Raw genomic sequence first — 135,430 nt, 5'->3', positions numbered from 1 at the left:
TGGAGATGAACTCTCCCCAGATGCCAGTATGAGTGCTTTGCCAGCTGGAAGGCTTAGAATGAAGCAGAAACAAGGTGCTGCATAGGCAAGTTGAGCACCTCTTCAAAGTAACCATCTTTTGTGAGCGTTCAGTGAGAAACTTCCCATTAACCCATTGGTTTGTGGTGCGCTCCAGTTCTTGGGAGCAGCTCCAGTTTTCCCAAGCACACCTTGCTCTGGCTGTTCTTAGAAGCTGAATCCCCTTATGAATCCAGCATAAAGGAATATTGAAAAGAAACCATCTTACCCCATTGGAGATGCCCACAGGGGTTGGGTAGGTCAGGTCTCAGCAAATCCCAAAGTAAACCAATTGTTCTACAACACTCCAATTGGAAAATGGGCAAAGTGGCTATGGCAAGGCAGACTAATCTACCACCTCCTCCATCTCAAATAAACTGTGACTTGCCAGTTAGTAAAATGTACTGGCGTTTTCTCCTCCTGAGAAGTAAGAGGTATAGGAGGAAGATTCAGGGTGAGATTTTTAAAGGATTCTAAAAGGGTACTTTAACACACCTTATTTTAACAAGGCAGAGAGAATAAAAATCTTTGAGGAGAGGGACAAAGCTTGTGCTAGTTGGAAGGTCTGCTCCATTGCTCACCTGCTGTGTGACTTTCAGAAGTTATTAGATTGTATGCCCTTTCCATGTAAGGGCAAACTAAATCCAAGGTGGCCTGTGTCTGTATGGAAAGGTGAAACTGTGGCGACTCCCTTTATTCCTGTTAAGGATGTGCAGCAAGTAACTTGGGTGATGTCATAGCCACACAAGGTTCTTCATTTACTAGTATAATTTTTAAACCTGGATTTTAAAAGGGAGTTGATCAAGTTTGCAGGATTCTCTCCTATAACTGAAGGTTATAGCCAGGGACACTTTTTCCAGTCTATAATGAATATACATCTAATTTACATGATGTAACTAGAGCATAGGCAAAGTCCATCTTTCCCTGAGCAGAGAAAGGGACTGTATTGGCTTCAAATCATCCCTCCTGGACTTTCTGGAAATGCACTCAATGAACGTTTAAATCCCACTGATACTAACTTGTATCTTCCAGGCTGTGTGTCATCATTCCCCTGATCTCAGAACTCTGGGTATTTTGGGCTGGTGTGGATGTCTGGTTCCGCTACTGGAAAAAATATTCCATTTATACCACGGGTCTCATCTTCTCCACAAACACAGGAACATTACTTGTAAACTGTTATCTACTGGGGGAGGATAGGCCTTGAAATACTTATCTCCTGGACATTAGGAGGTCTGAACTGCTTATGCAGATGGTTCTTCATAGGTCACTAAAAAAGAACTCTGGAATTTATTTGACCTGTTCCAAGTGTTGCTGTATCTTTGAAGGGCACAGGATAGGAGTAGGAAGTCAAGGAAGGGTTAAAATGTACCTGCTTGTACATAAATCCCTTTCTACTTCACTGAAGTCTTGTATAGCTGTAGTAATGAGAGACTGTGTGCAAATATTAAGAGGTTGTATGAACACCCCCACAGTGAGAGGAGTTAAAACACCCCAGAACTAAGTTGCCAACCAGTTGGGGAATGTAGTAAACGCAAATGATTAACAAGCTAAACCAAAGGCACCGAGCATCGTGCCCAAACGGCTGCAGACTACAAGGAGTTCCAAAGTCTCTAGGGCCTTCTCTGAAGCTCTCCCTTGGTTCAATTGGGATTAAGCTGAAATGCTGCTTCTCCGCTGGGTGCTTGCTTTCATCAGCAAGGGTGTGGGGGGGGGGCGGGAGTGGGTTGTGTTTGTGGTGTAACCTCTTCTCCACTCTAAATTCCCCTGGTGCTGTTGTATTTGGGAAAGTGTTTGAGTTCTTGATGCAAGGCAGCGCTTGTCAGCTTAGCTCATGTCCTGAACTGAAAAGCATTGGCAGATTTTCTGCCTCTTGATCTGGGGGGGGTTAAAAGTGAGTGAGTGCTGGTGAAGCAGCCCTGCCAAGTCCTTCCGGGTTACAGACCACAGCAGTGGTTTAAGTTGTGCAGTCTAATACACATAACACTAGACTTCGCTATGGATGAGCTGTGAGTGTCCCACTCTCTAAAGATGATCTATTGCTGCAGGATTTCCATAGCTGGGTTTTAGCTCCTTGGCATGAGACTGCTGAAATCCCTTCACTTTTAGTGGTTCTTTTGAGTCGCGAGAGCAGCAGTAGCAACGTAGACTGTGAGTCATGTCACCTATTGGCTGATGCAAGCTGTGTGTTACTCAATATAAATACTCTTCCTTTCAGTGATCCATTGGGTTTCCTCTTGGCCACAACGGCCAAAGGAGATCTTTTGGAAACTTGGCATCTGCATTGCGCCAAGTCTATCCAAACTCCTGTATCCTTCTCAGATTTATTTTCTAGTCAGTCCTAGACTGCTGCCTATATTGTTCATGAAGTGCTTCCCTTCAGTGCCTTGGCACCTTATTTTGGCATGGGATGATATTTCACTGCCGTTTCTAGAGATGTGATCAAACTCCTAATGTTGGTGAGATCTAGCCATGCTGAATGTCACCAATTTAAATATGAATGGAGCTTTGGCCCTGTGCCCATCGTGATCTGCTGTCCTCCCTGAACAAATGCACACATGGATTTTTACTGGTTATAAAACTCTGCTCTGAATGACCTGGAGAGGACAGACTAGATTGTGAGCTCTTTAAGGCCGGGTCTCTCTCTTACTCAGTTTGCATTGCGTCAGCGTTGTGGGGCCCTGGTCCGAATAAGGAATACACTTCTCGGTGGGAAATTGCTGTGTTACTCAAGGAACCCAGAGTAGAGCTACACTAGCAATAACTGTTTGAAGTGTGACTATTACTGGCACATTGGCAAATTGTAATAAGGTTATTGTAGTATTTTATCTAACTAATATGACCTAATTTCAAGGCAATTGGGTACAAGCCATTACTTCACTTGGGGATTCTGATATCCTGAGGACAGACTAAAACTAAAGCAGTCAAGTCACACTAGGATATAATTAGTCCCACAATAAAACTTTCTCCTCCTCTGGCCCCTGTCCAAACTTCATATTTCTGAAAAGAAAAAGTTAGAAACTTTTTTCCAGTTTTTAAAAGAGAAATTAAAAGCAAGTCTCAAATCCATTTATCAACGTGAAGCAGTAACATCTCCGACACTTTGGCGGAGTGACATTGATTTAATCCATGGGAGTATTGGCACTAGGGAATCTAGTTGTGTTATAAGCAACAGAGGGTCCTGTGGCACCTTTAAGACTAACAGAAGTATTGGGAGCATAAGCTTTCGTGGGTAAGAACCTCACTTCTTCAGATGCAAGTAATGGAAATCTCCAGAGGCAGGTGTTAGAACTGGTTAGTTGTTATATGACCATGGATGGCAATTCTAATTAATCCTCCAAGTGATGCCTGCCTTAAGAAACAGCCTTCATCCTTAAACAAGCTGGCAGGCATCATATGGTTTTTTGAAAACTGCTCTGTACCTAGATAGCAAAGGCTTAGTAGAATTCAAAAAAGGGTTAGCTATTGATTTAGATAATGAGAACTCCACAGTTACATTAGGATTATAAAAAAGTGATGCCATGCCTCAGGGCATAAGACAATCACTGACTGTTGTGGGTAAGAAGACATACCCCCTATCAATTAGTTATTCCATAATTATCCACTTCTTGCAGCTTCCTCTGAAGCGTTTGGTACTGGTCTCTGTCAGAGAAAAGATGCTAAACTAGTGGGGCTACGTTTTAGACACAAGGTAAATCTATACTACACCTTTATTTTAAATTTCCCGGAAGCTTTTATTTAAAACTTGACACTTTGAGAGCTTTCATTTAGTACTAGACAAGCTGAGAATATTTCCCCAAATGAATCCTAAGAGATGGTCTCTGTTTCTCGATTCCTCGTAGAAGTTGGCTGTGCTATCCTTGCAGTGGTTTTGCAACCCGGTTTAAAAAACCAATGTTGCAAACATGTTAAGGTTAGGAGGTGCTTAAAGATTCCTTTGACATTTAAATGTATACATTGCATGAGAAGTGCAAGATTTCCCTAATTGCAAAGTAACTAAGTAAACCTGTCTTGGAGTGAGTGCTAAGTTAATCACAAGTTACCAATTTCAATGGTTATCTAAGTGTGATCCTTGAGAGCTATTAAAGCAACACTGTGTGGCAATCTTCACTTTTAAGATTGCAAAGGAATAAAGTGCAAAGTAGCAGTGAAAGCAGAGGTTGTGTAATATAAATGCTTTGGTAGTGGAAGGAGCATTTCATACTCTCAGGATCATTTCTGCCCATGGGTCTAGCAAGGTTGTTTTTCTCTTGCCTGGAGCCCTGCATTCTGGCTTTGATTTCTGAATTAATATTGCAGCCAAGCAGATGGTGCCCTGGCTAGGGGGTGTAGCACACCCTTTATCACATGTCCCATGCTTCTACATCATTTGATCAATAGTTTTGATGTAACATGCATACATGGAGTGGGGGGAGAGCCATCAACGAATTGTACGGTAGCACTGCAAATGGTCGCTCCAGCTGGGCACAGAAGTTATGGATGGAAAACCTGTTAAATAATCTAATCCATCTCCTGTGGCCAAGTGCAGATTGCTTTCTGCATCCTGTTTTGTAATAAATTGTCCTAAGTAGCCAAGTGAAATGCTCAGGAGTTGTCACAGCAGTGGTCTATCTAGTCCAGTATCCTGTGTCTAACCTGGGCAGTACCAGATACTTAAGAGAAGATGTAAGAAAACATATAGTGCACCATTCTGGCATACCTCTTAGGTGAAGTGTCTTCCTAGCTCTGATGGTGAGTGGTTGGCATGAGGGTTTAAATCCCTTAAATAAAGATGGCCTATTTAATGTAACTCTGGATGTGTGCCGATCCACTTAAGTGTCTCCTTTTTGGAATTTCACTTAGGAGGTGATGTGGTGTGGCAGAGTTCGAGTTTTTGTTCACTGTATATACAAGTGTTTCCTTTTATCAGCTGAAAATGTTTGCCTTTCAGTTTCATTGGATGTCCCTTGCTCATGCTGTAATGGAGAGGATAAACAGGAGCACCCAATTTACCTGTGCTATATGTATCATTGACTTAATACTCTATTATCTGTGGGCTTATTCACTGCCTCTCTGAATCAGTCTCTCATATACAAATCCCTCTGCTGTTTAATTCTTTGACGGTCTCTAGACTCCTATTTTTGCTACATTTCTCTTCAGATGGAGTCATCACAACTGAACACAAATATTCCAGCTTCAGTGCTGTCTTATGAAATGCACTTGGTGGTACACCGTTCTGAAATGAACTTTATTTTATTTTACTTTATTTCTAAAAACATATGTTCTTATGTTCTTAACTTCAGTGAATGTTTAATTCTAACAGTCTTTTGTAACATTAGTTATGCTATCACACTGCATGCTACAAGACAGTAAATACTTATAATAGATATGGCTACAGGAGGGGGTGGGGTGTGTGTGAGTGAGTAAAAGGTGCTACTTTGATAGTTTCTGTGGAAATAAACACTTCTACTGTAAGAATAAAACTTGAAATAACACTTCTGGTTCATTTCGGAAAGTAGAAATTGAAAAGCCGGCCAAGCATGGCACTCATTCTGTACATGTGCAGACCCTCAAACAATAGAAATTCAGATGAAAAGGGGCCTCAAAACAGTCATGTTGAATCTTGGCTGAAGCAGTGTAAAGCTAGAAGCTTACGTTAGTGTGGCACAGCACACCCACTTTCACCATTTTGTGTCATTTATGAAGGTTTAAAGGAAACACTCAAACTCCTGAGTCCCATGGACTGGTGGTGGTTACGTCTACACTGCAGCTGGAGTGAGCCTCCCAGCCCGGGAAGACGCTCATGCTAGTGAGGTGGATGTTGCAGCTACGGCAGAGCCTTGGGCTAACCACGTGAGCTCACCCCCACCATATGCTCTGGGTCTGAGCTCCTGTGCCTCACCTGAGGCTCTGCCCGAGCCGCAGAGTGCACGTAGCTATTTTTAGCGTGCCAGTGGAAGTCTGTCTACCTGGGCTGGAGGCTCTCTCCAAACTGCGGTGCAGACAAACCCAGTGAGACCGTGTATGTTAACACTGCAAAAAACCCCACACAATCTGGTTAGCTGGCTTGGGTTAAATTATCAGTGACCATACGGCAGCTCCGCTTGACCTCAGACTCGCCGAGTGAGTTGAAGTCTGAAGGGTTGCCAACACTGCCCCTGCTAAGCCAAGTGAAAAGTTGAGTTGCAGTGCCTATGCTGCTGTTTCACGTGGGAGCTGACTTCAATTAAGAACTTGGGGATTTTTGCACTGTAAATGTAGCTTTAGGCTCCTAAGTACCTGAACCACTTTTGAAAATGGGGCTTAGGAGTCTAAATAGCTCATAGAGGTAATATCTGTAGCTGTAGCATTGTCAGGACTCAAAGCTACAAACGTTTCAGGGAGAATAACTGGACTTGGCGTAGGATTGGATTGTTTGGTTAGGAGTAGGAGTCACAACATCAACTGAGGAGCAGGGGTGGGTATTGGACCCACAAAGGTAGCTTTAAGTCACCGTTGAGCTTCCCCAAATCGGGCTATCCTGGCATTGGTCCAGTCTCCAGTGCAACTCGGAGCAGCCTTCAGGATGCTTTTAGTTCTTGACTGCACTTGGCCCCAAAGAGGCTGTTCTAGCTGCTGAGGTCACCAAGGTGCAGCAGTGCAGCTGGCAGGACAGTCGTGTAGGAGTCACTAAGCTATTCCGTGTCACAAGAGGCTCCCCTATGCTGGTGCGATCTGTCAGGTGCAAGTTAAATCAGTCCAGGCACAAAATCTACTTGCCCATTGTTTACAATAATAAATGTACTTTCCCTTACCTGTTCTGGTTCAGTAGGATTTCACAGGGCTGGTTCAGCGGTTTGTATTGTTAATGTATACTGCAGAAGTGTGAATGACTCACCTGGAAGTGCCTGACCCTGAATGCTTGATATTTCAGTCTTAATGTTGCATGAACAGTTTTTAAATTCATAATTAAATTGTACCTCTCCCCTCTATAGATCTTAGAATGGTCACAACCTTCCTAAAACCATCAGCAGTCTGCAGTCCATGTGTTCAAGTGGTCTCAGCTGGATGACCTGATTCTCCTCTCTTTCACTAGCCACATTTGAGTGAAATTAATTCCTGCAATAGGGCCTTGCTCCTAATCACTACCAGAGCATGCAGCTATATTGTGGGGTATTTTTTTAGGCTTTTGTCTGTCTCCCATCTCTCAACTGTCCCTTATCTGGAGAGTAGTTTCACCGCTTGGATCTGCATTTCCCACCCTGCACCCCAAAATGTCCTGCTGGTTTTGGTGCATGTATCTAATAAATATTTATACCTAATGCTATTAGAGGTTCAGTTTGCAGCCGTTTTCAACTCCCTGGTTTGGCTATCTCTGTGGAAAGGGAGCATGTGCAGTCTGACTGTAAGATGAAAACTAGCCACTCTGCTGTTTGTCTCTTGTAAGATTAGATGTAATTCTGTCAGACGGCTCTAGGATTCATTATGGTAGGGCTGCACTGAACAAAAATAAATCCCTTTACAGCAAGTTTAGCCCTGAGTGCAATTTATTCAGCCTCCTTTTACTTTCTAAATCTCTAGACTCTCGCTTAAAGGCAGGTATTTCAGTAGTGTTTCTTTGCATGTCCTAGGTGACCTACACCATTTATTTTTTTTAAGTCACCCTCCCCCTTTCCACTGTGCCCAATAAATCTCTCTCCATTTAAATGATGGAGCAGATCAAACAGGGCTGAATTTGGCTAAAATGTTCAACCTCAGCCAAGCTGATTATGAGGTGTGGGCTGATCAATAGCGACAGACTGCAGGCAGAGAAGAGAGAATGATCCTGTGCATCTGCCATGCTTGATGGGGAAATATACACGAGATCTTTTGTGGATGTATGTGCTGGAAAGCACCTTCGAAAAGACCACTGTGTAAGGGAGAGGCTCAGGTCTGAGGCTGATACAGAATGAGGGGAAGGCAAGGCTGATTAGCAGCAGGGCCTGGCAAGCACGGCAGCCCATCAGCCATGCAGTTGTGACTAATAGCTCAGACGACTACTTTAGCAGCTTGTTCGCTAGGCAAGGGCTGCTGCGGGACCAAAGTGATTAAGCTATTACGGAGATGATGATGCTGCAGTGTCTCTGACGTGACAGGGCCCTAGTGAAGTAGGGAGGTGGCTGTTCATAGGTGCTCTGCAAAAGCTTAAACTGGCTTGTGAATGACTGAGAACGTTTGGCCTGATTGGGCTCCTGCCCTCGATCTCTATCCTCCTTGGACTGTGACAACTAGTGCATTGAAAACAGCAGAAACAGGAGGAGGAAGCTGGATGTAGTGCAGGTCGGCAATCACCATCCCCTTCGAAATGGCCCAGGAGAGACTGGAAATGACCAGCCAAACTGCTTTTTAGTGTCCATGTTTTCTAGCTACACGTCTGTTCCATTCCCAGACCTTGGTGAAATGTGCTGGTGGAAGGAGTTTGGGGCTCTGTCATCGAGGTATGGAGACCTCTCTCCTAAAACCACCCCACTCTTTAACACAGTTGACCTTTCTGATCGGGTGTCTTGACCCCATCCATGCATATGTGCTGAAGCAGCATTCTTTTACAAGCACCATGCCAGTGAGCTCCCTGTAGAGTCTGGTACCACACTCATCTCTGTGATATCTAAGCACCTTGGTACATGCCATGTGCTGTAACCGTGGAGGTATATTTTTGCCTGATGTACATAGGCTATTACAACAGTGAAGCGATTAACCCCATCCTGCCCAACCATAATGACTAGGACAGACAAGCTAGCAGTCCAATAGCTCTGTTCTGCCTCACGCAGCCTGAGGTTTTTTCCTTTGATGATTTACGTAGGACAGTGAGTTCGCTGAAGCCCAGACAGGGGCTCTCTGCATTTTAGTGAGGTTTGGATCGGATCGGAATATAATTGGCACGGTTAGGAAATGTCACTGCAGTTTAAAGACAGGTGAAGTGTCCCATACTGTATGTGGGAGCTTCCTAGAAATCCCTATGCCTCTCCTCTTGCTGTCAGTAACATAGCAAAGTGGTGTTGGTCAGGCCTGAGGTGCCTGGAGCCATGAGCTCACGGTGGGCTGCGGGGCAGGATGGAGATGACAGGGTTGCATTGCATTGACACAGCTGCTGGGTGAGAGGAGGCTGCTTGGCTAGGCTGGTGCCCTGGGGCAGGAGGTAACCCTGAGCATGGAGGTCCATTGCAGAGCTGAGTGAGGAGATGCTTATGCAACACTCCTACACCTGTTGCAAAGCACTTTTAAACAAATGGGGTGAAGGTAACATTTCAGCAGAGTTGGCCAGAACCGGCCCTGCACCGTGGACCCTTCAACCAACCAGTGCTATATAAAGATTAGCTAAGTGCAAAGGGCTTTCTTTTCCCGGTACCAGCCACAAAGGGTTACAATACTTCCCTCATCCTGCATTGCAAATGAGCTGGTAAACACAGACTGGCCTACAGCCTGCCTTAGCAGCTAACCCACTACATGGAGTAAACACCAACCCCATACCAGCTGGCTCTCAAATGGTCGGGATTCTTTGGCAGTGCTCGCTTGGTCAGGATGCCCTAGTGGCTAGAACTGGCAACTGATCAGTACTCCTGTGGCGCTCTGCTACTGCCTTTGGGGTTTGGGACAAGTTTCTCCAGGTGTAAAAGACACAACGTGCTTTGAGAGCCCTGCAGGACAGCGCCTAGGCCCATGCAAAGCATTGTGCTTGTTTTGCAGTGGTGCACGGAGCCGCTGGGTACTTGGTACCTGTGGAAAATGTAGTGGGCTTTGTAGGAGTGGAGCTCGCCGGCTCCCTGCCCCTCTGCTTCCTCCCTCCTCCTCTTTGGAGAGCTTCTGGGGGTGCCAGGCCCCTGATGTGAGAGGTAGCTGTTCTCTCCGCACACCTCCCCCCCATCTCTCACTTGGGGCTGAGATTGTCACACCCCTCTCGCTGCCTCCTCCTCAATTGGCTTACAAGCTAGTCCTGTTTGGAGTGGAGGGGACCTGGCAAACAGACCCTTACACAAAAGGCAGGTTTCCACTAGTATTGGTGAATGGAGGTAATTCTATCCCTCCGGCCTCCAAAAGCCCCTTGAGAATGTCGGGGTGAGTGATTCTCTCCCTCCCCAAGGGCGAGGTAGCTGTGAGGATGTGAAACACTATGGAAGTCTGCATCGTATCTTGAGGGGGTCCCTGGCATTCTCTCCCTCTCGCTTGGTTTTGTGCTGAACCTGGGGGAGGCAGTTGGCTGAGACCGTCTCAGCGGGAAAGTGGTGGAGGTAATACTTTGTAATGCTCTAGAATAACCCGGGGTGGGGGGATTACTGACCCCATGTAGGGTTGGTGGGCTCTGGCCATGTGAACTGATGGTGGGGGATGGTGGTGTATGAGCCTGTATAATAAACAGAAGGGTTGAATAATAGGAACTGTGTGTTCCTGGCAGGCTAAGGAGGGGCTGTTCTCCACCAATGGCCATATCCCTGTAGTGATGCCCACACTGTCTGAATAATTGGGTCTTGGCACCAAGGCGCTTCACACTTTGCTGGAATTCATACCATCTGCTTCAGTCCAATGTCACATCCAAAACACTTGGGTGTCCTGCTCTCTATGTGGTGATGAACCCAGGCCCTAGCAGAGGTGGGTACTTCAGATCGCTTGGCCAGAGCAGGGATGTGCAGGGATGGGGTTTAGCCTGTTTCTGTTCCAAGGGCAGGCTACTGCAGAAAAAGCAACCAATTTCATTGGCTCTCTTGAACTAGAGAGGAAACTGGCCAGGGTTCCAGGGTCTGAGCTACTGGAGTAAAGGATGCAAAACTACTGTAGGCAAAGCTAAGACACCCTGCCTGGCTTAGGGACTTAGAACCGCATTCTCCAAGCTGGGGAGTGCCAGCCTAGCCTCGAAGATGTGAGACAGACAGCAGATCATTACAGCCTCTCCTGCTCCACAGATCCTCAAACCATGCTGCTGTGTCTGAAATGATCAGTCGTTTCTTGATGCTTCCTTTCCTCCCCGTTTTGAGACTGACCCCTCATACGGCTGGCCTGGCCCAAGGAGCAGCTTCAGCATGCAGATGACAGGATGAGGAAGGCACTTACCAGCCCACACTCTGTGTGTGTGCCTTTGCAACTCCTAGCTGGAGTATTTTAGGTCTAGGCAGAGACATGAGACACTCATCCACTAATCCATCCATTTTCATTCCGAATCAGGGTAAACCTGCGGCTGTTTGGATGGCGCGCTCACCCTCTTGCACTGACTTGCTGTGTGAGCTTGGACCAGCCACCCTGTGTGGGTTCCCTAGCCATTCAAGGCACTATTTACTCACTCCCCAGCCGGTTGTGAGGGTTAGTTGTTGAAGTCTCTGCACAGTGCTGTGTATAATTGGAACCTCGCTGCTCCTGTACCACGAAGGCCTTCAGCCGACTCTCACTACAGCTGGATTCTAACAACATATGCCACTGTTGCTGTCTGGGTTTTGTTCTGACCATTTGCTTAAGTGGGTTTTCTGCTACCACTGTGTGGTTTAGAAAGGCTATTTTCCTCCTAAGTTAGACAGTCTGTTTATCAATCCTCTGAGCTCAGGGAGTGAGTTTGAAGAGGGGGGTGTTAATGTGCTGATGTTTCCCAAGGCAAGTTGACGGGGCACATTTTGTGCAGTGTAACTCCCTCCCCCAGCAACACCCGTGTAAAGGGAGCTGCTGTGGTGAACTGGGGGAGTAGAGTACATGAGTGGAGATCACAGTAATGGAGGCTGCTGTTGCTGCAGCTATCACAGCAGTAGTTGAATGCACAGAGCGGAGGATGTGTTCGTGCTCACAGACCAGGCCTGACCCTTTGGGAAATGTGGGGTCTACTCCTGGCTCAGCTATAGATTTTTTGTGAGCCACTGAGTCACTTCTGTGCCTTGCGTCCCCCTCTCTAAGAAAGGAGACGGATTCTAAATGAATTGGTGTTTGTAGAGCGCTTAGAGCGCCTCTGCTGAAAGGCAGACGTACAAAGTAATACAATATTTCCCTACTAAGCCTGTCCCTATTGCAGGCTGCCCTGCTTTCACCTGCACCAGCTAGTTCACTTGCCTGTCATCTGGCCTCTTTCTCCCTAGCAGCTGAGGGCTCAGGGCAGTAGAGTGGGGGTGATGCTGTAATAGGTGGAGGAAGCGGATTTGGATCTGTCACTGGCTAGAGTTAGTTTCTTTCCTATTGCATTTGCAGGCCTGCTCTAGTATGTGTCCCCATCTTCCCTAGGTCTCCCAGCCCAAGTCTGCCTGGCTTTTCCAAACCCCTTTCTCTTTAGCAAGTGCCAAGACCTCTGAGGCCTGCTCTTCCTTCTCTCCTTGAGCAAATGTTCCCTTTTCCCCCACAGGGAGGAACACTTCAGCCCTTTTGCCCTAGCTCTGAGGCGTCTCTTCCTGGTCCAATTCTGTTGTCATTTGTTTTCTTATGATGCCACCTGGTGGTCCAAGTCTTTCATAACCCTGGGTTTCTAGAGGGATGCTGCTGTTGTCCAAGGCGTTATGGTAACAGCTTTGCACTCAGATCTCTTTCCCCTGCTAACTGGGTGTTTGTGGGTATTGTCACATGAAGCCATCCTCATTATATATAGTCTCTCTCCCTCTTTTGTCCATGTGTAGTTCTGTTTGGGGTTGTTTTCAGACACTCACCAGCCAGGGTGTGGAGGTTGTTAGAGACCGGGTGAGTACTTCTCCCCTTCCCCCTCTTGTCTTAATTCTAGCTGTCGCTGTCCTAAGAAAGCCAAACAAGTAAGACTTGCATTTCCTGCTGCACGGTCATTTTCACGAGGGGCGTGCTATCTGCCTGGGCTGCTTGGTGCTAGAGCTGTGTGCTCCGGGCCTGGGAGTTTGACCTGGGGGCTGGCAGAGTGTTGGACTCCAAGGCCGCTGGAGTGGCACCAAGGACAACTCTGTCCTTCAGCTCCCTGAAGAACTCCCATGTGCTGGCGTGGGGAAGATGCTTGCAAGAGTCAAAGCTGTACTAGTGAAACCTCCATCTGTTTTCAAGCTGGTTTACTTAACGCCCTGTGTACCCATGCCCAGTTTGCTTTAAAAGGAGCTTGTTTGGGTCTATTTAGATACTGAACTGCCTTTAATTAACCCACCCCTCTCTATCCCCCGTGTGTAACAGTTTAAGACACACCTGGCCCCATTCTGGGGCAGTAGGCTGGGCTCTCCTGTGCCTGTTACAAGTGCTGTGGGCTCTACCCCTGCTGGGGGGGATGCTGGATGCTGCCCTGGGGTGAATTTGGTTAAAGCTTCATCATGAGGGAGGGGGTGGGGGTCTCGCTGGTCCCTACTGTAGTGGGAAGAGCCCTTTCCCATCCTTGCTGTAGCCCCTGGGCAGTCCCTGTACACCCCCTCCCCCATGCTCGGGGCTGGGTGCCCCACAGACCCCGCCACTGGGGGGAGGTTAGCGTATGGCCAGAGCTGTTGTCCCAGGGCTGGCAGAGATCTGTGCCACCCCGGCCCCCAGGATCCCGCCTGCCCCGGCTCCCCTCTCCCGAGGGCTGAGGCCGCTGTCCCCAGGGGGGCGCTCCGAGCCTGGCCTGCGCGGGGGAAGGAGGCAGGCTGGGGGCAGCGTGGCAGGGCGTTTATTGAGCAGCGGCCGGGCCGGGCCGGGCGCTCAGCGGAAGTTGGCCCGCAGCTCCCGGCCGTGCAGCGGCTGGCACGGCCGCCAGTTGTCCTGCAGCGGGCAGGGCGGCTCGCCGGCCGCGCTGCTCAGGAGGCCGCGCAGGGCGCCCAGCTGCTCGGCGCCGATGGCCACGGGCTCCCGCAGCACCAGCCAGGTGACGCTCTCCAGCAGCGGCGGGGTGGTCAGCGAGCCCGGGTAGGTCCAGAAGTCGCCGCCGGCGGGCAGCAGCTCCCGCGGCTGGAAGGCGGGGCAGGGCGCCTGGGTGCCCCGGGTGCGCACGGAGCCCAGCGCCCCCAGCAGCGGCTGCAGGGCCGGGCAGGGCGGGCCCAGGCGCAGCAACACGGCCACCACGGCCAGCCCGTCGGGGCGGCTCAGCGCCTCGCTCAGCTGCGCGTAGCGGGCCCGCCAGTGCACCACGTGCAGCTCGGCCGGGAAGCGGCGCCCCTCCAGCGTGTGCTCCGAGCCCTGCTCCGGCCCCGAGCCCCAGTGCAGGTGGAGCTGGGCCAGGCGGTAGGGGCCCGCCAGGGGCCCCCCGGCCAGCGCCGCGCCCTCCGCGAACTGCACCTGCACCGTGTGCCCGCTGTTGGCGAGGCTCTGCGCCGCGGCCGCCTCGTAGCTGAACTGCAGCGGCCGCAGGGCGGCGTCGTAGCGGGTGTCCTGGGCCCGGATGTCCACGGGGGACTGCCGCCGCCCCCGGGCCAGGGGGAAGTGCTCATGCCAGCGCTCCGGGCCGTCCTCGGGGCCGTAGCCCCACGCGTGGGACGCGGCTCCGCCTGCGCCCCTGGAGCCGGGCCTCCCGCACCAGCCCCAGCAGCTCATGGTGAGCCGGCCGCCTGCGCTGGGCGCCGGCCGCGACTGTCCGGTCAGCGCCCGTCACAGGGCGCCGCCGCTTGTCCTGCGCCCGGTGCCCACGTGGCGGCGCTGTGGTCCCGCGGGGCGGGGGTCTGCGCAGGGCGCCAGGCTGCCCCTAAGGCCGCGGCTCTGGGCCCCTTCGGGGTGTGATTTGCCCGGCGCACCCCGAGTGACACCTCACTCCCGGCAGCGCCCTGTCACTGGCACCGGCCGCCTCCACGGTCAGACACAGCCACTGGGCCGACACTTGGGTGCACAACCCACGAAAGCTTATGCCCAAATAAATCTGTTAGTCTTAATGTGCCACCAGACTCCTTGTTGTTTTTGTAGCTACAGATAACACGGCTACCCCCTGTTACTTGAACCCAGAGCTGGGGACACGTGTGTCTGGGTGAAGTCTCAGTTTGTGCTGAGTTCGCTGGTGCCTTCTATGTGGCCTGCTGTAAAACTCCACCATATCTAGAGGAGTTGAGTTACCCCCTGCAAGCCCTGTGCGGACCCCTGGGGTATGCGGACCCCTGGTGGAGAACCACTGCTCCAAAGGATCCCTGCATCTGTCCTGGTCCACCCCATCCTCCTGCCCCCCAAGTTCAGAGGCTGCTGGTCTGGGCCCAGGTGTGAGTCACAGGAGTGGGACAGGGCAGGACTGGGTGGGCGGCAGGGCTGGAGCACAGGCGGAGAGACCAGTCACTTCCTCCTGACTCATGTTCCTTTCCCTGTGGATTTCTGTCTCTCCCTGTGTGCCCTTGGCCCCCAGCCTCCCTGGAGAATCTCCCCAGGCAGGTCCACCGGGATCCCCAGACATCCAGGGCAGGGGCTGGGATGTGGGTTTCTCTTTGCTGGAAATGTTTATTTTCTCCTCTCCTGCTTCTAGTATGTGCTCTGAATGCTCCCAGCCAAGGGCCAGGAGCAGCCCAAGACCCACTTGCCTGGGCCTCTCACGCACTCGGAGGCCCCACGCCCCTTGACCAGTTCTTGCGCCTGCTCCGGCATGAGACACACTTCAGAGGTTTTCCCACCCTGTTCAACAAGGCAGGGAAGCAAAGGCTCTGGGAGCCCCCCCACCCCAGGGGGCCAGCACTTCCCAGCCCCGCCAGGCATCTGTCCCAGCTCCCCTTGCAGCCTGTGCCCGCTGCTCCCAGGCACCTGCACATGCTCCAGCCTCAGGAGCCTGCAGGATTGTCCTCTCCAAAAGCCAGGGAGGCCATGCAGTGCCACAGTGTGAACGGACAGACACATGCTCGGGCTGCTCTCAGTGCCACTCCAGCCCTGCGAGGATTAGCCTGACAAGGCCAAACACAGGCTTGGAAGGGCCGTTTGCCGGCTGAGTGGGAGAGGCTGGTGATTCCACTGGAGCCCTGTGGTCACACTGCTGGAGACAGATGCTGTATTGGGATGGGGGCTTGCTGCAGCGGCTGTTCCCATGGGTGGGCGTTGCGATGCGGTGCCCTTCCCATTGCTGTAGCTGCCTGCTGAGGCCCCGGCTCGGTCACAAGGGCCAGTGGACCTTGGTTTCCTCCCACCGGCATCAGGAAGTGAGCACAGGGCAGCTTAGCGAAGGTCCGGGGTCACTTCGGAGGATGGGATAGTCTTGGGAGTCGGGGATGGCCGGGGACAGTTCGGGGTTCAGCTGTGGAGTGTGGGAGACGGCCTGGGGTTCACCTCACAGGGTGGTTGCTATTCCTGCCTCCCAAGCCAATCCGGCCCCCTGCTTTTGCCTCTGGATTCTGATGGCGGGTGTTGCGTTTTCCTCTAGCTTTCCTGGCAGGATCGGGAAGAGCTGCGGGACTTTCCCTGGGAACAAGAGCGGGGTGTAGCCCATTTGCGGTAAAGCGGCTCCAGGTGAGATCACCGCGCTCAGCACAGCCGATCTGCCCAGCCTGTGGTGCCTCAGTCCCATGCCACTTGCCTGCTGGTGCTGCCACTACTCAAACAGCCAAATTCTCTGTCGCAGGCCAGGGCAGCTTCCCTCTCGGAGCCGAGCCGAGCCGGTGTGCGCCTGAGAGCGAAGGGCTGATGGTGTTGGGAAGGGTGAGGCACATGGGCAGGGCTTCTGCCGTGTGGCATGGAGCTGAGCTCTTCAGCTGCTGCTGCATTCTGAGCCCCTGATGTCAAGTGTCCGGCTCCTTTTATGGCACGCTGAAGCCGTTACGTCTCATGGGAACACCCAGGGCACATCTGGGCACTTTCAGCTCAGACCCAGGGGTTACAAACCCCATGGGCAGCTTTCCCTTCTTGCTCAGGGCCCTGGCATGTTTTGTGACACGATCCCTGGCTGTCTGTCACCTCCTAATAGCTGGGTTGGCAGGGGAGGTGGGCAAGTGCTCCCCTGCTTAGTGACCAGCTGTGTGTCCTGATCATGGCGGCTTTCTGCCCCCTCTTGCCCCCTGCGCATTCAGGACCTGCTGCCTTTCTCCTTCCCTTCCCTCCAGGTCAGTAGCAGCAGCAGTGAATCACCTCCCCAGAGCTAGGAAGCAAGGTCAGGATGGAAGCCAGGCAGCCCTGTGCTCACCAGCCATTTCCTAGCGGCCTTCCCTGGGGCTTTGCGCGCGCACACACATCCTGAGAGCCCCCAGGCAGCCCCAGGACTTTCCGGGGCAGCAGCAGAACTATTTCCTGCCTCTCTCCTCCCCCACCTCTCAGTCATTTCCTCTCTCTGTTTATTTTCACTGCTGCGCTCCTTGTCTCCCCTCCTGCCTCAGCAGGCCCCATCTTCTCAAAACAGGACCCCTGTGCCCCCTGATTCAATCCCCTCCTGAGTTACAAACCTCCCAGCTCTTCCCACCCAGCCAGTCTGCTGCAGCCTCCGGCCCCAGAGCACGAGCACTCTCAGCTCTGAGCTGAGATCGGCTTTGCAGGGACCACAGCCTGCTCCTACCCACGCCGCTGACTCCAGCATGGCTCAGGCCCCTTCCTGCCCTGGAGTCTAGAAGGGCCCAGGTCCTGCTTGCGGGTGGAGTCCTGGGCCCCCGCCTGCACCAGATGGCAGATAGTCCTGCCGTGCTACCAAAGGGGGACAACTGCTGGGAGAGCCACCGTGGCCATGGTGGCTGAGGGTGAGGCCAGCACAGCGACTTTTACTGGTGCCCCATAGGAAGCACGGCTGGTCTCACTGAGCTGCCTCCAAGGCACCTGCTGCCCCTCCTTCCCCCAGGCCGCAGCCCCCTCTGCCATCCTAATGCAATTAGTGCTCATTACATCCAAGATTTACATTTCACCCTAATTACCCTACCTGCCTCCACATGGCTGTGCCCCGTCTCCTGTCACTCGCGACTGCGCTGCCTCCACCGGAGCCGTACCCTCAATGTGTCTGGGGATGAGGGGACAGATGCTGCTGGGAGCCCCTGTCCCAGGGCTCACTGCTGGATGCCTGGCCAGGGAGAGCTGTGAGGGCCTCTTGCCTGCCCGCGCCTGTTAGCACGGAAATGCTGCTAGCCCGCTCGGCCGCGCCGGCGCCCCAGCAAGCCGCGTGAGCGCAGCCTGTGCCCCAGGCTGCCAGCGGACAGCTCGGGAACCAGCAGCAGGGCTCTGTAAGCTGGAGCGGTTTGTCTAGGGTGGGGCTCCTCATGTGTCTGTGCTGGGCCTGGGCAGCAGAACAAACCTATCGCTTCAGTGGTGTCCTAGCCAGACTCCTGTGCACAAGCAGCAGATCTCCCCTCGGCTGGGTCAGGAGGAGCCCCCCAGAGATGCTCTGGGCCATGCTTGCCTCCCATGTGCAGACAGTGCACAGTCCTGCCCTGTCCTGCCTGCATTCTGCCACCCCCTGTGTCCCTCCATGGGAAGCCTGGAGCCTGGACCAGGCAGCCTGGACCACGGCAGAGATGTTTGTCCCCTCAGAGCTGTACTGCAATTCTACGTTGGAGCTGGCATCCCAGACAGGCCTGGCCCCCCTGCTGCCCCTCCCATGGCAGGGTTGTGGGGGGGGGGTATTGGTGCCTTTAAAGTCTGAGCCCCGTGCCCGTCTGCCAGCTCCCTACTCAGCTGTCTCCAGGAGCCGTTTATTATTCAGTGTGCAGAGGCTCTTAGTGACGGCTCAAATTCCCCTTCCGGGAAGGCGAGCGATGAACCCCTCTCAGTCCATTATTCAGAGTGATAAACGGCTCTCCCCGGGGCCGTCATTGGAGCTCTCCATCACGGGGCGTGAGGTGGAACTGGCGGGAGCCGGGAGCACCCACGGGCCCAGGCTGTGGAAACCCAGCTAGGCCGCGCTCTGTCTCGGCTTAGGAATGGAAGAGGGGGATGAGGCTTAGCTCTCACCACGCAGGGCGGTGCCCCGGTCCCCATTATCCCAGCCAGCACACAAGGCTCTCACACGCCCTTCCCAGCCGGGCTGCATGGAGGTAGCAGAGCCACCCCCTGCCAGCTCCTCACACCTTCATCCAATGGCAGCATTTAGGGCACAGCCGGGCACTCCCAGCTCTGGGCATGGGGCGCACGGACCCCTGCGTCCTGCACATGCCCTGCTGACTCCAGGCTGGACGGTGACTCACCAGATCCAAGCACTGCCACCACGTACTCACATGTGCCCAGAGACACACCGACCCCCCCAGCACCGTGCCAAGTGACACGCTGGGGGATGAGCTCCGCCCTGCTGCCAGCCCAGGCCCCACGCTGGGTGTAGCACAGCAGGGGAGAGGCCATGGCACAACCAGCAGAGGGGAAGTTGAGCCAGCAAGGGGACGGAGGGACACGAACACCTGGCTGCCATCTGGCCTTGCTGGGCCTGTAACACACACGTCCAGCCCAGCCCTCTCCCCCTCTGCTGCTGCTGCTAGCCGCCTCTCCCATGGCCTCAGCCCTCCCGGGCCCCCACAAAAGGAGATCACACATGGGCCGGGAAGCATCCCTCTCTCCAGCTGCTGTCCCAGCTGGGAGTGCTGTGCGCCAGGGATAATGGGATAATCACCTTAAACTGGGGCAGCACTAATGCAATTGTGGGATTAGCAGGCTGGAAAGGTGACACCCCCCTGCTGAGCCGAGCTCTGCCCACCCTGGCTCCATTTGCCTCCGTTCCTGTGATCCAGGGGGGTGGGGCAGAGCAGAGAAGTCCCCCCAGCCAGCAGCAGTGGGCCTGGCTGGGGGAGTATTTGGGGTGACCAGCAGTGTTCCCACGGCTGCTCCCTAATCAGTGCTCTGAGCGCAGGGAGGTGGTGCCCTGGCTTCCCCTCATGCCCAGCTAAAGCCATGCCCAGGGCCTTATTACTGAAGACAGGTCACAGAGCAGATGCCTCTCTCTCCCCGGCAACCCTGCTCTGCGCTGGGACGGGCGCTGGGGGGGTCCGAGCTGAAAGAGCCACACGGAGCCCGAGGGCATTTCCTCTGCCAGCCACCTGAGCCATTGCCCTCCTCCCAGCCTGGCCTGTCCCCGCGCCGGCCTGGGAAAGCGACGCCCGTGGCTGGGTGGCAGAGTGGCTGACTGTGCTTTCAATTAAACCTGCTCCTCATGTAAGGAAAACTGATGCCAGGTGTTGTACTTAAAGTCCTGCCCAGGATCTTTTCAGGGGGAATAAGACAAAACGCCACATTTATTAGTAATACATGTATTCATTAACACTGTATCATATGCATATAATATATTACACTCACACACACACACACACAAACACACTCCGTCTTGTTGTTACCAATTAGTTGCTCCCCTTAACTTCACTGGCCAGGTGATTAGATGGGGGAGGGGGTGGAGCCGGGCTTCTGCCGATCCGGATCGATGCTCCCATGTTGACAAGACGAGACCCGGGGTCCTCTGCAAGACACCTCACTTTTATAGCAGCTTTCCTCTTATGCAAATCTATACCAGCTTCAAACTCTGTGTCTGTGTCCATTGGTCCTTTGTGCTGCTTTCTTTTGAGTGTTGTCCCAATGCTGCAAAGAGGGTGTTTCCAAAAGAAGGTGCTTGTTTCTAACCCCCGAGGCCCTCGGTATGTCTGCTTGTCTTTAATGAGCCCACTTGACACGTTTTATTGTCCTTGGGTCTGGCTCCCAGCCCCTCTCCAACAGTTGAGGCTGTCTGGAGGTGCTGCCTTCCATGCCTTGCTCATTCACACCTCATTCATTCAACAGGGCAATTGATTAAGAGTGGGGGGGGGAGAGAGAGCTCTTGTTCTACTGCTAGCAAAAAGTATCAGGGGGTAGCCGTGTTAGTCTGTATCTACAAAAACAACAAGGAGTCTGGTGGCACCTTAAAGACTAACAGATTTATTTGGGCATAAGCTTTCGTGAGTAAAAACCTCACTTCTTCGGATGCATCACATCCGAAGAAGTGAGGTTTTTACTCACGAAAGCTTATGCCCAAATAAATCTGTTAGTCTTTAAGGTGCCACCAGACTCCTTGTTGTTTTTGCTAGCAAAAAGAAATTTTTCTTCTATCTTATTCTATCCTTAGGGGCTATAATATTCTACCAAGGGCAATGCAAAGTTTCTAATTGAGGCTTTGATACAAAGTCCCATGAAAACAGAGGTCACACGTGGGTAGACCCACCACAAGGTTATATGAAGAGGCACAATGTAAAGTCATATGAAAATTATCAGAGATTTATCTACAAAGGCTGATGTAAACGAGTGAGTGCATCCACCCAGCCGGCGGAAGCAGGGTCACTCAGTCATGCTAAAGCCCTCCCTTAAACCAATCTGGTGCAACGCGGGGTCTCTGGGTTCAGGTTCTGCTTGGGGTACAGCGAGGGCACCGCTGCGAACACCTGCGGGCGCAGGCAGGTGGTGGGGGGCTGGGCCCTGCAGCCTCTCCCTCTCTCCATGCAGCTGTGGGATGGGGGACTGAGCGGGAACCAGGGCAGCTGGGTTTTATTCCAGTTGTGCCATTGATTTGCTGGGTGATCTTGGGTAAGTCCCCTCCCCCCATGTGTGGCACAGCTAGGGTCACGGACTGTGTGTGGTGCCCGCTTGGGGCCCTCAGGGTTACGGGGCTGATAGCTGGGGGTGACTTTCTGACTGCCAGGGACTATGACCCCCAGTGGCCTCTTTTGCTGGGTCCTGCCCCCAGCCAGGGCTCTGGCTCCAGCCGCTCATTCCCATGTAGCAGCACAAGCACTAACTGGTGCCCAGACACACGCGTGGCAGGCCCAGGCCAGCCCCTTTCCATCTCACTAATGACAGTAATTGTGCCCCGTTGGCTCCAGCGCTGCTCTGGGTCTTTATTCCCCTCCTTGCCTCGCCTCACCCTTGTCTGCTTTGAATTATCGCCCTGTCATATGCAAATGGCACTTTAATTACAGCCAGGCTAATTAGGAGCTGGCAGCCCAGCCCTGTGCAGTCACCCTGTGAGGGCTCTAGCTGTTAACAGGCCGCGGTTTGCATGGGGAGCGAGCAGCTCCGGGGAAACACCAAAGGGGCCAGCGACCAGGTGCTCCTCAGCAGTTCCCCGCAGCAGCTGGCAGCCCTTTGCCTCCTTCCGGGGGGATTTCCTCCACTGGCCGCGGGCTGGGGCTGACGCTCAGTTCCCCTCCCTGCTACCCTGCCAGGCCCTGCTGCCTGACACCCTGGGGCAGGCGGAGAGTCCGCAGCTCCTTCGCCAGGCCGAGTGCAGGGATTAAAGGGGTGCAGCGAGACGTGACCCCCCCGCTCTGCTCCTGGGGAGCCGTTAGCTCCGCTGCCCAGCCGGGCCCCAGGGCCTGGGGAGATTCACACCCCACACAGGGCCAGCACCAGAGGGCACTTATATAGCAACCCTCCTCCACCCCCATGAGCAGCAGAAAACTCCTGGACTGGCAAACGGGCACCCCCAGGCCAAGCAGCCTGGTTCTGTACCGAGCCACGCAGAGCGGTGGGAATTGGGGCGCTGTGGGGCCTGCAGGGGTGGTGATGAGCTGCTGCCCTCCCCCCCATCCCCGTGGCTGGTCCTAGCCCTCCTCCCCTCAGTGCCCTGAGCTTGAAAGGCTCAGCAGGGTCACAGGAGAGACCTGCTGCTGCAGCCAGGAGTGCGGGGAGCCCAGCCGGGGACTGTGTCTCCAGCTCCTGGTCTGGTGGGGCAGGGAACAGCAGAGACCGCAGGGTGGGCGCTTGCTCCCCCTCCCTGGCAGCTCAGCTGCAGAGCCTGGCTAGAGCATGTGCCCAGCCAGGGCCCAGGGCATCGATGCAGTGGATTCTCCACCTTGCAGTGTCCCCATGCCATGGCCGCCTCATCCTTCTGCACCCCACACTGCCCCTTGGGGAACTCCCACCCCGGTCCCTGCACACCCACGGGCCTCCCCCCAGACGCAGGGGGCTGCCCTGAGGGGCAAGGCAGATGCCCGCACCACTACTCAAGGGTCACATCCCTCCCCAGGCTGCACAGGGGGCTGGCACTGGGTTACATGGATGCTACCACCCCGGCCTTGGAGCCCAGCCAGGATCATGCCCCAAGCCAAGGCCAGGCAGGAGACAGGGAGTTGCCACTGGCTGCCAATGCCCCTGTCTCTGCCACGCACTAGAAATGGGGCCAGACTTGCACCGGTCTCTCAGCCCAGGCTGGGCAGCGCTGCTGTCTCCAGAGCTCGGCACTGGCTTGGGCCTTGGCACTGCCTGCCCAAAGTCACCCCGGCTGCCCTGCTCAGCTGGGCCGGACGCAGCTCCAGCCTCACCTGCCCATGGAGCCCCTGGGGGCCGTGCTGGCGGAAGAGACTCCGTGGGGCTGGTGTTGAGCTGTTGGGGGCAGCCCCTCCCCCATCTCTGAACTGACTGCTTCGAACAATGGGGGGCGGGGGGATGGAGCAAGCTGCCGCCTGGCACTCAGCGATTATTGAATTACCCACCTCCATCTGAGCCCCATCTGCTCGGAGTATGTGGGTCAGGGATTAGCGCTCCGGCACTTCCCGTCTGACCCGGGGGCTCCCCGCCCCTTTGCCACAGCCCTGCCGCACCCCCCTTTCGCAAAGCTGCCCCGCTCAGGTCTGTGTGTGGAGAAGGGGCAGCTGGCTCAGGGCCCTGAGGGAGATGTCTCCCTCCCCCCCCCCGAGGTTGGAGCAGCGCTGGCGAGGCGGTGGGGTCTCCCTCGCGGGGTGACAGAGAGCGGGTGTCTTTCGAACCAGGTCACTCCAGCTCAGCCGGGGCGCTGGGGCCAGCGCAGGGCTTGCAGGGGCAGCTCGCTGCCTGAGTTGTGCGGGAGGCTGGACTGGATGAGACTGGCCTCTCCTGGCCACAGTCTCTGGGCTGCACGTATGAGGGGAGGGGGCTTTACACCCCACTGTCTCAGCAGGTCGGGAGCAGAAAGGCCGCTGCCTCTGATTTTAGCTGTGCCCATCACAGAAATGCAGCCACCTCTGAGTTAGAACACGGCGTCCCCCAGTGCAGAGCAACAGGGCCTAGTTCTGTAGCATGGACATGGCAGCTCGGTGGGCCTCTGTGCCAGGAGCCCCTCCCAGGGCCTGACCATTTCAAAGCTGGGGGGGGCGAGGGGAGCAGAGCCCTCTCTGGCCTGAGGGGCTGAACTCTGTGCTGTGTCCCCCGCCCCCCCGGGCCTGGCTGCTAAGCCCCGTGGCCTGCACAGCTGATAAGAGCCAGACTGCCGGGGGCCTGGGGCGGGGGCCTGGGGCAGGGGCGGGGGCTGGCAGGCACAGGGTCCCTGGTGCGCTGCAGTGTGACCGTGGGCCGGGGCCTAGACCTTTCCAGCACAGCCATGGTCGGGGCCCTAACGGCTCGTGCTCAGCGCAGCGCTTATCTCTAGGGCCAGGATGTGGGGGGGATCCAGGGGGCTTGCTGGGGGGGGGGGGGGGCAGCTGAGTGAGCGCCTGGCCTCCCAGGCTCATTGATTGTGAGCTCAGAGCCCTCGCGCGCTGGCCTGTGGCCTTGGCTGTTATTTTTTGGGGGGAGGGGGCGGTGCAGACCCCCAAGGGCTCGAGAGAGCAAACCAGCGTCCCCTGCCCAGCTCCGCCCGTGCCCCTGAAGCCCACCCCACAGCCCCCATCTTACCCTCGCCTCCCCCAGCACTGCTCGCTCCTGTTTGCCCCCAGTCAGCCTGCTTTGGCGCCTGGTGCGGGTGAGAGGCGCAGGGGCCCCACAGGGCATGGCTCCCCTACAGCTGGGAGCCAGACGCCTGCCTGCTCTCACAATGGGCTCTGCCCAATCTGCTCAAATCGCCTGCAAGCGCACCCCCCGCCCCCCCCAGCTGCACACGGCCCCGCCCTGCCAGCTGAGCACACACCTAACGACCCACTGACGAGCCATTGGGGGGCAGCTGTGGGGAGCTTGTTTCACCTTGGGTCCAGGGTGAAGCACACGCTGGAAGAGCTGTTCCCAGGGCCCCGCTCGGGAGGAGCGACAGGACACCTGCAGCACAAGGTCAGGCATGCTGAGCAAGGGGACCCCCCCCCCTTAAAACAGGGGGTGTTGCGGGAGCTTTGTGTGCTGATGGGGGGAGCGGGGGGTAGAAGCCGGAGGGCGGGGGGCGCATGCAGGAGTGTGGGGTGGGCAGGGGATAGGGCAGGCCGGACCAGCTGGGGCCAGGGTATGGCATGAGGTGAGTGCAGCATTGAGGGTGGTGGCTGCTTGATGCATGGCTGAGCCGCGCCGGCTCACCCTCCCCTTCAGAGGTGTCTCTTATTGCTGCAGACTCCCAGGTGGGGGTGATGGGGCAGCACTGGGCCCCCTAGGCCAGCAGGGCTCTGCTCAGCAGCTGGCATGGGGATGCCCCAAGCCAGGCCCTGTGTGCTGGCGCCCACTAGCAGGGCTGGAGGAGCGTGAGGCAAGTCCCATGCCCCTGCAGCTGGGCCTGGGCCCAGGGAGATGCCGCGGAGAATTCCCACAGCCTGAGCCGGTCAGCGCCCAACCCATCCCTGGCACCATCAGGAGCCCTGATGGATGTGCTGTGCCAAGGGGCCTTGCCCACTTCGCCCTTCGGCTCTGGGGGGGCGGTGTCTGCATTCCTGGAGTGCACCTTTCTCTGCTGTGGTGGGGGAGCAGCTGGGCCCCTAGGTTGTAGGGCAAGATGCTGCTCCTGGCTGTTCTCTGCTGGGGGTGGGCAGGGGTGACTCCTGGCAGCATTGTCCCCACTTGGCCAGGGGGGGACTGGGTCTGGGGGGATGGGCTGGGTGGGCAGGATGCACCCAGCCGTCAGGGGGAATGCCCCCCATTGCAGGGGGTCAAGGCAGGGGGGGCTGGGTGAGTTGCATGGAGGCCTTGCTCTGCCCAGGGCTTCCGGCTTCCAGCTGCAGCAGCTCCCACTGGCTGGGCCCCCGGAGCTCTCAGGATCTAGTTACAATCCAGCCTGTGGCCACAGCTAGCGGGAAAGACACAAGTTATTACAGCACGCCCCTTGCCTGGCCTATCTATACCTCTGGTTTCCAAGAGAAAACAGCCCAGCCCAGCTGCGGGGGAGCAGCGGCAAGAGCACAGCCTGGCCCGGCGCACGGCCCGCACACAGCCCAGGGCCCAGCGCAGCTGAGTTGTCTGCCACGTCCCTTCCCTTAGCTCCATGCTCAGCCCCCTGGCTGCCCGGTGCCCGAGGACAGGCGGCTCCAGGGCCGGATGGGCTTCTGGCCCCTCGAGCAGATGGGCCAGTGCATTAGGCCGTGGGCAGGGACGTGCAGGCAGCGGAGAGCTGTGGCTTGGAGAAGCTGGTCCTGGCATTACAGAGCAGCCACCTCCGGCCAAAGGGGCTGGACTAGGCAGCAGGGGCAGCCGCTGGCAGAGCTCCGACGAAGCCAGCTCAGTCGAGCTCCTGTGCGTTTGGGAACAGGCTGAACTTTCTCCTGCAGCTTCAGGCAAATTCTGAGCCAGAGGGAGGGGCTGGCGTCCCTAATCAGTAACTGCAAAGCCCAGGCCAGATCTCTGCTGGGCAGCACCTTCCCTGAGGTACATGCACTCCAGCGGGGCCGGGGGGACTAGTGCTTTCCTCTGCCTTGTGGAGCAAGGGGGCAGAGGTAGTTGAGGAGAGGTCTTGACAGTGAGCGCGCTGTCTTCCTTGCCAGGGGATGATCAGCAGTGCAATAGTTAGTGTTACCTGCCTCAGACTGTCCTCATTAGGGACCAGAGTCAACACCCACTGAGCGGACTGGGGGAGTGCTCCCCACTCTCTGCGAGTGGGTGGGATGGTTGCAGACAGGTGGTGGATGTGCTGCTTGGGGCACTGTGCTGGCAGGTTTTCTTTGCATCCCACACAAGAAGAAATGTACATTTCTGTCAACAAAAGCTCAAAATGCTGCAGCCCCAGACACCCTGCTAACACAACGTCCCTGCCAGACCCGGGCACTGAGCTGCTCTGATGGGGTGACTTGTGCCCAGCCCTTCAGCTTTTACTCTACCCGCCCAGACCCATTTTGGGCACCCATCAGCTAGGAAAATGCTATTGCTACCACATTAGGCACATACCAGGGGGGATGTGGCTGGTGGCAGTTTTTCTGTATCAAAATGTTACTGGGCATCCAATCTGCGAAAACATCACGGCACCCAAAGGGCCATGCCGCGTCAAAACAGAGTCTAATTGTGCCCACAGTTGGCAGAAAGCTTCTAAATGCCATTGATAATGCAAGTGTGTCCTCAGAGTAGTTCCTGTTCTGGAGAGTTCAGGAAATGTTTCACCTCAGGTGATAGTTTGTTCATTTCCCTGAACCTTTTTGCCTTTAGTTAAAGCAAAATTCTATAGTCACAGAACAGCAGGAGCGTGTTTGTACCTTGTAATACATCAGAATATTTGTCTCTCTCTATGGAATGGGCTGATTCGAGAAGTTTGTCTAGCTGCTATTTGTATGAAGTTATGCAGATGAGACCCCTGCCCCTCAATTATAAAGACTATTTCTAGATGTTCTCTGCTCAGCCAGGGAGACAAGTCTAAAGCACACACATTACAACGGTAATGAGCTTCTTTCTGAATACAATGGTAATACAGGTAAACCTCTTACATACCAGTCAGGGAGCTCAGTAGAAGGGCTGTAGAATGTCTTGTATGAACAGTGTGTGTGAAAAACAAAGTATTCGGCAGCACACGGTAACTGACAAATGGCTTTATTTCTCCTTTTTCCTATATCATTATAAAATAAATCAATTGGAATATTACTATTGCCCTGACATTTCAGTCTATAGAGCAGTATAAACAAGTGTCACGGACTCACAGATCATGCCCACTTTTGGCCCCGTGCGGTCGTGCCCCTTTCAGTGAGACAGCCCTTCTCGGGGGGTCAGGCCCCTCCATCTCCTGGAGCTGCTCCTCTCTGAGCCGTAGCATGTCTGTCTCTGCCGCGGGCCCCCTCAGGGAGTCCACTCGCTCTGGACCCCCGGGGCCTCCACCCCCAAAGGGGTTGATGCAACCCTGTTCTCTAGACCGGAGTGATTCTCAGCCAGCATAAAACAGGAGGGTTTATTGAGAGTTGAACACAGCACAGGAAACTCTCAGGCCTGGCCTCCCTCAGCCCAGCACATCCCAGTCTCTCTGTATCCAGGTGGGCTCTGCCTGCTCCCCCTCTCCAGCCCCGAGCCCCCCTGCTTCCCCGCTGGGCATCTGAGATCACCGGCCCCAAGCCCCACCTCTGTCCATTGTCTTCTCTCCAGGTAAACAGGGTCGTAAACTGGGGCCTCCTCTGGCTGGAACCGGCTGGTTAGGTCACTGGGTCCTCACTCTGCAGCCCATTGTCCGCCCACCATTGAAACTCCACAGAAAACTCCTCACTTGGTCACAAGTCACTGTATGAAATTGTAGTTTGTACTGAGTTTGCTAGTGCTTTTTATGTAGCCTGTTGTACACCTAGGCAAATATCTAGATGAGTTGTTGTAGCTCTGTACGCCTGGCTGGGAACTACTGCACTAGACTGTCCGATCATCTTGGTGTGACCATGTCTGTGTTCTGACGCTGACCTCAAAACGGCTCATCCTGTAGGTGGTGGGAGCAGGTTTATAGCCAGCCTGCAGTTAGGTTACTACAGCCCACAGCTGATAACTCACCTTGTTCTTGGGAGGGGAAGAAATCACTTTAGCACAAAGCCAGGGGGGGAAACAAGCAGTGTTCACCTAGAACGTATCGCCCCAGCCTTCCCCCGACCTGACCCCCCACCCCATGCCCAGTGTTGTTAGACTTGCCCTTTAGTTCATCAAAAGGGACATGAGCCACACAGGCTGCTTAGAGGTAAATTTTCACAGAGCTCTGCAGTTCACACAGTCACACTGGCTTGACAACTTGTATGCTAGGAGGAGGCCCACACGGGAGGGAGGGCTCAAGAACAGCTCGGGCCGGGTCAGTCCCAGGTGGGCGGGCATCAGGGAGGGCTCAGGCCCAGGCCGGCCCCACACACGGAGGGGAGAGGGGGTCGGTCCCGTGCAGTATCCCGTTTTCTCTTTGGGAAAACATGGTCACCCTACAAGGGAGGTTACTGGGGCCTTCCCCTCTGGCAGCACATGGTACTTCGCCTTGGGGAGGAGTTTTCTTGTTTCGCTCCAAGGGGACATAGGAAACAAGGTGGCTGGTGTAGGACTTTCCAAGGGACTGGTTTAAGGTGGATTTCTACTCAACTCACCGATACTTTATTGGCAGGAGCGGCTGGACAAGTGCTGCCAAAGTGAAGGACAGAGACCTTGTGCTGTCAGAGGCAGACATGGTTCAGCAGGTAGCTGCCCTGCCTAGGTTACAGAGTCACCCCCCCCGTCCAGTGGCCATTACTGGCCCTCAGGCAAGTCTCTCCAGAGGCAGGAATAGAATCTCCCTCCAGGAAGGCACCGTCAGATACAGCATCTGACCTGTGCTTAATGTCCAAGTGTTCTAAAGTGGAACAGCTTCAGCGAGGACAGCACCTCACACCAGCACACCCTTAGTGCCATGATGAGCAAATGCACTTGAGAGCCAGCAGAAGCCCATCAAATCCCTCCTCCTCCTCAGGCCCCTGGGCGAGGGGAATCAACCCAGAGTCGCCCCCCTCCTGGCTGGGTAGCCAAACCACTAGGTCTCTGCCCCCCTCTCCCCTCAGCTGGTTTGTGGGGCATTGGGCAAGCACCTAACAGTCTCACAGTCAACAATTTAGCCCCAAACTCACCTGACCGAGTCCAGGAGCAGGTTCCTGATGTGGGTCACGCCCTGGGCAAGGCATCTCTCAGTGGCTACCTGAGGCAGCTCCCTGCCTAGCCAGCTGTAGTGTGCTCTAGATCCTCTACGTGGCTGCCTCCCCCGTCAGTGACAAGGGAGTGGAGATGATCATGCCAAGGTCACTCTAGTGCTCCTGGCCTCTGACCGATACAAAGCTGGCTGACTTGGGGGGTAATGGTGCTCCGGGAGGGATTGGAATTCTAACCGGAGTTTAGCACTGATGGGTGCCTGTTGGGTAATATCTGTGCTCTATAACACATTGCAATATTCGAGCGGGTGGCGTGTGAGCCTCTGACTGTAGGACTCACCATACAGGCGGCGGCCATGCAGCTGTAGGAGAGGTGCTTTTCTACAGCACTTGCCGTCCCCCCGAGAGGAGACCCCTGAGAGCAGGGCTCGGGTTGGATGTTACAACTAGAGACTCCATACATCAGGGATGAAAAACCAGCAACAAAAGCCCTAAAGACTTACTGTTGTTCTGCTCCATCCCATAGCCATGAGTCACAGACCCTCGAGCCCACACCTGGAGGAGTAACAACCCCAAACCAAAGGGCTGCTTGGCCTCGAAGGGGACACACTGGTTCTGGGCATAAGCAAGAGGTGCTTAGTCCTGAAGGACATCTAGGCTTCTGCAAAGCGCATGCTCTGTTACACCTTTTGGACTAACTCCTTCCAGTATCTGATCACTTGCTTTAACCTTGTAAATAACGCTCTGATCGCCTTTTCCTGGTTAAGAAATCCTCCTGTCATTTTCGAGAGGGCTGGCTGTGTACCCGAACAGTTCTTTCCTTGGGTGACATACATGTCCATGGGCATTGTACGTGAAGTCTGGGCTTCCACTCTGTTCTGTCTGCCTTTGCCACATCGTCAAACACTTCAGTGCAGGTTCGAGCTTTCTCCAAGATGCATCTTCACCTCTTCTTGCAGAACGGCATTGTTCATGGAATCGCCAAGTGCCACCCCTTGCCAACAAGTCACTACGTCATTCACAAGGCAGCTTTCCCTCTTGCAACATGTCTGACTGAAGCACCACAGATGATGGCTTCCACGAGCCGCCTTCCACCCTACTTCCCTGCATCACCCGGAAATTCATTGCACATTGCAGGGTTCCCCTCTCAAGGGGCTCACTGGCAAATTTGGTTTGACTCCTCCATTTAATCAACGGTGTTTGCAGTACATTGTTTGATCAGAACACCGATCCAGTCTTGGCCCAAAGCGTGGACTCTATCTTGTATTAACATCCATTGCCAATGCAGGAATCAATTGACTGGAGCCAATATAAAATAGCAGCTAAATAACTTATTAAATCTATCAGTTCTACAACTAATGACTACTGCATGATACAACCTAGCTCCTTCTACCATGTAACTACAGGCTTTGGCATGAACCGAAGGCAAAGTAGTACAGGAAACATGCATAAAGTCTTGTGAGGCTAAATATTTCCCAAACTGTCCAGACAGTTATTTGGAGCCCACCGTTCTATCAGCACCAGTATTTAGAAGCTTTCTGTCAGTTTGGGTCACAATGAGACTGTTCTGCAAGCGATGGCCTTGTGGGCGATGGAATGGCTTTTCGGAGTGGATGCCCAATAGCATTTCAACATTACGGGATCTAGAAAAACTGCCCCACTGGCAGCCTCTCCCCGCCCCCAGGGGCTGCCCAGCGGGTCTGGCTGGTCGGTTCCCCAGACTCACCCCTGAGGAGCGAGGAAGAAAAGGCAGCAGGATCAAGTCTGATAAATACAAGAAGAGTTTATTGAAAAAGTGTGAAGGCAGCAGGGCCGGGGCAGCGCCGCAGCCAGAATAAATAACAGCCGCCCTCCCCTGGGAGGGAGCGACATGGAAGACGCCCCGGCGACAAGACACACGCGCCCAGCCCGTCCGCAAGGGAGAGGCGGGGCCGGTGCTCACAAAACATGGCTGTGAGGAGGGGCCCTCGGCCCTCCGGGGTCCCTGAAACAGCAGGAGGGAGACGGAGTCTGGGGGCCCTGGCAGCTGCATATACAGCGCCGTGGGGCCTGCCGGTTCCTCGGGCTGTTCTGTGCCTCCCTGGGGGGCTTGCCAGAGCACCGAGGGGCTGGTAGCTACAAGGGGACCCCTCACTGGGGCTCCCTGCTTAGGGCTTCATTGCAAAGGCCTCATGGGAGGGGAGGGAAGAGGGTCCCTGTCCCGCTACATGGCTCCTGTGTTGTCCAGGCCTCTCGGGGGCTCTGGGGGGCTGCAGGGCACAAGGGCGAGTCCCGCCCCGAGGGGGGCAGCCTGCAGGGAGCCCCAAGCACTGTTCCCTCCTCAGGAGGGGAGGGCAACGTGATCAGGCCAGCTGATTGGAGGAGAGCTTGGGTCCCAGTGGAGATCAGGTTGATCCACTTTCTGCCAATGGGATGGCAGCTTAGAAGCCCCAGATCCCAGGGGGTGATGCCACTGCCACTATCTGGATAGCACACCCCCCCCGGTGGGCCCCACTCCAGGGCTTGTGGGTGGTGGAGGGGGGCTGGGGTTCCCCTGGGCCCAGCTGCAACACTGCCCCACAGAGGGTGTGTTTCACTCTGGTGGGGTGCGGGCTGGGGGCAGCAGCGATCAGCCTGCCCGGGCCCCGTGGCTGTCCTGAGAGCCAGCCCCTGGGAACAGGTCTGCGAGGGCCAGGCCCACTCTCTTTCCCACCCACTGTCTGCAGGGCCTCTCCCTGCACCCCACGGCTAGCTCTAGCCACGGCACCGAGTCTCAGCTGGCGGGGCCCAGGGCTGCACTGGCTCCAGTACACGCCAGCTGCAGGAAACCTGCTCGCTCGGGATAGTCCCTGCTCAGGAGGGCCCAGTCAGACACAAGCCCACGGTGCCCTCAGGCTGCTGTCGACTGCAGTGACAGCCGGGCTGAGCGCCGGGCCCGGGTAACGTCTCCATGCCACGCCGAGCCCCAGACTCAGGCCAGGATTCGCGGTGGGATCTCCACCGAGGCCTTGATGAAGACGGTGTTGTCCCGCACGTAGTTGCGCTTCTTGATGTCCTCGTGCGAGATGAACTTGGGGTACCCGAAGCCCAGGGTGCTCTCATCCAGGGAGCTGCGGGAGGTCCCCGGCTTCTGGAAATTCTTCCAGTTGGGGTCGGGGTTGAAGGTCTCGGTGATGTGCTGGGGCTTGGACAGCGAGGGGTCGCTCTGGTCCAGCAGGGAGAAGGTGACGCGGTAGGAGAAGGGCCACTCCAGGAGGTTGTCGTACTGGCCCGGCAGCACCCGGATGTAGACGGACAGGTGGCTGCCTTCCCCGCTGCCGTTCCCGTTGAGGAACACGGACACCTGCAGCTTGTAGCCGTAACGGTGGGTGTAGAAGGGCGGGCTGAAGAACTCGTAGTTGCTCCGCACTTTGGAGTCCTGCAGCTTGCGGGCGTAGTCTGCGATCTTCCAGATCAGGACCCCGTCGCTGCTGACCGACAGCTCCTCCACATCCTGCCGCAGCTCCTGGATCTCCTGCCGCTGCCGGCTCACCAGCGAGCACACCAGGCCCAGGTGCACCTTGGTGCTGTCGTCCAGGTGCCGGCTCATGGCCAGCTTGGGGCACTGCATGGAGGAAGGAGCAAGCAATCACTGGGGTGCAGCGCAGAGGACAGGGAAGGGGCGGTGCTGGGGGAACAGCGAGACCCCGGGGGGGGCAGCACTGGCTCTGGCCAGGCGCAGGTGGATGGGGGCAGAGGGCAGGAGGCAGCACTCACCCGATGTTTGCAGCCAGCGTCTTTGAACGGGCACAGCACCATGGCTGTGCTGCAGTTCTCCTTCAGGTGCCTGGACAGGTCTTCTCTGGCGATGCTGGGTGTCCCACACTGGTTGGGGCAGGACACAGGGTAGCGGGGACACTGGTACTGGTGATTCTGGGGGCAGAGCGGAGGCGCTGTTAGCTGGAGTAACGCTCCCTCAGGGACCGGCTGGGCCCTTCGCCCAGACCCATTCAGCGCAGCAGCCGCCTGGGACCCGACCCGGACCCCCCAGGCCCCAGGGAGCGGCACCCCCACCCCCCGCAGGGCCCTGCCTCACCTGGATGGTGTCAAAGACAAACTGCTTGGTGCAGTAGGGGCAGGGCTGGGTGCGCTTGGGGCAGTCGGCCAGCGTGTGCTGGGACAGCAGCCGACGCATCATGCGGGCCCCGCACTTGTTCTCGCAGTACACGCTCTCCTGGGGGCACACGCCCTGGTGATTCTGGGGGGACAAGAGCAGGATGAGCTGGTGCCGGGGACCATCACCCACGGGGCCACCCCTGTATCGCCCCAGCCCCCCAGGGACCCGTCCCCGCACTGCTCCAGGGGGCCCCTTGGGGCCGTCCCAGCACTGCCCCTGCCCCATGCCAGGGACCCCAGCTCCCCGCACTGCTCCAGGGGGCCCCTTGGGGGCCATCCCAGCACTGCCCCTGCCCCGTGCCAGGGACCCCAGCTCCCTGCACCAGGGGGACCCCGTGAGGCCACCCCCGTGCTGCCTCGGCTCCTGCGAGGGACCCCGCGGGGCCGTCCCCCCAGCCCCCCACAAGGGACCCCAGCTCCCCGCACCAGGGGGACCCCGTAAGGCCACCCCCGCACTGCCTCTGCTCCCGCGAGGCAGCCCCCACACCACCCCTGCCCCCGCACGGGTTCCCGGCTCCCCACACCTCGTAGGCCTCGCCGGTGAAGTCGCTGGCGCAGAACTCACACTTGACGCGGCGCTTGGGGCAGTCGTGCTGCAGGTGGTCGGGCAGGTCACGCCGGCTCAGCTTGATGCTGCAGCGGTTGGGACACGGGATCACATTGAAGCCGCACGTGCTGAGATGGGGCTGGCGAGACAGGACAGTGTGTGTGTGTGTGTGTGTGTGTGTGTGTGTGTGTGTGTGTGTGTGAGATCACAGCCCAGCGCCAAACCCACCCTCGCGCCCCCTCCCCCTCACCTGCAGGTGCTTGATGGGCCCGCTCCAGCGGCAGCCCTCTTCGCTGTGGATGCAGCGGATGGGGAGGCTCAATACTTGCGTCTCCAGCTCGGGGTCCGGGTAGATCTGGGGAAACGGGGACAGAGACCAGGGGACTTGCACCGTGGGGCAGAACAGGACTGTGCCCAGCCCAAGGGCACCAGCCACCCCCCCGAGCACAGGGAGAAAGTCCCACAGAGCTGGCTGGGGCAGGGCGTTCCTGGCGCGGCCAGGGGGTCCTGGGGCCCAAGGCAGACAGAGCGAGTGTGGACACGTCCCCTGCCCCTCCCCGGGGTGTTGGTCTCCCCTGCTGGCCCAGTGTCCTGGCTTTGAGCCTCCCCCTTCCGAGCTGCTCCACATACAAGCATCATAGCTCTAAATCCACCTGCCCTGAGAGGTGCCCGCCTGAGCCACTGGGCTGCCCACAGCCTGCAATGCCCTGTCCACGAGGGAGAGGCTGGACGAACCTGTCTGGGAACCACTTAGCTCAGGGTTAAATTAACCCCCCTCCTCGTGTCCAGGGCTGGGCCAGCAGGGGCTGCGGGTCGGGATTGAGGGGCACCGCAGAGCTGGGGCAGGGGGAGGAGGTGTCCCAGGACTGGGCTAACAGGGGGCTGCGGGTCGAGATTGAGGGCACCGCAGAGCTGGGGGAAGGAAGTTTTGACAGCACCTGCCCCATTAGCTTTTCTCTTACAAACCAACCCATGGGAGGGGAGGGCAGGGACTGGGTCTTGGCTCCAAGGGCTGGAGGAAACAAGCCAGATGCCCAGGGCCCTTGCCGGGCCCAGGAGTTGTGGCTGGATGTCCTTGGGCCCCCAAGCCCATAGTGCCCTCCCACCCCCCATGGGGTGGAGCGGTTTCCTGCTGGCTGGCAGGGGCTCTCTCGTGCAGCCTTTCTTGGGAGAGGTGCCAGTTTCCCAGTGCGGCTGTGTGACGAACTGGGCCTGTTCTCACTGTGGTCTGTGAATGCTGACAGGGAAGTGTGGCTGAATAGTCTGCATTGGGGGATGGGAGACAGCCCGAGGGCGCATACCTAAGTGTGTAACACGAGAACCCAGGGAGGGGTTGAAGGCCAGGTGACTCCTTAGCCCGGGAAACTGAACAAAGGCTGTGGGAGGGGTCGCTGAAGGCAGAGTGTGGGAAGCAGGCTGGAGAGATGGCTGGGGGGCAGAGATGGCTCTGACCTCCCAAGGGGGGCTGGGACCCCAAGATGGACCAAACTGAGGGGGTCCCAGTTGTCTGTGCCTGCAAGACCTGTCTTGGACTGTATTCCTGTCATCCAAATAAACCTTCTGCTTTACTGGCTGGCTGAGAGTCATGGTGAATCGCAGGAAGCCGGGGGTGTAGGGCCCTGAGTCCCCCAATAATCCGTGACAACTGGTGGCAGCGGTGGGATCTACTGCACCCCGTGGACGGCGCTTCCTGCAGTAAGTGACTGGGGAGCAGTAAAACGAAGGGGGATTGACGGGGACCAGGCGTGCTGAAGAGTGAGAGAGAGACGGTTATTACCCCTGGGAGTGTGTGACCAGCGAGAAGGACTTTTGCAGTAACAGGGTCCCCCGGGGGGATCGCAGCGAGTGGTCCCAGGGGCGGAGGAGTCTGCAGCTCAACCCTGGCAGAGAGGTGGTGACCTCGAGAAGGGCTGGCACACTAGGGGGCCCCCTAGGAACTGTGGGGAGCTGTGAGCACACAGGCCGGTGAGTGGCCAGCAGGAAGATGTATGCCAAGCGGCTTAAGAGCGACCTGGTGGAGCTGTGCAAGCAGAGGCGGCTGCGCATTGGGAGGCTCACCAAAGAACAGCTCATTGCCCAGCTGGAGGCGGAAGATCGCGCGAATGAACTGATCCCTGTGTCTCAGGGAAGCAGCCTGGCAAATGCAGCGCAGGCACCAGTGTCTGTCCCAGTTGGGAGTGGTCAGCCGGCCGCTGAGGGCTTCCCGAGACCCCTCCCTCCTATGCCTAGGGGAAGGGTGGGGAGGAGCCCAGCAAATACCGAAGGCGCCGTGAACCCCCCGGCCAGCAGGGGGTCCCCCTGGCGAAGCCCGCCGGCCAGCAGAGGATCCTCCCGGCGACGTTCGGCATCCGGGGAGCGGAATTGGCTGGAATGGGAGAAAGAGCTAAAACTGAGAGAGCTGGAGGATCGTGAACAACAGAGACAGCATGAAGAGAGACAGCGTCAGCATGAACGGGAGGAGAAAGAGAGACAGCATCAGCGTGAACGGGAGGAGAAAGAGAGACAGCATCAGCGTGAAGAGAGACAGCGTCAGCATGAACGGGAGGAGAAAGAGAGACAGCATCAGCGTGAACGGGAGGAGAATGAGAGACAGCGTCAGCATGACCTGGAACTGGCGAGATTGAAGGGCAGCGAACCCCCGGCTGCGGTGAGTGAGGGGGGACCCAGGACTGCACGGAGCTTTGATAAGTGCATCATGGCCCCATACAAGGAGGGGGAGGACATGGATGACTTCCTGGAGGCCTTTGAGACGGCCTGCGAGCTGCACCGTGTGGACCCCGCGGACAGACTCCGGGTCCTTACCCCCTTACTGGACCCCAAATCCATGGCATTGTACCGCCAACTGGGAGAGGCAGAGAAAGGGGACTACGAACTATTCAAAAGGGCCCTGCTACGAGAGTTTGGGCTGACTCTTGAGATGTACCGGGAAAGGTTCCGGAGTCAAGATAAAACCCCTGAGATCTCATATCTGCAACTAGCCGCCCGCATGGAGAGATACGCCAGCAAGTGGGCTGGTGGGGCCCAGACGAAGGAGGACCTGATTAAACTGCTGGTACTGGAGCAACTGTATGAGCGGTGCCCATCCGACCTGAGGCTGTGGTTGGTGGACAGAAAGCCAGAGAACCCGCGACACGCCGGGCAGCTGGCTGATGAGTTTGTAAAGAGCCGGTCAGGAGATAAAAGGGAGGAGTCCCAAAGGAACAGTCCCACCACAACGCAGAGAGAGAGTCACCATGGGACCTCCCCATGGGAAAATACAGAAAAAACCCATCAGAGGGGAGCATCCGGCATCAGGACCATCCGACCTACTCAAGGGGACCCATGGGACATGGGCTGCTACCACTGTGGCCAAAAGGGCCACATACGGGCCCAGTGCCCTAGGCTCAGGGACAGACTGAGCAGACCGAACCCACAGAGGGTTAACTGGGTAGAGACCCAGCCCGGCGAAAGGCAGCATTCCCAGGGAAGGGGGGCTGGCAGAGTACCACCTGCTAAGGAGGGAGGAGAGCTCCAGGCCAGCTCCTCTAGGGGGCTGGATGCTCCAGACTCAGGGTTTTTGGTTTATATGGTAGGCGTGGGGCTGTCCCTCCGGAGAGAGGACCTTGTTCCCCTGGAGGTGGATGGGAGGAAGGTCAATGGATACTGGGATACGGGCGCAGAGGTGACGCTGGCCCGGCCCGAGGTGGTGGCCCCAGATCAGGTGGTGCCCAACACCTACCTGACCCTGACGGGGGTGGGCGGAACACCAGTCAAAGTACCCGTGGCAAGGGTACACGTGAAGTGGGGGGCCAAGGAGGGCCCCAAGGATGTGGGGGTACACCCGTATTTGCCCACTGAGGTATTGATGGGGGGGGACCTGGAGAACTGGCCAAGCAACCCCCAAAAGGCACTGGTTGTGACCCGCAGTCAGAGCCGGCGAGGGGCACTGCGCCCTGGCCTTGGGGGGGGTGCCTTGCCTGAGGCGCAGGACCCTAACCTGGTGGGGAGGGAACGCCCAGGGACACGGCTCAGGGAGGCGGCAGCTTCAGGCCCAGCGGGCGAGGAAGAGCAGGTGGCCATCCCTGTCCCAGCTGCCGAGTTCCAGGCCGAGTTACAGAGAGACCCCTCCTTGCGGAAGATAAGGGACCTAGCCGACCTCAATGCGGTACAGACCATGGGACGAGGTGGCCGGAAAAGGTTCCTGTGGGAGAAGGGGTTCCTGTACCGAGAATGGGCTCCCCCAGGGGAAATGGAGTCAGGGGGGATCAGGAGGCAGCTGGTGGTACCCCAGAAGTATCGCCGCCAGCTGCTGTGCCGGGCCCATGATATTCCCCTCTCAGGGCACCAGGGAACCTGGCGTACCCAGCAGAGGCTGCTACGGAGCTTTTACTGGCCTGGGGTCTTTGTTACTGTCCGACAGTACTGCGGATCCTGTGACCCCTGTCAGAGGGGGAGGAAGGCCTGGGACAAGGGGAAAACAGCTTTAGGACCCTTGCCCAGCATAAAGGATCCTTTCCAGAGGGTGGCCAAGGTTAAAAGGGCGGCTCTAAACCAAGAGAGCCCAAAGCACAGACCTCCAGACTGGAGCGCTGGGAGAAGACCACAGCCCAGTTGGAACCCCAGAGGTATGGGGGTGGGAAAAGGGCACAGGCCGCATAAACCTTCCCACATGCGAACTGCGAGTGCCATCAAGCACCCCGACCTAAGGGGGGGGCGTGAAACTGAAGGGGCCTGGTGTAATTCCCACCAAGGAACTGGAGGGATGCGGGGGCATCCATGGGAACGGGGGTAGGTTCGAACTTCCCCGGGTCACTGGCTAAAGTGACCCTGCTCAGTTCGGTCTCGAAGGGGGGAGAGATGTGACGAACTGGGCCTGTTCTCACTGTGGTCTGTGAATGCTGACAGGGAAGTGTGGCTGAATAGTCTGCATTGGGGGATGGGAGACAGCCCGAGGGCGCATACCTAAGTGTGTAACACGAGAACCCAGGGAGGGGTTGAAGGCCAGGTGACTCCTTAGCCCGGGAAACTGAACAAAGGCTGTGGGAGGGGTCGCTGAAGGCAGAGTGTGGGAAGCAGGCTGGAGAGATGGCTGGGGGGCAGAGATGGCTCTGACCTCCCAAGGGGGGCTGGGACCCCAAGATGGACCAAACTGAGGGGGTCCCAGTTGTCTGTGCCTGCAAGACCTGTCTTGGACTGTATTCCTGTCATCCAAATAAACCTTCTGCTTTACTGGCTGGCTGAGAGTCATGGTGAATCGCAGGAAGCCGGGGGTGTAGGGCCCTGAGTCCCCCAATAATCCGTGACAGGCTGTACAAAGGGCTCTCTTGCCTCAGAGCACTGTTGGCACCACAGCCCGTGCCAGGCCTGCCAATGCGCACTCCAAGGGCGGTCTGTGTGTGTGGGGTCCCTGTCCAGCACTGTTTGCCACACGGACTTGCGCAGCCCGACCCCCCAGGCCAGGGAAGGCCCAGGCCCCAGGCTGAAACTGGGTGTGGAGAGGGGACCTGATGCAGGGTCCCCCATGGGCCCGTTGGGGCAGCCCAGACGCTGCTCCTTGCGCTGGGCCCAGATTCAGCTCGGTCTAGGCTCAGATATGGAAGCCCTGCAGTTAGAGCCCAGGCTATGGGGAAGGGGGAGATTCGGCTCCCCACGCGCTGGCTGACCTCCCTGCGGGACGGCTCGCCCCCAACTCCATGGCCAAGCCCTGATGGGGCACCAAGCTCCCCTCCCCGTGGGCTGGTGGGGACTCACCTTGGCGTAGTCGAGGGGCAGCTGATCCTCTGGACACTTGAAGACGCCTTCACTGCAAAAGAAACGAGCCAAGGTCAAAGTTGGGGGAACAGCAGGGCTCCCTGGGGGGCAAAGTGGGAATTTTCTGTCGTTTTTTAAAAAGCCCTCTGTGTGCCTCAGTTTCCCCTACACATGGCACTTCCCCCGAGCAGGGGAAAGGACTAGGTTTGCTCTGAGTGCAGGTGAAGACACAGAGGTGTGTGCGACACCTCCCTGTCCGAGTCATTTGACATGTCCCAGCCATGCCCAAGCTCCCCGGGCCCTGCGAGGGACACAAGTGAACCGAATGCCCCCTTCTCTGCTCAGCCTCCGGGGCACATGGTCCCACAAACTGCCCCAGCTACCTCTTCCACAGAGGAGGGAAAACAGCCAAGAACGGTCGTGTTCTGCCCCCCCAGAGCCCAGGCTCTGCTCAACGCCATCAGCGCCACGGGGTTAGAGTGTCCGCGCCTGTAACGCCAGGTCTGCTTCTCCCATGGGCCCGACCCCTCCTAGGGTGTGACCCACCTTCCCCGCCAGCCTCTGCAGGGCCGGACGGGACCATTCCCAGAGCAGCAGGTGGGCAGGAGACGCTTCGGGGAGGCAGGTGGGGCCAGGGGAGAGAACCGTCCCTGAACATAGGTGGAGCCAGGCCCCCGGGCCCTGAATATTTCTGGAACCTGGGCACCATGGGCCCATGTAACTCGCTGCCCCCCCAGGGGAAAGCAGGGCAGATGCTCCCAGCCCTGGGCGCTCAGGGCTCTGCAGTCCAGGACAACAGGCCGAGGAGCCCCATTGTCTGGCTCTGCAGCCAGGTGCTAAACGCCTCCCAGGCTCCAGTTGAGGTGAGAAATCTGCCACTGCACAGCGGGAGCCGATCCCACCCTTCTGCAGCTGCTCGCCAGATGTTGGGGGGGGGAAACGGACACACGTGCTGCCAGGAAACCGCCAGTGCTCAGTCCCATCCAGCCATGCAGCTCACCCAGCCTCTGACCCTGGGATCGCGGGGGGTGGAGGCCCTATGTGCATAGCTCAGAGACAGGTCACCCCCGTGGATGAGCCCTGGACTGAGAAGGGTCTGGGCCCGGGGGGAAGAGACACGTTTTCCAGCCTCCCACAGATCCCAGGAGCCTGGACACAGGGACTCAGCTGGGAGGTCCAAGAAGGGAAGAGGCAACAGGACCCTGGTGGAGCGTCTGCTGCCCGCGCCCCATGTGCCTCGCCCAGCTGGCCAGTTATAGCAGCCCAGGTGCTCCCGCGTGGGGCAGGTGGCGGCGTTTGCCTGCCGAGCATCTAGCCAACTGGAGGTGTGGAGGAAGGCCAGGCAAAGCCGGCGCCGGTTAGTGCCTTCCCCAAAGCCGGCCCCCCACCTGGAAGCACAGCAGGCTCCCCCCAGAGCTGCCCCTCACCTGCCAGGGGCCAGGCCCACAGACACCTGTGCCCCACGGGAGGGAAGGGGAGTTGCCGCTTGTCCACTGATCAGCTTCCGGAGGCGCCAAAACCAGCACAAGGCACCTGCCTGGGGGGCGCTGTGCTGGGTCCCTCTCCGCAGACAGCCTACGTGGGGCTGGCCCACAGCACAGTGGTGCCTCTCCCAGAGGGCGCCTGAGCCTGCAGCCAGCACCACTGCTTTTTGCAGACCTTTCCCCAAGCCAGTGCCCGGATTCAGGGCTCCCCCTCCTCAGGAAGCCGTGGGCCGGGAGCCAGGCAGCTGGATTTTCCCAGCCCATCCTTCAGGCTTCTCTGGCGAGGAAACGTGCCCTGTATGTGAACCTGCCCCTACGCGCTCCAGGCAGCCGTGCTCAGCTCCAGATGTTACCCCTGACCTCATGGAGCCGGCAGCAGCCGCAGCAGTGAACACTCAGCCCCCCAACAGAGCTCCAGGAAAGGAGGGGGTCCCATGAGAATGGCCTTGCCCAGCACTGGGCCCCCCAGCTCCCTGCACTGACAGGCCACAGCATGCGTGCGAGGCGCAGGCAGACCAGGACTGCCACGGCCAGGAGGGGAGAGGGGCCTGGCTGCAGCGACATGGGGGCAGGTGCCACAGCGCACTCAGCTCCCCGAGCTAATCTAGCAGGACCATGGGGAGCAGGGGCTGCACTCCAGGCCCCAGGGACACCCAGCTCCAAGCACACGGCTGCCCGTTAGGCCGGGCCAGGCCCCGGGCTCCTTGCCCCGCAGGGCAGAGCAAGGCACAGCCAATGCCAGGCAGGGAGTGTAAACACCTTCCCTGAATGACAAAGGTCAGTTATCCAGTTATCACTCCCGCAGGCAGCGCCTCCCTGTGAGTCATGGGGCAGGGTGGGGGCTGACTACGTAAACTTCCCCCTCCCCTGCCAGGCCTGGCTCCCCCGGCACAGGCTGGATTGGCACATGCAGCCCCTGGCACCCCCTGCGGGTCCCAGCGCTAGAGCCCTGCACAGAGCCGGGCCAGTGATCACTGCAGCAGGGGATTTACTCCCCCCCTCCCCCCCACCCAGCAGCCCAGGCCCAGCTCAGCCAGCTGCTCCTCCCCTCCCCCAGGTCCCATGGCCTCCTCTCCCCCCCTCCCCAGCTGCTGGGTATGTTACAGGAACCCGATGGAAATAAACAGAGACTCCGGAGCGCGGCACCGTATTCCTTGCAATTTGAGCGCCCGCCTGCTGCTTCTGAGCCCAGGAGATACCGAGGGAGGCCAGAGCAGGGGGGCTCCCACCTGGCCCCTGCACAGATTACGGGTTTTATCAAGGCTCACGAGCAGTGATTTCTGGCCCTGGAAATGCCCCTACCCCACCCCCATCCCCACTCCTAGCAGATGCTGCTCCCCCCCACCCCATCAACTCCCCCGCTGGACAAACAGGGATGGGAAGGGCCCAGGAACAGGTGTCCCTCAGCCAGGCTGCCAGCTGCTGCCCGCCTGGGATTCCCAGCGTGCTGAGACAGCAGCAGTCGCCCCACGGAGACCAACAGCTGGTGCCAGCCTGGGCCAAGCACACCAAGAATCGCACTGTGCCTCGGCCAGCCCGGCAGGCAGCAGGCCCCTGCCCAGGGCCCCTCCCGAGGGGGCTGAAGGGGTTGCTTCGCCTGCCCTGGGCTCCCCCATGCACATCCGGCGAGGGCCCACCCTGGGCAATGCTCTGCTCTGCCAGCCTGCATGCGGCCAGCCCCCCGGCTCAGATCTCTGCCCTCTCTCAGGCACTGAACAGGGAGCTGCGGCTGGAAGACACCAGGGCCCTGACCTGGAGGCTGGATGCAGAGCCCCACAGCGAGTGGTGGAGGGGCAGGGGGCACCAGCACAGAATCTGCAGCTACACCTGGGCCAAGGCAGCGCGGAAAAATGCCCAACCTTTGCCCTACAGTGAAATCTGCTCCCAGGCCAAGGGCAGAGGAACAGCAGGCCTCCAAGAAACCAGCCCAGCCCTTCCCTTCCCCCCGGAGTCACCAACACGCAGCAGCTCCCTGGCCTCACCTGGGACCACTAGGAGCTTGGCTGCACTTGCCAGGTTCTTGGAGAACCCCGAGCACAAGGAGATCGAGGCGGGGGGGCCCTGCCCTCGCCTCCCCCCTCCTCCAGCCCAGCTGCACGGCACCCTGCCTCAGGCTTGCAACGCAGCCAGTCCCACCTGCCTCCCTGTGGTGAGCGTCCAGGACAAGGTTTGGGGCGCGCTGGCACAGCAAGACTGGCCCCCGCCTGCCATAGGAGCGCAGGGAGGCTGGCAGCCGCTCTCCAGACACGACAGGGTTACAGCTCCGGCAGTGCTAAATCGCTCGGCCAGAATTAAGAAGCTGCCAGACGAGAAGAGCAGCACGTGACTGTGTGTTCCCAGGGGCCTGGCCCGCCAGCAATGCACACAGGAGCCGATCGGGCAGGTCAAAGCCCCACCCACATGGCAAGCAGCCACAGTGCATTTGCCCTACACAGCTGAACAGCAGCTCTGCTGAACTGTGCTCACGGCAACCAGAACTGCCACACCTGGGACCACAGAGACACCACCACAGCCCTGCCCAGGGGACGGGACACCCTCCGTGGGCACCGCCACCTGTCACAGCCCATAGACTCTGGGACTTTAAGGCTAGAAGGGACCATCGTGATCTGCTAGTCTGGCCTCCTGCACATCGCAGGCCACAGAATCTCGCCCACCCACTACTGTAACAGCCCCCGACCTCTGATAATATTCAGTCCTGCCACGAGGGCCGGGGGCTGGACTAGACGACCTCTCAAGATCCCTCCCAGTTCTGCGATTCCGGCTGAGTTACTGACATCCTCAAATCACGCTTTAAAATCTTCAAGTTACAGAGAATCCCCCACTGACACTAGTTTAAACCTGCAAGTGCCTCAGGCCCCAGAGGGAGGTGAAAACCCACCAGGATCTCTGCCAACCTGACCCGGGGGAAAACTTCCTGACCCCAGAGATGGTGATCAATTAGACCCTGAGCATGTGGGTGAGACCCACCAGCCAGACACCTGGGAAAGAATTCGCTGCAGTAACTCAGATCCCTCAGGTAACTCAGGTATTGCTGTTGGCAGTCACAGGTGGGCAGTCCCTTGTCCCATCCCCTCCACAAACTGATCGGCCTCAGGCTTGAAGACAGTTGGATGTTTCCCCCCCCCAAACTTGTTGCTGGCCAGTTTATAGCCTTGTGTTCACCTTGGCGCTTACCTCCAGTAACACCCTCCCACCCTGGCCCAGAGAGCGCCTCTGGGCGCCCAGGCAAGAGCACACAGGGCACGTGGAGCAGACACACCACCCCACGGGGCGAGGATGGGAACAGCAGCGTTTCATACAGACTAACCAGGGCTGGAGGGAACGAGCAGGGGGCCAAGGGGCAGCTGTGGAGACAGGAGAGGAGCAAGGCATGGAGCAGGTTTAAGCAGCGGGGAAGGAGACACAGAGACTTAATTTCAGGTGTTCCAGCCCAGAGGTCTGACTGGGCCAGGCTCCCACTGCAAAGCTAGGATCTCTGACCCATAGCAGGGGCCGGCTGGCAGGGCTGCCCCCCATGCCCTCTTCCTGGAGCAACAGCTCCTGTGCTTCCCAGGATGCCTTGTGGAGCTGGACAGGAAACTGCACCTGCCCTTCCCTCATAGGCCCATGTAACACTTCTGCACGCAGGGAGCTACAGGAACATGTGGGGCCACGGGCAACTGGGAGGGCGCTGTACAGTCGGGGCTCCCCTTCCCGACTCCCAGGGACGGTTCACACGTCCTGGCCTCCAACTCACCCCCTTAGCCGGGTTATTTCTACAGGAGGAAAAGCTTTTCCTGATGCCAGGCAGAGCCCTGGCCCCACGGCTGCTCTAGAACGAGGGCTAGTCAGACCCCGGCACTCAGCCCGACCCCTGGCGCTCAGCCCCTCTGCACATCGCTGCTGGGGTCCCCCCACAGACGCACCAAGAGGGAAACCGCCAGGTTTCCGCCAATACGGCTGGGTGGCTTCCTTGCCACCTGAGCCCAGCTCCCTGTTTGTTTGGGCGGTGCCGTTCCTGTGGGGACCGTTGCTGGGCAGCGAGGGGAAATAAGGCCCCAGCCTGAGCAGCAGGCTGCATGGAAGCAGGGCGCTCGCCAGGGAGCAGCCAGCGACCTCCACACCCCTGAGCGTGCTGCAAGGAGCCAGCTGTGAAATGGAACCTGGGACCCCCCCGGGGACAGAGCCGAGCCGGTTCAGACAGCAGGCTGGCGCTGCCCCCTCGACAGCCACTCCCACAGCTGGGCACAGCTCAGACAGCGCCAGCCTCGGCTCTGGCCTGGATTCCACGCCCAGAAGAGGCGACGAAGCCGAGGGCGAGGATTATGGGCGAAGGGCGAACAAGGCTCCTTGGAAAGGCTGGAGCAGGCTGCGTTTGGGGGGAGCCCTGCGCCCTGCTAAGCAGCCCTAGTCCGGACTGGGCACAGGCACATGGCCTAGGCTAGCCAAAGGCGACCCGGCGGGAACCCGGCGGCTCCAGCAGCGTATTGCGCTCCTACCCCAGCGCCGTGCACAGAGCAAGGGTTAACCAGCACAGAGTGGAGCAGGCTGCAGGTCCCACCCGGCGGGGTGGGGGGAGAACTGACATAATCCCCAACAAAGCCTGCTCACTCCAGCACGGCTGGCTGGGCAGAGAATGTGCTGAGGCAGCAGTTTGGGAGTTCAGTGAGTGAAGTCCTTGCCTTTGACCGTCCCTGAACACGGAGCAGTCTGAAGGCCGGGCTGCCCAAGGCGGGAGGAGGGTCACAGCACCCTCACTGGAACCCTGCTCTGTTCCAGGCGCCAGCAGCGAGCTCAGCCAGGCACCCTGCCCGAGTCAGCTCCAAGCCCACGCCCCTTGCCACACCACGGGGGCTGGGAACAACAGCCTGGAGCAGGGTCAGCACCTTCCGAGGGTCAACAGAGATCCCCTGAGGCAGCAGGGCATGTGAGAGCCAGGGACAGAACCCAGGAGTCCTGACTCCCAGCCCCCTGCTCCAAGCCAGTAGACATCTCCCCTCTTCCCTCCCTGACATTAGAAATCCTAACTCGAGCCAAGAGCCGGACGCAGGCCTCAGGCAGCATCAGTGCAGGTGACCCAGGAAATAAGTCAGCTTCCAGCTGCCCCCAGCCACAGCCCAGTCACCCCCAGCACCAGAGGATGGAGCTGAGGAACCCCCCGTTTTGCACAAATTAAGTTCCTCTTGGCTTCATGTGGCACTCGGCTGGCTCCTCCCAAGAGTCAGCTGCCTTGGGGACTCTCCAGCTCTACTCAGCGGAAGGGCGCCCTGCCAGAGAGGTCGCCCCCCAAGTGGGACTGGGGTCAGGGGCTGTTGAATGGGACCATCGGACAGCAGAAACAGACACAGTTTACAGAGGGCTCAGCTCCTTGGTGCAGCCCCAGGCCCAGTCTCACTCTGCTCCCGGCCCTGGACCGAGCAATCACAAAACGCTTTCCGAATTCCTGGCTATGCAACCAGCCCGGCAAGGTTCAGCTGGGCCTGCCCGGCCCCCACACCACCAGGAGGGCAGAGCGCCACGGGGGCTGGGGAGACACTGCTGTGAGCCGTAGCCAGCCCTCACGCCATTAGTCCGATGGCAGCTGCGAGCAATGCCTGGAGCACATCCTTCCACACCTCCGAAGTGCCCAGCGAGCTCGCATCCTGCCATGGCACTCCGCACTAGCCCCTCTGGGGAGTGGGGCCGCGGGGGTAGCGCATGTCCCTTGGCCAATAGCCCCACCAGCAGGGGGAGACAGCAAGCCACGCAGAGCCCAGCCCTGCTGGCAAGGGGATGCTCCACCCCGGGACAGGCTCCTGCAGGAGGGGTGCTGATGGGACAGCCCAGGCACCAGGGTAGGACAGTTCCTCACCCTACAGAAGCTGTGCTTCTTCCAGACGTGGTGAGTGCAGCTTCATAGAGGAGCCCATACACCTTGCGTGCACGAGACCACTTTCTTTGGGGCTGGCAGCGTCCCTCAGGGCCACACACATGCTCTGTGCCTCCGTGTGCTCCCAGACAGCGGCCGGGCAGCAAACCCCCCTCACAACTCAAACCCGGGGGGCCGAGGGCTCCTGAGAGCAGGGACAAGGGCCGGTCCATGTCGAGGGCCGGTCTTCCGCTGGCGGGGCCAACGCTCATGGCAGCATCAGTAGTGCTGGGCCAGGAAGCATCAACGTCTGGTCCTTCCCCGCCCCCGCTGCAGGCAGGGCTGGGAGGACTTGCTGTGCCTATGGGAAGACCCAACGTCCCTCAGGGCAGGGCTGCCACCCCTCAGGGGCTGTGCTGGCTTTCGTGTCAGGGAACGTGTGGGTTGGACATGCGCCAGGTGGGGTCTCGCTGCCACGGGCATTAAACGGAAACTGAGGCGAGTCACAGCCACCCCTCCCATTATGTCCCTGTGCAGGAGCACAAGGTGCACACGCAGCCCTGCCAGTCACGAGAAACCAGGCCTTGTGTGCGAGGCACATGCACCCCTTTAGTGGGATCCATGCTGACACGGTTCGGGTCCTGCTCACAGACACCAGTGCCAATTTCGGGCTCCTCATTACCAAGCCGGGTTTAGTTAACTCTGGGCAATGCCGCAGAGACTCAGGCTGCTGTGCTGGTCGGTGGGCCTGGGCATCCGTCACAGGGAGCACGGCCATGGCCCAGGGGCCAGCAGTGGGTCCTGGCACCAACCTGTGCTCTAGTCCTCCCCCATCGCACAGACACTCTGCCCCAGAGATCCCACAGCTGCCTGCTTTGCACTGGGTGACAGTGGAGTCAGACACCAAGGGGTTAAACACGAATCATTCTACACAAACACAAATCTCAGCGGTGGAGGGGCTTCCTTCGCCCCCAGCCCCGCCCTGAGCCCCCAGCCAGGAGCCTCAGACAGGGAGCTACAGGCTGCTGGGGTGTCAGGCTGGAGAACATGAATGAATCAGAGTAACAGCCGTGTTAGTCTGTATCCGCAAAAAGAAGAACAGGAGTACTTGTGGCACCTTAGAGACTAACAAATTTATTAGAGCATAAGCTTTCGTGGACTACAGCCCACTTCCGAAGTGCATCCGAAGAAGTGGGCTGTAGTCCACGAAAGCTTATGCTCTAATAAATTTGTTAGTCTCTAAGGTGCCACAAGTACTCCTGTTCTTCTTTTTATGAATGAATCAGACCCCCGGGGGCTCTGCTGAACCAGGCCCCGGCCTGAGCGCTGATAGGCTGTGCTGCCTGTCACTCCGCCTGGCCTCATTCAGGTAGAGAGCAACTGGGCAGCAGAAGGCAGAGGACTGGCTGGTGGCTCTGGGAGAGTTCAGAGACGCACTCCAGGCTCCCCGGCAAGGCTGTGGACAGCCGGACAGCCTGAGACGCTGCTTGCCCAGCAGGGGAGGGGGGACCTGGGACAGCACATGCCAAGCGCTGGTAGCAATTTGGCAATTCTAGTTTCATGGCCAGTCTCAGGCTGCGAGCTGCAGAACTGCTCAGCGAGCCGTGGAAAGCGGCTGCCCCATGCACGAGATCCCCAATGGCAGGGTTAAAAGCTGTGGTGTGGACAGGGCTCAAGCACCAATTGGAAGACTCTGCTTTTTAAGTCCCTGTTGCAATTGCTGAGAGCCAGCTGGCCTGGGGCTCTTCAGGGAAGTCCGGCAAGGGCTGAAATAAATCCCATTTGACACTTATTTCCCAGCAGTGTCCCCAGCACAACAGGCGCAGGGATCCCAAAAGCCCTGGATGCACCGGGAATAGGACTCTGCCCACTGCCACTGCATGGGCTGCTGACCACGCACTGCCTCTCACAGCCTTTATCCCCCTCCCCGAGCCTCTCCTAAGCCAGTACACAGCTCCCAGCCCTGCCCACACCTGCAGCTGCTCTACTGTGATCTGTCCAGAGCCTCAGCCAGAGGCCAGGACCCCACTGTGCCAGGTGCTGTACAAAGCCCAGGTTCTCAGCAGGGTCTGCCCATTTCCAGGGGCTTGCTCACTGCAGCAGACCCGGAGAGAACGCTGTAGCCAAAACCTCCACATGGAGCTGAAGGGTCTAGGGGCAAACAATCCTATGGGCCCACAGCGGGGTGGGATGTAGCCTGGCTGAGCGCTGGCTCCTCTGAGAGGGTCTTGCCCTGGACAAGGGTTTCCCCTCTCTGTGCCCCACCTTCAGAACCTACTTCTGCGCCCCGCCCCCCAGATGGCAGGGAACCCGCTGGTCTCCAGTCAAACGGAGGAGGGCCCAGGGTGGGGTGAGCCGGGGAAGCAGCTGCTGAGATGGGCACATAGCCAGCCATGTTTGCAGCGTCCTTCCCGCTGCCAGGCCATGTGGGGCAGGCAGAAGGGGCTGCGGTGTGGCTGGTATCGGGGAGGGATGTTCAAACAAAGGGTGGCAGGGGGCAGAGAGCAGAACGGACAGGATAGCGCCACCGCTCGCGGCAGAGTCAGTGCCTGGAACGCACCAGAGGGTGAGGCTGCCAGGACTGAAGGGTGAACCCCCACCCCCACAGACTGAGCCCAGGGCAAGGAAAAGGGGCTTCCTGGGAAGCCAGCGAGAACTGACAGCCCGCAGCTAGGGCCTGAGTGATGGAGAAACACGAGACTGTATAACCTGGGTAGGGGCTGCCTGGTCCCAGTCACCATGTGGCGAGCACCTGGCTTCTCGCTCTGCAAACCTGGGGCTCCTACCACCACCTTGTACGTGGGCCAGGCAGGGGGGCAACTGGGACATCCCGTGTTGCCCCATTGGAGGCTTCGGAGTGCAGGGACCCAGCCTGGAAAGCGCGGCGGGAGGAAGGGGGGAACAAGGCTGCCATTACCCACGGGGACCCCCAGCCGCCCTTTGCAAGGCTAGGGCACAACGGGAGAGGGACCGGGACCTGCTCCCCAGATGGTACTGGGCTGGGCCAGGCCAGCTGGGAGCACCAGGAGAGCAGAGGCAGGAGACCGGGCAGGGCCGGGCAGCAGCTCCCAGCAGTGCTACACCCGGGCTCGGCTTGCGGGAGCCGGGCAGCTCGGGCGGGCAGGAGCAGCCACGTGGCTCGGCGTCCGGGCTCTCCGGGCGCAGGTGGTTGTCATGGTGTGACGGGCAGAGCCCAGGTCTGGTCTCGCCCCCCGGGGGCCTCGGGCCACGCCTGACACTTGGATCTCAGCCCCGCGGTCAGTTCTGCTCCACGCCCCCGGCCCGCCCGGCCCCAGGCTCGCCAGACACCGCAGCTCCTCCGGCGACGGCTCCGCACCTGCCCCTGGCGCGTCACGAAAGCAGCGAGTTTCGGCCCCACCTCCCCCAGCGCGCCGCGCCCGGGCCCGGCAGCCGCGAGCGACCCAGGGCCGGGCCGGGTGTCCCGGGCTGCAAAGCACCTGGCGGCCCGCGGGCGGAGCGGTGCCGTGCGGGGCGCGGGGCCAGGCTGGCACCAGCCGCAGCGGAACCAACAGCCCCGGGCCGCAGCGAGCCCCGCACGGTCCCAGCCGCCCGCACCTGGCGCCGGGGCAGCGAGAGCCGCGACCCCGGAGGTGGCCGGGGCGCTACGCGGGGCTCCCCCCGCCTGACGTCACAAAGGGAACTCTGACATCACAATCCCCCCCCGCTGCCCCACGGGGCGGCCAAAGGTCCCGCGAGCCCGGGCTGGAGGCGGCCGGGCCGGGCCGGGGGCTCGCCAGGGCCAGCGCGCGGCGGGACGCTGCCCGCTCCCGCCCCCTGCCCCGGGCCGAGCCCGCCCGAGCCCGCACCTGAGGAACTCCTGCAGGCAGGTGTCGCAGAAGCGGTGGCCGCAGGTGGAGACCTGCACGGGCTCCCGCATGGCCTTGCCGCACAGCGGGCACAGCAGCCGCCGCTTCGGCTTCTCCAGGAACTTGTAGTCGAAGCCGGGCATGGTGGGGCCGGGCCGGCGCCGCTCCCCCGCGCCTCCCGGGCACCGACTGGGGCCGCGCCGCGCCGCTCGGCGGCTCAGGGTCCGGCGGGCGGCTCCGCCCAGGGCGGGCCCGGGCTCCGCGCGGTCCTAGCGCCCGCCCCCCGCCTCGGGGGCTGCACCGGGGCAGCGGCTCCGGGGCCTTCCCGGCTCGGCCCCGCGGGTACGGCCACAGCGGCTGCTCCCGGCCCTGCCCCGTAGCCAGGTCACCGCATCTTCTTCCACCAGGCGTCGGGGGCAGGGCGGGGTCGCTCCGCGGCGGGTTTCACAGCCCCCGTTCGGCTGGCAGAGGGTCCGAGTCCGGAGCCAGGCCAGGGACACCCCCTGCCCCCGGGGGCCCAGGCCTGGCCGGCAGGGGGCCGGTTCTGTGCTAGTCTTGGCTCTGCCACGTGTTCACTGGGTGTCCTTGGTTGAGTCACTGACACCCTGTGCCTCGGTGTCCCCCGCTGGGGCTGTTTACTTACCTGTGCCTGGAGGAGGCATTAGCTCTGGTCTGACTGGGCTTCCCAGTGACTAGTGGGTGTGGTGGCCCAGCAGTCACTGGCTCAGCACCCGGGGGGGGAGGGGGGGGATTACTTCCCTGGGTTGTTTCTCCCTGACTAGCCCTTTTCTTTCTCCGCATTGAATCGCTCCCAGGACCAGGCTAACCACACTCCAGTTTCCTCTCCCGGCTCCGCACAGCCACCCAAACCCTGATCTGCGGCACATGGCTACAGTCAGGGGAGAAGGGCGCCATCTAGCGAGCACACCTGTTGCCTGCACAAATTATTAAACCTTGCACATCTGGAGCAAGGTGAGACGACCCACAGCGGTTCTCAAACTGTGGGTCGGGACCCCATTTTAATGGGGTCACCAGGATGGCCTTAGAGTTGCTGGGGCCCAGAGCCAAAGAGCTTCAACCCTGGGCAGCAGGACTAGGTTACAGGCCCCCTGCCTGGGGCTGAAGCCCTTGGGCTTTGCTCCCCGCCCCCAGGGCTATGGGGCTTAGGCTTCAGTCCGTCCCCGTCCCCCCCCTTCCTGGGGTCATGTAGTAATTTTTGTTGTCAGAAGGGGGTTGCAGTGCAATGAAGTTTGAGACCCCCTCCACTAGACAATCCTTTTCAGGTGAATACGGTGCTGCATGGCTCCCTAGGCTACAGCGAGCACAAAGTTCTGCAGTGACCCCTGTGGCTAATCTCAAACAACTGTTTTGTGCGCTCCTGAGATCTATACATCCACCCCACCGAAGGACATTCGCCCCAGTGCTGATGAGGGCAAAGAAAAATCCCGTTCCCTGTTTTCCAATTTCTCTCCATCACTCTCCATGCAAATCCTCAAGACTCACAGCTTAGCCCCTCTTCCCCTTGGGGGGGCCCTGCTCAGACTGCATGGCCAGCTATGCCCAGCAGGCAACAGCCTTCCTGCCCAGCGTCTCCCCTTTTTCTCAAAGAGTTTGGAGGGAGGATAAGACAATGAGCAGAGCCAGACTAAAACTACCACCCTCCAGCCTCCACTTGGTGCTCTCAGAAACCAAAGCAGCATGTAGGCATATTTGTCCCTTTCCCCGGAGGCTGGCAGAACAGGTCCAACCACCGTTTGCTGCCCACCGGCTGACAGGGTGAGGAGCAGGTGTCTGGAGTCTAACCAGACCGTGCTCTAGTCCTTGTCCCATTGAGGGTAGCAGTTGCTATGGTAACTTTTGGGTTTAGTTTTCCAATAGCAAATGGAACACGGGAGGGATTCCTGAGGTAAATCCCCATCGTGACGCTTGCTGCTCATGTTGTTCTCCCCAAAAAGTCTTGTTAAAACTAAGAATCGGTCTGAGTCTGCCTGGTGGGAGCAAAACCCAGCCCCCCTGCATTTGCTAGAACCAAGGCAGGCACAAAACTTGTGGGATGCAGGCTGCAGCCTCCCATACACAGCCCACGGGGATATGGGGTGGGGATGATATCCCAGGGAATCAGGCTCTGTGCTAGCAGCTTAATCTGCCACATGCATGGTCTTGCCCTACCTGCTGTCAAGCACCTGGATATATGACAAATGGGTGAAACGAAAGGGGGCCTCCGAATTTAAAAGAGGGTCTCTGCCAGGAGTGCACTGGGATCCCTCTCCAGCAGACCGGGCACCAACCCGGCTGGAACCGCAGGCCCTTAACAGCCCAGGCTGATTGTGTGCGGCTGGAGACCAGTTCTTTCCTAAGATAGGCAGAAAGGTTAACAAACAGCTTTGTAAAGGCAGGGAGCTGGTGGCAGAGTGGGCTAAACTTTAACCAGCAGGAATTTGCTCCCTCACTTTCCCAGAGCTCCTGGAAACGCTACACGTGAGAAATTAACCACGGGTGGCCTTAGGAGAGCAGGCTGGGAAATACCATTAGAAAACTGGGCACATCTGGAGCTTGTTGATTGGCCCCCGACGATGTCCCACCCGGTCTGGCATGCTGGGTACATGGCTCATGGCGTGTGGGTAACTATTCTTCCCCACTCAGCTTTCTAGTAGCCATAAGACTCTTCAGGCAGGGAGCAGGTCCCAGGGGAGCTCTGCATTCCCTTCCTGGTTCTGCCACTGAGTCACAGCATGACCTTGCATTACCGTTCTGCCAGTGTCAGGGAAGCCAGATACGATGGGATTATCCCCTAAGCCCTCCTATAGCAGAGATGGCTCTTAGCCCTTTTGCTTACAGAAAGAATACAGTTAAGGCCTTAGCCATGTCCAAGCTTTCGCTCGCTTTGGGAACACAGTTAGGGGCCTGTCTACACACACAATGGACACATGTTGTTCAGTTGGCACTGGAGTTGTGGTCTAGGCTGGGGCCTGGCTTTGAAAGCTGGTCCCATCCCCCCAGGCCAGCCAGAACAGGGTAGAACATGCTCCTCCAGCCATAACTCCACTTAAACCATCTCTGCACACAGCTTTCAAACTAGGGGGAGGTCAACACGGATGGGGCTCTAACTGCGCGGTGTCAGTGTCCATGTGGCGAATGGGGACAGAACTTCACTAGCTCACAGAAGTACGGGCAGCTCCATGAATGGAGGCCTGCAGGGACTCTCAGATGAAAGGCGCTACCAGGCTACAGAGTCATTATTTCTATTTATTGCACTTTGATGTTTAAAACTACTCAGCCTCGAAGCCCGCTGCAGAGAGCGTTTCTGACTCATTAGCTAGTGGGAACACAAAGTCATCAGAAGGAGCCGGCTGGAGAGACGGGACAGCCTGGAGTGAGGAGTCCCTGTCCCTGCCATGGGGGTTAATCACCCCATTTCAGAGCCTGATCAGTATCGGATATTGTGTGTCTCTGGCTCCCTCAGGCCCAAATGCCTCTAGGCACATAGGTTGTAACTAGAAATACCTCTTCAACATGGGCAATACATGACCTCACTCCAAGCACCACCAGAGCAGCTCCTGTACTTATAACCTCCTCAGCTACCCTGACATACCACTCCCAGACAGACAGGCAGTTATCCTACACCCAGTGCCCCCAACAGCCCATCACAACCCTACTGCAAACTCTCTCTCTCTCCCCAACTTTCAGCTGAGACTGGAACAAAGCGGCCTGGAATTTCACCAGCTCCGTAGGGATTTTCTACTTCTTGAGTCCCTCCCCTCCCTCTTCCTGGTGTTAACATCCCTTCACACAGGGAGATCGGATTATGGAGGCCACTCCACTCCCGGGACATGCTTAGGAGAGCTACAGAAACTACATAAGTTTCTTGTAAGTACTCTCACACTTCTTATCACACTGTCTGTACTCGGCTAGCTTGATTATCACTTCAAAAGTTTTTTTTTTGTTTTTTTTGTTTCTTTCTCTTAATTAATTGGCCTCTCAGAGTTGGTAAGACAACTCCCACCTGTTTATGCTCTCTGTATGTGTGTATATATATCTCCTCAATATATGTTCCATTCTATATGCATCCGAAGAAGTGGGCTGTAGTCCACGAAAGCTTATGCTCTAATAAATTTGTTAGTCTCTAAGGTGCCACAAGTACTCCTGTTCTTCTTTTTGCGGATACAGACTAACACGGCTGTTACTCAGAAACTACATAGTGTGGAGTTTCATGCCCCTTCCCATTCCCGCTGCCTCTGAGTCACTACGCCAAGTGATGGGCCTTCAGCTTCTTCAGGAATGTGAACCCTGCACAAGGGCCACCTCAAGCTGGAGCAAACAGGAGGGAACTCGGGTGCCTCGGCAGCCTTGCGCTTTCCAGCATCATCTCCTGAACATGTCATTTTTTCTGTCCATCCTCCGCTCACCAGGCATAGCTGAGGGACACTGCCGCTCTGGAATAGTCCCGTGGCTGAGCTGTCCTCTTCACCAGGACAGGGCCCATCTCTCTTCCTCTACGCACTCCATGGCGGTGGCCCCGGGGAAAGTGCTCTGGCTTTGGAAGTGAGCTGAGAGTAGGGGGCGCACAGGAAAGGGGTACATGCACTTCAGTGCCTGTGGATATGGTGTTCCTTGCCCTTGGCTGGGATGTGTACTCTACACACAGGGCTACGCACAAGCAAACAAGCCGCTGATAGGATAAGCGGGAGCTTTCACTAGGGGTGGCATGAGCTTGTGCGGGGAAACAAAGCACAGACTTGAGGAATGGAATGGCCTGTTAGCTCTGGCTGTTGTGCCCGAGGCAGGGAGGACATGCCTCAGCCTGTAGTTTCGAGAGCTCTATTGTTGTTCTGGGGCCTCTTTGTTTCTTTTCCCGAGCTGGGTCACAGTCCAGTATTAAATTATTCAAATGACCTTGCTGAACTCTGGGGCTTCAAAGATTAACTCCAGTGCTCAGCAACTACCAACAGTGGCTGTGAATTCCTGCTGGCTCTGGCTTCGCCTGGGGCTGCAACACCCCAAACTCCACACCCGCCAAGGTGTGACATGATTAAGAATCAATGGGGCAGGGTGACCACACGTCCCAGTTTGGCCGGGACAGTCCCTTTTTTAAGCCTTGTCCCAGCCGTCCCGACTTTTTTGACAAAACTGGGCATTTGGCCCGTTTGCTCTTGCTGCCTGATGATCAGTTGGCAAGAGCAAACTGGACAAATGCCCAGTTTTGCCAAAAAAGTGGGGTGTGACCCCCAACGGGGTGGGAGAGCAGCAATGCCAGCCCCCACGGGAGGAAGGTCTCAAGAGCGGCTCGGCCGGGTCAGCCCCAGGTGGGCAGGCAGCGGAGAGGGCTCAGGCCCAGGCCGGCCCCACGCACGAAGGGGAGAGGGGGCCGGTCCCGTGCAGGGTCCCGTTTTCCCTTTGGGAAAACATGGTCACCCTACAAGGGAGGTTACTGGGGCCTCCCCCTCTGGCAGCACATGGTTAATGAGTTGGCTCCTCCCTTCATCACAGTCCATAATGCTGCCATCCCCCATGGACTCTGCTGAGAAATGGCCCTTCAGGGGCCATAAACCAGCATCTCTCATGCAGTAAAAGCCCCAGAAGAGGCTCCTGAAGTGGAGTTGGTGCCAGCGGGTTTCACCCCGACAGGTACTTCACCTTGGGGAGGAGTTTTCTTGTTTCACTCCAAGGGGACATAGGAAACAAGGTGGCTGGTGTAGGACTTTCCAAGGGACTGGTTTAAGGTGGATTTCTACTCAACTCAACGATACTTTATTGGCAGGAGCGGCTGGACAAGTGCTGCCAAAGTGAAGGACAGAGACCTTGTGCTGTCAGAGGCAGACATGGTTCAGCAGGTAGCTGCCCTGCCTAGGTTACAGAGTCACACACCCCTGTCCAGTGGCCATTACTGGCCAGTTCTGATCCTCGGGCAAGTCTCTCCAGAGGCAGGAATAGCATCTCCCTCCGGGAAGGCACCGTTTTCCCTCAGCCCTGGGTTGGTAAGCAGACTGGCCAGGCTCTCCGGAGGGAATCTCTCACCAAAGCTTCCACTTTGGAAGTGCCTCCCTGGAATCAGGGTGGACTTGGGGGCTGACGGTCAGAGGTACTGAGCACCCATAGCTCCAGGTAAGGTCAGTGGGAGCTGCACGCGCTCGGCTCCTCTGGCAGCCCTCTCCCTGGGCTCTACAGAACAGAGCCGGAGCAGGAGATGGAGCTTGCTAGCTGGTCTGAGAAGACACTGGCAGGAGGATGCTATTCCTATAGGAGCTGGGGCTGCCCTACAACAAGAGATCTTTGCTGAAACCATTAGCCCAGGAAGGCTGTGGTGGTTCTCTTAGCCCTACGAGCGCTGCAATCCCCTTGGTTAAGGGTTGCCCCGACTCACAATCCTGGATCCGACTGGGGGCAGAAAACACCTCCACCTAAACAAGGGCTCCTGGCAGCCTCACAGTGACCTACAGCAGGGAGAGGAAGGACCATGAGACAGGCTCGCCCGGCCCAGCCAGGTACGCACCGCTTTCGTCAGTCAGAACTGGCTTGGAACCGATCGAGAGCCATTCCCTACAGCGAGCCCTGGATTCTACTCCCCTGGTGAGCTGCACCATTTCGAGGGCTAGAGAGATCCAATGAGCATGTGCAGTGACCTGAGCTACAGCCCCTTAGTGTGAATAGAGCTTCCAAAGGCAGCAGAGGGGGACAGCACAAGGCAAATGCCAAGAAAACAGACACCTTTGAACAACAAACAGGACTTTCTGTTGGTAACAGAGCCCGATTCTTCCCACCTCTGCAGAGGACAGCCACCAGGGAAAGGAGGCCTCGCTCTCCTGGCAGAACACAGGCAAGAGAGGAATGTCCCCAGTCAGCTCCCAGCGCTACAAGGGACACCATTCCTCAGCCTCTCCAGAGCCCTAGCACCCAGCGGGGACAGGAAACGATCTTTCATCCTGCAGTCCTAGCAGCCAGACACCACTGGAGCCTGTCAGCCACTGCCAAGTTTTGCCTCAAATCAAACAAAGATCCACAATGAAATAACTAAGCCAGTGAATCTACCAGCGAGTGAAAGCACGGCCTGTATACACAACTGACTGGCAAGTGTGTCCTAGTAGAGTGAAAAGGAGGGCTGCTAAGATAGCTCAGATACAAAAGCTCTTCAGCAAATGGCCCAGAGTCTGGTGTCAGTAAAAATGGGAATGATCCTTCTGGTTACATCGAAAGATAACTCCAGTCTCTGGCAGGAAGAGCTCCGGGAAGGGCCTCCTCCTTCCTCATGGTCAGATCGAGGCCAGACCTCCAGTTACTCACAGCTGCTTGCTGCGATACTGGTGATTTTCAGTAGCAGAGGTCTAGGCTGTTGGACAGTGAACTGGTCACTAGCAGTTTTCAGAGTAGCAGCCGTGTTAGTCTGTATCTGCAAAAAGAACAGGAGTACTTGTGGCACCTTAGAGACTAACAAATTTATTAGAGCATAAGCTTTCGTGGGCTACTGCCCACTTCTTCAGATGCATCACTAGCAGGCTTCAGAGATCTGAGAACAAACCTTAGCCGGGGCATCCAGAACTAAGAGTTGAAGGACACAAGTCAAGCTGTGATCGGAGAGTTAAAGCAGGCACTTGGGAAGAACAGCCCCAGGCCAAGCCGCCTACACACAAGATCACAGTTCTTGCTGGTTCTGGCGGCTGGCGAAGGGCCAAGTGGGTCATGGCCCCAGAACTTTGGTAGCTTGAAAACGCAATGAACTCGGTCAACAACTGGGCCAAACATTCTTCAGGAATAAATAGACTTTAAGTAAAAGAGTTTTGCACTTAGTCATCCATCATAGTGCCTGGGGCCATAACAACAGACGTTCCGGTGCAAACGCTGACAGCTCCCTCCGACACCAAGCTGCCAGCCCACGCTTTGTAACCAGAGTCAGTTTTCACAGAAGTGTGAAAATAAACCGAGGCCCTTCTTGCTGGTGGCAATCACATATGCAATGCCACAGTGAAATCACTTGAGTGGGGCCCGCTGAATACAAGACAGGTCATGATCACCCTTCATCCTTGATGGAGAGATGTGGCCTGTCCCAGCAGGCGCTGCTCCATGGGGCAATGTCCTGGGGGAGGCTTCAGGTTCCAGCATGCAGTGACCCCCGTTGATCTGAGTGGCTGAGTGTTCTCCGGCTCCTGGCAAGCACCAATGCAGCCCACGGTGTTGCCCCAGCACTCCAGAGCCCCGTCCTCCAGGCCTGAGTAACACGGAGGCAGGCAGGAGAGGATACGTGCGCCGTGCAGGTCAGGAGATCAGAAGGAAGCTGGCTATGTCCATATGGAGGCGGTGCAGTTCGCTCCTCTCAGCCCGTTCCTCACTGGGGGCCTGACTCTTCCCCTGCAGCTGAAACACAAAGGGCAGAAACCTGGGATAAACGCAGGCGAAGTGTCTGATAGAGCACTCCACCGGGGGGCTAAAATCAGCAGCATCCTGTGGCTACCAAGCCAATAATCAGGCTGACAGGCTTTGTGGTTCTGGCTGCCCCGGGAAGCCATTGTGAGGCTCTCATTAGTACACAGAGCAGAGGGCGTGGGGCTGGCATCGGAACTGCCATGTGCACTGGTGCTAAAGGATTAACAGAGGGGCCCTTTGTCTTCATGTTGATTCTAAAGGGTCTTCTGGGGGGTAAAGAAACAGTGACTCCTTGAGGTCTGTGCCCCCCTTTCTCCCCCCACTGGGTTAGCCCCGAAGGGGAAGAGAGACTCTCTCCAAAGGAGTTCTGTGCCGCTGGACAGGCTCCCACTTCTCATTGTTAATTCATTAGTGGTCCCTTCCTGCCTGGGGTTGCTTCGGCACCGAGGTTTGCACTGCTGAGGTCTGGCTAGAGTGAGCAGCGGGTCGCAGTACAGAGCTCACAGCAAAGCGGGTCGCAGGTACTGGTCCAGTCCCAGGCAGCTGCAGCCAGGGAGCAGACGCCAAATGCTGGAAAGAAATTGCACTGAGTGGTGCCCAAGAGAGAAGGACAGGTTGGGGCAGTAAGGAACCACTGTCCCCTCAGCACAGAGGCGCTGGTTAGTGATGGGCCTTTCGTACGCCCCGTGTCGGGGGACTAGGGCTATACCACAAGCAGAAGGTTCAGACAGGTTCTCTCTTCTGGGAAAAGCTTTCCAAACCAACGGTTCGAACCAACCCATTCCGTGGGCTTTCCATGCTACCTGCACTCTGGGACCCACGGAGCAGGGCAGGGCTGGGCGCCGTTTGCACACAACGTTTTGGTGGCTCAAGTCACGATCCTGAATGTTATGTGTTTGGGTTCAACAATAAATCAGGGAAAGACTGTGAGGCGCTCAGATGGGACCGGGGGGGGAGGGGGGGAGGGCAGATAAGGACTTTGGCTGGATCGATACAGATACAACAATGTTTTCTGTAGCTTAATCAAGGTGCGCAGTGGAGCATGAGGGAGCTAGAAGCTCCTCCCTGCTGGGGACAATTAGCCAGCTAGCAGGGGACGGGGAAAGGGAAAAGCCAGAGTCCACACTGCAGGGGTACGAGCAGACCCACCAATGTGCTGACCCAGGCTGCTTTCACGTACCCTGGCACAGGAAGGGCAGGTCCGACTGTGGGCTTATTTGAACCACGTAATGATGCTTCCTTCAGACCGAGGGAAGAGAAGCCACAGGCCGTTGCTATTTTTATCAAACCGCAGAGAAGATCCAGGAGCCAAAACGATGCCTCAAATCTCAGTTTCTATTTAGGCAACTTCAATTGCTCTGAAAGCGGCTGGTTTGGGAAATGCTTTGGCTCCATAAACATGGCCACCAGCGCGGCAGCTCCCTGCAGGTTTCCCCTGAGCAGCCATAGCGGGAGGGCATTAGAAATCCAAGGGGCGCCTCCTTCCCCCACTGCTCTTTGCTTTGCTGGGTTGGCTCAATATCACTACAGTGGCTATGGGGTGCAGCACACAAGAGAGATGGATTCTGTGCTTTGCCTGGGGATGTTCTGATTTCAGCGAAGTCACCATGGATTCCAGAAACCAGCCAGCTGGGAACCAACGGGGGGCCCTTGGCCCTGGGCCAGGTAGGCACTGGGAAGAGCTGCAGAGGTGCTCCAAGCAGGGGCGAGTGGGCTTTGCACCACTCAGGAGCTCATGTGCTCCCCCCTTCCACTAGCGGATGCATGGAGCAGTGTTCAGTGACTCCAGAGGGTGCTGCAGGCAGCACTCCCAGCTCAGGAATAGGTCTCCAGCCTGTGACCAATCCCCAAAGCGCAGACACTGTAAACACTTGGTACAGGACGTCCGGACCCATTGCAGGGGAGGCTGTTCCGGTGCTCTGTAGGGCCAGGGTTCACTGGAGAGGAGTAAATCCAGATTGCAAATGTGTCGGATTCCCTGGTTATTAGCATTTGGCCTAAGATAGAGCAATGGAACACCCGAGCTAGACAGTGCAGCACCCTGCTCTCCCCGAAGGAAATCCCAGAGTGGCAAAATCTGGAGGGGCTCAGTCCAGAGGCAAGTCAAAGTGATGCCACGACAGGCGGAGCGTCCCAAGGATCTGTGGCCCAGCAGGCATGGAACGAGCAATAGAGCATTAGTGTCCCCCAAATCACACAGTGTAATTAGCCAGGAGAGATCAGAGGGCAGCGGGGGCTGACAGCTGGCTAGGCACACTCTGCCCCCGCAGCACTGCCGGGCATGACCCCTCTAGGGCGCCAGGCAGGGCTTCAGTTTAGGTCACCTGAGCTCGCAGCAAGAACAGCTGTGGCAAAGAACCCTATACTCACGTTTCACTGCCAGCAGTGTGTTCCCATGGCAGCAGGCAACAGAGGTCACCAGGTAGGGGTGAGTCTCCTCCAGCTGCACCGGCCTTGGAGTCCTGGTCTCCTCATCCTTCCTTCCCAAGCGCCCACGGGCTCCTTTCCCCCAGGTGTACACCTCTCCCTCTGGAAAGGAGACATCTGGCTACAAACGGTTTCTCCCACATTGACCATGAGCTCTGCTGACCCTCCTGTCTCAAGTTACAGAGCAGAGTGCCCTGCAGGCAGAACAAGTGTGCCCCCCATGCCCTCTCAGAGCGGCCATACGAAGCATGGTGGGCCTGCAGTCTGGAGCAGAGCAAGGCTTAACTCACCAGCAGCACTGACTCCTTGGCTAACAGCTCAAGAAAGCCAGGAACTGCTGCAGCACAGGACACCAGGGCTTCAATCTCACCTGCTCCAATGGCCACAGTGAAGGCATCGCCACAAGCCACCATGGTGACCTTAATCGCTTGGAGTCCCACAACCAGGTAGGGCACACGGCTGGTACGGCAGGTGCTGGTGCCAAGCTGCCCGTGTTGGTTGCTGCCAAAGGTGTAACACTGGCCAGAAGCTGTCAATGGGGAAGACAGAAATGAGGAGTCAGCGACCGTAAGAGGCCAGTATTCCAGTGTCTTTCACAGCGCTGAGCGCACTGCCCTCACAGCCCCAAAGGTTCCCAGGCTGACGTGCCGTCTGGAACCCAAACCATACGGGGGGAAGCCGTGTCCCCCCATATTACCCCTCCCAGTGCAGGTTTCCCAGGGCCACCTCCTCACCTGTGACTGCAGCCGAATGGGCTGTTCCAATATCTGCACACACCACCGGCTCTTGATTTAAGGGCCCTGACTGGACACACGTGAATGTGGGAGCTTCTTCCACCTGATCCCCCAGGGCCGGCTCCCCCTGCTCCGCAGTCTTATCCAGGCCCAGCTTGTTAAACCTGCATGAGGAGAGCAGTCCCGGGGCTGAGCAAACATCACGTATTATAGACGGAACTTCTTCAGGATGCCTTGGGCCAAAGCAGGGCTGGCTCCAGGCACCAGCTTAACAAGCAGGTGCTTGGGGCGGCCAAGGGAGAGGGGCAGCACCTGCTTGTCACTCCCTCTAGGAGAGAAGGACTTGCCGCCGAACTGCCGCCGCCAATCGCAGCTTTTTTTTTTTTTTTTTCCAATTGCCGCCGCCGAGCGCGATCGCGGCTTTTCTTTTTTTTTTTGCTTGGGGTGGCAGACATGCTGGAGCCGGCCCTGGGCCAAAGCCATCCCGGGCTAGCTGCACTGAAGCCAAGGGATGCTGAGAAATGTACCATTACTGTGATATAGGCACATTCAGCTCTACACCAGAGCTGTCTGCAGCTCCAGAGACATACCCATTACTAGCTTCTTGCGCTGCTGGAGACAGGACACTGCATGAGATGGGCCCTGGGCTGATCTGCTGTGGTGACACCTCTGGTCCAGAAGGCAGGGAAACATTCCTCCTTTCTTACCTGTTGCTCCCACAAGCAAGAATCTGGTTCTTCACCGTCAGGACCATGGAGGAGTCAATACCACAAAGGACTTTCTGAGCCTCGTGTTCAGGCGGAACAGCTACCTGCTGGGGAGAATTGTGGGAGTCCAGAGTTCCCAGCCCAAGCCGACCTGCGCAAAAGAAATCGTTTCAAGAGACGTTTTGTGTCAAAATACAAACCAAAGGCATTTCCCCGAGTAACAATATCTAGAGCGGTGACTGCAGGGGCCTGGATGCGGGACACACCCAGCAGGGGGCACTCTGTGTAGGGGGCAGGCACCCTGGCTGTGGGGAACTGCTGGCTGCTCCAACCCCAGTCAGTTTCACACAACAGTTACCTTCCAAACAGTGCACACAGGGAGATCAGTAGGGACTGGGGAAGCAAAAGGGGAGGGAAAATGACCCCTGATCATGCTAAGCAGTGGCAGCTAAAATCCCCTTACCATTGTCCCCTCTGCCCCAGGCAAACACTTCCCGTTCATTGGAAATGGCCAGCACATGAGACGCGCCACATGCCACCTGCACAATCTCGTAGCCCAGCAGCGCCTCCACGATCTTAGGCTGGTAGAGAAAAGAGCAGCATTAATCAGCTATGCCCTTTCCCCATCAGCTCATTGACTGACACCTTACTACAGCAGATCTGCCTACCCGGCGGGTGCTGCAGAAAGGCAAGGCCAAGAGCAGAGCTCCAGGGATAGTCTAGTTCCTATCCCAGGTTTTACCCTATATGAACAATATTTACATTTCCATAGTACCTTTTGTCCTAAGGGATCTTAAAGGTGCTTTACAAACTATGGATATACAGCACAAAGGAAAATGCAGCCACCTCTGGGGTAAACGACAGCTGCCAGACAACCAACTAGCACAACAGTTTGGGGAGGGGAAACATTATGACAAAGGCAGCAGGGCAAATCTCTACCCTTCTGACAAAAGCCCATGCAAAGCAGACAAAACTTGGTTCTAATGTTTCATCAGAAAGATCCACACCCAGGGCACTGCACGGAAACTACTAGCTAACTCTCCCGTGCGGCAGATGGATGGAGATTCCCCATTTCTCGCTTCACCTTGTTTTTTCCCTGCTGTGATAGAGTCAGATCTGACACATCCCTCCCATGGGCCTCCTCCTCCTCAATCGTCTCTGGGAAAAGCACCATTTGCTTAAATATGGTTGCAGCCACCAATCTACGCTCCTCCACAGCAGCAAATGGGAGGTGTGCACAGCTCTCAAGCAGAAGTCAGAGGATAACACCCAGCGAAGCAGTGCAAGGGAGCACAGAGACAAACAGGCCCAAACCCTCATCCCTGGCTGGATTTCACATGCTATCGCCACCAGCCAGCCAGGGTGGGCTGGGAAACAGCCCAGAGAGGGGCGGGGGAAAGGAGAGTGCCTTTACAGCTCCAGCACTTTGTCCCAATCCGGGACGCGTGGCTCTCCTTTGAACACTGGCTCTATTGAAAAACAAGTTTCCCAGTGAACCGCAGCAGCTGCAGGGCCGAGACTGAAACAGCCAGGTGTGTGATTGGAGGCAGCAGCAGAGTCTGGGCCCCAGCCAACAGTAACCACAAGGCAGCTCTCGACTTCCCTCGGCATGTTGCAACCCCACATTCAAAGACATCTTTGTGCAAACGGGGAGGGAGAAGCAGGCTGAAAAGCAGCAGAACAGAGCTGGGGGGAGGGAAGGGAAAGATCCGGTTCCAGAGCCCACCAGCGTCATTTGGATGCATACAGCAGGACTGCTGCAAGTCCGCTCAGGGCCAGGGAGAAGCTGGACCACGTGACATTCAGTATTTATCGGTGTCCCCAATTCCTTACACTACAAACCTGTGTTACATCAGTGAAGTTTCCATGCCCCAAACAACCATTACTGCCACTGCCAAAAGTCATGATTATCCCCCTGTCTGGAAAAGCAAAATAAAGTCACGTTACAGCCACTCACAACACGCTATGGGACAACACAGCCCTGGGCACTAGCGAGGCCACAGACCACAGCATCCAAGCAGTCCCAGCGTCCCTTGGGAGCCCTCGCTGGCTGGCAGACGCTGCAAATCCCACACGGATGCCTTGGGCTAGCTGCTAGGAGGATACTACAGAGGGGTAGTTTAGATGGGGCTCAGGATTCTTGAGAGAAGCCATAAATGTGCTGGGACAAGTCACCCAACAAGAACTCACACAAACAGGGGATGATGGGCAAAGCACTGAGATAACATTATTGCAGCTGTGTATGCAAGAGTTTCTCATTCAACAGTCTGGAGAGATGCTAAACACACAGAGCCCTTCATTTACCGGCCACCCAGCCCAGGGCCAGCAGGATGCATGGTCAGAGATAGGACAAACACACACATCTGAAGTTTGCCAGTTGCAAATCTGTCACTTATTCCCCTGATCCCCAGCAGAACTGCAAACACACCCGGCTCCCCACGGGCCATCAGAAGAACCTCACTGTGCAAACAGTGCACATTCCACGCTGATGTCACTCAGCCAGGCAGCTCAGACCGAAAGCAGCTTCCAAGATGCTTTCATGGAGTTTTCAGACCCTGTCTCCCCGGGTGCTGCTGAGGACACGCGGCCCTGCAGTGGGCTCACAAAGACTCATTGAATTTGGGAAGGGTTCTCTGGCACATGGACTTTGGGACTAGAGCCCTGCTGGGCATGCCCCGTCAGCAGGGCTGCTTTGGGAACCCCCCATCCGTGCAGGGGGGCAGCACAGCTCTTGTCCATACCTGTCAAGCAGGTTGTGAAGAGGTCACCACAGGACACATGTTTGATAGTCACTCCGGACTGGCCTTCCAGGAAGCGGGACACAAACTGAGGCTGGAGCTGCTCTGTGGCCCCGGGGAGGGAGGGGCCTCCAGTGGCACCCATTGGGGAAGCCTGTCAGGGAGAAGCCAAAGGGGTTTGAAATGCACTTCGCTTGCAGCTGGGCTGGGGTGAAAACAACAAGTTAGGGGCAATAAGCCCACCCCCTGCAGCCTCAGTGGTCACCAGGAGCAGCCAGGGATTTGCCTGCTCACTTGTGGGGGGATGTGGGGCCATGGCATGTCTGGAAGCAGGCTGCACTCCTCCTCTGAGACCCTCTGCCCAAGCCCCTTTGCTGACAGTGGCTTATTGCCCTTGGCTGCCGCCTGCTTGCCATTGCTCACCTCCCACATGATGAGCCTCCCTGATTTAGTGATGCCGGCCTTCTGGGTTCTCCCTGCAGAAACCTGCACTACTTCTGTGTTGAGCATGGGCAGGCGGAGCGGGGTGGTGATTCCGCTGCCCCAGGCGTAGATGGAAGACAGGGGAGGTGGGATTCCAGTCCTGGCTGAGCGAACTCGAACACCTAGGAGTCCAAATGAAATACCATCATCCCAACTTGCCACCCCCCAGCCAAGCTATAATGGGCAAGCAAGTGACCCTCGCCATACTATGCAGATGCCCACCCGCAGTGGAGGACAACACCCAGTTAGACAGAGGGGCTAAATCAGCTGGCAAGATCAGGGCCTGGGACATCTGTCTGAGGCTCACCAGGGCTGCAGGGAAGGCTGCTCACAGCAGCTCGCCAGGGCGATGCCAGCAGGAGGAGGGGAAAGTAGCCTTCTACTCTAGAATTTGCAGAAGGTAGATGGGCTGCTACAGCTCTAGCTGTTCATCACCCAGGGACTCTCAATTCCCAGCCTGGGTGCGCTGCAGCACAGGGGAACTCAGGCTCCAGACGACAAGGGCAGGAAAGCCTCTGAAGGGGCTGATCTAGAAGCAGCCCGGGCTAGCTCCTGGGTCCCACCAGCCTGGGGCTGGAGTACAGGTTCTCCGAGGAAGGGGATTTAGGGTGTGAAGTGCCTGAGTTTCATCTGGCAGAGGATGCCACTAATGGTCAATACAAAGGATTCTCCTTTGAAATGAAGTTCTGCTGAATACACCGTGCCCGGCCTTACCCCTGGGTCTGGCACTGGTCACTCTTCCTCCCGCTCTGTTGTGGGTCACTGGTGGCACTGTAGCGAATGGCTTCTCAGGCCTGTCAAACCAAAATGCACAACTTCTGACTGTTCACTCGGACAGCCTGGCCAGCATTAGCACTGGGCTCACCGAGGAGAGGGAAGCTTTATCATTAGGGCAGAGCGAACTGCTGAGCATGGCCTGGTGCAGGCAGAGTCGGGGCAGTTTCCTCGGGACAGCTCTTTATGGCCGGCCGGCCGGCTCTCTGACAGCACCACGGCCTGTGTGAGGTCATGCTGGCCCCAGGGTAAGGGTGAGTGAGCAAGTGCAACACCATCCAGCAAGCTCCTGAGACCGGAGGTGAACCTGTCCTCCCAGTGACAGCCCCTCAGCAATGCATCATCTCCTGAGCCCCCACCTGTGCTGGGCATGAGCCTGGGTCCTGTTAGCCTGTATGCACGTACCACAAGCACAGCTGCTCAGTGTCCCTTCCTAGCTCCAACCAAGTAAAGAAGTGACCCTCTCAGAGACCTCCTGGGAGCTGTGGCAGCCTCTCCATCCCCATTGCTAGGCCCCAGAGAGATGAGCGCAGCAGCCCCACTTGCCTTCTCATTTTGACACTGCCCACGTCAGTATAAAGGTTCAGAAGTGGCCTGATGCAGATGGCCTGGGCCATGATCTCATTCAGCTGGGGCCGTTTGGAAGGGTCCAGGTTGAGCATGCTCAGAATGAGCTGGCGCAGGTCGGGGCTGTATCGGTCTGAGATGGGAGCAAATGTCCCACTCATGATCTTTAGCACCAAGGCAGGCAGGTTCTGGAGAGTATGGAAGGAAGATAGACACACATGGTTAGCAGAACCCTGGCTGCTGCATGGGCAGAAAGGCAGGAAACGTCAGGAGCAATGCAAGGTCTTAGAGAAGAGCACTGCCGGCTCTGTGGGAATGCAGTAGGCACAGCCCAATGTGGACGTGTTTCTGGAATTCACGTCTCTGCTTTAAGAAAACCCCAGGCCCCGGCCTTACTGCAGCTTCAAAGGCTCTCTTGAGACTGGCAAGTTCGTAAAGCACACAGCCCAGCGCCCAGATATCGCTCTTCTGGTTGTAGGGTTTCCCTTCACACAGCTCCGGGGAGATGTAGCACGGAGTCCCCACAACCTAAGAGAAAGAGGCACAGATGCATGATGGCACTCCGAGTCCAGAACCGTGGCAAGGAGAGCTAAAGATCAACACCCATTACAAAAATGACTTGACTACAGCACAAAGGAGCCAGAGTTCTAGGCGAACTGGGAGGGGCGTTAGTTTCCCTGCTATTGATTACTGGCCGATGATCTTCCCATGATAAAATTGCTAGAGGATTTACCATTTCTTCATGGCTCCCTCTCCCATTTAGCACTTAGCTCCAATATGGACTTCTAGCCAACTGAGGGGCTCAGATCACTTAGTGATGCCAACCAGATCAGCTTAGCTGGGGAAAGATAGTGAGGTATCAGGAAGAGAGAAGATTGAAAAAGAAAAGACAGGACATTCAGCCACCAAGAAACGTGTGCTATATCAGCCCGGTCTCAGAAGAGGCCCTCTGGTGCTAACCTCTCACATAGCAGCACTTTCTACCATCTCTGGTTGGCTAGGAGACTCCAGCCCAGCCTGCTGGACTGTGACCTAACCTTGGTTATCCAAGACTCTGTCACATCCCATCTGGACTACAGCACTGCAATGCACCTGGGCACAAAGGCAACAGGCCTCAGGAAACTCCCGCTAGTACAGGGTGCCACAGTGAGTCTCCTCAGCACCACGGGCCATCACGAGCCCGGCAGGCCTGTCCACCACCCTCTGCGCTGCCTTTCTGCAGCTTAAGAGTCAAGTACAAGGACTCAGTCCTTATCTTCAAGGTGCTCAGTGGCTTGGGCCCAACATATCTAGGAGCCTAAAGCTTCAGGATGAGGACTGTGGTCAACAACTCCACCCCTCTGGAACAGTGGGACTTTTTACCCCAAGGGCAAAGCTGGTCTGTGCAGGAGGAAGAACTTCCCCAAGGCCCGTACCAGACCGTGGAACAAACCTCCGCAGGAACTACGGATCATCCCAACACCCCCCACCCCCTCCCGCTGCAAGTGCCAGGCACCTGCCTCCAACCAGCCATCTCCAGCACAAACACACAGCAGCAGGGATATTTTAAAATAAAAAACAACACACAACAACAAAGCCCTACCAAAATGAACCAATCCACACCACACACAATACTCCCCTGGGGACAAGGAGGAGAGCAAGAACAAGCCACATGTGGCAGTTGTTTTAATGCACTATTGGAAGGCATTCAGACACTATGGAAATGAGAGAGAGGAACTGACAGAATAATTTTCATGACTGCAGCAAGACAGGCTATCAAGGGAGATTAAGGGTATGTCCACACTGCACAAGAAGATCTGTTCTTTCCTTGGGTTAAAGTAACAGTGAAGATGCACCCACTCAGCTTCTAACTCGGGTTAACAGCTCGAGTTAAAGCCTATAGGGCAGCCTGGGGTTGAACTCCAGCTACTAGCTTGTGTTAAAAGCGGAGTTGCTGTGTCTTCACTTGTGCCGAGTATCAGGGGGTAGCCGTGTTAGTCTGTATCCACAACTTGACACCTCCTCATCTATTATTGGGAGTGGACTACATCCACCCTGATTGAATTGGCCTTGTCAGCACTGGTTCTCAGCTCCTGTCTCTTCATGTGTCAGTATATAATGCCTGCATCTGTAACTTTCACTCCATGCATCTGAGGAAGTGAGGTTTTTTACCCACGAAAGCTTATTCCCAAATAAATCTATTAGTCTTTAAGGTGCCACCGGACTCCTTGTTGTTTTTGTGTCTTCACTGCTACCCTAACATCAGTGAGCTAACCAGAGTTAGACACCCACAGAACGGAAAGATTAGCAGTAATATTGATTATTTACTGACTTGTCAAAATCTAAATCACAATCACTGATGCAACCTAATCTCAGGCCCACTCTCCCCACACGGAGGCACAGAAACAGATCAGATCAGATGGAAAGAACTTCCCCCAGACCTCGGAAATTTGGGAACTCTCAGCAGATACGCACCGTGTAGGCTTTGCTCTTGCTGCTCAAGATTTTTGAGATGCCAAAGTCTCCAATCTTGACGATCATGCGGTGCTTGTCCAACAGAATGTTCTGAGTCTTTAAATCCCGGTGCAGGATCTGTTTAGTGTGAACATGATGAAGGGCCAGTAGGATCTGCACAAAAAAGTGCAGGATGGTGTCTTCGTCCAACAGGGAGTTACAACGTTTATGAATAAACTCTGCCAAGGTGCCACCTGGGATGGATGGCAAAGGGCAGAAGGGCCATCAGCAAAGGAAGTTGACCAGGGCTGGCATAATCTTAACCAAAAGTAATGGAATGGAGTCACAGTATCTTAACTACACAATTGCTGCTGAATGAGCCAAGGATGTCCGAAGTCATACAATGCGCCATGGAGCATACCTTGTGTTCTCTGAATGTAAAGAGAACACTAGCAGCACAGCACATGGGATGCAGGACCAGCAGCAGAGGGGTTAAAGTTAGCACCACACTGTCAATGGCAGTGCTGCCTCCAGGGCTCAGCAGGACAAAGAAATGTGCTAAAACCATACATATCAGAGCACCGTGGGGAAGCAAATGTCAATGGGAGAACAAGATAAGCCTGTTCTGCATAGGGAAATTCCCCTTGTTAAAGTACCCACATGCTATTGAAAGGGGCCCTCTCATGTAATGCAAGCCCAGAATTCAGGTTTTATATGAAGCAGTTTTACAAACCCTAATGTAAATGTTTTCTTGATTTAAAATGGCCAGACAAATCCTGTGTTTGTTTGAATTGACACTTCTCCAGGCAGCTCTACTGCTCCAACACTGCTGCCCAAAAGGAAAGCGGACAAAACAAACAGAAGGGAAACGGACAGAACCCACAAGTGAAGAGCAGAAGGGAACACACAGATCAGTGATGAAAAAGCTATTTTTAAAACCCTTTCCATTGGGATAAGCGCTGGCAATGCTAATAAAGCAAATGTATTTTAAAATGTTTTCAAAGAATAGGATTTTCAACATGGGCAGGTCCCTTTGAACAACAAGCTTATGTTATCCTGGGGACCTCCAAACCATTTCCACAACAGCCTTACATGGGATATGCTTCAAGATAAGGAAATAGGTGACAAAGGACAGGAGTGAGCACCTCTTCAAGGGAAACAGCCTTGCCAAACAAAAGTCGGGCCAGTCTCAAGTACCAGGGACATTGCTGGATTCTCCTCACCATCACAGAGCACGCAGACCCCTGCTTTTATGGATGCCTTGTAAACCAGCCCACTCAGTTGCTGATGTTTAAGTCAGGCACTCCCTAAAGAGGCTCATTCACCCCGATCCAACTACACTGGGGAATCCAAGAAGCTCTATCCCCAGCCCATGCCCCTCCTAGCCACAGTCCCACCTGGTGCATACTCCATAGCAATCATAAGAGCCTTGTCTTCCAGGAAGTTCTCGTAATATTCGATGATATTGGGGTGATTCAGTAGCTTCAGCACCTGGCACTCATTCTGTGCCGCCAGCCGCTCGTCCTTCGTCATCTGCTCCACAGGGATCTGTTTAATGATCACTAGCTTCTGGTCAGCCTTGCGCAGACACAGGTGCACTATTCTGTAATAGCACAAAGCAAGGACAGTCTGCATTAGAGGGGAGACCAGCCATGCAAGAGATGGGATGGGAAGTAACTAAACAAGGAAAGGGGTGACCAAGCCTAGAGCCAGAACAAGTGATGTGAAGTGGAAAACAGCACCAGATGTTTGCCAAATGCACGTGTCCAAAAACCAAGAGACACAAGCAAAACAAGAACCATTTCAGGGGCCTGGTCCCCACTTCCACTCCTCCCCCAAAGTACAAGAGGAAATAAATGCAGTTTAGAGCACAGGACTCCAGGGTTCCTTCCCCAACCTTGACACAGTCCTCCTGCGTGCGCCTAGGCAAGTCACACCTGATCTCAGTTTCTCCAGCGGTAAAATGGGAATAATAGTGATTCCCCACCTCTCCGAAGGCAGTGCACTGAGTTAGCGATGCAGAGTATTATGAAGACACTAACTGTGAGTCCTGCTCCAGTTACGCATCCCCAGTTCCTTTGGACTAAGATGCTCGGCTCTAGACGTCCGGCCCCAGGAACTTTATCGGTGAGAAACATGGGCATCTCACCAGGCCTAGCAGACCATGGTCTGTTATCTGCCCCCAGCCCATCCCCCGTGCTCTGCTATCTGCCCCCAGCCCACCCCCCATAATCCGTTATCTGCCCCCAGCCCACCCCCCGTGCTCCGTTATCTGCCCCCAGCCCACCCCCCGTGCTCCGTTATCTGCCCCCAGCCCACCCCCCATAATCCGTTATCTGCCCCCAGCCCACCCCCCGTGCTCCGTTATCTGCCCCCAGCCCACCCCCCGTGCTCTGCTATCTGCCCCCAGCCCACCCCCCATAATCCGTTATCTGCCCCCAGCCCACCCCCCGTGCTCCGTTATCTGCCCCCAGCCCACCCCCCGTGCTCCGCTATCTGCCCCCAGCCCACCCCCCGTGCTCCGTTATCTGCCCCCAGCCCACCCCCCGTGCTCCGTTATCTGCCCCCAGCCCATCCCCCGTGCTCCGCTATCTGCCCCAGGGGCTCCCTCCTGTCTCCCGGTCCCTGATTGGCTGCGCGGGGGCGGAGGAGCGGCCGCATCACCGTGTATCGGGGCTCAGCCCGGGGTGTCCCGCCCCCAGATGCCACGTGGCAGCGCTGCCGCCCGCGGGCTCGCGGGAGGGGGCAATGCCGGGTGCCGGGAGGGGGTGTCTCACCCGAAAGCTCCTCTCCCCACCACCCGGATCCGCTCGTACTTCTCCATCGCCCCCCAGCCCCGGCCCGGCTCCCCGCATCTCCATGGAGACGCTTCCGGGCTCCACTACGGCGGCCACGGAGGAACATTCCGCCGCGTTCCCCGCACTGGGGACCCCTCGCTGCGGATCTCGCCCAGGATCGCTGCAGGGGGCGGGAGGCAGCAGAGCAGTGGCCGCTCACAACAGCGGGGTGCGGAGCCCCGGGCGCTTGGGGGCCCCACGAGGGTGCTAGAGATATCCAGGGAGGGTGCCCCACAGCTCCCAGCACCCATAGAAGGTGCCCCACGGCTCCCAGCACCCATAGAAGGTGCCCCACGGCTCCCAGGGAGGGCCCCCCATGGCCCCAGTGCCAGAGCTGGGGGAAGATGGGCTCAGGCAGCGATGCCCCCGGCGGAGGTGCTGCCAACCCCAACAGTTCAAAAGTCACAAGTCAGGCCCCAAAACTCATGAGATTGGCTTTAAAATCTCAGAACAGCTAACACTCTGCAGTGCTGGGATCCTGCCCTTTGCCAGCTTGTTTCCGGGCACTCCAGTCCTGGCCAGTGGGCGTTGCCAGCTCTGGGGATGGGCCGGCAAGTCTTGCAGGTTTTGGGGTGTTGTTAGAGCCCCAGCCCCTGGAGTCAGGGGATTAGAATCCCATAGGGGTTTGTTGTTTTTTTTCCAGTAAGTTTCGAGCTGTCCTGGTCGCAGAGGAGTGTGAGCATGTGCCCTGAACCTGACACAAGGTGAACAGAGAGAGACCCACACACTCTCCTGAGTTTTTGGGCCTGACTCCTGGTTTGGCGGCGGCTGAGGTTGGCAGCACCACCAAGGCCCCCTGGGGATTATGAGCCCATTGGGGACTTCAGCAATTTACCATTCCTGCAGAGGGCAGGTGAGATCAGTGAGTGGTGCAATCCCTCAGCCCAGCCCTTTTCCAGGAGGTGCCTGACTCATCTGAGACCTAAAACAACCTCGGCCCCACCCTAACCCAGTCCTGTGCTCTGTCTGACACTGCAAATCACTGACAACATGCTCAATCAGGAAGCTGAGGCTACTGGGAGCTGCCTACGTGCTGCCCTGGCGCTCCTGAGCCCAGCCCAGCCCACCCGCTGCACTGAGCTGCCAATCGCCCACAGCACTTGTTCTCCCCAGCTGCACTGCAGTCAAGTTAGGACGGTGTGCGACCCCATCCAAACTGCCATGCAGATGGGATCTGATGCCCCAGGGCGTAGCCCAGTTACAGAGGTCCTGTCCTGGCTATATCCATGTCCATAGGTTAAGGTTGATGGAGATAGGTGCCACCAGACTCCTTGTTGTTTTTGTTGATGGAGAGACGGCTTTAAACTGCAAGTGCCTCTGGCAGCTCACAGCCTCTTCTCTCTAGGAACTGACTTTTGTAGCAAAGAGCAGGGGACCAGCCAGCCACACTCCACACTGCAGGCCCGTGCATGCTCCCTCTGCTTGCTTGCAGCACAGCTCATAGCCAGGCGCAGGGCTGCTGAGCCTGGGTACCATTGTGGGCAATGCCCTAACCTTTCCAAGCCCACCCTGGGGCTGGACTCCCCCTCAAGCTACCTGGGTCTCGGATCCTGGCACTGGGCTCCCCACTCACTGGGCCCTGGAACCGCCTCCCTCCCCCTGGTGGGGGTCACTTTACAGCACACTGGCTGCCACCCCAACCTAGGCCCAGAAAGGCCTTTGTGCTCCGTCAGGGACACCCTGCCCGCGAGCGTTCAGGACACAGTGAGGCAGCCAGAGCTTCTGCTCCCATCTGCCAGCCCCTGTGGGAGAGCCCTGGGCTGGAGCCGTCCTGCCAGTGACTTGGCCAGGGCCTGAGGCGGCCCCTGGATCTGTAATTTAGTGTGAATTCCTGTCTGCTCTCCCAGCAGGGCAGGGCTGCTCAGCACAGGGTGACACTCACCCACCCTTGCCCCACCTTCCTCACTAATGAAATGTCTCTTGATGGGCTCAGTCACCCTCTGAATGCAGCCAGGGCTGTAAATTACCAGGTCCCTTTAATCTCAGTTAATTGCCATGTGCTGCTGTCAGGGAAGGGGCGGCTGATGGCTGGCTGGGGGGTGTCTTTGTTCAACAGACAAAGGCAGCAGTGTAAACGCCAGCCTGCCGCCCTGTCCCAACAGTCTGGGCTCTACCTGCGTCTCCTCTCAGAGACAGGGCCAGGCCTAGTGGGCAGGGAAATGCCAGCTACCAATGGCACTCAAGGGATGGGGCCATGACAGGCAAACTCCCCCTCCCAGTCACTTTGCCTCCCTATGCCAGAGTGAGCCCAGCTGTAAGAGTGGGAAGCCTGCGTGTGGCTGAGGGGAGGCTGACCACATGTGTGGGTGTTTGCTAGGGGATGGGCACAGCAGTGGCTGTAGCAATGGAGCCGTAGTAATTATTCAGCTCGTAGCAGTGCCCAGAGGCCCCTGGCGGGATCAGGACTGTGCGAGTTGGATTGTTATTTATGAACGCTGCTATTTGATTGCTTCTCTAAGCACTGAGATTCCTGGCAGACGCCAGGGCTCTGGCCATGTTAGAGCGAGCGACCCCACTTACCTTCCTGAGCAGGGAGCCGGGCAGGGCCTGCAGGACCCCGGCTGGGTGGTTTGTCGGGCCTGCTCCTGCCAATGGCACCAACAGGACAAGACTCAGGCCCCTCAGTCTGGGTGATTCGGCAGGTCCAGGAGGCAGCGCGCTGAGACAGACAGCACAGGACTGCTCTGGGAGGCCGCTGGGGCATCCAGGCCTGTGAACACCCCTTTGTCTCCAAATACCATGGTGTTAACGCACTTCGCCTCCGGCTCTGAGGGTCAGACTCTATTACCTGGCTCCTCCCCTCCATGCCTGGATGTGCCCAGCCGGCTGCTGGCAGGCCGGGTCCAGGGAGATTCTCCTCCCACTGAGGCAGGGAGTCACAGGGCAGATAGACTGTGCGTGTTACCCTCCCCTGGGCTGACGGGGGGCAATCAGTCAGCTGGCGAGAGCTCTGCTGTGCGGACACTGTCCCGTCCCAGAGGGAGATTAATGGGCAGCGGAGAGGTGGGATTATGGTTCATTCATCAGGAACGGTTCATGCCTCGCTCGCCAAGCCCCACATGGGTGGCACATGGGAGAAAGCAGGTCTCTTCCCCGCACAACACACTCCGAAGCCCCAGCCTCAAGATATGGCATCTGGGAGTCAAAAAACCCCAGCAGGTGTGTGTGTTTGTGTGTGTGTGTGGGGGGGGTGTTTGCTCCTGAGAGGCCACAGAGAGAGAATGGATTAGCCCAGCCTGCCCCATCCACCGCACAGAATGGTTACTCCAGTTGGGAAGCCAGGACTCCCTAACCTTTCCCACCCTGAGAATCTGCCACTTGGATCCCAGGGGATCCTCTCCCCAACCCCACACTCACTCCAGAGGAAGAAGGGAGTTAATCTGTAACTGGCTGCAGAGCCCTTGAGCCTTTGCAAACAGGGAGCGCCTGCCCCATACCTCCCCCAGCAGCTCAGGGGAGCAGGGGCAAATGTGGAGGGCCCTGGGCAGAGATTCAAAGCAGAGCGTGAGTGCCAGGCTGATAGCAGGGCACGAGATGCAGCAGGGGCAGGACAGAAAGGGCAGCGTTACATCCCAAAGGACCTGGCCCCACAGCCTGGCCTGAACCCAAAGGAGCTGGCTGTGGGGCTGGGCTGCCCTGACAGGAGAGTCTGGTTCTGAGCCATGTGGGTTTGAGATAAACATTGCGCCACCCACACTCAGGCACAGGGGTCTGCACTCAGCATGCCAGGGAGCCACGGAGGACTAAGACCTGTTTGCCTCTCCCTATCTGGCTGCATCAGACTCGCAGCAAGGCTGGGGGGAGGGTGCCCCTCTCTGGGATACTGCGGGGGCAGCCTGGGGCATTGCCTGTGTAGATACACTCCCTGCTCAAGCCAGTCCCTGCCCTGAGGCTCGGCCTGTTTGTTGTCACAGAGGGAGGTGGCTCTGGCTGCTTTCCCAAGAACTGGCTTCTCTTTTCATTGCATTCCTGGGATACCTCTGGACAATGGCCGACACCCGCATTGCCCCAGGGCCAGGGGAGCCTGAAGCTAGCCCAGACCCAGCAAGGGCGTGGGGCAGCTGCACACAAAGGAAAGGAATTCACGGCAGAGCGGCTGGGGCTAGGGCAGTCACCCCATTCTTAGCAGAGCGAATGGAAATGCCATGCCATGGGCTGGGCTCCCACAGGCTCTGAGTGGGGCCGATCCATCAGCATCATTGACTGGCACCCTATTAATCCCATCCAGAGACCCAGGCAAACAGTCCAGCCGGTTGTCAGCTGGGTGAGCGCTGCACAACCCTCTGGAAGGGAAGGGTTAACAGCAAAGGGGGAGTGGGGCCCTGGATTCCTCGATTCCATGGCCAGAGGGACCATTGTGATCATCTAGTCTGACCCCCTGGATAGCAGGGGCCAGAGACCTGCCCCAACGAGATTCCTAGGGCAGAGCTGTGAGAAAAAAACAGCCCGTCTTGAGTTAAAAATTGCCAGGGCTGGAGAATCCCCAATGACCCGTGGTAAATTGTTCCCATGGTTAATTACTCTCATCATTCAAAACTGATACCTTATTTCCAGTCCCAATTTAACTATGTCAGTTTCCAGCGTTGGCTCCTGCTTGACCCGTCTCTGCTCGACTGAAGAGCCCAGTATCAAATTTATGTTCCCCATGTAGGCACCTATAGACTCTGCTCGAGCCACCCCTTCAATTACAGCAGTAGTGGCTCTGTCCTAGGCCTGGTCCCACTAGCCCCATTGGCCCTTATGTAGGGCAGCCTCCCTGGGCATGTGTGGGCAGAGGGCCCAGTAAGCGGCCTCTGGGGTGTGAGCTGATTACTGCAGGAGTCTCACCCATGGGCAGCAGCACACAGCTGGCCAGGTGCATTATAGAGGTTTTCTGCCTGTCCCTGAAGCACAGGGCTTGGGCTCTTGCCAGAGGCAGGACTCCCCAGGGGTGGAGGCCCAGTGCTCTGATCCTGGGGCCAAAGCACATGCTCCTGCAATCTGCTCCCCCCATGGTCTGCGCCTGCTGATGGGTCCGGCTGGCTGCTGTCCTGCAAGGGAAGGGTTAAGATGCCCATCACCTCCCCGTGGCACTCCACTGCAGGGTCCTGCCGATATCTGGAGGAGGGTGCTTAGGACACCTTTCCCCTTCACCTTAGGTCCATGGGGACAAGCTGTGCCAGTGATGGGGTGAGGCCGGGTACGTCATTAGGGTGGAAAAGGATGCTCTAGGCCATGCCTAGGAGGGGGAAATGGTCTGCAGTGGCACAGGGAAAGGAGGACTAAGGCTGGATTCCCTCCCCCTCCCCCACACACACTAAGGGCTGAGCTCCCTGGGGAGAGAGACTAGGGCCGGAGCCTGTGAGAACAGACCCCAGCTAACTGCTCTCCACCTGGGAGACAGAGACCAGGTCAGTCACCACCTCACACCATGTGCCGCCGCCGCCATCTAGTGGCAAACAGGAGGAGAACTCCCCAAAACCCAAGCCCCAGAGACACAGCAGTGCAGGGGCTTTGAGGTCAGTTCTGAGCCCAAGTGCCCCTCTGAGCCCCAAAGGCGTGTGGAGCCTGATTCCCTCCCAGGCCGGCCTGGAACCAGAGACTAGCAGTGGGTGCTCCAGGCCAATGGGGGCTGTGGGAAGGGCGGCCAGCATGTCCCTCAGCCTGCGCCGCTTCTCGCAGCCCCCATTGGCCTGGAGCAGTGAACCATGGCCAGTGGGAGCCACGATTGGCCAAACCTGCGGACGCTGCAGGTAAACAAACTGGCCTGACCCGCCAGGGGCTTTCCCTGAACAAGCGGCGGACTGGCTTTGAGAAGCACTGCTCTAGACCATTAATTATCATATAGGTTTGTATCATCCCCCCTCTTATTTTTCTCCTTTCTAAGGTACTAATCACAATCTTTTAAATATCTCTTTATAGGAAAGTTTTTCCAGCCCTTGATCATTCTCATTGCCCTTCTGGGAATCCCCTCTGGTTCTCCAATAACCATTTTGAGATGGAGTGACCTAGATTGCACACAGTATCCAGATGAGGCCACATAACTGATTTATATCAATAAATATAAATTAGTCCCTATCCCATTCCATATACATCCAGACATCCTGTTTGCTTCTCTGACTACAGCTGCACATTGAGCAGATGTCTTCATTGCACTGTTCACAATCATGCCCAGGTTCCTTTGAAAGCTGTTCCTACAACTCTAGACCCCTGTACACTATAGACATTTCCCCCTCCAATGGACATTACTTTGCCTTTGTAGACATTGAATTTCAGTTGCCACCATGTTGCCCACTCCCCTAGCTTGTCCTCTTTGATCCGAACTAACGTAAATAACTTTGTGCTAACTGCAAACTTTGCTGCTCCCCGCCCTATCCAGAGAATTAAATCAATATATTAAACAGCACAGGACATAGGACAGAACCTTCAGGCCCTGCTGTTAGCCTTTCACCATCATGAAAATGGGCCATTTACTCCTACTCAGCCAGTTTCTGATGCATGACAATACTTTGCCTCTCACCCCATGACAATTCGGCTTCTTCAGTAGTCTCTTGTGCGGGATCTTGTCAAAGACCTTTTGGAATCTAAATAAATTAAGTCAAACAGTTCTCCAGATTTTAGCCATTCGGGTTCTAACAGATCTGTGGAACACACTTTCCCTTTGACTACATCACACAGCTTTCAGGTGGTATTGTTATTCCTTCTTTAATTATTGTTTCAACCACAGGTACAGCTGACGGCTCTGAATTTTCCAAAATTGCCTGGAGAGTCTTTGGGGGTAGTCTTTGTTGCATCCGAAGAAGTGAGGTTTTTACTCACGAAAGCTTATGCCCAAATAAATCTGTTAGTCTTTAAGGTGCCACCAGACTCCTTGTTGTTTTTGGGGGTAGGAGGGAGGTACATTTGCTACCTGCCTTCCAGTCCTCTGGCACAGTGGCTGTTTTCACAGAGGAGCACCTTGTCCTTGAACTCCTCCTGAACTCCTGGGTGAACCAGCTGGGCCGGATGCCTTCCTGCTTTTTAAATGATCAGCTTGTTTCACCACCTCTTCTTCTGACACCTCAGTCTGGGAGAGATCCTCACCCTTAGTGCCAGAAAGAGCAGATCCGAGTGGGAATCCCCCCCAAAACCCCTGTGGGGAAGACTGATGCGAAAAAATACGTTTGCTTTTCCCCAATGTCCTCATCTTCCTTAACTGCGCCCTTTAGCCCTCGGCGATCTATCAGACTTGCTGGGTTCCTGCTTTTGAAAGACTTCAAAAAATCTCTTGTTCCTTTTATACTTCTTTAGTTATTTGCTCTTCAAAATCCATGCTGGCCCTTCTAATTCCCCCTTCCATATCTACAGCCTGCTGTGGTTCAGCTCCTGTCTATTGGCTTCACTTGGGCCAGATTTCCAAACAGGGAAGGGTCTGGGTTTGGCTCTCAGAGCCCCTGGATCCTGACCATGCAGCCAGATGGGCTTATTCCCGGCCCTCTGGCTCCCTTGCTGGTCAGTGTACACAGGTCTTCTGGGACGGATGATTCCTAGCAGGACACACCTTGCCAATGCTGCTGAGGGGAATGGGAAGGGACAACATGGATTTTGAAGAGAAAAGGTTTCTGAAGCCCCCACGGGGCTGATTCTGGGCCCACGGAAGGTGCTGGCACAGGAGAAGGCTTCTCCCCAGCTCTGTGGGTTCGGGATTGGGCTTCCCCCCTGCACAGAACTGGAGCTGTTCTTTGTACCATTCAGGGCCCTGGGGTGGGGGAGGCCTCGCGCTGGAAAGTGACAGAGCCAGAGGAACAGTGGGCTGGAGGTGAAGGGGACACGCACGGCTGGGAGCGGAACTCCTGGCAAGGAAGCCATCGGCTCCCAAGAGTCAGTGGGCCTGTGCCGGCCAAGCCCCATCAGCTGAAGAAACCTTGCAGGCAGGTACTAGGTCTCTGCCCCATGTCCTCAGCCCCTCGCCCTGCCAGCCCAGCCCCCTGTGCCAGCTCGGACACCCCCTGAGCTGGCCCAGCCCCTCCCCCATGCCAGCCCCTCCCCTGCCAGCCCCGATGGCCCCTGAACTGGCCCAGCCCCTCCCCCATGCCAGCCCCTCCCCTGCCAGCTCCGATGCCCCCTGAGCTGGCCCAGCCCCTCCCCCATGCCAGCCCCTCCCCTGCCAGCCCCGATGCCCCCTGAGCTGGCCCAGCCCCTCCCCCATGCCAGCCCCTCCCCTGCCAGCCCCGATGCCCCCTGAGCTGGCCCAGCCCCTCCCCCATGCCAGCCCCTCCCCTGCCAGCCCCGATGCCCCGTGAGCTGGCCCAGCCCCTCCCCCATGCCAGCCCCTCCCCTGCCAGCCCCGATGCCCCGTGAGCTGGCCCAGCCCCTCCCCCATGCCAGCCCCTCCCCTGCCAGCCCCGATGCCCCCTGAGCTGGCCCAGCCCCGCCCCGTGCCCCCAGGGGGCGGGCGAGCGGGACGCCGGCAGGGGGCGGGGCCCCGGCCCGCCAGTCAGGGCGGCGGCGCACGTGGGCCGGGCCGGGCCGGGCCGGGGCGGAGCGGAGCGGGGCTGGGCGGAGCGAGCGGCGGCCGGCCGGGGAGCCAGGCGGCGGCATGGGGCCCTGGCTGCGCGCGGCCGGGCTGGTGCTGGGCTCCACGCTGCTCTTCAAGGCGCTGCAGCGGGGGCTGCGCCGCCTGCCCCTGCCCGCCCACGTGTGCCGGGACCCGACCCGCGCCTGGCGCTGGCGGAACCTGCTCGTCTCCTTCGTGCACTCGGTGGTGACGGGGCTGTGGGCCGTGCTGTGGTGAGTGAGCCCGGCCCGGCCCGGCCCCCGAGGCCTCCCCTTTGCTCCCGCAAAGCCGCTTTCGGAGGCTCCGCGCCTCATCAGCGGTGTTTGCCCCGAGCCCGGCTCCGCTCTGAGCCAGCAGCACCTGCCCCCGGCCCCGCCTCGTCCCCACGGGCTGTTCTGCTGCGCTGCCCGCAAAGGCCTTAGGCCGGTGGTGCTGCACGGGACATGGGCTCTGCTCGGTGCCCGAGCCCGCCCCCCCAGCGCCATATCCGATCCCTGCTCCGGGGCTCTGCCCGCAGGGAGAACGGCCCTGCTGTGTGGTGTGACTGCATGGCCCCTCCGCTCAGCCCGTTAGCATCCCCGCCCTGCCCCCGGGAGAGCAGCGGGCCCGCAGCGCAAGTGGTGCATAGCACCTGCACCAGAATGGGGGGACGGGCCTGTCTGCAGGGAGGGCCCTGAGGGGCACACAGGGCAAGGGGCGCTCTGCTGCCAAGGCGACCTCCACTGAGTGGGGCACTCCGTGTACCCGCCTGGCAGAGGGAGGCAGGGCTGAGCTGATCATGTGCTAGTCCAGGGAGTCCAGGCGCTTCCAAGCGGAGCTTGGAGCATTCGCTATTCCCGGCAGCATGAGCAATGAGCCACTAAGCAAAGGAGACAGGATCAAAGGCCCCATCGGACTCTTATTGTACCGACTGACTGATCAATTAATTAATTAATCACAACCGAGGCCCGTCCTGGGCTCCCGCTCAGCCCTGGAAGGAGCTGAATGGCTGCCTATGGGGCGTGCTGTTTCTCTTCGCTCATGCTATTGGGGGAGTTACTGCTGCTCGCCACGAGTAACGCAGGAAGAGGAACTGTGCCCGTGCCCCTCACCATGACACTTGGGAGGTGAGGAGGGCTGCTATGTTCAGACTATATGAAACCACACACCTCTCTGCGTGTCTCTCCCCTTCCCAGCGTGTGGCAGGTTCCTGAGATGCTGATGGACATTGAAAACGTCTCGTCCACTTCGGGATACCTGCTTCTCTGCTTCTCTGCAGGTAGGGGTTTCTGCCCCTTCCTCCCCCAGTGCAGGGGCCTTGTGTGCTGCATTTCAGCTAGAGGTGCTGAAATTGGAGCTGGAAGAACCTTCCCCATCTTGCTGCCCCAGCCAGCTCCATGCAGGACTGATTCAGCAGCATCCCTTCCTGTGCAGGTCACTCTGGAAAGTCCCCCATGCTGGGTCTTCGGCTGCATCCCAGGGGAGAGTATTGTACAGCCCAATACCTTTCACCGAAGTTCCCTCTAAGCTGCGCGGCCGCCTGTTAAGCACCATGCAGGCGCTCAGGGCTGCAGTGTGGGGAGAGGCTCCCCTCCCCTCACTGCTCAAAAACCTTTCATGGTGTTCAGCCTTCAGCTCACCTGTGCTTTAATTCCATCCTGTTGTTCGGGTAACACGCCCTGGTCCCACCCACAACAGTGCTCCTCCTTAGGCATTGACATCTTCAGATCCACAGAGCTGTCTGGCCTGTTCTCCTCAGTGACTGTTTACAGATTTAAATCTGGGGCATGGCTAATTAGCCGGGGTTCCTCCAGTTCCCTGGTCGCTTAGCTTGCTCTTTGCTGAGCTGCCTGCAGCTTTTCAGGACCTTGGTGGTGTCCAGACACAGCGAGCCCTGTGCACAGGGGCACTCGCCTCCCTGCTCCATGACACGAGGCTGCGGCGCCTAAAATTGCACAGGCCTTTTTGCTGCCGTACTGTGCGGCACAGTCATCGAGCCATTCCAGACAGAGCCACTCCTGCTCCCAGCGTCCTGTTCCAGACCATGTTCCCCGCCTTAGAGACGGTCTCACTCTTGTTCCCCGTGCATGCTTCTACCCTCTGTAGATGCTCCCAGAATCCCTTTCCACCCTGCTTGCTTTGGTAACTACAGGGGTGTGTGGGCAAACTAGTCCTGGTGATCACACATACACCTGAGAGGCGTGAACCTGCCTTGCTGAGAGTGTCAGTCAGGACATCGGGTGTTCCTCCCAACTTTAGTTCCCACCTGGCTAGTTACTAATGGCGGGGGGGGGAGCACTGTTTAATGCAGCCCCATCTCGCTAGCCTTGGCACTGGGTGACAGCTGAAAGCTCTCAATGGAGGCTCTGTTGTAGACGCACAGGGTGTGAGTGTAACTTCCCCCCACCCCGGACTGACACTGCTCTCCGCCTCCCCTCCTCAGGCTACTTCATCCACGACACCCTCGACATCATTGTGAGCCACCAGTCCCGAGCCTCCTGGGAGTACCTGGTTCACCATGCCATGGCAAGTACAGGCCCCTGCAGTGAGCCCAGCTGAGTTGACTCTGCTCTTTCCAGATACACCCACAGCTGAGTGGAACTGACCAGTGACCCCGGGGAGGTGGGAAGGCAGGATGGGTGCCCCACAGGAGGGTAGGGCTGCGAGTCCCTGAGGTTGGGGCTGTCTGGCCTGTGCTGGCTTCGCTGCCTGTTAGTTGAGCAGATCGTGATGCAGGGCTGAAGTTCAGGGGCATGGGCCTACGCCTGCTTTGCGAGCCCAGATTCGGAGCAGCTCCCTGCCCGAGTCTCATCTGCATCTTTCCTTGCGTGGCAGGTGTGCTCAGCAGGGTGGGCATGCAGAAGCCGGAACCGGCCAAATGGGGCAGTCAACAGGACACACGAGTGATTCCCTGGGGAGTAAAGCTGGAGGTGGTGAAAAGAGCCCAAGGGACCTGCCCACCTCCCATGCACAGAAAGATTGGTTAGTACATCCGGGCTGGGACACCAGCTGGGTTAGACTAACCTTGTGAGAGGGGGGTGGCCATGCAACTGTGGCTAGAGCCCCGGGAAGCTCAACCAATCTGCTCGCTCCTGAGAGATGGCTCGGCCCCATCCCACAGCCCTGCAGCTGAGCTGGAGGGGTTCCCCCCTCGCTGGCTGCCTTCTAATCTCCTTCCTCTGGAGTGGGCCTGGTGTCAGGCACTCAGCTCCATGCCTGGGCTTGGCAGGGGGGTGGAGGGGAAGGCGACCGGCCTCACTCCTTTGTCTGGGTCCTTCCTGCCAGGCGATCTCAGCGTTCTTCTCCGGGATCTTCCTGGGCCGCTTCGTGGCAGCGGGGATGCTGTCGCTCTTCGTGGAGGTGAGCAACATCTTCCTGACCATTCGCATGCTGCTGAAGCTGAGCAACATGCCAGCTCCCACCCTCTACAGGATCAACAAGTACGTCAACCTGGTGATGTATTTCCTCTTCCGCCTGGTGCCCCAGACCTACCTGACCTGGTACTTTGTGCGCTACGTGGAGGTGCGGGGTCAGGGAGCCTTCCTGATAGTCAACCTCTTCCTGCTGGATGCCATGATCCTGACGTACTTCTCCCGCCTGCTGCGCTCCGACTTCTTCCCAGACTCCTGCAGGCGGCGCGCCGGGAAGGACGCGGGCGGGGAGAAGTTCTTAGTGGACTGAGTGAAGGGGCAGCGCCTGTGGGGTTGTGCAGACCCCCCCCCCTTGCAGTGGAGGGCTTGGACCTGGGGCGCTTTGCACCTCCTCAGCTCTGCACCACATGTGCCTTACAGCTGAACTCCACCGGCACAGGGCTCTGCAGTCACTTCACGAAGCCTGTGCTTTGTGGCGCGATGGCCTGAGCTGCCCCGCGCTGCTTCCAGGGGCTGGGGTCCCAGCAGGCAAAGGCAGGAGGGGAAGGATGGAGCTGGTTGGGAAAGAGGGTTTATCTTCCATGTTGTGATGGGATGTTACATGCATTAAATACGTGTCTGTTTCCAAGCTTCTGCAGCATCTGGGCCATCCTTTCCCGGGGCAGAGAGTGCACTGGGCTGGGAAGGAAGCAGCTTGTTACAGACGCTGAGGGGGAGGAGCCATCAAGGCAGGGACAGCAGTGGGTGCAAAGGCCATGGAGAGCTAGGGCAGAGGGCTTTGAGGCGGGGGAGCTGGGATACGCAGGTGCTTGGGGCATGCAGGGTTAAAGTGCTGGGAGTAGCATCAGCCTCTCACTAACAGGATGCTTGCGGGAGAGGGGCCTGTAGTATCTGCTGTGGGGGCTGGGGACTTTTCTGCCCTGGAACCGGGCTGCTGTCTTTTCAGTCTATTCTAGCCAATGCCCGGAGCAGGCTCTCCAAGGGAGCGTCTGGGCTCACCCAGTTCCCATGGTGCATGTTCACTCCTGCCCCTTGCTTTCCAGACGGTCACCCTGGTGCTTCCCCTCCTTCTGCAGGGCAGATTCTATCACTGGTATTAGCAAAGGGCCTAGGAGCACCAGATCCGGCCCCGGGCCCCACTGCACGAGGTGCTGGACAAAGAACAGACAGTACCTGTCCATAAGAGCTGACAACAGTTGGGCTTTGTACTTGTTTTCTCCCCATTTACTTTTACCTTCAGATTTCCCCTGCCCTGCCCAAGCTCCTTCAGACGTCTACGCTTGAGCTGACGTTCTGGCTCAGGTAGACAGACCCGCACTAGCTCCAAGGGAAGGTCCAGCACTGAAAATAGTGTAAGGGCGGGTCCTAGCCAGCCCCTGTACATAGGTAGGGTTTGTACTCGGGGCTGCTAGCCCATCCCACTGCCTGGGCAGCCACAGCTCCTCGTAGCATGCTAGCTGGATCTGTCTGCCCACACCAGAGATTACACCTGCAGCTCAAATAAATCTGTTAGTCTTTAAGGTGCCACCGGACTCCTTGTTGTTTTTGTGGATACAGACTAACATGGCTACCCCCGATAGTTGACCTGCAGCTCAGTGTCAGATACCCTGTTTCTGCAGACTGGGAGGGAGGGAGCTGGCCAGTGGCTGCAGAGGCAGGTGGGACTGGGGGGAGGTTTTTCTGGAGGGAGGAGATGAGTGTCCACTTGTAGGCCAAGGGAAAGGAGCCAAAGAATGGGAGGAATGTTTAAGTGGAGGAGAGGAGGAGTAAGGGGGTCGAGGGGTGGGTGAGGGAAACGGCTGCCAGGTGGTGAATTTTGCTGGAAAAGATTGTCAGGATTCTGGGCAGAGTAGGAGGGGCCCAGGTTTTGAGAAGGGACCACAGGGGCTGGTGTGGGAGAGACGCAGGGCTCTATCAGCGCGGGGGGAAAGCTATGGGTGAAACCAGAAGGGAGGAAGTCAGCAGGATTCTGGGGGCGGTTAGCAGGGTGGGCAGAGCATTGAACAATGAAGGCTGCAGAGAAAGGGAAAACGTGGACTGACAGGAGCAAAGGGGCAGAGGAGAGGGGTATTGTGGAGCATAGTCTTTGTCACCCAGTTGCTGCGTTTGGCCAGTGCTGGTGCTATCTAGGGACAGGCCAGACAGGGAGGACCAGGGCTCTGGAATGCAAGGAACTCTGCTGAAGAGAGGCCACAGCAGGGCACAGAGCTCACAGTGGCGCTAGGTGGTGGTGGTGACTGGCTCGTCCTGTGGAGAACCCAGCCAGGACAAAGGCTAGCCCTGCAACCAGAGCGGCCATGCACTAAGCCGCAGAGCTGAGAAACTGGCCTGGCAGCTCCATTCATGCTATTGCAACTCCACCCAAAGCAGTGAGGCAGATGCCGTAGGCTGGGCTCCAAGGCTTATCTAAAAATAATCCAGTGACCCCTAGTGTTCTTGGGTCAGGAGTGGGGTGTGCGCAGCTGCCCCCTTTCCAATGGTCCAATCCAGGAGTGGTGAGCCTGGGACTCACCTTTAGCCAGAGGCCTCGTGCGCAGTTGGGTGCATTCCCTCATCTTACCTCCTGCATCCATCCAGGGCTGATGCATGCTGCTGGGTCACTGCTTTGCAGCCGTAATACAGGGCAGGGCTAACTTCTGGAGCAGAGAGGGAGCTGTGTATGGGGTCAGGTGTCATGCTGGAGATAGCCAGGGCTGCTTGCAGACACAGGCTGCTCCAACACTCATGCTAACTGATCGGCCTGGGATGTGCAGCTTGTGTGAAAGGCCATCGCTCTGGGAGTTCCTGTGCAGCATTGGGGGGGCAAATTGGTGCTGGCATCTGCTGACAGAGACCGTGCACTTGGCTACCAGAATAAATCCCTGGCCGGGAGCCTGGCTGGGAAGGTGGCTCGGTGTGTTGCAGTGCAAACGGGTTGGGGGGGTTCCAAGGGCAGCCCCAGCGTGAGCAGCCATGCTGGAAATGAGGCCTGGATTCTCCCTCTGGCTCCCTGGGGCTTTCGCCAGAGGGTCTCCATTATCCACCACGACCCCTGCACTCAAGGCCAGGGTTAACCAGGAGGGTCAGCAATCAAGCTGCAGGGAGCTAGCGGCTATGCCAGAGTGGCACTGGCCGTTGGGCTGAATGAGACACGGCTATGGATGATGACATGAAATGCAGCTGCCTCCTCTCGGCCCCAAACGCACAGCAGTTCTGGCCCCCTCTACATACCTGCTTCTCCTTCGTGAGGGCCCTTCTTGGGTTACAGAAGCTTTGCTCAAATGAAGGCCCCTGGCTGACACTGTTTCAAGCTACTGCGTGTCCCTGGGAGACAGGCAAGGATGCTGCCGTGGCTTGTGGAAAAGGTGAAGATGGAGGAAGCCAGCCTGGCTCTGCTGTTCCGCACTCTCCCCCTGGCACCACCCCTCACTCTCCTCCCTGCGCTGGCAGCAGCCGAACACGCAGCTTGGAAGTCAAGAGCAGGAAACTGGTCACGTGCCCTTCTCTGCCAATTGGAGCAGGGTATAATGAATGACAGGTCAGATCTAAGCTCACCCCTGTTGCCATCACTCTAAGTGGGCAGTGCAGTGCATGCTGGGAGTTTGTGCTTCATGAAGTCATGGGCACAGCAGCCGGTGCTGCATGCACAGAGGCAGGGTTCTCAAACTCCAGAGCCTGAGCCCGTGGCTGCTCAGTGGCTGCTGGTTCTTCCTGTATAGTCTGCACTCACCTGGGCGAATGCAATACATGATACGTCAGCAGCCTGGCCCAGCCCCGGGGCATTAGCAGCAGCAGCAGCGTGGGACTGCTTGCCTGACGCGAGCAGAAGGGCCAGCCGCTCTCATCCCATCCCAACCGCCTTGCCCAGCCCAGAACAGTCTAGCAGCACTCAGCCCTAAAGGAAAATAAAGAGAGGGTCACATGCCTTCTGGCCAGCTCCTTACAACCAGAGTATTCACGCCAGCCCTCCTGGTGGAGAATGAGGCTCAGGGCACGAAGCTGACTCTGGCTGGCCAACGTGGCCACTTGGCCAGGCCACCTTTAGAGAGCAGACCTCGTGCTCCGGGGGGAGGGCAGCTCTAGGAACTCACAGTACAGGTGCGGGCAAGGCTAGCCAAGGGGCTCCCCCGTGCATTGGGCTGGATTCTCAAAGGCACCCACAGCCTTGGGGAGCTGTCATGACCAGAAGAAAATCCAAGCTCTCCTTCGCAATGCCCAGCTAACACTCCCCCCCCTTAGCTGCCAGTCAGGCCCCATGGAATGCTCTCCCTGGAGTCTGGCACCTGCCTTTGGCATCTCACTATACCCACCAGAGCTTCACCCCAAAGCTAAGTCCTTTCCCCCCTGCTGGTGTATGGCTAGTTCTGCAGAGGGAGTCCCCGGCACAGCATGGAGGCAGCCAAGGTGTGGCAGTGCAGACAGCTGGTTTTGAAGCTTCGCCATTGTGCACTTTCCCTCTATAGGTTCAGCCAGTCCTCTGTAGAGGGGAACGTTCCGTCTTTCTCACAGCAGAACATGCCTTGCTTAGATGTTGTTTTCTCCCCTAGAGATGTCAAATCATTCCTACCGAAAAAGGGATTAACTATTTCCATGCTGTGGTGCCGGAACTAGGGGTGCTACTGCACCCCCTGGCTTGTAGTAATAACCAACACCAAATAGATGGTTTCCATCAGCAGCACCTCCGTTTCCATATAACCACCCCCACACCCCGTTTTGGGGAAAACTAAAGTCAAAGGATGTCATTTGCTGAGTCTCAGCCAGAGGCACATTGGGGTGAATTACCCTGAAAATCCAGTTCTACTGCCTGAGACTCACAGGCATCCCAGTGCTTGAAACCTCCCCTGAAGTGGCAACTCTGTCTGAGCCTTAAGTGACAGATCAGAATAGGTTTCACACCACCACCTTGGCCCAAAAACTCCAATGTTGCCCAAAGGTCCTTAGAGCTCTTATATCCACACAGCACTTTTGCGTCAGCATGCACACGCAAACCATTGCCTAGCTGAAGTGCAGATCACTCCACAGTGGAATGCAAACGTCACCATACCCAGCACTTTAGGGCAGGAAGCGAAAAACAGCGTCCAACTGCTGGGGGGAACTTCACAAGGCAGAAGATAATCACTCATTGGTTGGCCAGGGCTTTCAGCCAGTTTCTCCCAGTGCCTATCCTTGTACCCCAGCCCTTCACAACTGGGGGTGTTAGGCAAGAATATTTCTAGCATCTCTGTTCTTTGCATCCACGTCCTGCCTACCACAGGTAAGCACTCCACATTCTTACCTATTTGTCAAACACTTTGAAGAGCTGGTTTCAACTAAAGATTTTTGTCGATGGCAATCCCTCATTTCCAGTTAGCAACAGCAGCTAGTTTTAAGACTGCCCAGATTAGCACCTTGAACCTAATTAAGGCCTTCAATGCTAGCACAACACACACAGTGCATTGCAGGGGAACTAAGCCCTGTATTGCAGCAGGGATAATGCACTTCATGCCAGACAAAACCAAATGAACCTTATTTTTAAAGGGCTGGTAATCAAAGGGGCATTGTAGTGTTAGTGAATCTATAACGGAGTAGTTGGAAAGAGCCAACTCAGGCTGTGAGTAGGAATGAGGAAGGGTGGCTGTAAGATGAAGGCATCACATCCAGGAGCCACCAGTCTCTGAGTTCTGGTCCTCAGGCACCTGGCTCAAAGGTGGGGTTAAGTTACTACTCTTCTAGGCATGTGACAAGATAAGCATGGTTAGACTGTGAGATGCTCACATACTATAGCGATAGCCATATGACTAGATTGTAAACAGAGGCTAATTATAGCAGTGTTAAAACTAAGGAAAGGTTTTGAGATCCTATTGCCTATCCCTCAAGACAGACATCTTCCCCCAGGAGATCCTGCGAGGGCAACATCTATTTGCCCCCTATTTACAAGAATCTGGCCTTCAGCCACTGTCAGAAGACAGCCCTCCTCTCACCCTTGGCTCTGGTTTGTATGCAATGCCCCCATGCAGTAACGCCTCCCTAAGTACTGAATAAACTTGGTTCCCCTCATGGCTCCCACCCCCACAGTTCATGAGCAGCTGGAATCTCCCAGGAACATCCTTCAGTTGACTTTATTTTTACCACTAAAAACACATGTGTCTGACAGAAGAGAAGCTGGTATCTGACTAAGCCAGACAGTGTGAAGGCACTTGTGATCAACCAGGTGAACTGAACATGAGAACGTCTCATTTGAAATCAGTGAAGTAGCTACACCAAGCATGAGGTTATTACATGGGGAGTCGCGAGCTGTCAGCCACCACCCCAAACCCCACTTTGCCTCCAGCATTTATAATTGTGTAAAATATATAAAACAGTGTTTTTAATGTATAAGCGAGGGCCGCACTCAGAGGCTTGCTGTGTGAAAGGGGTCGTCAGTACAATAGTTTGAGAACCACTGAGTTACACAATGGCAGCAGCAGCAGGCAAAAAAATGAAACCAACCCACCAAAGGATGAAGCCCTGATCCATGACGAACTTTTTATTCTCTGTGAAACGCACTGCACAGAGCACTTTGAACAGGGTCTGACTGAGACTAGGGATAAAGTGGGAACAGCAGCAACAGAAGCCATTGGTATTTAAACTCCATGTAATGAAAGCAGCAGCAATGTGTTGCAAGAGTAGGGGGGTAAGACCAGAGCCGCATGTTGAACAGAACAGAGATTTATGTCTTGTGCAAGGAGAATAATGAGCTGGGGTGGAGATGTCCCTGTACCTCTTCCTGTGCTTCACCACCACCAAATTCCTGCAGACTAGCTCCCAGGAAGCCTGCCGTGTTGCAGGTGTTCGGGATAGCGTTACAGTCCCCACCTTGGAAATGGCATTTAAAGCCTTCCACTTCTGTAATGTTGCATGAAACTGAGCTATTGCCCCATACAGTCTTTATGTATGCTTCAAGCCACTGAAATTGTGCAAAGTGCCCCAAGTCTCCCAGAGAGCACTCCGTTACAGAAGACAAGAGCCCACAAGTGGTTTTTCAAAAAGTTTATTATCTCATCTGCCCAGCTCTTGGTGGATGCACTTTAGATTATTCCAATCTGAAAGGAAACAAAAGGAATGATGTTACAGCCTGAACCCTGACCACATGAAGATGGAGATTCCAAGATGTAGAACAGTAGCAATGAATCTATCTCCCCCCAAAAGCTCTAGTCCCATGCAGACAAAGCAAACGCAATATTCCTGCAGTACCTAATCTTGTCTACAACAAACACAAGTAGATGAACATTTGATAGAACAGCCTGGCACAATAAGGCTAGGTCTACACTACCCGCCTGAATTGGCGGGTAGAAATCGACCTCTCGGGGATCGATTTATCGCGTCCCCCGAATCGACGTTCTTACTCCACCAGCGGAGGTGGGAGTAAGCGCCGCCGACAGAAAGCCACAGAAGTCGATTTTGCCGCCGTCCTCACAGCGGGGTAAGTCGGCTGCGATACATCGAATTCAGCTACACTATTCACGTAGCTGAATTTGCGTATCTTAAATCGACTCCCCCCTGTAGTGTAGATATACCCTGAGACTCACAACAGCCCTACTAAAATGCCTGTTACCCCCCCTTTGACCATCCTGTTTAAGAGGCAGGCCCCGAGGCTGGTTTGAGGGGCACCATGCTCCTATTCCGCTGTAGAACTAACTGCTCTTTCCCCAGCCCAGCAACAAAAATTCTACCCTGGCCTAGCAAGTGCCGGGAGTATCTGTATAATGCGTGGTGTTTTGGCATGTTCTACTCAACACCTGGCAAGTCATTGGACAGCTTAAGTTGTGTCAGAGAAGCTCTTTTAGAATAGCGCAAAGATTTATTCCCCCGTTAAGAGACTAAGCAAGATTTATAGAGCATGTTTCATCCCAAAGTATTTCCCAGACCAACTACACATGATCACTGACCCCTACTGCAATATAGCCCCTCTCCTTGGAGGAAAAAGGGGAACAGACATTCTTTGCCAGCAACCTCTATGCAGCATTATTAAGAGTAAGTGAGGAATTACTCTTCCAGCTGAAAGTGCTGGTTAAGTTAGGGAGGCAAAATGTTAGGCTGTGAGCATGACCAATACCTTCATTCTTAAATGAATTTGCTCCAGAGCCATTTGTTCCTAGCTGCTGATCAATATCCCAGAGTCCCTGCATGAGTACATTTCTGACGGAGGCCAATGATAACATTACTGATCAATTATGATACCTCTTCCCCTTCCTGTCATTTCTTATGAGGTCAGGGTCAATAACGTCCTAAAAGCTTTTTAAGTCTAACGGCTCTAGCCCAGTGACCACTAAGAATTCTACTAAGAATCGGTGAGAAATTCAATTCCACATGGAGCACAGGAATTACTGCCCCACTTCAGCACAGCACTCTCCGAGAATAACAGCCCTGATCTCAGCTGTATGTCAAAACACCGTCTGGCTGGAGCAGAGTAGAGAGGGCAGATGAAAGTGAGAAAATTCAAGAGTCTCCATTCTCACCTTGTTGGCTACATCCAATGCATCATAGTCTGGAGCAAGACGGACATAAGCCTTCTTCTCACCATCGGGCCTACAATGAAGCATGAGGCATTAGTACCCACAACTCCCCATTTCTTTTCCAGTTGCGCAGTATCATATTGTGCATCAGTGGTTCCTTTGAAAACATCACTGTACTCAGCTGAAGTAGTTTTCCATCATTTGCACAAAAAAATTCCCTTTGTTGCTTCCAAAAGAGCTGCTCAGATCAACTGGCTGGTACCTCAGTACTGCAGGTTACTCCTTTCAGCCAGTGATTACAATTCACATTCCACCATGACATGCTCAGATTCAAAGCCAAGATTGTACAACAAAATCATGACAGATCTTGAACTCTGCAACTCACACATACTGTAACCTACAAACCACAAAAACTCGGCTATAACTGTCTTTATATACAGCATTGAGGAAGCATATGAATAAATCAGAAAACTCAGATTTCTCTGTATCATTAGAACCTTTCCCCCCCTACACACACACACACAGCTAGTCCTCTGGGTTCCAGTTCCACGTACCTGCTAGTTTCATTCAAGCCAGGTACATTTTCCCTTAAACACCATACAGTGCACTTTGAAACATCTTACACCCACAAGTACTCCATTTCCCTCCCACTTAACCCAGTGTCACTTACCGGATCAATGTGTTGACCTTGGCCACATCAATATCATACAGTTTCTTGACAGCCTGCTTAATCTGATGTTTGTTGGCCTTGACATCTACAATGAAGACCAGGGTGTTGTTATCCTCTATCTTCTTCATGGCTGACTCTGTGGTCAGAGGGAACTTGATAATGGCATAGTGGTCAAGCCTGTGTGGGAGAAGCATTTGCGTTACAGAACACTAGCAGCAGTGAGGTATGCTAGAGAAAGCTCCTTCACACAGCAGATGTCACTATAGCTCTAGGAAACTTCAGGGTACATCAGTCACTAGTAAGATTGTAATCACAAGCTCTCAGGCTTTGGTCGCATGGAATCATCATTTGCACCCCAAACACCCATTACAAAAGCAAAGTAATTAAGAAAACTGACAAGACATTGTTATTTCAGTTTTCAAAACACAGCTCTTCCATTCACTGAGACCAGTTCTACACTTGAAATCTGTTTGCAATGTTGCTTCAAGGTGTAATTTTCTGCAGCATCTTTATACCAGCAAAAACCCTATTGTGGATGCAGTTATACCAGTAAAAAAGTGCTTTTATCAGCATAGCTTATTTCACTCACTTTTTTGCAGTATAAACAGCATCTGCAATAGGAGAGGTTGCTGGTTCTGCAACTAATCAACCTTTTCTAGTGTAGACTTGACCTAAAACTACTAGCTTGTATTTTACTTATGATTCTCCAATATAAACATTACATTTAACAAGTGAAGTATTTATTAAAAAAATAAGATTATGACTAAAACCAAGCTGGCTTTAGACCAAGAAACTCAAGTGTGATGGAGATGGGGAAAGGAGTCCAGACCTATCACCGGATATATTGAAACAGATTTTAAAGGAAATGGACCACACAGACATACTTGTTCCTCCGAGGAGCACTCTTCCTAGGATATTTGGGCTGTCTCCGTAATCGTAAAGTTTTGGGCCTCCTGAAGGTGGGAGATGTCCTGATTTTCTTCTTCTTGTGGCTGTGGACTCCTTTCAAAACGGCCTTTTTAGCCTTCAGAGCCTTGGATTTCGCCTCTGGCTTAGCGGGGACGGCTACAAAAGAAAAGGCTGTGAGCGGAGGCTGGCAGCAGCAGGTCTGTGGGCCTCGGAGACAACAAGGGACTTTACTCGCCTGCCCGGCTCCGCTCTGCCGCGCCACGTGGGATGCCCGGGCCGGGCCTCAGCCGGGCCGCCCCCGCGCCAGAGCGGGGCCCCGGGAACGGCCAAGCCGCCGGGCTCCAAGGGACCCCCGGGGCGAGGGGGCTGGCGCTGGGCCGCGCGGCCCCGGAACCCGCCCTGGGCCTAGCCGGGGGCTCCCCGCACAGCTCGGCCCGGCCCGGCCCCGGGGGCCCCGGCAGCCGCACGTGGGGCGCAGGCCCCGCAACGGGGCGCGGGCAGAGCCAGGCGGCCGCCCCCCGCCCCGCGCGGCGGCCGCGGTCTCCCCTCACACTCACCCTCCTTCTTCGCCTTCGGCGCCATCTTGGGAAAAGGGAAGCGAAAAGGGCCTGCTCGGCCGCCTCACACGGGCTTATAGGGCCAACTCTCACGAGAGTAGGCACAAGCAACGCGAGATCGCGCATGGCATGCCGGGAGTGGTAGTTCTCGTTCCAGACAGAGAGACGGAAGGAGAGTAGGCATGAGAGCATGCGCAGAGAAGTCCCTGCGGGCAGTGCATATTGGGGGTTGTGGTTTTTTTATTACCTCAGCGTTTGTAATTTTTTATTAATATTCATTTTGTTAATGAATAGTAGGGCTGTCGATTAATCGCAGTTAACTCACGCAATTAACTCAAAAAATAATTGCGATTAAAAAAGTAATCGTGATTAATTGCACTGTTAAACAAGAGAATACCAATTGACATTTATGAAATATTGTGGATGTTTTTCTACATTTTCAGATATATTGATTTCTATTGCAACACAGAACACAAACTGTACAGTGCTCACTGTATCTTATTTTTTATTATAAATATTTGCACTGTAAAAAACAAAATAAATAGTCTTTTCCAATTCTCCTCATACAAGTACCGTAGTGCAATTTCTTTATTGTGAAAGTGTAACTTACAAATGTAGATTTTTTTGTTTGTTACATAACTGTACTCAAAAACAAAACAATGTAAAACTTCAGAGCCTACAAGTCCACTCAGTCCTACTTCTTGTTCAGCCAGTCGCTAAGACAAACAAGTTTGTTTACATTTACAGGAGATAATGCTGCCTGCTTCTTAGTTACAATGTCACCTGGAAGTGAGAACAGGCGTTCACATGGCACTTTTGTAGCCAGCATTGCAAAGTATTTACATGCCAGATATGCTAAACATTCGTATGCCCCTTCATGCTTCAGCCACCATCAGGGCCGTCTCTGGGGTTTTTGTCGCCTCAAGCAGCAAAAAAATAAATAAATAAATAAAAGATGTGATCGCAATCAGCTCTACCACCGCTGCTTCAGTCTTCGGCGGCAATTCAGCGGCTGGTCCTTCGCTCTGAGAGGGACCGAGGGACCCGCCGCCGAATTGCTGCCGAAGAGCCGGACGTGCCACCCCTCTCCATTGGCTGCCACACGCACCTGCTTGCTGGGCTGGTGCCTGGAGCTGGCCTTGGCCACCATTCCAGAGGACATGCTTCCATGGGGATGATGCTTGTTAAAAAAATAATGCGTTCATTAAATTTGTGAGTGAACTCCTTGGGGGAGAATTGTATGTGTCCTGTTCTGTTTTACCCGCATTCTGCCGTATATTTCCTATTATAGCAGTCTTGGATGATGACCCAGCACATATTCATTTTAAGAACATTTTCACTGCAGATTTTTTCACAAAACACAAAGAAGGTACCAATGTGAGATTTCTAAAAAATTGAAGAATCTGAAGTGCCATCCAAAATCTGAGAGGGATGAGATGTGGAGCATGCTTTCAGAAGTCTTAAAAGAGCAACACTCTGATGCGGAAACGACAGAACCTGAACTACCAAAAAAAGAAAATTGACCTTCTGCTGGTGGCATCTGACTCAGATCATGAAAATGAACATGCATCGGTTCACTCTGCTTTGGATGGTTATCGAGCAGAACCTGTCATCAGCATGGATGCATGTCCTCTTGAATGGTGGTTTAAGCATGAAGAGACATATGAATCTTTAGCGCATCAGACACGTAAATATCTTGCGACACCAGCTACAACAGTGCCATGTAGACGTCTGTTCTCACTTTCAGGTGACATTGTAAACAAGAAACGGGCAGCATTATCTCTTGCAAATGTAAACAAACTTGTTTGTCTTTAGTGATTGGCTGAACAAGAAGTAGGACTGAGTGGACTTGTAGTTTCTAAAGTTTTACATTATTTTATTTTGAATGCAGTTATTTTTTGTACATAATTCTACATTTTTAAGTTCAAGTTTCATGATAAAGAGATTGCACTACAGTACTTGTATGAGGTGAATTGAAAAATACTATTTCTTTTGTTTTTTACAGTGCAAATATATGTAATAAAAATAAATATAAAATGAGCACTGTACATTTTGTATTCTGTGTTGTAATTGACATAAATATATTTGAAAATGTAGAAAACATCCAAAATATTTAAATAAATGGTATTCTATTATTGTTTAACAGCATGATTAATCATGCGATTAATTTTAATCGCTTGACAGACCTAATTAATAGTTTAAGATTTGTATCTTATTAAGCACCTTCCATCCAGGAGTCCCAAAACAGGTTACAAATGAATGGTATATGGGGTAGTGACATTTCTAATCACATATTGAAATTCAGTACATCTAATAATAATGAGATGTGTTAATACAAATATTTTTAAAATGTAAGAAGACACAAGCTGACACTGCTTCAGAGGGAGTGAACAGAACATGACAATTTATTGAGTGATTCATCCCCTGCCGTCCAGGGGATGAATCACTCAATAAAAGAGGTGAGGCTGAGGCTTGTTTAGTCTGCAGAAGAGAAGAGTGAGGGGGGATTTGATAGCAGCCTTCAACTACCTGAAGGGGGTTCCAAAGAGGATGGAGCTCGGCTGTTCTCAGTGGCAGCAGATGACAGAACAAGGAGCAATGGTCTCAAGTTGCAGTGGGGGAGGTCCAGGTTGGATATTAGGAAACACTATTTCACTAGGAGGGTGGTGAAGCACTGGAATGGGTTACTAGAGAGGTGGTGGAATCTCCATCCTTAGGGGTTTTGAAGGTCAGGCTTGACAAAGCCCTGGCTGGGATGATTTAGTTGGGAATTGGTCCTGCTTTGAGCAGGGGGTTGGACTAGGTACCTCCTGAGGTCCCTTCCAGCCCTGAGATTCTATGATCCAGCACTTCTAGCAGGCAGGGTGTGGGGCTGCATCCCTGAACATGCTGGCTAATAGCAGAGGCCTGAGCAGGGGCCTGGGTGGCTGCTGCCCGCGGAGAGCAGCATTGGCTCGGCCACGCACCAGCCTGGGAGCCTCTCCCATCGCAGCCGGGCTGTGCGGGGCAGGGCTCCTCTCTGGGCCAAGCTGTGCCTGGCCTGGCGCCCCCGGCCCCTGCTCCGGCCGCTTGTTCTGCAGACCTGACAGCCGGAGCCCGCCAGCTCCCGGCGAACAGACGGGACTGGGGCCCCGGCACCCGGGAGGGGCGAGGTCGGGATGTCCCGCCGGAGAACCGGGCCGGATGCTCTGCGGGGGGCTCTGCCTGCCCCCGCCCCCCGGAGCCTCAGCCTGTGAGTCATTAACCAGGAGCAGCTGCCGTGGGAAGGAGCCCAGCCGCCTCCCAGCCCCGCCGGAGCCGGAGAGCCCCCGTGCGGAAGGTACGGAGGGGACCCGGCCCAACACGAGCTAGAGCCAGAAACCGGCAAGTGGGGACCGGGCGGGAAGAGCCAGCTCCGCGGCATCCCGGGGGGCGGCAGGGCGAGGGGGCTACCCGGGCCCGAGGAGGGGGGCAGCGGGGAGAGGGGACATCCCGGGGGTGCATTTTGTCCCGCGGTGCCCGTTGCCCCGGTTCTCTCCCCGGCCCCGCTCCCAGCCTCGGGACGCGCAGCCCGGCCGGCTGGTGCCGGCGCAGCCCCTGGAATTTCCGGGGATCAGGTTACCTTCCCCTCCCCCGAAATGCAGCTCATCGCCCGAGCTCCCCGCAGCCCGAAGGCGCCGCTGGTGCGGGTGAGTGAGGGCAGGGGGGTCGGGCGGGCTTCCTGGGTTGGGTGCCCCCCCCCCGGCGAGAGCCCCTTGGGGAGCCCTCCTTCTTGCCGGATGCATCCCCCCCAGTCCCGTGGCGGGTGCCCAGGAGTCCCGGGTAGTTACTGCAGGGCAGGGTTGCGGGGGGGGGGGGGGGGGAAGTGGGGCAATTTGCCCCAGGCCCCACAGGAGCCCCCACGAGAATATAGTATTCTACAGTATTGCAACTTTTTTTTATGGAAAGAGCCCCCGAAACGGCTTTGCTCCAGGCCCCCTGAATCCTCTGGGCAGCCCTGACTGCAGGGTGCTGGGTTCGGGGAAGCTCCAGCCCGAGGTCCCTTCCCCTACCTGCAGCGGCCCCTCCGCGGTAGCCAGTGTAGACTAGACAGTGCCCGGCAGGGGTGGGGGTAGCCCAGGCCCTGCCAAGCTGGTGCCTAGCTCAGTCTGGCCCTGAGAACTGTGCCAGTCCAGCTGGGCAGAGGTGGAGCCCCGCACGTCAGCTTGTCTGCAGCCCGCTCGGGAGCCAAGCCCCTTCTAGCTTGTGGGGCTTCCCTGGTAAAGCCGAGGGTCGGCTGCACCTCTCTCTAGCACGCCCCTCGACATGGATCCAAAGGAGAAACCAGACCAAAGAAAGTAACTGCTGTGATTACAACCCGGACTGGCTTCTTGGTGGCCCCAGCCAGCCATTTATCCTGGCCTCTCTCCAGGCAGCACTGCGCCGCCAGGAGTGAAATAGCAAGTGATTGTCGTGCTCCAGAAAGCGGACAAGGCGCGTTGGCTGGAGAGCAAACTCCCAGGATGGAGCTGCAGGAGAGCTCTGCCTTGGGTGCTGTCCAACGAGCCACGTGGTCAGCAACCCGCTCTGCTGGCCCAGGGACCCCTGCAGGTAGCCACGGAGCCCAGAGTAGGAGCTGTGTCTGTGGAGCCAGGGAAATGGCTTTGAAGTCCTTCTCTGTACCACATGGAGCTCTGGGAAGCTGCAGCTCCGGGCGGAGGCCCAGATGAAATCTCCCCAGGTGCTAGGCAGCTGCTGGGCCAACAGCAAACCTCAAATGTAACACAGAGTGCTAGGAAAGGCCCTTCAGTACCAGAGGCACAGGCAGGAATGCAGGGTCCGTGCAGAGGCTCTGGGAGCCACTCCTGGTATGGCCCTTTCCCACCAGCCTGATGTCTCACTGTGGTGCCTTGGATCAGCCAGGAAGATTTCCTTCAACAGAGCGTTGGAGTAGGCCAGGCTCCCTGCCCTTCAGGCCAAGGTTCACAGCTATCACCTGCCACTGGCTCAGGCACTTTCTTCCCCTGTGGGTATCCCCATAGCCTGGCACGGATTGGCCAGTACTGGCCAATGCTGCACAGCGACCCCCAGACACACCGTGGTGCTCTAGGGTCTCCACACTGAATAGCAAAGAAACCGGCCCAGGGCTGCAGGGTGGCCAGCGTGCTGCTGCTAGAGACCACGTGCAAGCCATGGAACTGGCCATGCAGCCTGCAGCCGCCCTCGGAGATCGCAGGGTGCACTGCTCCAGCGATCCCCACGCCACGCTGCTCTCCATTGCTCACGCCTCTGCCGGAAATAGGAGGGCAGCTGCAATCTGCTCCACTCCGTGCTGCACTTCTGGCAAGTTGGCTGTGGTTGGGCTGCCCTGAATGTGTTGGCTCTGCCCATGGCGAGGAGAAGGGTCAGAACGCCAGCTCCAGCAGTGCCACACTTGGGGGACTTGCTGCCAGCTGCAAAGCAAAGACTGCAGCTCCCCTCTCCCCGCCTGTTGTGCTGTAATCCTGCAGGACGTGCTTCAAATCAGCAGTCAGCAAACGGGGAGGAAACCTCCCTCAAACCTTCTCCCCCGCTAGTTTGGGTGCCTGGGTTCTCCCCAGCGAAGTCGGGCTCCAAATGATGAGTGTGCTAGCACCAGTCCGGAGGGACCGGATCATTGCGGAGCTGCCTCAGGTAAGCAGGCCAGTGCTTCGAGGCGGGGCCAGGGGAGAGTGATGGATACCCGCGCGGGCCCAAGGGAAGAACAGTATCAGAGCCGGGGAAGGAGCCAAGTCCGGGTTCTGCTGCACCTGTGAAGCGCGAGCCGGGGGGATTGTTGGGGGTGCTGAGCGGGTTCTCCCCAGCTTCTCCTCGGTCTGGCTGACGTGGTGCCAGCTCCCCACCCCTCCCCCTCATCTGGGACTGCTCCGTGTGTGGTCCCTGCCACAGGCTGTCCATCCCCTCTCAGCAAGCCGAGCTAGGGAGAGCCGCAGGGCGCTGGGTGTCTCAGCGTGTGTGGCTGGCTGTTCTGGGCAGGCTCCGGGCTGGGTGTCGCAGCGTGTGTGGCTGGCTGTTCTGGGCAGGCTCCGGGGGCATTCCCGCTCGGGCTCTCTTTGGGGGAGCCGTTAGCGGGCACTGCCGACTTCCCAGGAGCTGCCAGCTCACTGTCTGTGCTCCCATTTCAGTGCTTTCACAAAGAGGCCGCCCTCCATTCGCGCTCCAGCTTTCATCCCCAAGTAAGCGGCGCCTGCCAGGAGCAGCGAACGGGGACAGTGGGGTAAGCCGTGCTGGGCCGCGGGGAACTCCCGCCTCCCAAGGGAAGGGACAGAGCCCTTTAAAGATCTCCCGGCAGGCAGCAGCATGCCCCGGACCCTGGGGACCTCATCACGACTGCCCTGAGCCAGCCCAGGCCCGAGCCCGGTTTGGTGCCAGGGCCAGTTTTCGGAATGGAATGGAACCCAATCAGGCTGCTTTGGTTTTTCCCAGCAGCCGGGGAGGGCTGAGCAGTGTCTCTTTAAGAGCCCTGCGTGCTGGGGCATGGCTGGAGCTTACTCACATTGCAGGAATGTGCTGGGGAGGGGAAGGGGAGGAGGTGGGGGTCCTGCCTTGGATTGAGCCTCTCTGCTGGGCCTGATTCCCAGAGAAATGAGACGGGTTGGCCTGAAATCCCCCAGGAGCCAGAACAGCAAGGCAGAGGGAGCTCCGTGCATCCTTGCCTCCCTCTGGCTCAGCAGCCGAGGGGAACCCCAGCCCTGCCCGGCTCAGAGCTGCGTGCTGGGAGGGAGCGGGACGGCCTGTGCCCAAGCCTGTGGCAGTGAGCAGCTGGGAGGAGGGGCCCAGAGCAGGGCAACCATAGGACTTGCTGCTGGAGGTGACTGGGGGGCTCAGTGGGAGATGCCGTGCGCTGGCTCCCCAGCACAGCGCTCAGGGAAACCAGCACCGTCTGAGCCTGGGGGCTGGTCGCCCTGCCAGCTCCCCAGCATCGCGGTGCTGGTCCCCACTCTGTGACCGGGGGCTGCTCCACATTGCTGCTGCCCCAGGACTCGACTCGGAGTCTCCCTAAAGTCCCCTTACAAAGTGCCCAGCCTGCCTGTCGTGGGCAAGGGGGTCTGGAGCCTGGAAACCGCCTGCGGGTCATTCCGCATTGTCTGGCCTCCCTGTTGGATGGAGTCTGGGGGAAGCTGCAGCCAGGTCCAATGTCCAGATCTGTAAAAGCAAAAGGGCTATGGGGTGGGGTGCATGGGGGGAGCAGCGGGACAGAGTGCACGGGGGGAGCAGCGGAATGGGGTGCCTGGGGGAAGAAATGGGGTGCGTGGGGGGAGCAGTGGCGTGGGGTGCATGGGGGAGAGATGGAATGCATGGGGGGAGCAGTGGGACAGGGTGCGCGGGGGGAGAAATGGGGTGTGTGGGGGAGCAGCAGGATGGGGTGCATGGGGGGAGCAGTGGCGCGGGTGCATGGGGGGAGCAGTGGGACAGGGTGCATCGGGGGAGAAATGGGGTGTGTGGGGGGAGCAGCGGGATGGGGTGCATGGGGGGAGCAGTGGCGCGGGGTGCATGGGGGAGAAATGGGGTGCCCGGGGGAGCAGCAGGACGGGGTGCGCGGGGGGAAGGTGAGGTTCAGGTTTCTGAGCAGGCTGCTTTTGACGAACACCTGGAGGAGGGGAGGCTAATTGCCTGGACTCGTTAGCTTCCTGAGCAGATGGAGGAGCCTGCCTGGGTGTCTGAGGTTACCAGGAGACAGCTGCTCCGGCGATTACTCAGTACCCCAGTGGAAGCTGGCGTGCACTGGGAATGGGCAGGGAGCCCTGGGAGCACCCGCTCAGCATGGCAGCGAGTGCAAGCACTGGAGACACCAAACCGTCCCATGGCCCCTCGGGGGGAGGCTGCTGGCCCGGCCACCAGCTGTGGGAGCTGGCGCTGCCCATCCTGGGTGGGGGAACGGGAGCTCACAGCTGACAACGATGTGCCCGGCTATCCCCAGCAGGTTTAAGATCTCCAAGATCATCGTGGTGGGAGACCTGTCAGTGGGCAAGACCTGCTTAATCAACCGGTAGGTGGGGCTGCCTGGGGGTGGGCGGGACTGCACTGCCAGGGCCCCAGGAAGGGGGAAAGGCCCCTCTCTGGGAGGGGGGAAGTGTCGTTTATTATCTCAAGGCCAGGCCCCACTGTGCGGGGCACTGCGCAGACACATAGGAGGCGCGGTCCCTGCTCTCCGGGGCTATGGGGAGTCCGCCAGTGGCCTAGACTGTTCCAGACACCCCTGATCCCCAGGCTGGCCTCCCAGCCCCCGAGTCGGTGCTATGGGGTGTCCCCACTTCCCGTTTGCTTCTGGCGCTGCTTTAGGGGGGCTTTTCGGGGAGGTTTGCCTGGGAAGGTGTCGACTTGTCCAAGAGCAGGCTCAGGGTCTGGCCCCCTGAGGCTCCGGGCTTGTCAGCTCCGTAGAGCTCGGCCTGTTTATTGCTTGGATGGGAGAGTCCCAGGAGAATCCAGGTGAGTCGGTTGAGCAGTTTTCCCCTGTCAGTACAGAACTAATACCCCATCGTGGGCTGCTTAGGACACTGGCTCCCCGAGTCCTCCCTTGGCAGTTAGCTAGACACAGACTGTTCCTTCACTTCCTCTCCCAGTGGTATCTCACTGGGGAGCAGCTGGTACCCAGCTGCTGTGTCGCACCCAAGAGGGGGTTGCATTTCAGTGGTGGGTCCCTGGGTTCCTGGCAGGAAGCCCCAGGGGGCCGGCCCTTTGTATACTGACCCCCCAGCTCCACCGGCTGGGTCTCCCCCGCAGGTTCTGCAAGGACACATTCGATAAGAACTACAAGGCGACCATCGGGGTGGACTTCGAGATGGAGCGCTTTGAGGTGCTCGGCGTCCCCTTCAGCTTACAGCTGTGAGTACCGGCTCAGCCCAGCCTCTCGGCCCTCCCGTCACAGCCACAGCTAACCCGCTGCCCCTCTCCCCAGGTGGGACACGGCCGGCCAGGAGAGGTTCAAGTGCATCGCATCCACCTACTACCGCGGAGCACAAGGTGAGGGCCAGGGTCCAGGAGTGTGCGGGGCACCAAGAGCCAGGGGCTTGTACCCCAGTCCTAATGAGCAGCCTGCTGCAATAAACCCTAAAATCACAAACACACCACCCTGCCGGCAACCCTACCATAACAAACACGTGGCCCTTCCATAACAATCTGGCCCCTGCAGGCCCAGTGCGAACTATCGGCCCTACGCCAAGCACAGGCTGGTGCTCTCGATAACAAGCACACAGGGTTTGTGGGGTCCCTCTCAGCCCTGTGTTGGGTCCCCCCAGCCCCCCGTCTCTCACCTCCTCTCGCTCTCCCCCCAGCGATAGTGATTGTGTTCGACGTGAACGACGTGGCGTCTCTAGCGCACACCAGGTACAGTAACGTCAGCTCAGAGGGCAAAGGGACTCTTCTTGCAGGGAGCGGGTTGGTTGCTGGGGGCAGGGGTGACGGCAGTGTAGGGTGGGGGGGGGCTGGGGGCAATGGCAGCCAAGGGGGGCCTGGGCAGAGGGGAGGGAAGATGGCAGCCAGTAGAGCCAGAGGGCAGGGGGGGGAGCAGGGTTTGTAACTGACAAGTGAGGATTTCTAGAGGTCTGGCTGGGGAGGCACTGGGGGCTGGGGCCTGGGGGAGGCACTGGGACCTGGGGGAGGTGCAGGGGGCTGGGGCCTGGGGGAGGCACTGGGGCTGGGGCCTGGGGTGTGGGATTCGAGGCGTAAGGGGACCAGGCTGTAGGTCAGGGTGTGGGGGTTGGGTGCAGGCACTGGGCCATGCGGGGGCTGAAGGTGGGGGGCTGGGGGTAGGGCTGAGCTGGGGGGCTGTTTGCTGCCGTCCCTAGGGCCGGGCTGAGTGGGCAAAGTCTCAGAGCCCAGGGCCCCGCCTGCCTCCCCGGCTAATGGCCTCTCTCTCGCCCTCCAGGCAGTGGCTGGCCGACGCCCTGAAGGAGAATGACCCCTCCAACGTGATCCTCTTCCTGGTGGGCTCGAAGAAGGATCTGAGTGTGAGTGTGGGTCCCAGCCCCCCCAAGCTGAATGGTGCTTGCCGGGGAGAGCCTGGGGCCACCCCTCATTGTCCTGGGGGGCTCGACTCAGCAAACTCCCTAGGACAGAGCCCTGGGGTCAATCTAGGTCATGGAGCTGCCTTCCATCCCCCTGTCTGTCCCAGCCAGCCCCCAGGAGCCGTCCCCCCAGCACTCCACGGGCCCCTGCCATGGGGCTGGTCCCAGGGCTCAGGCGGTGACCTCCTGTCTCCTCCCGCAGTCGCCTGCACAGTACAGCCTCATGGAGAGAGACGCCATCAAGGTGGCCAAGGAGATGCGGGCGGAGTACTGGGCTGTCTCCTCGCTCACCGGTGAGTGCCGGGGCAGGCTGTGATGAGGGGGGGTCAGAGGGGAGAGGTGCCCCTGGCTGCTGCCTCTCTCGGCCCCCTAGAGTGGAGGCCTGGTGCCCCCAGGGCTGAAGCATAGCCCAGTTTTCCCAGCTGGCATCACTGTTGAGGGTCTGACCACCCTTTGCCCCCCACCCCCACACTCTGCATTCCTGCCCCCAGACCTCACCTCAGCACACTCGTGCCTGTGCCAGCCTCAGACACCGAGCGCCCTCTGCCCCTCTGTGGGCATCGCCCTGGGCACGGCTCACTGCTGGCAGGCGGTGACCACGCAGCTGCCCACGGCTCGGTGTACCCCAGAGTACGGTCCCAGCACTGGCACATCCCCGGAGCTGGGAGCCAGGGACGGAGGGGTCACTGTTGACTCTCTGGGCAGGGGAGAACGTGAGGGAGTTTTTTTTCCGCGTGGCTTCGCTGACCTTCGAGAGCAGCGTGCTGGCCGAGCTGGAGAAGAGCAGCGCCAGGAAGATCGGGGACGTCGTGCGTGAGTATCCACCTCGCGGCCGCTGGGATCCCAGCCAGCACCACCACTGTACACTGAGCTGACGCCCGGGGGCATCTAGCGCTGGGCTGGCTCCGCTAGGTAACCAAGAGCAGGGGCAGGGCCAGGCTCCTCCCCACGCCCTGCAACCCGCCTGGCGCTGCCCTAGGGGGACCCTCCGGCTCTGGGGAAGAGCCGCAGCCAGCTTCCCACGGGAGCTGCAAGTGGGCAGCTGGGAACAGCTGGTGGCACTCCCGACCCCGGCAGGCTTGGAGCTGGCAGCCCGGGCGAAGGTCTCTGTGGCACTGGAGGGGGCTGGGGCGCTCACTGTACTTCCCGGGATCCCACGTGTGCTGCTTTCCTAGGGATTCACAGCACGGACAGCGACCTGTACCTGACGGCGCAGAGGAGGAAATCCAAGTGCTGCCGCTGAGGGGGGACGCCAGCCCCGCCCCGCTGCGTGCACTGAACTCTCTTCGCTACCAAAGAGCTGCTGGCGGATCCCAGCTGTGGGCCTGCGGGGGCTGGTGCCTGCTCAGCGCAGATCCCTCCCCCCGGCTCAGCTCCTGCCCCCGCCGCTCACCCAGAACTATTCCTTCCCTCTGCGCCCTGGGCCGGGGCAGCTGGGAACCACGGCCTGGCTCTGGCTCCTGGCCTGGGGCTGGGCTGAAGCATAGGCAGAGCTGGCGGCACCGCTCCTTGCCCTGACCGGCCTGGTGGGCGATGGAGGCAGTTGAGCATCCCTGGGTCTGTGCCCTGCAGTGCCCCCTCCTAGCTGGGACAGGAATCCCCCCTCCCTCCCTCCTGGGCTAGGGCACAGCGTGGTCTCTGCGTGCCCTGGCCCTGTCCCCTGCTGGCCTCGTGGCTGGTGCTGGCTGGGCAGGGTGCTGCCCTGGTTTCGCTCCGGTGGTGTTAACGCTGCCAGGAGCCGGCCGCGGAGCCAGGCAGCGTCCTGCCCACCTACCGCAACAAGAGTCAGGAAGCAGCTGGAGCAGTAGCCTGGGACTTGCCCCACTTCCGCCTACCGAGACCCTGCTGCCTGCAGAGAAAGGGAAGAGACTGCACAAGCTCGTTAACTATGCAAATCAGTGTGTAATCAACAAAGGGGAGAGGTCTCCTGGCGCAGACGCTATGGAATAAAGCCGAATTTCTACGCTTTTTAAAAAAAAAGAAAATACCCAGTGATTGGGGGTGTGGGGAGCAGTGCTGGCCGGATTTCCCCTGGGAGCGAGGGTGCGAAGCATTCTGTGACGCCTCGGCAGGGTGGGAGCTGCTGGGGGCGGGGGGGCGGTGTGAGGGGCATCAGAACAAGGAGGAAGCAGCTTGGGGCTGCAGCCCCATCCCCCCGGCACACTGACCGCCCAGCAGCTGAGCGCCCAGCCAGCCAGAGGAAGAAGGAGCAGCGTGCCTGATTTCAGACAGACGCTGGGGGCGCTGCCAGCAGGGAGCTGGGCCATGCCCAGACCAAGATTTCCTTCTGCTCTCAGGGAGTAACAGACTTCAGGGAGGCGACCTAGGGCTCCCCAGGGCAGCAGCTGGGTGGGGGTGTTGGCAGAGGTGGGGGCCGGCGTGGGGCAGGTTTGATACGCAGCAGCAAGTGGTGAGATTGCTCCCCAGACGCAGGGGCGCAGCTGGTGTCTGAGCACTGTCTCTGCCCACGTGATGCAGCCATTCTGGAGGGCATCTGTGATTAGTAAGGGTTACATGGCTTAATTGGATTAGACTGGGGTGGGGGAGGGGAAGCAGCTCTTCTGGAAGCTGTGACCCCTCCCTTCCGGCCTCTGGGAGCAGGGACAACCTACGGGCCATGGAGCAGGTGGTCCTGGGCACCTTGGTGCAAGGCTCAGCTGCAGGGCAGGAGATCCCGTTAATTATGCCTGGCCAGGCGTGGTCCCAAAGGCCTGGAAGGACTCCAGCTGGTGCCTGTTGAATTGGGGCATCAGGTGCTGGGGGACACACTGTGAACACTTGTAATGCTCCTGGATCCACTTGCCACCCTCACTGTCCTCGATGCAGATGGCAGCGATGCCTGTGCGACATGGAGCAGAGTGGGGGGGTTACGGCGGGGACCCGGACAACCAGAGGCCCTCGAGCTCAGTGCTGGCTGAGCTGGGCAGTGCCTGGGGAGGGGCCGTGGCGGGAAGGCTGCATTGCTGTTAGCTCAGCTGCGTCCACACTCCCCGTGCCAGTCGCTGTGGGGGGGTGCCACCCTCTGCTGGGCACTGCCAAGGATGGGCAGCAGCCCACACATGGCAAGAACTAACCAGCGCTGTCAATGACGCACGCCAGCCTGTGCCCTCGCCCCAGGAGACAGCCCGGGCCCAACACTGCATGAGTGACCAGTTGCATTATGGGGGGAGTTCACCTTGCTCAGGAACCTCTGGCTGGGGCAGGCCTGATCCCATCGGCAAACCCGACTTTCTCCTGCCCTGTCCGGGGGGCAAGACAACGCGAGGCAGCACCCGGCTCCCCTGGGTCAGGGCGCTGCCTCTCACTGCGGGGACAGACTCCACCAGCAAAGGGGCTGATGCTTCAGGTCAAACTGTGGAGGGGAGAGACTGGGCCCGCCCCCCCGACACCCTACCAGGACTCTAGCCAGTCATACCTGTCTATTTCCTGTAATTTGGGGCACTTAAATGGAGCTGCTCCTTCCCTTGGAGCAGGAGCGTCATAGAGCCATCAACCTGGAGCACCTCCTGGTGGCCTGCTGCAGTTCTGCCAGCGCATCTCTGCCTCAGTTTCCCCTAGTGGGCTTCAGTAAATCCAATGAGGCTTCTATATATTGAACTGCACCCCTTCGGGGGTGTGACGAAGTGGGACTGTTCTTAATGTTTCCTCTGAATACTGTGTGGGTGCCTCAGTTTCCCCTATGCATTTCTTAAGTCTCCAGTGTGCATTCATGGCTGACTGTATCCTAGCAAAAAATGGCCGTGGCCCTTCCCCCCTGCAAGGGGATAGCTAAAGGTGAACAAAGGGGTCAGGTGACCTCCTGGCCCGGGAAAGAGACAAAGCCCAGAGGAGGAGGGTCTGGAGGGTGAGTCAGTTTGGAGCTGTCTGGGGGCTAGGAGTGAGTGCAGACAGGGGTGTCTAGCTCATGGGACCCCAGAATGGACCCAGCTGAGGGATCCGGTTCTCTGGACCTACAAGCTCTGTTTTAGACCGTGTTCCTGTCATCTAATAAACCTCTGTTTTACTGGCTGGCTGAGAGTCACATCTGACTGCGAAGTGGGGGTGTGTGCAGGACCCTTTGGCTTCCCCAGGACCCCACCTGGGCGGACTCGCTGTGGGAAGCACACGGAGGGGCAGAGGATGCTGAATGCTCCAAGGAGAGACCCAGGAGGTGAAGCCGTGGGGGGCAGAGGTAATCTTAGTCCATCAGCCCCACTTATGTCCATCCAGATCCCTCCCCAGCAAGGCTCTCTTGACCCAGACCCCGCTTCCGGAGCCAGGGCTTGTCATCAGCTAGGGGAAGGGTCCGCACAGGGGACAAACCACAACGATCCTGCCTCGAGACAGTAATTCCTGTGCTCTGGGGCTTCTGCTGCTACCGGCTGAAGTCCTTGCATGGGCTAGGGTCTGCTGAGCTGTGGCATTCATAGCACCTCCCTTTCAAAGCCTCTCCCACCAGGCCCACTCTTCCTCAATTTCCCTTCTGGGTGAGCCCCATCACCAGCTTCCTCCTGAAGCCCTCCCCGTGGGAGCTCTCTTATTCTGGGAACTGGGCCTCTCACCCAGAGCCTCTCTCCTCTGTCCCACACGGCCCAGAGCCTCCTTTTTAGCTTGCCCAGGTGTTTCCCTGCCTAATTAACGGCCTCCCATCCCAGCACCTCCAGGTGTTCCCCTAGTCCCAGGTGAACCTGAGTTGCCTCGTTACCCCTTGTGGAGCCTGTCAGAGGCAGGTGGCCCTGACTCCTTCAAAGGGCCAGCTACCCTCCGAGAGGGGCCTGTGTGATAATGGGGGAGGGGGCTCATGCCCTTCTCAAATCTGCCCCACCGAGGTGGGTGCCCCCGCAGCACTGTGGAGACCTCTACACTCGCTCCACTGTGTGAACCCAGATGAGGGGTTTAATGACACAATGGCTGGCCCAGTGCTGGGGACGTTTCAGTTGTGAAAAGGTTTCTGGTTTTCATCACCAACACGGAGATTTCAAACATTTCAGTCCAACGTTCTGGGGTTTGGGTTGGAAACTTTTCAGGGGAAATGTTGGTTAAGGAAAAACCTGAGACTCTTCCAACATTTCCCACGCCCAGCGATCGCCTTGTCCAGGTGGCTCCGTTTCCTGCCCCGCCGGGCTCCAGGCTGGGCGTGATCACAGCCCTTTGGCCAGCCCCCCGCCCCATGCATCATGCTGCCCCCTACCTGCAATCACTCCCCCTTGCTGCTCCACCAGCTGGATGGCAGCGCGCATGGTTCCCCCCGTTTCAATCCACTGGTCCACCAGTAAGACACGCAGACCTGGGGTGCAAGGGCTTGGTTAGGTGGGTTTCTCCCCACAGACCCCTCCCTCTGCTGGCGCCTTGATGCCGTTACCTGCAGCCCAACAGACAGACTCGGGCTGGGGCAGAGCCCTCAGACAGGCAGTAACGGTGCCCGTGGGATGCCAGGGAGGTGCTCTGCTGCTCTCTGGGAGCTCCGCCATGGAGCTAGGCACCTGGAGCAGGTGAGGCGTAGAGGGGGTGCTGGGCCCATGCTTAGGTGAATTCGAGGAGAGGGCCCTTCCCACAGGACAGAAGAGGGGTGGCAGCGCCCGAGGGCAGTAGCCAGGCACCAGAGCCCGGGGGCTGCTGGCCGTGCCTGCCGCAGCTCTCACCTGGCTGGATGGCATCCGTCCTCATCTCCAGCAGCTTCTGGCGGGCCGAGTAGTCGGTGTAGGGCTGCGTGCAGGTCTCCACACAGAGGTGTCCGGCTTTGCGGATGGCCAGGAAGCCTTTCTGCAGGGTGCTGGCTATGGCAGCGCCTGGCACAAGGGCAAGCAGAGGAGTGAATGGGCACCGATGCCCTGGGAGATGGGGCACAGCCCTGGAGGGGCCAATGGAGCTTGTAACCAGCTAGCACAGGGAAAAGACTCTGCCCCGAGCGCCCCAGCAAGGAGAGGGCAGGCCAGCGCCCAGGTGAACCCTTTGTTCACTGGAGGTCAGGTGGTGCCCTCACCCCAGCACGCACTCCCATCCCTAGCCCCGAGGGAGGAGACACCCGGGAGAGGCCGGCGGGTTACCTAGGATGAAGCCCATGGCGTCGATTCCAGCGACCAGGTCGATGGGGTCTTCGCAGAAGGGCTGGAGCAGGTCCGCAATGCAGTCCTGCAGGCCCTGGGGAGACGGCAGAGCTGCTGAGGGTGCCGCCTGCCCGCCCAGTCTGGAGCAGAGATGCCAGCACTAACTGGATGGTGCTCACTTCATCGCTAGGTGGCTGGCCATGGGACCCGGGCCCTCTGAAGGGACACCGCTGGCCCCTGGGTTGGCACCGAGCCAGCCCCCTCAGGCAGCATGGCTGGGAGAGCTAGGCAGCCAGTCCCCTCCTGCTCTGCTCAGTGGGAGCCAATCTGCCAGGCAGCGCCCAGGTACTGCCTGCGTCCCCCTGATCGGCTCAGAGCCAGCGGGTGCCCGGCCAGCGACGCCCTGGGAGCAGGGTCAGCAAGGCAGAGCCCTAGGCTGCTTTCCATGCCCAGGTGTCCGAGTCTGCAGCCCATCGTGTCCCGGGTCTCCATGCCCAGGGATTGGGGCCCATCCTCCCCCTCACTAACCCACCAGCCCAGCACCATGGGATGCCTGGCAGAGACTGGTGCCAAGCAGGCCCTGCTCACTCACCTGGCCAGCTGTGCCCATCACCGCGGGGCTGGGGCGTGGCTAGCTAGGGCGGGTGACCCTCCTGGTTCTCCTCTTCCCCAGGAAACAGGCAGGGCCTTTAACCACCCCCCCCCCCCACCCCCGGCTACACACTCCTGGGCCCAGAAACCCTGCAGCTAGAAAGCTCGCCTCGTGCAGCCCCCTTCCTTACTGGGGGTAGGGGTGGGGGGCCCTACCTGCCGGTGACAGTACAGCCTGGAGGGGTCAAGCCAAGCGTAACTGGGGCCCTTGACATTCGGAGCCATGAGCGCTAAGTACCATCCCGTCTCTCGGCTGGCGGGAACATGCCGCAGGTCCATGAGCGCACGGAGGGGCAGGGCCCAGATGGAACCAGCTGCACGGGAAGAAGAGTCGGCCCTAAATGCGCTGGCGTGGCTGGCAGGAGAGACGCTCAATGGGCACCTCACCCACCTCCTACCGCCCAGCAAAGCGGCTCACTGCAGTGCACCATGGGAGCAGAGAGCAGACCCCCCATGGCAGGGGCCTGCGGCTCACAGGCAGCCCAGGAACCACAGAGCAGCCTGTGGGCCCCAGGAAAGGAGCCGGGATGAGCCGAGCTCAGGGATGAGCTGGCTTTGCACGGGAAGTACCTGCCAGGCCCTCACGTCTGGAGCAGAGTCCAGCCACCCAACTGCTCCATTTACCGGCAGGCTGCTCTCTCACTGCTCGAAACGAGCAAAGTCTGGACAACTTGGCATCCGGGGCCTGAGTCCTAGGCGCTGGAGGTGGGCTCAGTGCTCCAGTGTCTGAAATAAACAACTGCAGGATCCCATGGTCAGGAGCTACCCTGCAATAACAAACCTGCACAGCTCTACACTTGTGAGCAACCCTGCAATAACAAACCAACACCAACCAGTGCTTGGAAACAACCCTACAACAACAAACCAATGCTGCCCAGTGCTTGTGAGCAACCCTACAATAACAAACCTGCGTGCTGGAGCGCACACAACATTCAGCAAGGAAACAGCTTTCATTGTCAAGTTTCCTACTGGTTAGTACAAGCGAGGAGGAGTAAGGCTGGGAGGGGCCTGGCCTCCCAGTAACCCCCTGTCACGGAGTATTGGGGGACTCAGGGCCCTGCACCCCCGGCCTCCTGTGATTCACCATGACTCTCAGCCAGCCAGTAAAGCAGAAGGTTTATTTGGATGACAGGAATACAGTCCAAGACAGGTCTTGCAGGCACAGACAACAGGGACCCCCTCAGTTAGGTCCATCTTGGGGTCCAAGGGCATCCCAGCCCAGCCCCCCTTGGGAGGTCAGAGCCATCTCTGCCTCCCCACCATCTCTCCACCCAGCTTCCAAGACTCTGCCTTCAGCGACCCCTCCCACAGCCTTTGTTCAGTTTCCCGGGCCAAGGTGTCACCTGGCCTCCAACCCCTTCCTGGGTTCTCATGTTACACGCTCAGGTATTCGCCTTCGGGCAGACTATCCTAGTCACACTCCCCTGTCAGCATTCACAGACCACAGTAAGGACAGTCCCAGTTCGTCACATCTCCCCCCTTCAAGACCGAACTGAGCAGGGTCACTTTAGCCAGTGACCCGGGGAAGTTCGAACCTACCCCCGTTCCCATGGATGCCCCCGCATCCCTCCCATTCCTTGGTGAGAATTACACCAGGCCCCTCCAGTCTCACGCCCCCCCTTAGGTCGAGGGTGCTTGATGGCACTCGCAGTTCGCATGTGGGAAGGTTTATGCGGCCTGTGCCCTTTTCCCACCCCCATACCTCTGGGGTTCCAACTGGGCTGTGGACTTCTCCCAGCGCTCCAGTCTGGAGGTCTGTGCTTTGGGCTCTCTTGGTTTAGAGCCGCCCTTTTAACCTTGGCCACCCTCCGGAAAGGATCCTTTATGCTGGGCAAGGGTCCTACAGCTGTTTTCCCCTTGTCCCAGGCCTTCCTCCCCCTCTGACAGGGGTCACAGGATCTGCAGTACTGTTGGACAGTAGCAAAGACCCCAGGCCAGTAAAAGCTCCGTAGCAGCCTCTGCTGGGTACGCCAGGTTCCCTGGTGCCCTGAGAGAGGAATATCACGGGCCCGGCACAGCAGCTGGCGGCGATACTTCTGGGGTACCACCAGCTGCCTCCTGATCCCCCCTGACTCCATCTTCCCTGGGGGAGCCCATTCTCGGTACAGGAACCCCTTCTCCCACAGGAACCTTTTCCGTCCACCTCGTCCCATGGTCTGTACCGCATTGAGGTCGGCCAGGTCCCTTATCTTCCACAAGGAGGGATCTCTCTGCAACTCGGCCTGGAACTCAGCAGCTGGGACAGGGATGGCCACCTGCTCTTTCTCGCCCGCTGGGTCTGAAGCTGCAGCCTCCCTGAGCCGTGTCCCTGGGCGTTCCCTCCCCACCAGGTTAGGGTCCTGCGCCTCAGGCAAGGCACCCCCCCCCCAAGGCCAGGGCACAGTGCCCCTCGCTGGCTCTGACTGCGGGTCACAACCAGTGCCTTTTGGGGGTTGCTTGGCCAGTCCTCCAGGTCCCCCCCCATCAATACCTCAGTGGGCAAATACGGGTGTACCCCCACATCCTTGGGGCCCTCCTTGGCCCCCCACTTCAGGTGTACCCTTGCCACGAGCACTTTAACTGGTGTTCCGCCCACCCCCGTCAGGGTCAGGTAGGTGTTGGGCACCATCTGATCTGGGGCCACCACCTCGGGCCGGGCCAGCGTCACCTCTGCGCCCGTATCCCAGTATCCATTGACCTTCCTCCCATCCACCTCCAGGGGAACAAGGTACTCTCTCCGGAGGGACAGCCCCGCGCCTACCGTATAAACCAAAAACCCTGAGTCTGGAGCATCCAGCCCCCCAGAGGAGCTGGCCTGGAGCTCTCCTCCCTCCTTAGCAGGTGGTACTCTGCCAGCCCCCCTTCCCTGGGAATGCTGCCTCTCGCCTGGCTGGGTCTCTACCCAGTCAACCCTCTGTGGGTTTGGTCTGCTCAGTCTGTCCCTGAGCCTGGGGCACTGGGCCCGTATGTGGCCTTTTTGGCCACAGTGGTAGCAGCCCATGTCCCATGGGTCCCCCCGAGTGGGTCGGATGGTCCTGACGCCGGATGTTCCCCTTTGACGGGGTTTTTCTGTATTTTCCCACGGGGAGGTCCCATGGTGACTCTCTCTCTGCGTTGTGGTGGGACTGTTCCTTTGGGACTCCTCCCTGTTATCTCCTGACCGGCTCTTTACAAACTCATCGGCCAGCCGGCCTGCATTTCGCGGGTTCTCTGGCTTTCTGTCCACCAACCACAGCCTCAGGTCGGATGGGCACCGCTCATACAGTTGCTCCAGTACCAGCAGTTTAATCAGGTCCTCCTTCGTCTGGGCCCCATCAGCCCACTTGCTGGCATATCCTTCCATGCGGACGGCTAGTTGCAGATATGAGATCTCAGGGGTTTTATCCTGACTCCGGAACCTTTCCCGGTACATCTCAGGAGTCAGCCCAAACTCACGTAGCAGGGCCTTTTTGAATAGTTCGTAGTCCCCTTTCTCTGCCTCTTCCAGTTGGCGGTACAATGCCACGGCTTTGGGGTCCAGTAAGGGGGTAAGGACCCGGAGTCTGTCCGCGGGATCAACCCGGTGCAGCTCGCAGGCCGTCTCAAAGGCCTCCAGGAAGTCATCCATGTCCTCCCCCTCCTTGCGTGGGGCCAGGATGCACTTATCAAAGCTCCGTGCAGTCCTGGGTCCCCCCTCACTCACCGCAGCCGGGGGTTCGCTGCCCTTCAATCTCGCCAGTTCCAGTTCATGCTGACGCTGTCTCTCTTCATGCTGTCTCTGTCTCTCTTTCTCCTCCCGTTCATGCTGACGCTGTCTCTCTTCATGCTGTCTCTGTCTCTCTTTCTCCTCCCGTTCATGCTGTCTCTGTCTCTCTTTCTCCTCCCGTTCATGCTGACGCTATCTCTGTTGTTCACGATCCTCCAGCTCTCTCAGTTTTAGCTCTTTCTCCCATTCCAGCCAATTCTGCTCCACGGATGCCGAACGTCGCCGGGAGGATCCTCTGCTGGCCGGCGAGCTTCGCCGGGAGGATCCCCTGCTGGCCCGGGGGGTCACGGCGCCTTCGGTATTTGCTGGGCTCCTCCCCACCCTTCCCCTAGGCATAGGAAGGAGGGGTCTCGGGAAGCCCTCAGCAGCCGGCTGACCACTCCCAGCTGGGACAGACTCTGGTGCCTGCGCTGTATTTGCCAGGCTGCTTCCCTGAGACACAGGGAGCAGTTCATTCACGCGATCTTCCGCCTCCAGCCGGGCAATGAGCTGTTCTTTGGTGAGCCTCCCAATGCGCAGCCGCCTCTGCTTGCACAGCTCCACCAGGTCGCTCTTAAGCCGCTTGGCATACATCTTCCTGCTGGCCACTCACCGGCCTGTGTGCTCACAGCTCCCCACAGTTCCCAGGGGGACCCCTAGTGTGCCAGCCCTTCTCGAGGTCACCACCTCTCTGCCAGGGTCGAGCTGCAGACTCCTCCGCCCCTGGGACCACTCGCTGCGATCCCCCCGGGGGACCCTGTTACTGCAAAAGTCCTTCTCGCTGGTCACACACTCCCGGGGTAATAACCGTCTCTCTCTCACTCTCCAGCACGCCTGGTCCCCGTCAATCCCCCTTCGTTTTACTGCTCCCCAGTCACTTACTGCAGGAAGCGCCGTCCACGGGGTGCAGTAGATCCCGCCGCTGCCACCAGTTGTCACGGAGTATTGGGGGACTCAGGGCCCTGCACCCCCGGCTTCCTGCGATTCACCATGACTCTCAGCCAGCCAGTAAAGCAGAAGGTTTATTTGGATGACAGGGATACAGTCCAAGACAGGTCTTGCAGGCACAGACAACAGGGACCCCCTCAGTTAGGTCCATCTTGGGGTCCCAGGGCATCCCAGCCCCGCTTGGGAGGTCAGAGCAATCTCTGCCTCCCCACCATCTCTCCACCCAGCTTCCAAGACTCTGCCTTCAGCGACCCCTCCCACAGCCTTTGTTCAGTTTCCCGGGCCAAGGTGTCACCTGGCCTCCAACCCCTTCCTGGGTTCTCATGTTACACGCTCAGGTATTCACCTTCGGGCAGACTATCCTAGTCACACTCCCCTGTCAGCATTCACAGACCACAGTAAGGACAGTCCCAGTTCGTCACACCCCCCCAGCCCCTTGGCATCCAGGCAACGCTGCACAGTCCCTGGAGACCAGTCGGGATTGCTCCAGGGGCCCTGGCTGGGCCAACCCTCAGGTCCTTCAGCCCGAGCCCTGGTGCATTTCATCCACCTTCCTGCCCCGTATCCCTCGCTTCCCATGGGCTGCTGCAGCTCATTCCCACTAACGTGCCCCAAGCAGGCACCCTTTAAATGCCCCCAAGCGGGGTCCAAGCTGGCTCAGTACCTGCAGGAGGGTCTCTGCTGTGGAGCCCTTGTCCCAGTGCTTCGGAGCCCTGGAGGACGGGCAGCAGGCAGGCCACACCCACGTCCCTGCAGAGCCAAAGTGCAACTGGACACGGATGAAGCTCCCGTCACAGACAACAACAGCTGGGGAAAGCTCAGGCCGGGGCCAAGGGCCGGTGAGCTCGCAGTGAGTTGTTCACCATCCAGTCTCAGGGCAAGCCCCAGAGAACACGGCCTGGAAGAAGGGACAGGAGGGAGAGGACGCCAAAGGGAGGGAGAGCCAGGGGACGCGCGAGCCTTTGGAGCTCCCAATGGGAGAACACTGGTGTCCTTCCCCTGCGTGAGTGGCCCAAGTGCCCAGTGCAAGCCCAGGATCACCAGGGCCTGAGCCCTGTTCACACAGGGCCTGTCAGTCCTGTAGACAGGCAAGCGACTGCAGCACATCGCAGCCCCCAGCTAACGTGGAAGCTCGCCTGGGTAACCACAGCAGTGTCGCTACGGCAGGCAGCACATGGGCTGGCCCCGGGGGCAGCACCCAGGCTCTGCTCCCGCACCCGTTTGGCTGCACGTGGGACAATCCCAGCTTCTGACTGGCGGAGACAGACCCTGGGTCGCCTGGGACCATGACTGTCCGACTGCAAAGGCAGCTGGTTTCCTGCACACCCCTGCTCAGGCCTGAGTGCTCTACTCACCGGGCCCTCCGGCGGCTCCGCGTCACTGCCTCCACACCCTGCACACAGCTGCTCTTCCTCTGGGGTGGCACACGGCAGCCGAGCTCACCGCAAGTCAGGGCCGAGCTCGTCCCCCAGACTTTCCCCAAGCCTCCTGCACCCACGTGCTGGACAGGCCCTGGAGACTCATTGCAGAGGGAGCAGGGAGCCTCCCTAGTGACCCTGCAGGGTGGAAAGAGCCCCAGAGCCCTGGTATTGCTGCCTAGGGAAGGGGAGCCCAGTGAAGCGCCTTATCAACATCCTGACTCCCCCTCCCCCAGCACTCCTGAGCCATGGTGCCCCCTGCCAGCACTGCTTGAGCCAAGCAAGCCTCCTGAGAGCCAGGGGACCGAATAGCACCTGGGTCTCTCTCGGGACCAGCCCCCAGGGCGGGAGCCTGGGGAGCACGGGCTGGAACCAAGCCCAGCCAGTCCCCAGGAGAAGTATCTGGAGCCCACGGCCGGCTCCTGGCTGCCTGGCACAGTCCTGCCCCGGATTGGGAGCACCCTCCGCACGCAGAGCCGCCCAGTTCCATGCCCTTCACTGGCACTGCCCCCTGGGCTACGTGCCCAACATCTGACCCCTCCTGCGGCCTTTGCTTTGCTCCAGCGGTGATCCCCACGCCCTGGCACTGTGGAAGGGGTAGGGGGCCACTGTCACGGAGGGTGGGGGAGACCAGGCCCTGCACCCCCGGCTTCCTGCGATTCACCATGACTCTCAGCCAGCCAGTAAAATGGAAGGTTTATTTAGACGACAGGAACACAGGCCAAAACAGGTCTTGCCGGTACCAACAACAGCCTCCTCCCCCTTTAGTTAGGTCCATCTGGGGGCCCCAGGGAGGCCACTGCCCTGTTGGGAAGCCCAAGCCCCATCGGGGCGCCCCTCTCCATTTTCCAGCCAGCTCCAAACTGAAACTCCCTCCAGCCTTCTCCTTTCTGGCCTTCCCCTGGCTCTTCCCCCAGCCTTTGTGTCCTTTGTCCAGTTTCCCCGGGCAGAGGTGTCACCTGGCCTCCAACCCCCTCCTGGGTTCTCAGGTTACATGCTCAGGTCTGCTCCCTTCCCCAACACAGGCAGCCCCAGCACAACTCCCCTGCAACCTTCCCAGGTCAATACTCCCCACTCAGCATTCAAATAACACATCAGGAACAGTCCCACTTGGTCACAGACACGCTGCTGCTTTCTTGCTTTGCTGGGCTCGCGTGTGCACAGGAAGAACCTTGTCCCCGGTGTGAATTCATTCTCCAGAGACCCCGTCCCTCGTGCACAAGGACCTTGTCGCTGCTCGCTCGGGGGCTGGGGTCATGGCAGCACAAGGTACCATCGGCCCAGGGCGGGGGAAGCAGCAGGCATCAGGCAGGGGCTTCCTGGCATGGCCTGTCTCCCCCCGTGCCCCCTGCAGGGCTGGCTCACATGCAGGCTGGTGCCTTCACCTGGTTTCACCTGAACAAACGTGTTGAGAACCCCATCGCCCTGTGGGGAGGGCCTGGGCGTCAGCTGGGGGCACAGAGTCCAGGGTCCCTCTCCCCGGCCCTGCAGAGCGAGGCAGGGCCTGTCTGGTGGGGAGCAGGTGCCTGCACTCGAAGGGCTCTGCCTCCTGAGCGGCAGGGTTTGTGCAGCGAGCGGTCAGTCCCCCCAGGGACCCCATTCGAGCGGTGACCCGGGCATGGAGCCCGTAGGCCGAGACTAGAGACTGGGCAGCAATAGAGCGGGGTCCCTTATAGCCACGCAGAGCTCGCAGGCCCGGTGCCCCCTCGATGGCCACCAGGGGGCGCAGTGGGTGAGCAGGTGGGGACGGGATCTCATGCTCAGGGGGATGACAGCGCTCGGCTGGCACCCCGGGAAGCACTGCATCCTCTCTGCTGCTGCACTGGGGCTGGTGCCCAGGTGGCGGAGTGTGCTGGGGCTCGGGGGGATGGACAGGGAGCACGCGGCTCCCCTGAGCTGAGCCCAGGGGCTCGGACAGGCTCGAAAGCAGGTGATGTTGGAAACCAGAGGGTGATGGGGATATGAGTTATTCGCTCAGCTCCCTGGCATCGGGCTGGCTGGTTACAGGCTGCACCCAAGTCAGGCCCTGCCCTCTGCCCCCCACCATGGTATCCGAGACATCTGGCCCCACCCCAGCCTGCATTCCAGACATGGCCCTGCGGGCACAGCCCTGCCCCAGCAGCATGGAGGACATGGCAAACGCTGGCGAAGCAGCGTGGCACCATCACTGTCCATCACATCTGGGACCAGCTCACCTGCTGCCAGGGGAGAGCCCGGCCGTGTCCGTGCCGCAGGTGGGTGCTCCTCTGGCTGGCAATCAGCCATTTGCCGCCCTGCCAGTGCACAGAGGCAGAGACCCGAGCAGATGTACAAAGTCAGAACACTCGCTAGCTGGATGGAAGCGACTGCCCCCGTCCCCACCCACCTAGTGCTGGGCCCCGGCCTGGCCCTGCACCCCCAGCAGCAGCTGGGCGGGGGCCACCGGATACCGACACATGCGGGGACCCCTGTGCTCCTGGGTGGGGGGGTTCGTAATGTGAAAACAGGCTGAGAAGGTAAAACCCAGCTGGCGCCAGGTTGCGCATGCCAAGGTGATGTGACCCCGGGGGTGGCTGAACAAACGTGTGCTCAGCCATGTGCGGACGTTCCCAGTGCGTCACGCTGCCCCCCGGACACGCTCCGCAGCAGAGCGCCCAGCCTGGGCTCCTCTCGGCCAGCCAGCGGGATTGCCAAGAGGGCTCACACATGGCTCATGAGACGAGTGGCCGGCGATGATAGAAATGGGAGGAAGAGGGGGCTCAGGGCCCCAAACTTATTGCACTGGTCACTGAACCTGCATTCATACCTATGTCCCCAGCGATAAAGGCTAGTGCCCCCCCACGACCCTCCCCTCTGGGTCTTGGCCCGTCCTGCCCCCCATGACCCTCTCCACTGGGTCTTGGCCCCCCCGTCCCCCACGACCCTCTCCACTGGGTCTCAGCCCCCATGTCCCCCATAACCTTCCCTACTGGGTCTTGGCCCCACCTGCCCCAGCTTCTCCCGGGGACGCTGCTGGGGCCTGGCGCTAGCTGTGTCTGGGGCCTGGGTGAAGGACTGCGCATGGCTGCATTGTGCTGGGGAACGGCCAAGGTGTTTCTGGCCGGCTGATGGCTGAGACCTTTGTCCGTGCTGTTGGCTCCCAGGGTCCCTGCACATTCCACAGGGGCTTTGGCTGGGGCCAGGAGAGGTGGTGATGCCGCGGTGCCAGGAGGAGCCCGGGCCGGGAGCCAATTGGCCGAGCCGCCCTCAGATGAGCCAGGGCTCGCGTGTAGCTGACTGCACTCCCGTGGGCTGGCCCAGCAGGCCCGGGGAGGTCAGTGGCCATGCCCTGGGGGTCAGGCTGGCTGGTTGTCAGAGTGCCCCACAGAGGCCAGTGTGGACACTGCAGTGTCTGTCATGAGTCCATGAGGCTGGGGTATGGGCCCTTGTCCTCCCAGCCCCCCATCTGTTTGCAGCCCCATGGCCTAGGGCAGCGTCGGGAAGGGCTGAGGTCAGAGAAGCTCCCTCATACCTGCTGGTCCCGGAGCCATGGAGCAGCAGGCTGGGGGTGGGCAGGGCTGGAGTCCCATGGGGACGCCTCTTCACTCCCGGGTAGGAAAAGCGTCATTCCCCCCCTTCCAACCAGCCTCCCCTCCCCTTCAGCCCATGCCCTACCCCACAATGCACCACCTTAGCCCACCCCACAGAATCTGGCCAGAGCACAGGGAACTCAGAACATTGTCTTTTAATAGCTCCCCTCTGAACCCGCGTCCCTCGGCACCCACCAGGCACATGGCGCTAGGAAGGGGGGCCAAGTGCCAGGGCCTCGGCAGGGCCCCTGGCAAAGCAGGGATCCCCAGGAGCTGCTCTGGGGCCTGCGTCTGACTCACAATCCTCATCAGGGTGCTCGACGATGGGCTCATGGGGTGGGACCTGGCAAGGGAAGAGTTAAAGGAATGTAACCACTAATGGAGCAGGCGCAGAGCACGAAATAATGCCAGGGAGCACACAGCTCGGGCACTGCCCCCACGCACTGCAGGACCTCCCCAAGCCAGGGAGCACACGGCATAGCCCCCACGCACTGCAGGACCCCTCTCCCCCAGCCATGGGCGAAACCCCAGGGAACTCTGGAAGAGTCCAGCACACGTACACCCCACTGTGCACTGCAAGGCCCCCCCAGTGCTAAGAAGCATGACCTGCAGCATCTGCCTCCACCCCACTGGACCTGCAGCCTGGGCACACCTTGTCCTCCGTGGAGGAGAGCTACAGGCAAGGACTGAGCAAGGGCCTGGTGGCAGATTTCTCCTTCCACTTCCTCCCTGTGACAGAAGAGGCCTGGTCTCCCTGCCTGAGCCTTGGACGGCATCACCCCTGTGCAGAGCAGGGGCCAAGCAGGTGTGAACGCCACCCCATGGGCGTGGCAGAGAGTTCTGATTGGGTGGCCCTTCCCCTTCCCTGGCCCGCACAGGTGTGACTGTGTGGCACATGTTCCGCCCTGGGGTGTGGCCCGTCACTCCCGATAGGGTGGTGGGACTGCAGGGTTTCCCCTGATTTACAGAGCAGTGGGGGGGGGGTGTCTCGCCAGCCCATGCCCCCAGCTGGGCCAGACGCCTGCTGCCTGCTGTCCTGCCCAGCCTGTCGTGAAGCGGAGTCAGAGCCGGCCCAGCCCCGCGTGCCAGGTTCCCCACAGGCGAGTATCAGGAGCTGAGGGAGAAGAGCCCCTGGGTGACTTACCAGTGAGGATCTCCTCCTCGGCCGGGAGGGACAGTCCCTGATCAGCCGCAGCTGCTGCTCCCGGCTGTGCAGCTGAAAGCTGCTGGAACATCTCAGCTTCTGGCTAACTGTGCTCCCCATAAGCCCCACAGGCTCCAGTACCTTGTGCATGGATTGTGCCTGGAGAGCCAGGGCCAGGGCAAGTGGCTCCCAGCTGCCCAGCTCCTCGTCCAGCCAGCAACTCCAGAGAGCACCCGTCCCCGGAGCCGGGCTGAGACGCCAGCGCAGGGCCGAGTGCTTCCGAAGGGACTGGCCCTGGCCCAGGTGCGCTGGAATGAGCAGGAACCGGGGTTCCATCCCACCAGGTCATAGAGCCGCCCAGAATGGCCAGGGAGCACCGTGGAAATGTCTGAGTCACCGGCATGCTTGGGGCAGGGGGCCGCAGGGAGCGTCGCCCGGCGCTGTTCTCAGGCAGACACTACTGCCAGGCCCACGAGGGAGGTCAGGCCCCAGCCAGGCTCTCGCAGCGCCCCCCTGCAGCCCCTTGGCTCAGGGGTTCCCCCCCCCGCAACAGACACATGCCCAGTCCCTCCTCTAGCTCAGGGATGGGGCCCCTCTCCCAGACCCTGCCTCTGGCGCCAGAGCCGTGTGCTGTTCCCCCTGCCAGGGGTGGTGCTGCTGGGTCTCCAGGGGGCTGCCCTGCATCTGGAAGGTGCAGGGTGCACGTCGCTCCAGGGCCAGCACGGTGCCCCCACATTGTGGGGGGGGAATGGCCCCAGTGCCGGTAACCAGTGCCCAGCTGCCATCTCCTCCCCACAGCCAGGGCAGCCAGGAGGTGCCTGCTGCCAACTTACCTGCCAAGCCAGGGGAAGGGGCTGGAGCAGGGGGAGGATGCTCAGTCCGTAAGGACCTGCAGTACCAGGCAGAGCGGGGTATATATGGCGACAGACAGACAGACGAGTGGAAGGCTGGCTGGAGGGGGTGGGAAGGGACAGACAGACGAATGGAAGGCTGGCTGCGGGGGGTGGGAAGGGACAGACAGACGAATGGAAGGCTGGCTGGAGGGAGTGGGAAGGGACAGACAGACAGACGAGTGGAAGGCTGGCTGGAGGGGGTGGGAAGGGACAGACAGACAGACGAGTGGAAGGCTGGCTGGAGGGGGTGGGAAGGGACAGACAGACGAGTGGAAGGCTGGCTGGAGGGGGTGGGAAGGGACAGACAGACAGACGAGTGGAAGGCTGGCTGGAGGGGGTGGGAAGGGACAGACAGACGAATGGAAGGCTGGCTGCAGGGGGTGGGAAGGGACAGATAGACGAATGGAAGGCTGGCTGGAGGGAGTGGGAAGGGACAGACAGACAAATGGAAGGCTGGCTGGAGGGAGTGGGAAGGGACAGACAGACAGACGAGTGGAAGGCTGGCTGGAGGGAGTGGGAAGGGACAGACAGACAGACGAGTGGAAGGCTGGCTGGAGGGGGTGGGAAGGGACAGACAGACAGACGAGTGGAAGGCTGGCTGGAGGGAGTGGGAAGGGACAGACAGACAGACGAATGGAAGGCTGGCTGCGGGGGGTGGGAAGGGACAGACAGACGAATGGAAGGCTGGCTGGAGGGGGTGGGAAGGGACAGACAGACAGACGAATGGAAGGCTGGCTGGAGGGGGTGGGAAGGGACAGACAGACAGACGAGTGGAAGGCTGGCTGGAGGGGGTGGGAAGGGACAGACAGACGAGTGGAAGGCTGGCTGGAGGGAGTGGGAAGGGACAGACAGACAGACGAGTGGAAGGCTGGCTGGAGGGGGTGGGAAGGGACAGACAGACAGACGATTGGAAGGCTGGCTGCGGGGGGTGGGAAGGGACAGACAGACAGACGCCCCTGCATCTTTCCGCTGGTCTCCTGGGCACTTTACATTCTGAGGCCCAGCTCTGGCGGCCTCTGCCTTGGCCCAGTGACACAATGCGCCACTTTGCGCCGGGCTGTGATGGTGAATTGTCAATGGGCTCCTTGAAAGGGGTTGTGTGAAACCAGTGAAGAAGGGTGACGAGCCCTGGCAACCGCTCCCAGGAGCTGTCAGCCTCCAGGGGCCACGCAGCCAAGTCTGGCACTCAGCGAACCAGAGTAACCCTGGAAGCTGAGCTGTTAAAGGGACTGGGCCCACCTCGGAGCCAGGCTCCCTGGGAGCCCTGCACAGGCCAGTTCCCATCAAAATGCAGCTGGAGCGGGCCCGAGGGCTGCTGGTTGTTGGCCATGGAGGCGACCCAGCTGCCCCCCATCCTGCTGGTGCCCAGGCTTCCCAGCCGGACGGAGGCAGTGTCAGGACTGGAATCCCTGCCTCCCTCCAGGCCGGCGTGAAGGAGCTGCCCAGAGGTTACAGACGCTGCCTGCCAGGCAGGGTTCATGAATGGGGTGCATGGGGGGCAGTGTCAGGCTGCAATTCTTGGGCAGAGATTTTAGAGACGCACCCCCAGCTCATCTGCCCATTCCCCAGTACCGTCCGGAGGCCAGGGGGCTGTCAGCTGGCCAGCGGCAGGGCAGCACCGGGAACTTGCTGAAAGCCCACGGCCTGATGTTCATGGGCCAAAGCCAGAACCGACCCCCCCCCCCCCGCCCCGAGTACGCTAGGCCCCGCTGTGCTGCTCATGCAGGAGCCAGGCTGCTCAGCGCAAGGCCAAGCGCTGCATGCTGGAGCCTGTGGCCTCTGCCAGCTGCATCCCTGTAGTGGGAGGTAGCCCTGAGCCGCGCCATCCAACCCTGGGTACCTTGGACCCCCAGCGGCTGCAGCCCAGAGCGGGGAGGGCGGGTGCAGAGTCTGCCTGTGTGAGAACAGGGCGTGTTGCCTTGGCAGGTGCGGGCGGCAGCCCAGCCAGCGGGAGCCCACAGCACAGGGGCTGCCAGCCCCATGTTAAAGGCCCCAGTCGATCGTGCGGCTTTTCCGTAATCCAGCCCAAGTCTCTAGGCTCCTTAATGCAACTTTTATTAATATGCTCAAGAGGCGTTCTTGGCATGAATTCCCGTGGTGACGCCCCCTGCTCCGGCCTGGCCGCTGCCTCACAAAGGCCCTGTCCCGGCACAGGGACAGGAACATGAAAGAGCCGATGGCGTGTTCGGGTGGAGGCAAAACCTGAAAGGAACCTGAGTCCTATGGGCCCTGCAACATCACCCCATTGCAGGCTGCCAGGCAACCGGCTCAGCCGGCCTCTTGGAAGCCCTTCACGAACTCAGGCGAGGGGGGCTTGGGGGTAACTCTCGGTCAGAGGCCTGGGAAGGGAAGAAGGCGGATTAAGCACTAACCCTTTCCTTGCCAGGCTGAGGCCTGCGAATGCAGCTGAACAGAGCCTGGCCTGGGAAGGGCCGAGCCGCCCATTGACAGGGTGCCTGGGTCTCCTGCTTCAGATGAACCCACGCGGAGGGTGTTGGGGCGGGTAGGCTGAGACCAGGAAGGGCCGGTCCGGGTCCCAGGGGCCATGGATCCATTCCCGGCTGTGCAGAGAGCAGGGCTAGCTGCCCCCAGGGCTGACAGGAGTGATTCACCCACCCATGTGGGATCCTGGTCCCAGACAGGCTGGTTCTGCCCCGACTCCCACCTCACTGCATTTATTCTCTACAGTCTCACAGCTGGCGGGGGCCTCTGTGTTCCCCAGAGCTCCCGTCAAAGGCCAGCAACGAGAGGCACACAGCTCCCGGAAGACGCTCTTCAGGCATCAGCCAGGGAGGGTCTGCTCCCTCTCCCCTCACCCAGCAGCCCTTGTAGCCCCTTGCAGGGCCCTGGTAGCCCACGTGGGGCAGGACAAGCTCATTGTTCCAGTGGCACAACCTGGCTCCTGAGCGAACAGACCCGTCAGCACCAGGGCAGAGCCCAGAATGAGGCGCTGTGCCGGGCTGCCACAGAGCAGTGGCTTGGGGCTCTGAGCCCCAGGGCTGACAGCCCCTTTCACCCCCTGGCAGGGTTGTCCCAACCCTTCAGACCCATCAGATACATCCAGCATCGTGCAGTTTCCTTGTGAGCATTGCTCTGCTGGTACCAAGAACTCAAGGGGCTTTTCCTGATGCCCTTGGTCAAACCTCTCCTTCCCCACAGAGTGTGCTGGGTGGTGGCTCCCATCGTCACCCCAGAGGTGGCTGCACCGTTGGTTCAATATTCAGCTAGTGGGGAGCAGGGGGGGGGGCTGCAGATACATGTGGAAGAGTCATGGCTGTCCTTACAGTCAGGTGCCAGAGGGAGACCCAGCCTGCCCTGCCTTGCAACACTGGGTCTGGGCGAGGGGAGTGCTGGGGGGGGGATTGACGAAGTGGGACTCCTCTTAATGTTTCCTCTGAATACTGTAGGGGTGCCTCAGTTTCCCCTATGCATTTCTTAAGTCGCTAGGTGGTGGATAAGGGAGTGTGATTGTTGCAGAGCAAAGGGCCAGTGCACATAAATGGCCGACACTCTGTCTCCTGGCAAGGTGATAGCTAAAGGTGTTGGAGAACAAAGAGATCAGGTGACCTCCTGGCCCGGGAAAGGGACAGAGACCAGAGGAGGAGGGGCTGGAGGGTGAGTCAGTTTGGAGCTGTCTGGGGACTAGGAGTGAGTGCAGACGGGGGTGTCTGGCTCATGGGACCCCAGAATGGACCCAGCTGAGGGATCCGGTTCTCTGGACCTACAAGCTCTGTTTTAGACGATGTTCCTGTCATCTAATAAACCTCTGTTTTACTGGCTGGCTGAGAGTCGCGTCTGACTGCGAAGTGGGGGTGCAGGACCCTCTGGCTTCCACAGGACCCCGCCTGGGCGGACTCGCTGTGGGAAGCGCACGGAGGGGCATATGCTGAATGCTCCAAGCTCAGACCCAGGAAAGTGAAGCCGTGTGAGCTTCTTGCCCTGAAGACAGTCTGCTCCGATTGGCTTTGTGGGGAGCAGTTCCAGAGCATTGCCCAGGGACTCCGTGACAGGGGGTCCCGGGGAAGGGGCTGTTGAGGAGAGGGGACAGGAGGCAGGAGCGCTACCAGCTTTTTTGACGCCCTAGGCGGCAGAAGGTCCCGCCCCCGAAATACTGACAACAACCAGGGCGGCTGAAGATCTGGCCACCATGGTCGCGGCCCCCTAAATGTTAGCGCCCTAGGCAACTGTCTAGGTCGCCTAATGGGTTGCGCCAGCCCTGACAGGAGGGAGGTAGTGGGGGGTGAAGGGGCGGTCCCCGGGCAAGGGGTCGGGGAGCACGTTGGGGGGGGAAGGGGGCAGGGAGAGGTGAGGGGGAGAGGGGACAGGAGGGGGGTGGGGGGACGGGGTAGTAGGAGGCGAAGGGGTGGTCCTGGGGGGAGTGTGGGACGGGGATCCTGGGGAAGGGGTGGGGAGAAGCAGGGGGGAGAGGGGGCAGGAGGGGGGTAGTGGGGGTTGGGGAGTGGTCGAGGGGGGCCAGTGGGAAAGGGGGTGGTGAACGGGTCCCAGGGGTAGAGGGGACAGGAGGGGGCAGTGTGGGGCGATCCCGGGGGAAGTGCGGGAGGGGGGTCCCAGGGAAGGGGCGGGGAGAAGCAGGGGGGAGAGGGGGGAGAGGAGGCAGGAGGGGCAGTGGGGAGCAGTCTCGGGGGGAGTGCGGGAGCGGGGTCCCAGGGAAGGGGCGGGGAATAGCAGGGGGGAGAGGGGGCAAGAGGGGGCAGTCCCGGGGGGAGTGCGGGACGGTCCCGGGGGGAGTGCGGGAGGGGGGTCCCAGGGAAGGGGCGGGGAGAAGCAGGGAGGAGAGGGGGCAGGAGGGGCAGTGGGGGGCGGTCCCGGGGGAGTGCGGGAGGGGAGGGGGGTCCCAGGGAAGGGGCGGGGAGAAGCAGGGGGAGAGGGGGCAGGAGGGGCAGTGGGGGGCGGTCCCGGGGAAGTGCGGGAGGGGGTCCCAGGGAAGGGGCGGGGAGAAGCAGGGGGAGAGGGGGCAGGAGGGGCAGTGGGGGGCGGTCCCGGGGGGAGTGCAGGAGCGGGGTCCCAGGGAAGGGGCGGGGAGAAGCAGGGGGAGAGGGGGCAGGAGGGGCAGTGAGGGGCGGTCCCGGGGGAGTGCGGGAGGGGAGGGGGATCCCAGGGAAGGGGCGGGGAGAAGCAGAGGGAGAGGGGGCAGGAGGGGCAGTGGGGGGCGGTCCGGGGAAGTGCGGGAGGGGGTCCCAGGGAAGGGGCGGGGAGAAGCAGGGGGAGAGGGGGCAGGAGGGGCAGTGGGGGGCGGTCCCGGGGGGAGTGTGGGAGGGGGGTCCCAGGGAAGGGGCGGGGGGGGAGAGGGGGCAGGAGGAGGCAGTGGGGGGCGGTCCCGGGGGAGTGCGGGAGGGGAGGGGGGTCCCAGGGAAGGGGCGGGGAGAAGCAGGGGGAGAGGGGGCAGGAGGGGCAGTGGGGGGCGGTCCCGGGGGAGTGCGGGAGGGGGTCCCAGGGAAGGGGCGGGAGAGGCGGGGGCGCGGCCCGGCCCGGCCGGTTGATAAGGCGGCGGCGGGCGCTGTCTGGCCCCGCGGTGCTGAAGGCGGCCGGGCCATGCGGGCCGTGGCGCTGCGGCTCCTGTGTTTGCTGGCGGCGGCTCGGGGGTCCGAGAGCCCCGGGCAGCCCGGTCCCGCCGGCGGCCCCGTCCGCTCCCCGGACTCGGGCAGGCGGCAGCCGCTGGGCGCCACGTGGGCGCCGGGCCCGGGCCAGGGGCCGCCGGAGCCGGCGGGAGGCGCCGCTCGCAGACGGACCAAGCGGGGCTTCACCTACCCGGGCACCCTGTGGTGCGGGGCCGGCAACAACGCCGACAGCTACGGGCAGCTGGGTGAGGGCCGGGCCGGGACCCCCCCTGCACCGTCCGGGGCGCTGGAGCCGGGACCCCCCCCCTCGCCGGGACTACCGCCCGCCGCCGGGACCCCCCTCCGAGACTCCCTCCGCACCGCCTGGGGCGCTGGAGCCGGGACCCCCCCCCCGCCGGGACCCCCTCTCCGAGACTCCCCCCGCACCGTCCGGGGCGCTGGAGCCGGGACCACCCCCTCGCCGGGACTACCGCCCGCCGCCGGGACTCCCCCTCCGAGACTCCCCCCGCACCGCCTGGGGCGCTGGAGCCGGGACCCCCCCTCCGAGACCCTCCCCCCGGCACAGCCCGGAGCGCTGGAGCCGGGACCCTCCCCCCCACGCCCTGCCCGGGGCGCTGGAGCCGGCCGCGACTCCCCCAGCAGATCTATGCGGGGAGCCCCAAACAGCAGTCCTCTCCCCCGCCAGTCCGAGTGTGGATGGGGGCGGGAGACTCGGCGGGGGGGGGGCGAGTGCTCAGGGGCTGATAACTCAATACACCCCGCGGGGGGCGGGGCCGGTGAAAACCAGTGGGTGGGTGTTTGGGTGTGAGTGGGGGGTAGTTGGGGTGCGTGTGGAAGAGGTGTTGGGGTGTGCATGAGGGGTGGGGTCTTTGGGGGTGTGTGGGGAGGTTTTGGGGCTGTCCGTGTGTGGGGGGGGTTGTGTGTGTGCATGGGGGAGTTGTTGGGGGTTGTTGGGTGTGGGGGGTTGGGTGTGTGTGGGGGGAGGGGTCTTTGGGGGCGTGGGGGGTAGGGGGTGTGGGTGTGGGTTGTTAGGGGTTGTTGGGGGTGGGGGGTTGTGTGTGTGTGTCTTTGGGGGTGTGGGGGGGTTTGGGGGTGTCCGAGGGAGGTGTGGGGGTTGGGGTGCATGGGGGGCTTCGGGGTGTTGGCAGCATGTGTGGGTGTTTGGGGGTGTGCACAGGCTGAGGTGCAGGGTGCTTGAGGGGAGCGAGGATAAGAGGGAGGGGCAGGGCCGTCCGTGAGTTTGGAAGGCGGTTGGTGCCATGCCCCCCGCCCCAGAACTGGTGCCCCCCAGAAGGGGCAGAGCACCCAGCGTTGGCAGCTAGCAGCAGCAGGGAGGTGGGCCCTACATGTGCCGAGAGCCCAGGTGCCTGGTGCCTCAGCCGTGCCAGCCCCAGAGCGGGCAGCCCGCGGGCGTTGAAGCTGGGGCCAGCTCCTGCGCGCTGCTCTTGTGCGGCGCGGGGGGCTGAGGCCTTCTCTCCCTCGGCCACCCAGGAGAACATCGAGAGACGGACGAGTGCTGCCGGGAACACGACCACTGTCAGCACGTCATCCACCCCTTCACGGCCAAGTACGGCTACCGGAACCTCCGCTGGCACACCATCAGCCACTGCGCCTGCGACCTGCGGTACGGGCCCCGGCCGGGGAAGCCAGTCTGGGCAGCTCCAGGCGCCCAGAGCCGATGGCAACGGGAAGCCGGCGGGAGGAGGCGGGGGAGAGACGCTGCTCTGTTGAACACGAAGTAGTGACCGAGCTTGGGCAGCAGCGAGGGGCTGGAATTTCCCTAACCTCCCACCTGTCCGGAGCAGGGACCGAGCCGGCGCTGGAGAACAGGCGGCTGCAGGGCGGGTTGGAGCTATTGGGTTTCTTTGTAACCTCGGCCAAGACCCAGCCCCTGGGTGTGTCCACACAGCTGTGCTGCGGTAGCGCCGCAGGGTAGATGCTTCCGACCCTGCGGAAGGGTTTTTTCCAATCGACGTAGTGAAGCCATCTCTCCAAGAGGCGGGCGCTAGAAGTCGCCTGTCCACCTCACTGCGTCTGCCCTGGGGGTTTGGTTGACCCAATCACAGCACCCAGGGCACAACATTTGTAGGTCAATGTAATTGTTAAGTGTAGCCCAGGCCTTAGCCTGTCCCCTCTGTGGCATAGGACCAGCTTATCCGCTGGTGGAAGGGACCAGAGAAGGGTAAGGTTAGCTAACTGATGCGGTGTACAATGCTACCCACGTCAAAGACCTGCTAAAAGCGCTCGACTCCCGTCTGGGCTGTGCTAGCAGCAGCTCCAGGCCCCGTCACCGAGCGCGTTGGCTGTTTCCTGTTTGGAAACCTGCCCGCCAGTTCTCCCAAACAAGTCCCGCTGCTCGGGCCCCAAGGCCTTGTGCTGGAGACACTGGACAGCTCTCCCCATAACAGCAGCAAGGCCACCACGCAATAGCTTGCTTAGAGACAGGGTGTGAGGAACAAGAGTGGGTGAAGTCCCTGTGACACCTCCTCCCTCTGCTGCCCCGGCTCAGCCCGGCCGGAGAGGCCCCCTGCCCCTTTCTTACCCTGCCTGATGCTCTGCGTTGCCCTTGCAGGTTGAAAGTCTGCCTGAGGCAGGTGAATGACACTGCCTCCCGCGTGGTGGGCCAGGCCTTCTTCAACGTGATCCAGGTGCCCTGCTTTGAGTTCACCTACAAAGAGCAGTGTGTGGAGCCCTATCTGTACATCTGGTAAGTCCTGACCAGGGAGCCTGGGGTGCTCCCCTGCCCCCCCCCAAAGCTGCACCCCCCTCACTCTGCTTCTCGTCCCTCTTCTCTCAAGGTGCAAGAAGTACAACACCGTGGCCATTGCGGTGCCCCGGAAGCCGGTGCTCTATGAGTTTGGTGGGGAACTGATAGACGAAGTGGCAGCCGGCTCAGACAGGGCTCCTTCCAGCCCAGCGCCCCAGCCTGGCACCCCCCCGCCTAGAGAGAGCACGGGCAGATGGGCGCTTCCTCCGACAAAGCACCCACCCCCAGGCCAGCTTGTCACAGGGGCTATGGACAGCTTCCAGAAGTCTGCGCCCACTGGGCCCAAGCGAGAGAGCCCCGCCAAGACCCAGCGGAAGGGGAAAGGGAAGAAGAGAGGGAGGAAAACTAAGAAAGGAAAAGGGCTGAAAAAGAAGAAAGTCCATCCCAAAGCTGAGGTGCTGGGGCTGCCCACCCCCACTGCAGATACTGCCTCCCTCCTCCCTAAGCACCTGGTGCTGGACTTTGGGAGGAAGGAGGATGTGTTCAACGCTATCCTGAACGATGCCCCCGTCGGGGAGGAGACCCTGACTCCACGCGGGGCAGCGCAGGCTGAAAGCAGTGACCGGGGGCAGTTGAAGGCAAGGCCTTTGCCTACTCTCCAGCCCACATGCCCAGCTGCCAGCAAGAGGAAGAGGAGGAGGGAACGAAATGGGAGGAAGCGCCCGAGAAAGGAAGCGGAGAGTCTGCCCAGGCCTGGATGAGACTCCCTGCAGCCGAGGCTGACCTTCCCCCGGTCCCCAGAGGGCGGGTTGTCACTAATAAATTAGCTCGATGCAGCCGATGGCACCATGCTAGCGGTCTATCCCTAACCCTGCTGCTGTAGCCGCGTCTGCAGCGGGCCGACGAGATGGAGCTCCTGCCGCAGGGAGCCCTCTGTGACTTGGCTGCTGAGTCCCAGCGCTGTGAAATGTTTGCCCAGGAGAGAGGTGACAATGCAATTGAGTACCTTTGCAAAGCGGGCCAAGGAACAGGAAGGGCACGTGCCCCCCCGATCTAATCCAGCAGCGCGCGTAGCACAGCCGAATGGGGGAGAACGCTGCCTGCTGCGGGGGAAGGGGCCTGGCCAGAAGCCCCTGCTAGTGCCTGTTCCACCCTCGTCCCTCGCTCTCCCAGCGGACGGGCAGGCACCGCGGTAGCACCAGCGCTGGCCATGCAGCTAACGGCCCAGTCCCGGCCCTGAAGGGGCCAGGCAAGACGACAGCCCCTGGGGAAGCGTAGAAACGGACGAGGGAGAGCACGTGTGTGATCGCTGCACGACTGTGCAGAGCGAGTAGCTGTCTCTTTCTTGCTCCCACCTCAGCTCCTGTATTTCCCCCGCCCCCCGAAATGGGTCATTGCACCAGGGGTTCCCAGGAGATACTCTGGCCCTGGTCCTTTTTGCTTTACTGACATGTTAGGGGACATGCTAACTGCCCCCTCGGAAAACACCCATCCAGCCCCTTTGCTTGGCTGCCTTTTAAAGTGAGACTCCCAGGGGGTTGCCAGCTCCAGGGCCCTGAGGATAGTGATGGGGGCTGCCGTTCCTGCCCCCCCACAGAGAAATAACCTTGGTTGGAGGGGAAACAGCAGCACAATGGGACACTGAGAACAGCGGCGAGAGCTGGGCAGAGCAGCGGGGGAGAATTCTTCAGGCTAATCCTCACGTCCCGGGACTGGTGAGCCGGGGCCCCTGGTTAGCTCGGTGAGGCCAGCCCAGCACCTGACCCTCCCAGAGCAGCACTTGGTCTCTTTGGTTTCTGTGAACTGGGGGATTGTTTGGTCTAGGCCAGGCAGGCAGCACCTCAGGCTTTCGGAAAGGATCCCGCTGGGTACGAGTGTTGGGCGCTGGGAGAGGAGCGCAGGTTATTAAAGAACTAGTCTGAGTTACTCCTCACCCTTCATGCTTTCTCATTTCACATTGCTCAGCTCAGGCACGGAGTCGTTTTCCCTGCAAGCTGTCCGGGCAGGAATGGCAGAGGGAGGAGGGGCATGCGGATTTCCTGCACTGAGTTAAGGGCAGGACATGCGTTTCCCTTCCCTTACCCCACTTTAGCTCCCATGGCTTGTCAGTACCTTGATTTGGGGCATTCGTTCGCTAATTGCAGCTTTTCCTTCATCTGTTTCTTCTGGAATGGGGTTGCTGCTGGAGCAGTTCTCAAGCCACTTACAGAGCTTGGGAGTTAATAATAATTCTCTGCCCTGCTCCAATGCTGAGTTTCACCCCCCCCCCTCTGGCCAGCAGGCGGGTACTAACTCCATTTGACCGAGAGGGTCAGTGCCTTGCATACAGCTACAGGCCAAATCAGCGGGTAAGGGCCAGGGCCCAGCCTGCGCTATACAGGGGGTGGCTCCTGGAGGGGCACTTGTGACCATTACCCTCATGCCCACTTACCCGGCAAGGATACGGGGTTCTGGAGGCAGGGCGCCCCTGGCTGCTTAGCCTGCAGCTCGAATAGTAAAGCTCTCTCATTATGTGGACTTCGGCTGCTTTGCCGCAGCCACTGGGCGATCAAGCGAGTGGAGGATGTGCCCTAAGGATCCCCAATCGGCTTAAGGTCTCGCCGGCACTAGCCGAGCACTTGGATGAAATGTGTACGAATCGCTAAGGCGGCACAAGGCAGAGGTTTGCCCCTAATTACACAGATCAGGAAAGCACTGCGCCCCCTCTCATTCTGCACTGAGAGATGCAAAGATCATGCTGGAAAACAGACCCACCAATGCCTGGGAGGTATTTTCTCAGTGAGCTCCACCCTGGAGCCAGGCAAGCCATTTTAGCGAGGTCTCACAGGAGACTAAAAAAAGCCTTAATTTAAAACCAGGGTTTGACCAGAAGATCTTTATCTCAATTTCAGACACAGGAGCCCGGGTACGAGGTGCTGGGGGTACCTGTCCATGCAATGAGGCCTCTCACAGCGTTACCCAGCCACCCAGAGCACGCAGTGCTAAAGCAAAAAACACAGGAGCGTTTACAGTTTCAGACTTTTGGGGAGATCTTGATTTAAACCTGGCACCGCCTCCTGCAGGACTCTTCAAATACTGTAAGAGAACAGCCCCTGCTCACGAGAGGATGGGCCATTGCCCTGCCCTTAGACAAAGGATCATGAGAACCCAGACCCACATCACAAGCGAGCAGCCCGTTTACCATGGGCCCTGCACAGAGCCAAGTGTGCTGCTTGTCACTCGGGCACAGCCGTGCAGCTCAGAGTGAGCAAGTGTTTTGTAGACAGCCTGACCCTGAAAACGTCCTTTCCAAAGC

General features: G+C 58.3%; 8 protein-coding genes and 2 non-coding genes across 19 annotated transcripts; 3 read left to right on the top strand and 7 right to left on the bottom strand.

Moving 5' to 3' along the window:
* Positions 1-13,632: 13,632 nt before the first annotated feature.
* LOC128825805 (carbonic anhydrase-like) lies at positions 13,633-14,757 on the bottom strand. The gene has a single exon (XM_054008603.1). The coding sequence runs from the start codon at positions 14,458-14,460 to the stop codon at positions 13,633-13,635; it is 828 nt and encodes a 275-aa protein (XP_053864578.1). The 5' UTR covers positions 14,461-14,757.
* A 16,464-nt stretch (positions 14,758-31,221) lies between these two features.
* TRAF4 (TNF receptor associated factor 4) lies at positions 31,222-51,218 on the bottom strand. Its single transcript, XM_054008432.1, has 7 exons — positions 51,006-51,218; positions 39,868-39,919; positions 34,388-34,492; positions 34,115-34,276; positions 33,511-33,672; positions 33,192-33,347; positions 31,222-33,039 (listed from the first exon to the last, which is right to left on the bottom strand). Exons 1-7 carry the CDS (start codon positions 51,146-51,148, stop codon positions 32,407-32,409), a joined length of 1,413 nt encoding a protein of 470 aa, XP_053864407.1. The 5' UTR covers positions 51,149-51,218; the 3' UTR covers positions 31,222-32,406.
* Positions 51,219-59,261: 8,043 nt separating this feature from the next.
* Positions 59,262-75,703, bottom strand: NEK8 (NIMA related kinase 8). Of its 7 annotated transcripts, none has more exons than XM_054008724.1 (15): positions 75,581-75,703; positions 71,621-71,826; positions 70,245-70,477; positions 68,187-68,318; positions 67,770-67,978; positions 67,164-67,243; positions 66,390-66,571; positions 65,970-66,120; positions 65,071-65,147; positions 63,692-63,809; positions 63,229-63,379; positions 62,522-62,685; positions 62,158-62,316; positions 61,731-61,889; positions 59,262-59,351 (listed from the first exon to the last, which is right to left on the bottom strand). In XM_054008724.1, the coding sequence occupies exons 2-15, from the start codon at positions 71,754-71,756 to the stop codon at positions 59,323-59,325; spliced, it is 1,980 nt and encodes a 659-aa protein (XP_053864699.1). In that variant the 5' UTR covers positions 71,757-71,826; positions 75,581-75,703; the 3' UTR covers positions 59,262-59,322. The 7 variants fall into 7 exon arrangements, with proteins under 7 accessions (XP_053864699.1, XP_053864697.1, XP_053864698.1 ...); XM_054008722.1 differs by lacking the exon at positions 75,581-75,703 and adding an exon at positions 72,888-73,084; XM_054008723.1 differs by lacking the exon at positions 75,581-75,703 and adding an exon at positions 73,001-73,063.
* A 5,883-nt stretch (positions 75,704-81,586) lies between these two features.
* Positions 81,587-85,562, top strand: TLCD1 (TLC domain containing 1). Its single transcript, XM_054008173.1, has 4 exons — positions 81,587-81,808; positions 82,751-82,833; positions 83,998-84,080; positions 84,840-85,562. Exons 1-4 carry the CDS (start codon positions 81,618-81,620, stop codon positions 85,233-85,235), a joined length of 753 nt encoding a protein of 250 aa, XP_053864148.1. The 5' UTR covers positions 81,587-81,617; the 3' UTR covers positions 85,236-85,562.
* A 6,335-nt stretch (positions 85,563-91,897) lies between these two features.
* Positions 91,898-95,624, bottom strand: RPL23A (ribosomal protein L23a). Its single transcript, XM_054008235.1, has 5 exons — positions 95,515-95,624; positions 94,933-95,113; positions 94,049-94,225; positions 93,382-93,451; positions 91,898-91,965 (listed from the first exon to the last, which is right to left on the bottom strand). Exons 1-5 carry the CDS (start codon positions 95,537-95,539, stop codon positions 91,951-91,953), a joined length of 468 nt encoding a protein of 155 aa, XP_053864210.1. The 5' UTR covers positions 95,540-95,624; the 3' UTR covers positions 91,898-91,950.
* Positions 93,521-93,585, bottom strand: LOC128825923 (small nucleolar RNA SNORD42). The gene has a single exon (XR_008442756.1). It is a non-coding gene; the product is annotated as a small nucleolar RNA SNORD42 (small nucleolar RNA).
* On the bottom strand, positions 94,331-94,403 carry LOC128825924 (small nucleolar RNA Z17). Its single transcript, XR_008442757.1, has one exon. It is a non-coding gene; the product is annotated as a small nucleolar RNA Z17 (small nucleolar RNA).
* Positions 95,625-98,466: 2,842 nt separating the features above from the next.
* On the top strand, positions 98,467-107,312 carry RAB34 (RAB34, member RAS oncogene family). 3 transcript variants are annotated; one of them, XM_054008532.1, is made up of 11 exons: positions 98,467-98,833; positions 100,983-101,145; positions 101,637-101,728; positions 103,433-103,501; positions 104,236-104,337; positions 104,411-104,475; positions 104,787-104,838; positions 105,380-105,461; positions 105,721-105,811; positions 106,224-106,331; positions 106,694-107,312. In XM_054008532.1, exons 2-11 carry the CDS (start codon positions 101,089-101,091, stop codon positions 106,759-106,761), a joined length of 786 nt encoding a protein of 261 aa, XP_053864507.1. In that variant the 5' UTR covers positions 98,467-98,833; positions 100,983-101,088; the 3' UTR covers positions 106,762-107,312. The 3 variants fall into 3 exon arrangements, with proteins under 3 accessions (XP_053864507.1, XP_053864509.1, XP_053864508.1); XM_054008534.1 differs by having other exon boundaries at positions 98,469-98,833; positions 103,436-103,501; XM_054008533.1 differs by lacking the exon at positions 98,467-98,833 and adding an exon at positions 99,028-99,182.
* Positions 107,313-107,400: 88 nt separating this feature from the next.
* Positions 107,401-123,813, bottom strand: LOC128825764 (adenine phosphoribosyltransferase-like). Of its 2 annotated transcripts, none has more exons than XM_054008536.1 (6): positions 123,790-123,813; positions 112,352-112,509; positions 111,545-111,638; positions 111,140-111,286; positions 110,689-110,784; positions 107,401-108,357 (listed from the first exon to the last, which is right to left on the bottom strand). In XM_054008536.1, the coding sequence occupies exons 2-6, from the start codon at positions 112,472-112,474 to the stop codon at positions 108,200-108,202; spliced, it is 618 nt and encodes a 205-aa protein (XP_053864511.1). In that variant the 5' UTR covers positions 112,475-112,509; positions 123,790-123,813; the 3' UTR covers positions 107,401-108,199. The 2 variants fall into 2 exon arrangements, with proteins under 2 accessions (XP_053864511.1, XP_053864510.1); XM_054008535.1 differs by lacking the exon at positions 123,790-123,813 and adding an exon at positions 117,511-117,586.
* Positions 123,814-129,402: 5,589 nt separating this feature from the next.
* PROCA1 (protein interacting with cyclin A1) lies at positions 129,403-134,057 on the top strand. Its single transcript, XM_054008685.1, has 4 exons — positions 129,403-129,673; positions 130,920-131,052; positions 132,001-132,135; positions 132,227-134,057. The coding sequence occupies exons 1-4, from the start codon at positions 129,403-129,405 to the stop codon at positions 132,894-132,896; spliced, it is 1,209 nt and encodes a 402-aa protein (XP_053864660.1). The 3' UTR covers positions 132,897-134,057.
* The last annotated feature ends 1,373 nt before the right edge of the window (positions 134,058-135,430 follow it).

This window comes from Malaclemys terrapin, chromosome 18 (assembly GCF_027887155.1).
Source record: "Malaclemys terrapin pileata isolate rMalTer1 chromosome 18, rMalTer1.hap1, whole genome shotgun sequence".
Taxonomy (NCBI): domain Eukaryota; kingdom Metazoa; phylum Chordata; order Testudines; family Emydidae; genus Malaclemys; species Malaclemys terrapin.
Note: the sequence above shows the minus strand (reverse complement) of the source record. Positions and strands in the feature narration are given on the sequence as shown.

What these genes read in the sequence shown, in the direction of transcription:
- LOC128825805 (XM_054008603.1), bottom strand. Translation starts at nt 14,460, where the DNA reads ATGAGCTGCTGGGGCTGGTGCGGGAGGCCCGGCTCCAGGGGCGCAGGC.
- TRAF4 (XM_054008432.1), bottom strand. Translation starts at nt 51,148, where the DNA reads ATGCCCGGCTTCGACTACAAGTTCCTGGAGAAGCCGAAGCGGCGGCTG. An exon ending in TGCCTGCAGGAGTTCCTCAG is followed by an intron (nt 39,920 to 51,005) that starts GTGCGGGCTCGG and finishes TTTCTTTTGCAG; the next exon opens with TGAAGGCGTCTTCAAGTGTC. An exon ending in GGCCCATCAAGCACCTGCAG is followed by an intron (nt 34,277 to 34,387) that starts GTGAGGGGGAGG and finishes CTGTCTCGCCAG; the next exon opens with CCCCATCTCAGCACGTGCGG.
- NEK8 (XM_054008722.1), bottom strand. Translation starts at nt 73,084, where the DNA reads ATGGAGATGCGGGGAGCCGGGCCGGGGCTGGGGGGCGATGGAGAAGTA. An exon ending in AGAGAGCCTTTGAAGCTGCA is followed by an intron (nt 67,979 to 68,186) that starts GTAAGGCCGGGG and finishes CATACTCTCCAG; the next exon opens with AACCTGCCTGCCTTGGTGCT. An exon ending in CACACTGCTGGCAGTGAAAC is followed by an intron (nt 59,352 to 61,730) that starts GTGAGTATAGGG and finishes TTTGTGTTTCAG; the next exon opens with CTGCAGGGGAAGAGTCAGGC.
- TLCD1 (XM_054008173.1), top strand. Translation starts at nt 81,618, where the DNA reads ATGGGGCCCTGGCTGCGCGCGGCCGGGCTGGTGCTGGGCTCCACGCTG. An exon ending in GGGCTGTGGGCCGTGCTGTG is followed by an intron (nt 81,809 to 82,750) that starts GTGAGTGAGCCC and finishes TCCCCTTCCCAG; the next exon opens with CGTGTGGCAGGTTCCTGAGA. An exon ending in GCTTCTCTGCTTCTCTGCAG is followed by an intron (nt 82,834 to 83,997) that starts GTAGGGGTTTCT and finishes TCCCCTCCTCAG; the next exon opens with GCTACTTCATCCACGACACC.
- RPL23A (XM_054008235.1), bottom strand. Translation starts at nt 95,539, where the DNA reads ATGGCGCCGAAGGCGAAGAAGGAGG. An exon ending in GCCGAAGGCGAAGAAGGAGG is followed by an intron (nt 95,114 to 95,514) that starts GTGAGTGTGAGG and finishes TTTCTTTTGTAG; the next exon opens with CCGTCCCCGCTAAGCCAGAG. An exon ending in AAGGTCAACACATTGATCCG is followed by an intron (nt 93,452 to 94,048) that starts GTAAGTGACACT and finishes GCTTCATTGTAG; the next exon opens with GCCCGATGGTGAGAAGAAGG.
- RAB34 (XM_054008532.1), top strand. Translation starts at nt 101,089, where the DNA reads ATGATGAGTGTGCTAGCACCAGTCCGGAGGGACCGGATCATTGCGGAG. An exon ending in GCGTCTCTAGCGCACACCAG is followed by an intron (nt 104,839 to 105,379) that starts GTACAGTAACGT and finishes CTCGCCCTCCAG; the next exon opens with GCAGTGGCTGGCCGACGCCC. An exon ending in GGCTGTCTCCTCGCTCACCG is followed by an intron (nt 105,812 to 106,223) that starts GTGAGTGCCGGG and finishes CTCTCTGGGCAG; the next exon opens with GGGAGAACGTGAGGGAGTTT.
- LOC128825764 (XM_054008536.1), bottom strand. Translation starts at nt 112,474, where the DNA reads ATGGACCTGCGGCATGTTCCCGCCAGCCGAGAGACGGGATGGTACTTA. An exon ending in GGCTGTACTGTCACCGGCAG is followed by an intron (nt 111,639 to 112,351) that starts GTAGGGCCCCCC and finishes CCGTCTCCCCAG; the next exon opens with GGCCTGCAGGACTGCATTGC. An exon ending in GACGGATGCCATCCAGCCAG is followed by an intron (nt 110,785 to 111,139) that starts GTGAGAGCTGCG and finishes CTTGCACCCCAG; the next exon opens with GTCTGCGTGTCTTACTGGTG.
- PROCA1 (XM_054008685.1), top strand. Translation starts at nt 129,403, where the DNA reads ATGCGGGCCGTGGCGCTGCGGCTCCTGTGTTTGCTGGCGGCGGCTCGG. An exon ending in CGACAGCTACGGGCAGCTGG is followed by an intron (nt 129,674 to 130,919) that starts GTGAGGGCCGGG and finishes TCGGCCACCCAG; the next exon opens with GAGAACATCGAGAGACGGAC. An exon ending in GAGCCCTATCTGTACATCTG is followed by an intron (nt 132,136 to 132,226) that starts GTAAGTCCTGAC and finishes TCTTCTCTCAAG; the next exon opens with GTGCAAGAAGTACAACACCG.